A 140,005-nucleotide genomic window follows, 5' to 3' on the forward strand; every position below is an offset into this window, starting at 1 on the left:
GGTTTCATGATCATCATTGGATGTTTAACTCCAGATTTTTATTGAATTCAAATTTCACCATCTGCCACGGTGGGATTCGAACCCAGGTCCCCAGAGCACTACTCTGGATCTCTGGATTGCTAATCCAGCGACAATACCACAATGCCACTGCTTCCCCTCTCTCCTCTTCTCCACTGTCCATCCACCCTCCTCTCCCTCCAACTCTCTCACATTCTCCACCTGTCCTCCACTGGAAATGTGCCAAGGGACCCAAACGTGTGTCGTGGAGGCAGGAAATAGCGAAAAATGGACTAAATAGAGCAAAAATGCATATAGTGGAATGGAAATCAGCCCGAGAACAAGCTAAGTAGAGCGGGGAATGCACTGAGGAGTGCAGAAACATACTTCTTAGGAAGAGAATGACAACTACCCAAATGTATTTTAGAAAAGACATTACAGCCAGCAGATAGGGAAGACTTTCATCTCATCACAGCCTGGCCTTGACTGCAAATCCTGGAGATGAAAGGTTAGCATCTTAATGGTGCTGACAGCCAGTTCCCAGTGCTCACTATTCAAACAAAAATCCCCAAATCAAAAAAGAATAAAATTAGTAAAAGGATGCTAAAGGTTACTGGGAGTTGACTAGAAATTGCATTTTTTGTAGAAGGCTTTTCACTGCTTTTAAAGTAATTAGCATTCATGAGGTGCATCGCCAAAAGTTTAAAAGTGCTTTAAACTAAAATTGCACTGCAAACAGAAATAAAAGCTTATAGAGTTGAAGCAGTCCTCCATGTGAAAATGTATTTTTTTTGCCATTGCCTAATTCACTGGGGCAAATGTATCACTCATTTGAACATTTTTATTTACAAGCCATCTGTCAGGGAGAAGAAAGCGACACGATTACATTGCAGATTGTTAGTGACACAGTGCATGCACGGCTTTGCCAATAGCCATGGAGAAGACCACATGCAAAACAGCTGGAACAGCTGTCCCCGGCCATGTAAAAGCTTGCAGCATTCTAGCCTCATCTTTGATGGTTTACAGCAGGCTCTAACAGGTGTGTAAAAAGGAATGACCCTTTTGCATGTTAAACAACACTTTTATTTTACTTGTTGTCGATTACAACCTATGGTTGCACCTGTGGTCAAATGGACTGAGAAATTAGGCCCAACATAAAATTGGGCACTTTAAATTAACACAGCTAAAACTGCTTCTATGAGGTTACCACAGGTCAAAAGCCAATTGGAACACATACCAGAACTGTCTCGCATATCGGGGTACTTCACGTTAACAATAAGGAGATCATGTTGACCCGAAACCAGAACCCAGGCCTCTTACATATTGAATAGAGAGGCTCAAGCTTTACATGGAAGAGTTGTTATGGCCTGACACCCGTCAGGAGGTACTCAGCCAGAAGACATTATGATTGTGCATTTCCTAGCTGTAGCCATTCTCCCTGCTATTAATCATATCCTGAAAGGAGATATGTACAACTAGGATGATCTGGCCTAACCTCATTGGGTGTTGTGACTCCCGCCCTGCCTTGTCATCCCATTGGCTGAAAACCTAGGAACATTTGAAGAAGATAGAAACAGGCATTTTCAAGTCAAACTCCAGCGAAGACTCCACCAAACCTACTGTGACCTGGGATGACACAAGAGGGCGTGCAAGACCCAAGTTCATCTGTCGCCATGAACTGAGTGAATTGAATCCAGCAGCCCAATCGGTTTCACCAGACCGGGTAATATCTATTTCTCAGGCAATTAGCCTAGTTTGGGGAAAGTTAATTTATTGTGTAAGAATTGTTTCTTTAATCCGTGAGTGTTTTTAATAAAGCTAAGTTTGAACCACAGTCCTTTTGTCTGTCTCATAAAGTAAAAACACTTGAGTAAATGTGCAGTAAACTGGTTGGAGTGTCTGTGCAGAATTTTTCAGACAACACATATTGAAGACGACCTTACTGGAAAAATAACAGCAGGTTAACAATGCGCGTTATTCATGTACAAACTGAAAGGTTTTGATAATTTTGTTCTTTCTCTTCTCTTTTAAATCAATCTTTCTTTTCCTCTCTGCAGTTTGCTTTCTGATTTAACTCGACTTCATTCACACAAATTCACCTTCTTTCTCTGTCATTTCGCAGTTTCTTTCTCAACCCATAAATGTCATTGGTTAAGGAGATGGGCTGTTGGTCATGTTATTCACTATGGTCCCAGATGCCCCATTGCCCTTGCTGCACGGTTATCATTGATATTATCAGCAATCTATAAGCAGTGTATAAGCAATGTATTACCAATATATAAACAATGTATAAGCAATGTATTAGCAATGGACAGCACAAACAAGTTTCGAGCTGAAGGGTGCAAGAAAACATCGAGTAGCTTGCACCATGAATTTGCAATTTGCCCAAAGGCGAGTGCAGGTCCAAATTTTTTTGAAGAAAGTTTGCAGACCTAAAACGTTGAATTTTCCTCTGCGGGTGGGGAACAGGAATCAGAATTCCTACAATGCAGAAGGACACCATTTGGCCCATCAAGTCTGCACTGACCACAATCCTACCCAGGCCCTATCCCCATAACCCCATGCATTTACTCTAGCTAGTCCCCCTGACACTGAGAGGCAATTTAGCATGGCCAATCCACGTAACCCGCGCATCTTTGGACTGTGGGATGAAACCGGAGCACCCACGTAGACACAGGGAGAATGTGCAAACTCCACACAGAGAGTGACCCAAGCCAGGAATCGAACTCGGGTCCCTGGTGCTGTGAGGCAGCAGTGCTAACCATTGTGCCACCATGCCGCCCAGTTAGGAGATTTTCCAATTCCCGATTCGGCCCCTGGGGGATAAATATCCCTTAACTGGGATTTAGACCAGGGTGGCCCCTTAATTGGAATGGAAATGAGTTCCCTGTCCAGTGGCAGCTGGGCTCTCGAAGCTCGAAGGTCAATCAGAGACCTTCCCATTTGAGAGGAGCAGCAGAGTGCAGTGGAGAGTAAGTAATTGAGAGGGCACTTCAACATGGAGGAGCCCTCTCACCAGCATTATGAAAACTTCCATTAAAAAAACACATAATAGCATGCTACCACTGTTGTGGGGGGTATGCGGAGGGCAAGTCTCTCTAGATGGTGGCCTTTGGCTACAATGCACCCCTGTAGGCAGAAAGGGTCTCCAGGCTTGTCTGGAATGCTGGCCTCCCTAGACCACCTATTCCCTCCATCCCCGGCCTGTTGCTGGGTGCCTGACTCCAGGCGTTAAACTGCCCCCCTACTCCAAAGGTTCGGGGGTTGAGAACCAACTGCAAAATCCCAGCCTGGTTCTTCTATGTGTGGTTAACATAGCTCTTAACAAACCTAATTGGCTTCCAGCTCTGTGGAACTGAATAACCTTGCCAGCTCTGAAGCCGCCTCAGTAAGGCCGGCACTGGGAAAAGATTGAGGAAATCAGCATGTCAACCAGTGCCAATATTTATGAGGCTCCTCCGCTCCTGTTCCCGTCCTTGGTGGGACCTGAAAGTGTCAGCTCGTCAAACTCTGTTTCTCGCTCCACAGATGCAGCCTGACCTGCTTAGTATTTCCAGCATCTGTTATGTTTTTATCCAAGGTATTTTAACTCCTAGGATCCCATTATAACCTCATGGGTGGATTTCATGCAACACCGGAGAGAAGAGCAAGACCAATGGGGAGAAACGGCCATCTTCATGGTGCGCTGAACAGCCAGTGCTCTGCACCTCAACCATTTTAACACCAGGAGCTCCTCAGAATGGGGCAAGTAGCCCTCCACCACCCCAGTTGCAGTGTGCTGCCATCCTAACTGTATGACGCCAACATTCACACTAACCCCAGCACGGTGGCACAGTGGTTAGCACTGCTGCCTCACAGCGCCAAGGACCCAGGTTCGATTCCTGGCTTGGGTCACTGTCTGTGTGGAGCCTGCATGTTCTCCCCGTGCCTGCGTGGGTTTCCTCCGGGTGCTCCAGTTTCCTCCCATTGTCAGAAAGACGTGCTGGTTAGGTGCAATGGCCATGCTAAATTCTCCCTCAGTGTACCCGAACAGGTGTCGGAGTGTAACTTCATTGCAGTGTTAATGTAAGCTTACTTGTGACACGAATAAAATTAAAACTTAAAAAAAAATCCCGGTGCACAAACATTTTAGAAATTGAGACTTTACTTGGACAACCCTCCTAACCACCACTGTTCACCATTGCATCCCTCGATTTGAATATTGATGAGGCTCTTCCTGCCAATTTCGTTTGCGTTTCTGAACGGAGGGCTGTGACAAGTGGTGTTCCTCAGGGATCAGTGCTGGGACCTTTGCTGTTTGTAATATATATAAATGATTTGGAGGAAAATGTAACTGGATTGATTAGTAAGTTTGCAGACGACACAAAGGTTGGTGGATTTGCGGATAGTGATGAGGACCATCAGAGGATACAGCAGGATATAGATCAGTTGGAGACTTGGGCGGAGAGATGGCAGATAGAGTTTAATCCGGGCAAATGTGAGGTAATGCATTTTGGAAGGTCTAATACAGATAGGAAATATGCAATAGATGGCAGAACCCTTAAAGAGTATTGATAGGCAAAGGGATCTGGGTGTACAGGTACACAAGTCACTGAAAGTGGTAATGCAGGTGGAGAAGGTAGTCAACATGGCATATGGCATGTTGCCTTCATTGGCCGGGGTATTGAGTTTAAAAATTGGCAAATCATGTTGCAGCTTTATAGAACCTTACTTAGGCAGCACTTGGAATATAGTTTTTAATTCTGGTCGCCACACTACCAGAAGGATGTGGAGGCTTTGGACAGGGTACAGAAAAGATTTACCAGGATGTTGTCTGGTATGGAGGGCATTAGCTGTGAAGAGAGGTTGGAGAAACTTGGTTTGTTCTCACTGGAGCGACGGAGGTTGAGGGGAGACCTGATAGAAGACTACAAGATTATGAGAGGCATGGACAGACACCCACTCCCACCATCCTAACCCCCACCCACCCCCACCGTCCTAACCCCCACCCACTGTCCTAACCCCCACCCACCATCCTAACCCCCACCCACTGTCCTAACCCCCACCCACCATCCTAACCTCCATCCACCGTCCTAACCTCACCCACCATCCTAACCCCCACCCACCCCCACCATCCTAACCCCCACTCACCATCCTAACCCCCATCCATCATACTAAACCCCACCCACCATCCTAACCCCACCCACCATCCTAACTCCACCCACCATCCTAACCCCACCCACCATCCTAACCCCACCCACCTTCCTAACCCCCACCCACCCCCACCATCCTAACCCTCATAGAACCATAGAAAATTACAGCTCAGAAACAGGCCTTTTGGCCCTTCTTGTCTGTGCTGAACCATTTTTTGCCTCGTCCCACTGACCTGCACTTGGACCATATCCCTCCACACCCCTCTCATCCATGAACCCGTCCAAGTTTTTCTTAAATGTTAAAAGTGATCCCGCATTTACCACTTTATCCGGCAGCTCATTCCACACTCCCACCACTCTCTGCGTGAAGAAGACCCCCCTAACATTCCCTTTAAACTTTTCTCCTTTCACCCTTAACCCATGCCCTCTGGTTTTTTTCTCCCCTAGCCTCAGTGGAAAAAGCCTGCTTGCATTCACTCTATCTATACCCATCAAAATCTTATACACCTCTATCAAATCTCCCCTCATCCTTCTACGCTCCAGGGAATAAAGTCCCAACCTATTCAATCTCTCGCTGTAACTCAGCTTCTCAAGTCCCGGCAACATCCTTGTGAACCTTCTCTGCACTCTTTCAACCTTATTTACATCCTCCCTGTAACCAGGTGACCAAAACTGTACACAATACTCTAAGTTCGGCCTCACCAATGCCTTATATAACCTTACCATAACACTCCAACTTTTATACTCGATACTCCGATTTATAAAGGCCAATGTACCAAAGGCACTCTTTAAGACTCTATCCACCTGTGACGTCACTTTTAGGGAATTCTGTACCTGTATTCCCAGATCCCTCTGTTCAACTGCACTCTTCAGAGTCCTACCATTTACCCTGTACGTTCTACTTTGGTTTGTCCTTCCAATGTGCAATATCTCACACTTGTCTGCGTTGAATTCCATTTGCCATTTTTCAGCCCATTTTTCTAGTTGGTCCAAATCCCTCTGCAAGCTTTGAAAACCTTCCTCACTGTCCACTACACCTCCAATCTTTGTATCATCAGAAAATTTGCTGATCATCCAGATCATTGATATAGATAACAAACAACAATGGACCCAACACCGATCCCTGCGGCACACCACTAGTCACAGGCCTCCACTCAGAGAAGCAATCCTCCAAAACCACTCTCTGGCTTCTTCCATTGAGCCAGTGTCTAATCCAATTTACTACCTCCCCATGTATACCTAGCGACTGAACCTTCCTAACTAACCTCCCATGAGGGACCTTGTCAAAGGCCTTGCTGAAATCCAGGTACACAACATCCACCGCCTTCCCTGCATCCACTTTCCTGGCAACCCCCTCGAAAAACTCTAATAGATTGGTTAAACATGACCTACCACGTACAAAGCCATGTTGACTCTCCCTAATAAGTCCCTGTCTATCCAAATATTTGTAGATCCTATCCCTTATCACACCTTCCAATAACTTGTCCACCACCGACGTCAAACTTACTGGCCTATAATTTCCTGGATTTCTTTTGGAACCTTTTTTAAACAACGGAACAACATGAGCCACCGTCCAATCATCCGGCACCTCCCCCGTGAATACTGACATTTTAAATATGTCTGCCAGGGCCCCTGCAAGTTCAACACTAGCTTCCCTCAAGGTCCTCAGGACTGTCCGGTCCTGGGGATTTATCCACTCTGATTTACCTCAAGACAGCAAGCACCTCCTCCCCTTTAATCTGTAAAGGTTCCATGGCCTCCCTACCTGTTTGCCCTATTTGCGTAGACTCCATGCCCGTTTCCTTAGTAAATACGGATGCAAAAAAACCATTTAATATCTCCCCATTCCTTTCGGTTCCATACATAGCCGACCACTCTGATCTTCAAGAGGACCAATTTTATCCCTCACTATCCTTTTGCTCCTAATATACCTATAGAAGCTCTTTGGATTTTCCTTCACTCTGTCTGCCAAAGCAACCCCATGTCTTCATTTAGCCCTCCTGATTTCCCTCTTAAGTAGCTTCTTGCACTTTTTATGCTCCTCGAGCATCTGCTCTGTTCCTTGCTGCCTGTACATTTCATACAACTCTCTCTTCCTCTTAATCAGTGTTACAATCTCCCTCGAGAACCAAGGTTCCTTATTCTTATTTACTTTGCCTTTAATCCTGACAGGAACATACAAACTCTGCACTCTCAAAATTTCTCCTTTGAAGGCCTCCCACTTTCCATTTATCACCTTACCAGAGAATAGCCTGTGCCAATCCACACTTCCCAGATCCCTTCTCATTTCATCAAATTTGGCCTTTTTCCAGAACTTCAACCCGAGGACCAGATCTATCCTTATCCATGATCAGGTTGAAACTAATGGCATTATGATCACTGGATCCAAAGTGTTCCCTCGCACTCACATCCATCACCTGCCCTAACTCATTTCCCAGTAGGAGATCCAATATCGCATCCTCTCTAGTTGGCACCTCTATATACTGATGTAGAAAATTTTCCTGAACACATTTTACAAACTCTACCCCGTCTAAACCTTTAACAGTATGCGAGTCCCAATCTATATGCGGAATATTAAAATCCCCTACTATCACAACTTTGTGTTTCTTGCAGTTGTCAGCTATCTCTCTGCTGATTTGCTCCTCCAATTCTCGCTGACTATTGGGTGGTCTATAATACAACCCCATTAATGTGGTCATACCTTTCCTGTTTCTCAACTCCACCCATAGGGCCTCTGTAGACAAGCTCCCTAATCTATCCTGCCAGAGTACCGCTGTAACATTTTCCCCGACCAACAATGCCACCCCCCCACCTTTTATCCCTCTGCCTTTTTCCCGCCTGAAACATTGGAACCCCGGAACATTGAGCTGCCAGTCCTGCCCCTCCTGTAGCCAAGTTTCACTAATGGCTATAATGTCATATTTCCATGTGTCTAAGCATGCCTTCAGCTCATCTGCCTTCCCCACAATACTCCTGGCATTTAAATAGACACACCTCAAAAGATTATTTCCACCACACTCAACCCTTCCATTTGTGATTTTTCTTGAACTAACCTGTCTTTCTACCCCTGCTCCACTATCTGCTCTGGCACTCTGGTTCCCACCATCCTAACCCCACCCACCATCCTAACCCCGCCCACCATCCTAACCCCACCCACCATCCCATCCCCCACCCACCATCCTAACCCCACCCACCATCCCATCCCCCACCCACCATCCTAAACCCCACCCACCGTCCTAATCCCCACCCACCATCCTAACCCTGCCCATCGTCCCAACCCCCATCCACCATCCTAACCCCATCCACCATCCTAACCCCAACCACCATCCTAACCCCACCCACCATCCTAACCCCACCCACCATCCTAACCCCGCCCATCGTCCCAACCCCCATCCTAACCCCACCCACCATCCTAACCCCACCCACCATCCTAACCCCGCCCATCGTCTCAACCCCCATCCACCATCCTAACCCCACCCACCATCCTAACCCCACCCACCATCCTAACCCCGCCCATCGTCCCAACCCCCATCCACCATCCTAAACCCCACCCACCGTCCTAACCCCACCCACCATCCTAACCCCACCCACTGTCCTAATCCCACCCACCATCCTAACCCCACCCATCGTCCCAACCCCCGCCCACCATCCTAACCCCACCCACCATCCTAACCCCACCCACCATCCTAACCCCACCCACTGTCCTAACCCCGCCCACCATCCTAACCCCACCCACCATCCTAACCCCACCCACCATCCTAACCCCGCCCACCGTCCCAACCCCCATCCACCATCCTAATCCCCGCCCACCATCCTAACCCCCGCCCACCATCCTAATCCCCACCCACCATCCTAACTCCACCCACCATCCTAACCCCCGTCCTCACCTTTCCTGTCAGGGAGGGTGCAGTTAAATTCCTACCTGTTGTTTCACTTTGTAACTGCCCGCTGAGGTCCCACCCAAATATGCAAGTGGTGATAACAACAACTTGCATTGATATAGAGCTTTAAGCGTAGCAAATCATCCCAAATTGCTTCACGGAAGTGTTACCAAACAAACCTTTGAGGCACATTGGCCAAGATTTTTAGGATGGCAGGGTATTCCATCAACAAGTGTTGAAGGATGTCCGCCCCTCATTCTGTTCCTAGAAAGCTGCCAGCCAAGCCCTCTCGACCTTGCAGCACCAGAGGCTGCAGTGGGCAGGTGAGGAGGCTACATACAGCCCCCACAGTCTAAGTGCTGGGAGCCCGGGAACAGGTAAGTCTGAGGGGTCTCAGGGTGGGATGCAGAGTTCAGGTCCAGGAGTTGGGCGGAGGGGTCTGGAGGTGTTGGTGGAGATGCCAGTGGGTGAGGGAGCACCTGCATGGGCCAAACCTTTTGGGGAAGGGAGGCACCCAATGTTAAAAGTAGGCTGATGATGGAGGTGCCTTCTCCCCCAACACCACCATTCCCCCCACCCCGTCCTCACAATTCATTTTCAGTCTTCCCCACCTCTGAATGCCTCCCACCAGCCTGGAAAATTGAGGCTGAGCGGGAAATTGTCCTTAAGTCGTCAATAATTGGCTTCTTCAGGGCCTCAATTGGGCAAGGGTTGGCCAACCGGCCTAGGTCTTGCCTGTCCAAGCATTCAATTACAGAGTGGTCAGGGTGGGAGGGAGCCCAGTGGGAAGACCATTCGAGAAATTTCACAGTCAACCCACAGCGGGGACAGTATTAACATGGATGGCCAAAAACTGGATCAAAGGGAGGTTTTAAGGAGCATATAAAGAATGAGAGAGTGAAGCACAGAAGAATCATAGAATTATATAATCTTATAGTGCAGAAAAAAGCCATTCAGCCCATCCAACCTGCACCAACCATAATCCCAGCCAGACCCTATCCCCATAACCCCAAACATTTACCCAGCTAGTCCCCCTTATACTAAGGGGCAATTTAGCATGACCAATCCACCTAAGAAGAGAGTTCTGAGAATGGAATTCCAGAGCTTATGGCATAAGCAGTGAAGGCAGGGCCTCCGATGGTGGAGAGATTAAAATGGAGACAAGAGACCAGAATTGAAGGAGGACCGATATCGTGAAGGACTTTAAATCTGAAGGAGGTGGCAGATATCAGGAAAGGCAGTAGCTCCCGCTGTCTATTTGTAGACCCATCTCATACTCTTTCCTTGAAGATGCTATTCGGTTTGGGATGGAAGTAGGTACCTTGCTACATTGCATGCCGTGTTTCCAATGAATGTCATGCCTTAGAGTCATAGACGTTTACAGCATGGAAACAGGTCCTTCGGCCCACCTTGTCCATGCTACCCCTTTTTTTAAAAACCCTAAGCTAGTCCCAATTGCCCGCATTTGGCCCATATCCCTCTATACCCATCTTACCCATGTAACTGTCTAAACGCTTTTTTAAATTCATAATTGTATCTGCCACTACTACTACCTCTGGCAGCTTGTTCCAGACACTCACCACCCTCTGTGTGAAAAAATTGCCCCTCGGGACCCTTTTGTATCTCTCCCCTCTCACCTTAAACCTATGCCCTCTAGTTTTAGACTCCCCTACCTTTGAGAAAAGATATTGACTATCCCGCTGATTTATGCCCCTCATTATTTTATAGACCTCTATAAGATCACCCCAAAGCCTCCTACACTCCAGAGAAAAAAGTCCCAGTCTATCCAGCCTCTCCTTATAACTCAAACCATCAAATCTCAGTAGCATCCCAGTAAATCTTCTCTGCACTCTTTCTAGTTTAATAATATCCTTTCTATAATAGGGTGACCAGAACTGTACACAGTATTCCAAGTGTGGCCTTACCAATGTCTTGTACAATTTCAACATGACGTCCCAACTCCTGTATTCAATGATCTGACCAATGAAACCAAGAATGCTGAATGTCTTCTTCACCACTCTGTCCACCTGTGACTCCACTTTCAAGGAGCTATGAACCTGTCCCCTAGATCTCTTTGTTCTATAACTCTCCCTAATGCCATACCAATAACTGAGTAAGTCCTGCCCTCGTTCAATCTACCAAAATGCATCACCTCGCATTTGTCTAAATTAAACTCCATCTGCCATTCTTCAGCCCACTGGCCCAATTGATCAAGATCCCGTTGCAATCCTAGATAACCTTCTTCGCTGTCCACTATGCCACCAATCTTGGTGTCACCTGCAAACTTACTAGCCATGCCTACTAAATTCTCATCCAAATCATTAATATAAATGACTAATAACAGTGGACCCAGCACCGATCCCTGAGACATACCAGTGGTCACAGGCTTCCAGTTTGAAAAACAACCCTCTACAATCACCCTCTATCTTCTGTCATCAAGCCAATTTTGTATCCAATTGGCTACCTCACCCTGGATCCCGTGAGATTTAACCTTATGCAACAACCTACCATGTGGTACCTTGTCAAAGGCCTTGCTAAAGTCCATGTAGACAACATCAACTGCACGTCCCTCATCTTCTTGGTTATCCCTTCAAAAAACTCAATCAAATTTGTGGGACATGATTTTCCACTCACAAAGCCATGCTGACTGTCCCTAATCAGTCCTTTCATCTCTAAATGCCTGTAGATCCTGTCTCTCAAAATACCTTCTAACCACTTACCCACCACAGATGTGAGGCTCACCAGCCTGTAGTTCCCAGGTTTTCCAAATAAGATTTTTCTTTTTTTCAGGTGATTGGAGAAAGCACCAATCACTCTATCTGAAGAAAGAATAATACCGTTCAGAATGCTGGTGCCATCTTCACTCGATACTCGTGCTGTCTTGTTAAATGTAATGAGGTAAGTGATGTTTCATTGGCAGAACATATTGAGACTTTCTCACTCCATTTAAGCATCGCTTTCCTGTTTGACTCCTCGAGCTACCATCTGTTGTCAAGGCTCAAGAAGACTAAACTTCTGAAAAAAAAACAAATGTTTTACATTCTTATAACACCAGCAACCCTTTTGATTGGATTGTTATTTCTTAAAATAGATGAGTCCCGGTTTAGAAACCCTATCCCACGTTTTATCTTCCTCAGTGGATCAGTTTATTCTCGACTGCATATGAATGGAACTGTTTGAGTATGTATGTGGCATCTTATGGTGACAGAATGATCGATGAAATTACTTCATTTCTTTAAATCTTTTGAGAATCATATCATTTATAATTTGGAAACCAATTGAGGTGTGAATTGCAAATGTAGAAAACCTTGGACTCATTTATAAAAGAGAAGAAGACAGCTATGTTACAGAGAGTGGTTGCACTGGGGAGTTTAACAAACTCTGACACTTAGCCATGTAGGGAGATGTTAGAGCATACGACCAAAGGTTTGGTCAAAGTGGTATGTTTTAACCCGCGTCTTAAAGGAGGAGAGATAGGCAGAGAGACGAGGGGTTTAGAATTAGGGAATTAATGGAGCTTCGGACCAGGGCAGCTGAAGGCAAGACTGCCAGTGTTGGAGCAATTGATATCAGGGATATGAAGGAGGAGGCTGGAATTGGAGGAGTGCAGGTATCTTACTGGGTTGGAGGGCTGAAGAGGTTACAGAGAGGTCAGGCCATGGAGGGATTTGAAAACAAGAGTGAGAATCTTAAAATGGAGTCATTGGGCAGGATTTTCCACCTGCCCCCAACGCCCTTCCCCACCCCATCCCCGCAGCGGCATATCTTCCGATAGGTGGGTCGCCATTGGCTGCCAGTGGGATCTTCCAGTCCCACTGATGTCTGCAGCGTTTTATGTGACCCGCCCGTCCTGCCGCTGGAGAACCACTGCAAGGGGTCACCTTCGATGGGACTGGAAGGTCTTGTCAGAGAGAACCCATGCATGGTCTGTTCAGTTCCACTGGGGAAAAGAAAAGGTTTACAAAAAGTAATCCTCAAATTATTTTTGTAAAAATTAATCTGGGACCCTGAGACCCATATCCTCCATCTTTACAATTTCTTCTCTCCCCCCGCCCCCCCACCCGCCCCGCCTCAGTGCCATGGCTCGATCCTTGGGCTTCAGTCCGGTAAGTTGTGTTGGGACACCTGCCGAGCTCAGAACCTTAAAATCAGGGGAGCCCCTTCACTGCTGCGTTAGTCAAAACCTCCCCCATTGTGTGTCAACTTGCTGCAGGACATTGCTGAGAGGCGGTCTAAGACAATTAACTTTAGAAATCCGTGAGGGACACACCTATTTCCCAGGAACTAATTGGGCACCCAGACCTCAAAAATGGCTCAGGATACAAACTCTCATTATAGGCCAGAAATGCACAATCCACCTTGTTGGTAAAAGTAAGAATTTAGGCTGGGAACTGCCTCCAATCTTCTGTCACCTCCAGACTTGATGAGCTCAATACTCCTTCTATATGGCCGCCTATTTTCCACCTTCCACAGATTGTAGTTCATCCATTACTCTGTGCCCAGTACTCCTGCCCTTACATTGGCTTCTGGGAACACAAATGCCTCAAGCCTAAAATATTAATTTTCATGCTTAAACCTCTTCAGGGCCTTTCCTCTTCCTTTATCTTTTTGCCAATATCTTCAGTCCTACAACACCCCCATCCAACCCACAGAACCTCTGTTATTGACTTTGTCATCCTGCATCCTCCTCCCTTCACCCCATTGTCACTGTAGTAGCGAGCCCTCTTAAGCGGTGAGTGTCCGGATGGCCATGTAAGCAGATCTCCCAATGGGGCTGGAGAGCGTGAACCCCAGGGCTGAGCGCAGGCTTATACCATCAGGATCGAACTTAGGGCTGAATGGAGAAGGTGCATATTGAAGCACTCTGCCCAGAGTTTGAGTTAATGTTAAATCCTGTTGTACCGAGGCTTCTCGTCAATAACTGCTCAGCAGTCAAGTATCAGGGAACATAGCTCTTTATTCAGTGTACTCGCTCCACACTCCAAACATTGACTGCCCCCTCTGGGCGGATCCCAACAGCTCACCCCACACCTGAGGTCACATTATTTTTTATTCATTCATGGGACGTGGGTATTACTGGCTGACCAGCATTTATTGCCCATCCTTAATTGCCCCAGGTCAGTTGAGAGTCACCACATTGCTTTGGCTCTGGAGTCACATGTAGGTCAGACCGTGTAAGGATGGAAGATTTCCTTCCAGATGGGTTTTTCCGATAATCAACAATGCTTTCATGGTCATCAGCAGATTCTTAAAAATTGAAATCAAATTCCACTATCTGTCGTGACAGGATTCAAACCCAAGTACCCAGTGCATTATCTGAGTTTCTGGATTAATAGTCCAGAGATAATACCACTAGGCCATCACCTCTGTTCCCTCAAAGTGGCTATGCCCCAACATATATAACAGTTAACAAATAGTTGTTGTCAACCTGATGGTCGCCATTCATTACGACTATCACAATTGCCAGTTGTAATTTCAGATGTTTATGCCCCACAGTCTAGAATTTCCTTCCTAAACCCCTCTAATTTGCTGCCAACCTGTAAAGTCTTTCTTAAATTCCATCATTTTGACAAGTCTTTCAGCCGATTTCCAATATGTAGCTTGGCATCAATATTTTTCTTTAAATCACACTTCTGTGAAGTATCTTGGGATGTTCTTCCACACTCTGGGTGATATATAAGCTCCAGATGTTGCTGTTTCTTTCTAACAGCTGGAAGCAATGCCAAGTCAGCCATTACAGCTCTGGATGGGGAAGGGGAAACGGGGAAAGGAAGAAGAGAGGAAGATCCCATGTTGTGCCAAATTAGTGAGTGCAGCTGTAAAATGGACTTGTACCACACTGAGTCTTTAGAGCATGAGCAAGCAGCTCTTTTTACAGACATTTAATTTAGTTAATTGGGGAGTATATTGCATATATTAAGTACTTCATTGGAATAGATACGGAAAAGATGTTGTGTGGCAACATATAAGCTGTCAAGCTGTATATGGAGACAAAACTGGTGATAACCTGTATAAATGGTTCCAGTATTTCAGTGTAAATGTCAACGTTTGTTTTTGCTTTATGAGCAGCGCAGGTGCCTGGCAGCACCCAATGGCTGGCATGCCACATGAGGAGGGAGAAACTGAGTCTTTGGCCAGGTGGCACAGTCAAAGTGGAGGAAGGGTCCTGCAAAGGGAGGATTGCCCTGTTTGCCACTCTAAGGCATCCCCCTCCTAAAAAAAAGAATGCAGCCCACTTGGAAAGGGTAGAGGCAAGAGGCATTTGAGGACATGGCTGATGATTAATGCCACTGTCAGTGCCAGGCATTTTGATGTGGGTGAACTACAGGCTTCCTTGCAGCAGATGATGCAGGTATGACACCATCTCCCTGGTGATGTAGGGAATCTGTGGTCACGGCTTCTCTAAATCCAGCTAAATGTGCTTCTTCCCCATTGAAAACCCCTCAGTCTGCCACCAGGAGTATACCTCCAGGCCCTGACAGACTTCGGCCTCAGCCAGGTTGGTGGGTGGGGGAGTGGGGGGCATCTACCATTGGGAAGACCCTGGTGACGTCCCTAATTAACCACAAGTGGGAGCATAGTTGAGCTGACTTGGCTGCCCACTGCTGCCCAGAGGGTGGCCAATGCCAATGTCAGTCTGGCCCCACTTTCAGCAAAATTGCCCGGAGGCGGGTAAGAGTCAGATAGATGGTCCAACGAGCAACTTACAGAAATTCCTGCCCAAAGTCCCTTCATGTGGCTGATGAGGTTCCATCCAAAGAACAATAGTGTGACCTGACCACCCTCTGCCCGCCTTCAAAAATCATAAGTAATGGCAGATTCGTGGAGGCCAATGTCCTGATTATCCCAAAAAAAGGGACTGGTAAATCACTTGGCACAAAGGCTCGATCATCATTTACTTTTAGCCAAGTACAGTTTTGCATTCGGCACAGTGGCACGGTGGCACAGTGATTAGCACTGCTGCCTCACAACGCCAGGGACTCGGGTTCGATTCCCGGCTTAGGTCACTGTCTGCGCAGACTTTGCACATTCTCCACGTGTCTGCGTGGGTTTCCTCCAAGTGTTCTGGTTTCCTCCCACAATCTGAAAGACGTACTGGTTAGGTGCATTGGCCACGCTAAATTCTCCCTCAGTGTGCCCGAACAGGGGCGACTAGGGGATTTTCACAGTAACTTCATTGCAGTGTTAATGTAAGTCTTCTTGTGACGCAAATAAGTAAACTTTAAACTTTTCTCCAGATACTGTGATAATACTGTGCCTTTAAGAAATGTATTTTAATTATGTTTTCTTTAGAAGTGTTTTCAAGAGGTCTGGCTTTTTTGTTTTTGCACCATGTTGTCTGTACCGGTATATTCTATTATTGCTGAAGCAGGATAATTGAAGCAATGTTTATTTTTAATTTGGTCTAATGCAGTGTCCTGGAGTTTTATGCTCTTTTGGGAATGCTGCCTGGGGTTTGATTTACAAATGATTGACAGGTCAGGTGATACCTGCATGGACAGTTTTTTTCACAGTAAAGTTCAGGGTTTTAGTTTCATTTTGGTCAGAAGCTGTTTGGACTGCAGACTTGAAGCAAACTTTCTTGTGTCTCTCTCTGGAGTGAAACTTCTGCTGTTGGTGGTTTGCTAGCTAGAAGCTAGAGGATCTTTATCTTGAGGACTGCCTAAAGCTTCAGGACCAAGAAGGCCTCAGTGTTTTCAATTCAACATCCAAAGGACTAATCCACAGCAGGTGTTGGGAAGCTGCAAGGTCCAGCATCACATGAGCATACTTACTGTCCGTGCCAAGCCCAGAGAGGGGTGTATGTTTATGCGGGTTGTTTGATTTGGAACAGTATACTTAGCTGTTACGGTTTATACAATATCATGATTGTTTTTTTGTAATTGGTAACAGTTAAGCTATTTTTTTCTTATTATATATCAACTGTATTCTTAAATAAACTTTGTTTGATAAAAGCTTTTGAGTGGGTCACTTGAATCATACCTGGAGTGAAACACCTTATGTTTACCTGTGCCAAATTCAAAGCGCAAAACTTATGTGCCAAAATCTTATCGCCACGGGAATTGGAGCGGGCGAGGGACGGAGCAGGGGAAAGTCCGTTGACCCCTGGTGAGATTTTATGGTTTCGGGATGAACGAGGCCATAAAATTCCGGTGATGGTCGAGACTGACTTCATAAAACACCCTGGGTTTTTCTGGCCTGGGTCATAACAACACTTAGGGCCCGGTTTTACCATTTGGAGTCTAAGGGCCGGATCCGGGCGTAATACAGATCCGAGCCTGGAATCCTCTTTCCAGCGCGCCCATACGCTTTTTGCCGGCTCTGGTCCGGGGCTTAGCGCTGTCAGAACGATCAGAGCTCTGAACTGCGCATGTGCAGTTCGAAAAAAAATCTGAAGCAGCGCGTCCGGGCGGGGAAGAAAAAAAAGCAGAGAGAACGACTCTCTGACACATGGAAGAGTTGGCAATAATTATACTTGTTCTTGTTAGAGAAAATATTGTTCTAACAATCTGATAATGCTATTAAACTCAAAGCTTTTGTCGAAAGATTACACTTGCATCTATTTCAATTGTCTACTTTTGTCTCAGTAATGAATGTGAGCTGCTTGGGTTATTTTGGGCTGATTGTGTCTACTTGCAGGGCTCAAGTGAAAAATGAAATGTGCATTTCTGAGAATCTTCGACCACACAGAACAAAGCACATCCATATCATTTTGAGTGTCTGTTCATTCCTGTTGTCACAGAGACGTCTCCCCATCAACATATTGTAAAATAAATATATAACAAACCCAGTACTTGTCGCATATATCCTGAAGCAACAGTTCTTTAGAAGAAATTTCTAGTCCCAGGAACATCTAGGATATACTTAAACAGTGCCAGAAGTTTAATATTTTAGATCAAATGAATGTAATGGTAGTTTATGCAGAAAAATTAAGTTATTAACTTTTTAAAGTGTAACAATATTCTGAAAAGAGATGCTTTTTACTGTTAAAGGATAGGAATTAAAACATTCAAATGTTTCAATTCCTATCCTTTAACAGTAAAGATAATGAATGGTTTACGTGCCTGGAATGGTTTACGTCCTCCTCCCCCTGCAACCAGAGATCCATCCTCCCTCCCTCCTCCCCCCGCAACCAGAGATCCATCCCCCCCTCCCCCCCCAACCAGAGATCCATCCTCCCTCCCTCCTCCCCCTCCCCAACCAGAGATCCATCCCCCCCTCCTCCCCCCGCAACCAGAGATCCATCCCCCCCTCCTCCCCCTCCCCCCGCAACCAGAGATCCATCCTCCCCCCTCCTTCCCCTCCCCAACCAGAGATCCATCCTCCCTCCCTCCTACCCCCCCAACCAGAGATCCATCCTCCCCCCCTCCTCCCCCCCAACCAGAGTTCCATCCCCCCCTCCTCCCCCCTGAACCAGAGATCCATCCTCCCCCCTCCTCCCCCCCAACCAGAGATCCATCCTCCCCCCCTCCTCCCCACCGAACCAGAGGTCCATCCTCCCCCCCTCCTCCCCTCCTCCTCCCCCCCTCCTCCCCCCAACCAGAGATCCATCCTCTCTCCCTCCTCACCCCCCCAACCGGAGATCCATCCTCCCCCCCTCCTCCCCCCCAACCAGAGATCCATCCTCCCCCCTCCTCCCCCCCGAACCAGTGATCCATCCTCCCCCCTCCTCCCCCCCCAACCAGAGATCCATCCTCCCCCTCTGCTCCCCCCCTGAACCAGAGATCCATCCTCCCCCTCTGCTCCCCCCCTGAACCAGAGATCCATCCTCCCCCTCTGCTCCCCCCCGAACCAGAGATCCATCCTCCCCCCCTCCTCCCCCCCCAACCAGAGATCCATCCTCCCCCCCTCCTCCCCCCCAACCAGAGATCCATCCTCCCCCACTCCCCCCCACACACTCGCAGAGCCACCACCGACCCGGGACGGTGGAATGGCTGCGACTACAAGACACCCGTAGGTACCGGAGAGCTTTCGGACGCCATGCACCTGCCTCCTCGTCAACCCTCACTGAGGAAGCGCCGGCTTCTGACTTTTATTTAGCAGGTCGCTAAAAGCGCGGATCCGGATCGGTGGTAAAGTGGGATTTGGCGGTAGAGTTGGGCGCGCGGTTCATTAAATCGATGTAAATGCATGCTAATGCATTTAAATCGCGGGCCGCCTGATTCGGGCGCAGAACGGATCTGCGCCCGAATCTGGTGTCGGTGAAGCCGCGATCTGCTTGGATTCAGGTGTAGATCGCATTAAAGGCCTGACGCCCGAATTTACCGCGATTTTGCGCCCGAAAACAGGCGCAAATCTTTGGTAAAATCGGGCCCTTAGTGTACTCTCGAGGAAAGAACTGCATTTGCAATAGTTCCAGAAGACAGTCAACTCTCATCACAAGTTAAGCGCAAGATCTAAACAAATGATTAATTTTTTTTCATTTGCGTAACTCATTCACCGTAGATTTTCATGTTTTAGTGTTCACGGAGCTAGGTGTGATACCAAGAGTGATGACAGCTTGAAGAGAGCATGTGGGCATTTTCTTTGAATATAGATGTGATGTGGGAGAAAATGAAGAACGTCAGACTGTGAAGATCTCGGAGCTGCAGTGGTTCACTGGCTCATCTCAACCCAGTGAGTCAGTGTCCCAAACCAGCCGCACCAATGGAGAAGTTAACTTCTGAGTGTCCATATAGACACTATCATTCTGTAATGCAGTTTGTTGTCCATTTTATGCTGAACTTATCTTGTTTCCATTGCCTTCTTTTTTCTTTAGAATCATAGATTCCTACAGTGCAGAAGGAGGCCATTCGGCCCATTGCATCTGCACCAACCACAATCCCGTTCAGGCCCTAACCCCATAACCCCATGCATTTACTCTAGCTAGTCCCCCTGACACTAAGAGGCAATTTAGCATGGCCAATCCACCTAACCTACACATCTTTCTGGTGAGGTGCACTTAAGTTCACTGAGGAGAGCTACATTGATGCTGAGGAATTAGACATGGTTCTCTATTTTGGATTAGAGTTATTGTTATGGGCGCTTAAGGGAAATAAACTTATCAGGCCACAGAGACCGAGCAGTGGAGTGGGATTGATTGGATTACTTCACGGTGAGCTAATATGAACTCAATATTCCCTCCATATCTCCTGTAGTTTATTTATTTATTAGTCACAAGTAGGCTTACATTAACACTGCAATGAAGCCGCTGTGAAAATCCCCTAGTCGCCACACTCAGGCGCCTGTTCGGGTACACCGAGGGGGAATTAGCATGGCCAATGCACCTAACCAGCATGTCTTTCCCCATGCAGACACCGGAAGAACGTGCAAACTCCGCACAGGTAGTGACCCAAGGCCGGAATTGAACCTGGGACCCTGCGCTGTGAAGCAGCAGTGCTAACCACTGTGCCACCGTGCCGCCCCGTGCCACCGTGCTGCCATGTCCCTTCTCTTGCACACTGGCCAGCGGAACAGGCCAGACCATCCTCATGCCTCCTGGACCCACCAAGCTCCAGTAGTTCAGAGGGGGACTTCTCCAACCCCACTGTTGAAGATGTGTCACAGCTGTCATCCGCACCCGGTCCCAGCACAGATACTCACACCTCATGGGTTCAATAAGCAGACAGGCTTCTGGATCACTCACTGGTGAGCACCTCACAGCTGAAGATCCACAGCAGGCAGAGGCCAGGACGCTTCAGAGAACCGGCAGTCGGAGGGATGCCGGAGCCCAAGACTCTGCTGAGCCTCTTGCCGGTGATGTACCCCGGACTTGGTCATCCCATAGCTGCTGGAGCTGCAAAGGCAGAGTCGCAACTATCAGGAAGGGGTAACATCAACCCTCCTTAGAGCGCAAGGCCGATTGGAGGAGTCCCATTGCCTTCTATCCGAGCAGATGGTGCCATCGCTGCAGCGCACCCATGCCAACATTGTGAGGTTGGCATCCACAATGGAGACCTTGGCGTAGGATGTGGACTCCATGGTAGGAGATGTCTTCACCATGGTGCAGGGCTTCAACTGTATGGTGCAGACAGTGGTGGGAATCCATGAGTCCCTGTGCCAGAGGACGGTAGGGGTTCTGGATCTCACTCCAGCTGCGCTCCCCCCCGCCCCATCCCATGGAAGAGCACTGAGGCCCTCAGGAACCCGAGGGGAAGAGGATTGGCAGGAGTACAGCCCAGGACCCTCCAGCCAGGGGACTCTGGGCATCTTCAGCTCATCTGACACACCCCTCCTTGTGAGTGACACATCCTGACACCGAGAAGGGAAGCAATCAAACATCCGCACTTCCCGAGAACAGGTCTGGACCCTCTTGGTCCCAGCCCCCCAGGGGATGCCCGCCAAGATCATCTCAGGCAAAAGGGCATGGAAGTCAGCAGGCCGCCTCAACCTCAGCTGTTGACACTGGGGATACACCTCGACGTAGTCGCAGGGTCAAGAAGATTAAGAAACGGTAGCCACTTAGTGGGCACGTGTGACTACAGACACTGTTGCAGTGAGATCACCATTTTGTATTGAATGTCTGATAATAAATTTCACTTTGTTCACTCACAGAGCCTTCACCCTCTCTGTTCGTGCCATCAAGCTTGGAGGGAACCACTGTACTCACCTGGCATCTCATCCCTGTGGAGTGTGACAATGGCAGTGCTATGTTCCTCCCACCCTCTTGCCAGCCCCCCCACTAAGGAAGGGCATTCCCAAATTTGCGGGACAGACAGGAACCCAGGAAGGAGGACACATCGGCAAACACTGAGTATCTGTTAGGGGTTGGGGAGGGAGTCCTGGAGACAGTGTTCGCTAATGACAAGCCCTCGCCTTGCTAATACTCACCACAAGATAGAAATCATAGAAAGCATAGAAACCCTACAGTACAGAAAGAGGCCATTCGGCCCATCGAGTCTGCACCGACCACAATCCCACCCAGGCCCTACCCCCATGTCCCTACATATTAACCCACTAATCCCTCTAACCTACGCATCTCAGGACACTAAGGGCAATTTTTAGCATGGCCAATCAACCTAACCCGCACATCTTTGGACTGTGGGAGGAAACCGGAGCACCCGGAGGAAACCCACGCAGACACGAGGAGAATGTGCAAACTCCACACAGACACTGACCCAAGCCGGGAATCGAACCCAGGTCCCTGGAGCTGTGAAGCAGCAATGCTAACCACTGTGCTACCGTGCCGCCCAACGTAGTAACATTGAGTCTAGCATGGAATCAGTGGGCCGAATGAGCGGCACGGTAGCATTAGGGGCGGCACAGTGGTTAGCACTGCTGCCTCACAGCGCCAGGGACCTGAGTTCGATTCCCGGCTTGGGTCACTGTCTGTGCACAGTCTGCACGTTCTCCCCGTGTCTGCGTGGGTTCGAACCTTGGTCTCCAGAACATTAGCTGAGTTTCTGGATTAAAAGTCTAGCGATAATGCCATTAGGCCATTACCTCCCTCTGCCACAACTTACATTTATCAGATCCAGGTACTCAGCAAGTCCCTTCCGAAAGCCCTCACCTTGCTACTACTCACAACATCGTAATAACAATGAGCTTTCTGCATTCCTGTAGAGTGTTTCACGCCACTCCACTGGCGAGGGGCCGGTAAGATCGGAACTCGGAAACTCGATGTGATTCGCGCTCCCTGGATTTTGAGCGCATGTCGCCATTCCCTCTGATGGAGAGTGTGGACTCAAAATCGCCCCCAGAGTGTTTCCTTTATCTGTTCTAACTATCTTGTGGCATCTGTAAGTCCGAGTGCCAATTAAATATCCAAATTATGATCAATTTTGTGCCATCTGAATTGTTTCCTGCACTAAGCATCACTGACACTATTCTCACTGACCTCACGCCCATGATTTCAGCATCCTCACTCACATCCTCAATTCTCTTCATAGCTTGATCCTTCCCTGCTTCTGCAAGCTCCTCCACATTTAAGTCCAAGTTTACCCTCTCCATTCTCCTGTCTCTCACTTACCACGGGTACGATGTGTTCAGACCAGGTAAAGATGGCAGATTTCCTTCCCTAAAAGACATTACTGAACCAAAGGGGTTTTTCCAACAATTGACAATGGTTCCATGGTCATCAGATATCCAGATATTTTTACTGAATTTAAATTCCATCATCTGCCATGACAGGATTCGAACCCGGGTCCCCAGAAATGAGCTGAGTTTCTGGATTAATAGTCTAGCGATAATACCACTAGGCCATCAGCTCCCTATGACACAACTTACATTCATCAGGTCCAGGTCCTCGGCAAGGTCCCTCACCTTACTCCTACTCACTACAACATAGTAACATTGAGTCTAGTATGGAATCAGTGGGCCGAATGGGCGGCACGGTAGCATTAAAGGCGGCACAGTAGTTAGTACTGCTGCCTCACAGCGCCAGGGACCCGGGTTCGATTCCTGGCTTGGGTCACTGTCTGTGCAGAGTCTTCACGTGTCTGCATGGGTGGCTCCGGATGCTATTGTTTCCTCCCACAGTTCAAAGATGTGCGGGTCAGGCTGATTGGCCTTGTTAAATTGCCACTAAGTGTCAGGGGGACTAGCTAGGTAAATACGTGGGGCAATGGGGATAGGGCCTGGGTGGGATTGTGGTTGGTGCCGACTCGATGGGCCGAATGGCCTCCTTGTGCACTGTAAGGATTCTATGACTCTATGATCCTTCTCTGCCATGATAGCCCTACTGACCCGCCAGCTGTGCTCAAAGCCCAGCTCTTGACTGTGCTGTTGCTCATCCTTTTGCCACCATCACGAGGTGTTGACTGACCCCTCTGTGAAACAACATGGGCCTTTTTTATCTTAAAGGAACGTTATTAGTGTAAGTTTTTTTGTTGCTGTGCAGGGGACTCATTGAGGCAAAACCACCAATCCTGCGCTCCTACTGTTGAGCCTTCCGTGAAATGGATACAAGTGAAATCGGGTCATTTTAATCTAATCTACACAGCAGGAAACTGGGGAAATTGGATCATCCTGATTGCAATGAAATTTACATCAAGTGAGATGGAAACTGGACAACTAATCTGACCCTCTTCCCCCCCGCCACCCCCCCCCCCCCCCCCCCCCCCCCCAAAACCAGTTTCTGACTAGGGTTGGTTTAGGCAGCTTTTTAACAATGTTGGTAAAATAACACAGAGGAGTTCCAGTTGAGCATGTTCAACATTTACATCCTGGCATCCCGTAGAATCAGTCAAGGGTCCGTGTTTTTAAGAGAGTGAAGAATTTCATTACCTCTTTGCAGGAATGTTTTTATTCAGCCATTGCCGCATTAGAATAATGGGGATGGTACCCACCGAGGGCATGCATTCTGAAGCAAAATGATGTATGCAGACAGCAACCTTCAGCAGAGATGCAGATAGGGTTCGATGATGAATGGTGGTGTTTGATATGAAAGAGTAATAGTGGGAACAGTTTAGTTCATGGTAAAAGAGGATAAGCTGTCAACGACAACACAGATATTACAATTTGAGTGAAACCTAGGCAGCCAAACATATAGCTTTGCTAGAGAATCATATTTTGACAATTTTCTTAGAAATGTAAGGTCCTAGATATTATTAATAGCTGCGACAGGCAATAACAAATGATTCACTGAAGTGTTTAAGGGTAGATTTTCAGAAATGCATTACGAAGGATACGTGATTATTTGTGATGCAGAGAACCATATCCTTGATCACAGATTGACAAGATCATCAACTTCTAAATTGGATTTCGTACCATACAATTGTTATAAAGTGGGATTTCATTTACTCACAACATTCTGGACTTTCTTTCTCCACAGATGATGCAGCCCTTGGATATCCCGTCCAAGTGGGCCACGATGGAACACATCAGGGGAGGGATGGGAAATTTGGAGAGGCAGCCAAACGTCCATTGACTTTGGGTGGGAATTTGGGCTGCTGGTCCCAGCCTTAGTTTATAAACTTAGGTATTAAGGCTGTTGGTGAATGGAAGAAGATCATTGCTGAGCCCTAGAGTGTACCCACCTATCATCCATGCCTGCACACTCCCCTATAAGAACCATTGGATAGAGAGCAGGAGTCAAAGTGGGTGAATGAACTTGGCCACTCTGCCAGACCTCCATGATAACCTGAATGTTACAAGGTGACTGGAGCAGGAGCAAGGAGTCTTGACTTTGGAAATTCCTCCTCTGCCGCATAAGGGAACCAGCACAAGACTGGAGGCTGACAAACTAGTTAGAACGGGATTTTATGGCCTCGCTCGGGCAAGACTGGAAAATATCTCCCGAGATCAATGGAGAGTTCCATTGTCGGACCCTCGCCTGCTCCGATTCCGTGGCAGGTGAGGTGATAGAGTTCCAGCCATTAAGTCAGTTGAGGTGTGGCAGCTTCCAGAAGAACACAAGTGGATCCCACAGGAATAGGGGAGGAACCCTGGCAAGGGAAGTAACTTGACCCTAAAGGCGGGAACACTTTTTTTGGTATGGACTCTGTTACACAGGAGCTGATGGAGGCTGGGAAGGAGGGTGCAGCTGGAGAAGGAAGGCAACTGGGTATCTTTGTCCCCCCAACCCGCAAGCTAACAAGCAGTATGGGGCAGGGCTGGCATCGATCAGAGTCATCCAAATGATATCCCCTCCCGTGAACTCCTGCAGACTCGGAGGGCATGTACAGATGTAACCCCGCCCTCCCCCGCCAACCCATCCAACCCACCCAACCCTCCACATCTGCCGGGATTGAGTCCCTCAGCTTTTCTGCTCTACAAATGTTTACTGTATTTTTTCTTTCCTTCAATCCAAAGACACTGAAGCTAACTGTGTGGTCCCACTGATGCAATTAGCTCAATGCGATACTGATGGGTTTGCTTTTAATTGGAAGGTATTTGTAACATACTAATATTCACCATCATCCCCTTTCACTGCAGAAGTAACAGGATGACTTGGTCAGGGAAATAATTGTCAGGAAAGGTCATACACAGTCCGCATGAGCCTAACTAAGGCCAAGGGCAAGGAAGGAAATTAAAAAAGAGAAAGAAGCTGCAATTGCACCAGTTAATGGATTGCTTGATTGGAGCAGTGCAGCCTGACTAATATCATTCTATTCATCTTTATTCAGCCGAAACAGACAACACACAGAGATCAGGCAATTAGGAGAGAGCTGCTTAGTAATTTGGATGAGCACTGAAGTAAGCTTATGACACTTAGGTGGAACTTCTCATGCATTACTATTAATAACAGTATAATAGCTACTCAAAACAATTCCACAGCCAAGGCATCTTCTTCCTTGTGTGTCCTGGTATTTGTTATCTCTGAGACTTACTTCTGTCCTGATCCCCCTAAGTATCAGGTAGTCTGATTGTAGAATCGTTGAATGATCTCCTCTCAACCTTCTTTTCTCTGAAAGGGGCAACCTCACCTTCTCCGATCGATCCACGTAACTAAAATCTCTTACCCCGGGAACCATTCTCATTAATCTTGGCTGCACCCTGTCCGAAACCTTCACATCCTTCTTAAAGTGTCTCCAACTGGACACAATACTCTAGCTGAGGCCAAGCTAGTGCTTTTGTACTCTGCGCCTTTATCTGTACAGCCCAGGATCCTGTTTGACTTCATACTCTGTACCTTTATTTATACAGCCCAGGATCCTGTATGATTTTATATCCCATGTTTAACAATCATTATAGTCATTCTGATTGCTATATAGACATCTGGTTTACAGCACACCTGCTCACTTCACAACAATAGAGTCAGCCTCCTATTTATGAAGTGATTTGAGAAGTGCTCCTCATTAATTTTCAATTTGTATAATCAGCTTTTTTATATCTCAATCTAATTTGATGTTATGTTTTGACTCTTTTACTGTAATGTATAATCAACCAGGGCTAAAATATACAGTTTGATTATATGACATATCCTGACTCCATGACAATAATACAACTTCAGCCTATGTGTAGTTCTAGTGTTTTTACAATGCTTTTACTCTTTCCCAATTTATTACAACAGCTGTGGTATAATCTTATTTTTATTGTAATTAGATCCTCCCAAAGGCATGTTAAAATGAGATTTGTTCCACTTTTCTGGGTATTTCCTCCTCTGTAATGTCCTGCCTAACCGAACAGGCAAGGGACCAAATCCAAAGGGTCTTTTTCTCCATGTTCAATGGTCATGTGTTCCGTCTAAGTAGGTTCCTTTCGTTCATTTTCCTCTGATGGCTCTTGGTACAGCCAATCTCACCGACATTCTGCTTTTCACTGCATCACCAGGCAGCCTTGAAGATTTGTTTTAAGAAATATGTGAATGTGATTATTGCTACGAGCCCAGCTAATGTAAATACTGGTCAAGTCAGATCCCAGAGTGAAACCCGACTTGATAGGTCTTAACTTTATTTTCTAGAAACGTGGAGGAGTTATTGAATAAATTCACAGGAGCCTGCTGATGAACTTTTAACACAAAGAATAAAATATTTATTACACAAGAAAAATAAACTATATTACATGAGAATTGAAGGTTGGAAGGATCTCAATACAAACACAAGAAGGTGTTTCAAATTCATACTATTCCTTTACCCCAGCAATATCTTTACAGACACATAAACCATGAAGAGTTACCACTAGCTTGACAAAGAGACTTCTTGCTTGGGACTGGCAGTGTCACGGTTTCCTTTTGGTGAATTCCTGAGCATTCACTTTTCAACCAACTCATATCACTCCACGAGATATCCAAGCCACGCTCCAGATACATTGGGCAATAACTTCCACCCAGCAGTATGAAGTCATGGTCCGCAGGAATTACAAGAGTTTAAAGCACATTGACCTGCTCTGGAAAACCTTATTCAAACCTGGACACAAACAGAAAACACTGGAAAAACTCAGCAGAACTGACAGTATCTGTGGAGAGAGAATAGAGCCAGCATTGCGAGTCTGAATGTCCAGACTTGAAATGTTGGGTCTATTTTTTCTCTGCAAATGCTGTCAGACCTGCTGAGTTTTCCCAGCATTTTTGGTTTTTGTTTCAGATTCCCACATCTGCAGGATTTTGCCTTATCCTTTGTTCAAGTCTCCGTTGGCTGGAGCTGCAGCCAAATAATCTCCAAAGCAGAGGCAGATTGACAGTTTGTGGGACCCTGCGCTCACCTTCATTTTCTCCCCTCCAAACTCACACACTCTCCCTCTCCCTGCAAGTCCACAACCCTGGCTAACCTCCTCACACACTCTCCTCCCCACCCCCATCCCCTCACAGGCTCACCCCCACCTTTCAGGCTCTCCCATTCTCACAATCTCACTCACCTCATTCGCCTGGGTTCTTCAAGGCAGAATCCTGCCTCACTTGGCTGCTCCTCGTGGTTGGGGCTTGATTTGGGGTGCCGTGTCTCACGCCTCGCTGTTGCTGGCTTGGCCTGCCCTAGGTCAAGTCGCAAGCCTGCTGGCCTCGCCTACCTGGCAGCTGACCTCACCTTGCTTGAGTTTAGCACCTCCTGCCTCGCTGTTGTTGGCCCGCCCTCAGCCCTGAGTCAAGTCACCTGTTGACCTCGCCTGCTGTTCCTCTTGGTGCCCTCACCCCTCCCATTGGTCAGTTTCATTGTAAATCCACCTCTGCTCTGAAGGCCACAGCGCAGTGAAAACCGGCCAGGCCATTTTTAAAACACTGGGTGCTGGGAAGTGGGCAAGTTTAAAGGGCCCAGTAAAATGGAGGCCTGTATATTTTCAGTTTTCACTTTTTCTCTCATTTTCTGTTTGTCAGAACGTTTGATGGACAATGAGGGTCTAATGGTAACTGGCACAGGGTGCAACCAATCAGGGCACAAAATGAATGGTCGCAGATCCACTCGCTTCCTGGTTCCATCCCTGGCTCAGGTCACTGTCTGTGTGGAGTTTGCACGTTCTCCCCGTGTCTGCGTCGGTTTCCTCCAGGTGCTCCGGTTTCTTCCCACAATCCAAAGATGTGCAGGTTAGGTGGATTGACCATGCTAAATTGTCCCTTAGTGTCAGGGGGATGAGCTTAGTAAATACATAGAGTTATGGGGATAGGGCCTGGGTGGGAGGTTCAGACTCGATGGGCCGAATGGCCTCCTTCTGCACTGTAGGATTCTATGATACCTGTTACACGCCTGCCCAACTTCTCTTCAAGTTTTCTGTCTCGCTGAAGCTCAAAGCTCTGCTCACAATTTCTCATTTCACCAAGAGGCTTCCTTCCCTGCATGGGGATAAATTTAAAATTAATTTGCATTACCTGCTACGTGGTAATATAGCTGTCAGTTGTAGTGATTGCCTCTCCCTTTTTAATTACCAGAGGAAAGTAGACTCCCTTATGTGCGTGGCTAACCTCACCAACTGAGCTTCTCATTATGAATTCACACCTTGTGCATGTAAGTAGTTTGGATAGAATGAAAATAGTCGTGAACCATGAAAATAGCACCTTCCACTCATCACTATATACTTTTACAGATTTCTTGAAGAGTTGCACAGAGATAGTCCAGGCTGCAAGGGGTTTTTTACATGCTTACCTTGGTCCTGACACCATCCATGTTGCAATGTTTTAACTGTGAGTGTAATGCAGCAAATATACTCAAGAAACTTGTTACATGTCTGGATCAAGGTGAAAAATATCTCATATTTTACTCATGCAGGGGACCATGCACCTCACAGATGGATTGTTTGCTCCCCTTTATGAATGGATTCTGGTTTAACCCCACTCAGGAAACTTTCTTTCCCACCATCAGCTCTAGAACAACCATTTTTTATATTTGGACCTGTTGACTGACCAATGTTGACCGCAGTGTTTATGATCGATAGTACAGCATCTCATTAGTATTCCTCTCTCGCCCGAGTAGAGATGTCTTTCCCCCATAGGAATATAAAATTTTTAAAAACGCATCCCGAGAAACATAGAATCAATCATAGAACCCCACAGTGCAGAAAGAGGCCATTCGGCCCATTGAGTCTGCACCAACAACAATCCCACCCAGGCCCTCTCCCCGTAACCCCACATATTTACCCTGCTAATCTTCGTGACACTAAGAGGCAATTTAGCATGGCCAATTCACCTAACCCGCACATCTTCGGACTGTGGGAAGAAACCAGAGCACCCGGAGGAAACCCACGCAGACACAGGGAGAATGTGCAAACACCGCACAGACAGTGACCCGAGGCTGAATTGAACCCGGGTCCCTGGCACTGTGAGGCAGCAGTGCTAACCACTGTGCCACCTGCCAACCATGTTTGGCTCAGACAATGTAACTGAAAAAAATATCTTGTTGACAATTTTTGAGCATTTCACCATTATCACACAATTATTAGCTGTAAATGTTCTATATAAAGATCAAAGAACAAAGAACAAAGAAAATTACAGCACAGGAACAGGCCCTTCGGCCTCCAAGCCTGCACTGACCATGCTGCCCGACTTAACTAAAACCCCCTATCCTTCCGGGGACCATATCCCTCTATTCCCAACCTATTCATGTATTTGTCAAGACGCCCCTTAAAAGTCACGACCGTATCCGCTTCCACTACCTCCCCCGGCAACGAGTTCCAGGCACCCACTACTCTCTGTGTAAAGAAATTGCCTCATACATCTCCTTTAAACCTTGTCCCTCGCACCTTAAACCTGTGACCCCGAGTAATTGACTCTTCCACCCTGGGAAAAAGCTTCTGACTATCCATTCTGTCCATGCCTCTCATAATCTTGTAGACTTCTATCAGGTCGCCCCTCAACCTCCGTCGTTCCAGTGAGAACAAACCAAGTTCCTCCAACCTCTCCTCACAGCTAATGCCCTCCATACCAGGCAACATCCTGGTAAATCTTTTCTGTACCCTCTCCAAAGCCTCCACATCCTTCTGGTAGTGTGGCGACCAGAATTGAACACTATATTCCAAATGTGGCCTAACTAAGGTTCTATAAAGCTGCAACATGACTTGCCAATTTTTAAACTCAATGTCCCGGCCAATGAAGGCAATCATGCCATATGCCTTCTTGATTACCTTCTCCACCTGCATTGCCACTTTCAATGACCTGTGTACCTGTACACCCAGATCCCTTTGCCTATCAATATTCTTAAGGGTTCTGCCATTTACTGTATATTTCCAACTGTATTAGACCTTCCAAAATGCATTACCTCACATTTGTCTGAATTAAACTCCATCTGCCATCTTTCCGCCTAAGTCTCCAACCGACCTATATCCTGCTGTATCCTCTGATGGTCCTCATCGCTATCCGCAAATCCACCAACCTTTGTGTCGTCCGCAAACTTATGAATCAAACCAGTTACATTTTCCTCCAAATCATTTATATATATTACAAACAGCAAAGGTCCCAGCACTGATCCCTGAGGAACGTCACTTGTCACAGCCCTCCATTCAGAAACGCATCCTTCCACTGCTACCCTCTGTCTTCTTTGATCGAGCCAGTTTTGTATCCACCTTGCCAGCTCACCTCTGATCCCATGCGACTTCACCTTCTGCACCAGTCTGCCATGAGGGATCTTGTCAAAGGCCTTACTGAAGTCCATGTAGACAACATCCACTGCTCGACCCTCATCAATCATCTTCGTCACTTCCTCAAAATACTCAATCAAGTTCGTGAGACATGACCTCCCCTTCACAAAACCATGTTGCCTCTCACTAATACGTCCACTTATTTCCAAGTGGGAATAAATCCTGTCTCGAAGAATCCTCTCCAATAATTTCCCTACCACTGATGTAAGGCTCACCGGCCTGTAATTACCTGGATTATTCTTGCTACCCTTCTTAAACAAAGGAACAACATTGGCTATTCTCCAATCCTCTGGGACCTCCCCTGTAGCCAGTGAGGATACAAAGATTTCTCTCAGGCCCCAGCAATTTCCTCTCTTGCCTCTCTCAGTATTCTGGGGTCTATCCCATCAGGCCCTGGGGACTTGTCTATCTTAATGTTTCTCAAGAACCCCAATACCTCCTCCTTTTTTATCTCAACATGACTCAAACTATTTACACATCCTTTCCCAGACTTATCATCCACAAAGTCCTTCTCTTTGGTGAATACTGATGCAAAGTATTCATTTAATACCTCTCCCATTTCCTCTGACTCCATGCATAGATTCCCTCCCTTGTCCTTGAGTGGGCCAACCCTCTCCCTGGCTACCCTCTTGCTCTTTATATATGTATAAAAAGCCTTGGGATTATTCATGACACCTTTTAGCCCTTCTTACTCCTTGCTTAAGTTTCTTTCTACTTTTCTTGTATTCCACACTTGCTTCGTGTGTTCCCAACCTCCTAGCTTTGACAAATGCTTCCTTTTTCTCTTTGACTAGGCTCACGATATCTCTCATTATCCACGATTCCCAAAACTTGCCATACTTATCCTTCACCCTTACAGGAATGTGCCGATCTGAATTCCTATCAACTTACACTTGAAAGCCTCCCACATGCCAGATGTTGATTTGCCCTCAAACATCTGCCCCCAATCTACATTCTTCAGTTCCTGCCTAATATTGTTGTAATTAGTCTTCCCCCAATTTAGCACCTTAACTTGAGGACTACACTTATCTTCATCTATCAGTACCTTAAAGCTTACTGAATTGTGGTCACTGTTCCCGAACGGCTCTCCTACTGAAACATCGACCACCTGGCCAGGCTCATTCCCCAATACCAGGTCCAGTACGGCTCCTTCCCTAGTTGGACTATCTACATATTGTTTCAAGAAGCCCTCCTGGATGCTCCTTACAAACTCTGCCCCATCCACGCCCCTAGCACTAAGTGAGTCCCAGTCAATATCGGGGAAATTAAAATCTCCCACCACAACAACCCTGTTACTTTTACACCTTGCCAAAATCTGCCTACATATCTGTTCCTCTAACTCCCGCTGGCAGTTGGGTGGCCTATAGTAAACTTCCAACATTGTGACTACACCTTTCCTATTCCTGAGCTCTACCCATATTGCCTCACTGTATGAGACCTCCGAGGTGTCCTCCTGGAGTACAGCTGAGAAATTCTCCTTAACCAATAGTGCAACTCCCCCACCCCTTTTACATCTCCCTCTATCCCGCCTGAAACATCTGTATCCTGGAATGTTAAGCTGCCAATCCTGTCCTTCCTTTAATCAAGTCTCTGTAATGGCAACAACATCGTAGTTCCCAGTACTAATCCAAGCTCTAAGCTCATCTGCCTTACCTGTTACACTTCTCACATTGAAACAAATGCACTTCAGTCTCGCAGACCCTCTTTGATTAGCAACCCCAGCCAGCCTGCAGTTTCTCTGAGTCTGACTGGCCCTATTCTCTGGTTCCCCTTCAGTTCAGTTTCCACAATACACGCTGGACATCGGACTCTCATAGGATCAGAGTAAAAATTCCTACGATGTGCCTCTTTCTCCCAGAATTTGTCACAGCAGTTGGAAATCCACCACCCCCACCGACCCCCCAAGCCAAGTTCAAGTTTTCAACTGCAGGGATCAGTGACCAGGGGGGATAGATTTAAGGTGAGGGGCAGGAAGTTTAGACGGGATGTGAGGAAAAACCTTTTCACCCAAAGGATGGTGGGAGTCTGGAACTTATAGTCTGGAAAGTATGGTGGAGGCAGAGCCCCCATAACATTGAAGAAGTATTTAGATGAGCACTTGTGATACAAGGCTGCGGACTAAGTACTGGAAAATGGGATTAGTATAGTTGGGTGGTTTGTCTTTGACTAGCACAGATATGATGGGCTGATGCTCTTGTTCTGTTCTGTATAACTCCATGGGCCCTATTTTACCATTTTGATTCTAAGTGCTGGGCGGACTTGAAACTGGGAATGTTTCAGATCCGACTTTTAAGCCTGTTCTCAGGCGCCCCCATATGCACCTTGCCTGAAAAAATATCAGCAATTCCGTATCGCGCTGCAGAAGCCTGTGGGCGGGGCTTAATGCGCCCAAAACCCTGCAGCTGCGATTGGTGCCTCCAACTGCGCATGCGCAGAAAGAAAAGATAGAATGCTGCTCCCCTGCCACATCCCTCCCGGGCCAGATATTGCCTTCCCCTGGCCCCCACAGACATTGCCCCACCCCACAACATTACTGACCCCCTTATTCCCCCACCCCCCCGCCACCCAGACCGATTGCGGCCCCATGCCCCCCTTCCCTTCCACTGATCTCAGGCAGAGTGGCAGCGGACCCCCCCTTCCCCCCCACTGATCTCAGGCAGAGTGGCAGCGGACCTCCCCCTTCCCCCCACCGATCTCAAGCAGAGAGCCGTCGGATGCTCGACACTTACCTCCTCACTAACTGGAGCGCCCGAATCGGACTTTTACAGAGCATGTCTGTTTCGCGCCAATTCTGGATGGGCGAACGCGGTGGTAAATGTTGGGCGTGCAGCCCGTTTCAGGCACGGTCCCGATTGCAGCCATTTTCAGGGCTTGGTAAAGGGGGAACCGGTGTGGAGGTGGGCGTGGATCACGCTACTCGCCTCATGCACGACTTCACCAAGTTTTCGCGCCCGAAAACGGGTGCAACTCGATGATAAAATTGGGCCCTATGACTCTCTATGGTTTTCAGTGTCTCAGCCAGAAGCACAGAGCAGTGAGAGAGTAACTTCTTGCAAACATTTCGAACATTAAGTGACCAGATTTGTGGTTACATTTAGTTGTGGTTAAAAGGATTATATAATCTTTCATGAGTTTGTCATGTCCTGAGTTATTTCCAGCTGTATGATTGCAAAAGGAAAAGAGTGGCTGAAAGCAAGCCAAGGAAACTGGCTGACTATTTGGTTGGTCAGCTATTTTGTCTGAATGATAGCTCTGAAAAAAATATTTGATTGCTTGGTAAGACTCAGCAGGTCTGGCAGCATCTGTGAAGAGAGAAACAGAGTTAACGTTTCAGAGCTGAAGAAAGGAAAGAATGTGACGTGTTTCATACTGTTGGAACAGGTGGAGCAAAATACAGGGTCAGGGATAGATGGGAACTCAGGACAGGTTCAACAAAGATGCCATGGATGCAAGCCAAAGGGATTGTTAATGGTAGTGTTAAAGACTAAAGGAGGTGCTAATAGTGGTATGAAGGTCAGAAAGAAGAATGTCTTGATAGTGGAACAAGGGTCAGCGCTCTGTGAAAACAAAACAAGGCACAGGTAGCGCTCAATGTTAAGTCCTGAAGGCTGTGACATGCCTCATCGGAAGGTGAGGGGCATAAGATGTGGGACCAGAACAGGTCCATTCGGCCCATCGAGTCTGCAGGTACGATTGGTTCCTCCAGTTTGCATTGGGCTTCACTGGAACATTGCAGCAGTCCAAGGACATAAATGTGGGCATGGGAGTAAGGTGGCGAATTAAAATGGAAAGCAGTGGGAAGGTTGGGGTCATGCTTGTGGGCTGAGTGAAGATGTTCCACAAAGCGCTCACCCAGTTTACCTTTAGTCTCCCCTTTGGAGAGAAGGGTTCGTTCTTGCAAGGAGTTGGCTCAAGTAAGGCACTCGCCCGATTTCACTTTTCAAATTGAAAAGAGGGAAGCAACAGTTTAAATTAGAACATAGAACATAGAACATTACAGCGCAGAACAGGCCCTTCGGCCCACGATGTTGCACCGACCAGTTAAAAAAAAAACTGTGACCCTCCAACCTAAACCAATTTCTTTTCGTCCATGAACCTATCTACGGATCTCTTAAACGCCCCCAAACTAGGCGCATTTACTACTGATGCTGGCAGGGCATTCCAATCCCTCACCACCCTCTGGGTAAAGAACCTACCCCTGACATCGGTTCTATAACTACCCCCCCTCAATTTAAAGCCATGCCCCCTCGTGCTGGATTTCTCCATCAGAGGAAAAAGGCTATCACTATCCACCCTATCTAAACCTCTAATCATCTTATATGTTTCAATAAGATCCCCTCTTAGCCGCCGCCTTTCCAGCGAAAACAATCCCAAATCCCTCAGCCTCTCCTCATAGGATCTCCCCTCCATACCAGGCAACATCCTGGTAAACCTCCTCTGCACCCTCTCCAAAGCCTCCACATCCTTCCTGTAATGTGGGGACCAGAACTGCACACAGTACTCCAAGTGCGGCCGCACCAGAGTTGTGTACAGTTGCAACATAACGCTACGACTCCTAAATTCAATCCCCCTACCAATAAACGCCAAGACACCATATGCCTTCTTAACAACCTTATCTACTTGATTCCCAACTTTCAGGGATCTATGCACACATACACCTAGATCCCTCTGCTCCTCCACACTATTCAAAGTCCTCCCGTTAGCCCTATACTCAACACATCTGTTATTCCTACCAAAGTGAATTACCTCACACTTCTCCGCATTAAACTCCATCCGCCACCTCTCGGCCCAACTTTGCAACCTGTCTAAGTCTTCCTGCAAACTACGACACCCTTCCTCACTGTCTACCACACCACCGACTTTGGTGTCATCAGCAAATTTGCTAATCCACCCAACTATACCCTCATCCAGATCATTAATAAATATTACAAATTAATCCCATAATGTAAGGAACAGAAGTTTCAAAAAATATATTGCAGCTATTTTTTGTTTCAAATCAAAGGATATTGAATAGCAAAAGGACTAGAGGCAACATGAAGAATATCTTTTCCACACAGTGGGTGGTTAGAATCTGGAATTCGCCACCAGTGTGTAGGGTGGAGGCAGATTCAGTCATTGGCTTTCAAAAGGAAATTGGACAATCATCTGAAGAGAACAAAGAACAAAGAACAATACAGCACAGGAACAGGCCCTTCGGCCCTCCAAGCCTGTGCTGCTCATGTGCCCACTAGACCATTCTTTTGTATCCCTCTATTCCCAGTCTGTTCATGTGGCTATCTAGATAAGTCTTAAACGATCCCAGCGTGTCCACCTCAATCACCTTGCTTGGCAGTGCATTCCAGGCCCCCACCACCCTCTGTGTAAAATATGTCCCCCTGACATCTGTGTTGAACCTTGCCCCCCTCACCTTGAAACCGTGACCCCTTGTGTTCGTCACCTCCAACCTGGGAAAAGGCTTCCCACTGTTCACCCTATCTATGCCCTTCATAATTTTATACACCTCTATTAGGTCGTCCCTCATCCTCTGTCTTTCCAGGGAGAACAACCCCAGCTCACCCAATCTCTCCTCATAGCTAAGACCCTCCATACCAGGCAACATCCTGGTAAACCTTCTCTGTACTCTCTCCAAAGCCTCCACGTCCTTCTGGTAGTGTGGCGACCAGAACTGGACGCAGTATTCCAAATGTGGCCTAACCATCGTTCTATACAGCCCTCTTGTTCCTAACGTATGTATAAAATGCCTTAGGATTCTCCTTAATCTTGTCTGCCAAGGACATTTCGTGACCCCCTTTTGCCCTTCTAAGTCCCTGTTTGAGTTCTTTTCTGCTTTCTCTGTATTCCTCCTGTGCTCCATCTGATTTTAGCTGCCTGGACCTCATGTATGCCTCTTTTTTCTTTTTGATTAGACCCACAATTTCTCTGGTTATCCACGGCTCTTGAATCCTACCTTTCTTGTCCTTCCTCTTTACAGGCACATGTCTGTCCTGCAGTCCTATCAACTGCTCCTTAAAAGACTCCCACATGCCAGATGTGGATTTACCCTCGAACAGCTTCTCCCAATCAACAGCCACCAAATCCTGCCTAATCCGGCTGTAGTTAGCCTTCCCCCAATTCAGTACCTTACCCATAGGACAACACTCATCTTTTTCCATTACTATCCTAAAGTTTACAGAATTGTGGTCACTATTTGCCACATGAGAAACTATTTGCAAGCCACGGGGAAAAGGCCGGGGAGTGGGACAAGCTAAGTCATTCTTGCAGAACATCGGCACGGAAAGGACAGCCAGATGACCTCCTTCTGTGCACTAACCATCCTGTGACTGATCCTATAAAACAAAGAGTAGTGGTGAATAGTAGTTTATCAGACTGGTAAAAGGTTTATAGTGGAGTCTCCAAGGAGTAGGTGTTAGGATTCCTACTGTTCCTGATATATGATATATGTTATTGAGGTGGCACGATGGCACAGTGGTTAGCACTGCTGCCTCACAGCGCCAGGGACCCGGGTTCGATTCCCGGCTTGGATCGCTGTCTGTGTGGAGTCTGCACGTTCTCCCCATGTCTGCGTGGCTTTCCTCCGGGTGCTCCGGTTTCCTCCCACACTCCAAAAGACGTGCTGGTTCAGTGCATTGACCATGCTAAATTCTCCCTCAGTGTGCCTGAATAGGCGTGGGAGTGTGGCGACTAGGGGATTTCCACAGTAACTTCATTGCAGTGTTAATGTAAGCCTACTTGTGACTAATAAATAAACTTTAAACTTTATAAATTAATGACCTAGATCTTGGTGTATAGGGAACAATTTCAAAATCAGCAGATGATACAAAACGTGGAAGTGTTGTGAATTATAAGGAGGACAGGGCAGAATTTCAAATGGACATGAACAGGTTGATGGAATTAGCGGCAAACTAATGAATGAAAGTTAATGTAGAGAAGCATAAAGTGATTAATTTTGGTAGGAAGAACATGGAGAGACAATATAAAATAAATGGTCCAATTCTAAAGTGGGTGCAGGAGCAGAGAAACCTGGGTGCATATATGTATAAATCATTGAAGGTAACAGGACAGGTTGAGAGCGCAGTTAACAAAGCAAACGGCATCTTGGACTTTAGCAATAAAGAGTACACAAGCAAAGAAGTTATGTTAAACACTGGCCCGGCCTCAAACAGAGCTTGTGTCCATTTCTGGAAGGATATGAAGGCAGAAGAACGATTGCAGAAAAGATTCAGCAAATGTTTCCAGGGATATGGGACTTCAGTTATGCAGATAGATTGGAGAAGTAGGGACCGTTCTTCTTGGAGAAGAGAAGGCTGGGAGGAGATCTGATAGAGGCATTCAAAATCATGAAGGGTCTGGACTGAATAGATAGAGAGAAACTGTTTGTGGAAGGATTGAGAATGAAGGGACACAGATTTAAAGTACTTGACAAAAGAAACAATGGCGATGTGAGGAGAAGCGTTTTCAAGCAGTGAGCAGTTAGGATCTGGAGTGCACTGCCTGGGAGTGTGGTGGAGACGGGGTCAGTGGAGCAGGGCTGCGGGGAAATGGCAGGGGAGAGGCACTGGGTGAATTGCTCCTTCAGGAGGCCAGCATAGACACAATGGCTGGAATTCTCCATTTTCAGACTAAGTGCGGTGCAGGTGGCCCTGACGGTGCCTATCCCGCTGACCAGAATGGTGGGATTCCACTGACCAGAATGGCAGGATCCCACGGGCCAGAATTGCAGATCCCGCTGACCAGAATGGGGGATCCCACTGGCCAGAATCGAAGGATCCCACTGGCCAGAATCGAAGGATCCCACTGACCAGAATGGGGAATCCCACTGACCAGAATGGCAGGATCCCACTGACCAGAATGGCAGGATCCCGCTGGCCAGAATCAAAGGATCCCACTGGCCAGAATGGCAGAATCCCACTGGCCAGAATGGTGGGTTCCCATTGGCCAGAATCGAAGGATCCCACTGGCCAGAATGGGGGATCCCACTGGCCAAAATGGTGGGTTCCCATTGGCCAGAATCGAAGGATCCTACTGGTCAGAATCGAAGGATCTCACTGGCCAGAATGGCGGGATCCCACTGGCCAAAATCAAAGGATCCCACTGGGCAGAATGGCAAATTCCGCACCAGATTGTGTGCTTGGAAGCTTGTTAATTATGCACAGGCGAGTCCCAATCCGAATGACCTGGCGAGCCAGCTGCTGATTCATCCACTGTCAGTTAGTGGGTTCAAAGGTCTTGGCGCCATTTATAAATGCCAGTCCAGCACACTCATATCACTCTCTCCAACGCACCTATCCTCACAAGGCAATGCAGGAGGTCGGGAACCCAAAAGCTAGCAGCCTCAAGAGGAAGCCATTACCTCAAATCGACCACCCTCCCCTGAGCCCATCAGCTGCAAGGTGCCCACCTCACGTGGACTTTGGCCCACCACATCAGGAGTCTTTGCACAGCTGCCCATCTCACTGCAGTGCCAGGCTGTGATAAACGCAGCAGACCACCATAATGCATGACACCTTCTGGGGGCTGTAATGGAGGGCTCCCCCAGACTAGTCCAGGCACCTTGAGCAGGCCAATTGTCCGCTCCATCAGAGCATGCATTGATACATGAGCCTCGTTGAGTCTCAGCGGGTGTTTGTGGCATCTGCAGTGACATCTTTGTCCCTGATGAGCCATCCCTCCAGCCACTGCTCACCCTGGGATCTACGAGTATCCCAAGACGTAACTATCATGGATGCTCCCGGAAAATGGCACACACTGGCATAATTCGCATCGCATGGTCACAGACAATCTGTGCATTGAGGGGATGGTATCCCTTGCGGTTCACAAATGGCACCCTATGCCACCATGGGAGCGCAGAGCCATGAGGGTGCAGTCGATGATACCCTAGGGCATGTCTAATATGTGGTCGAAGCTCATGACCCTGGTGTCCTGGCTCAGCTGGTCCTGGTCCAAGTTGCTGTAATGTGGGCCCTCGCCTATAGTGCCTCTGACACCTCCCTTATGCACTTGTGTGGGGCAGATTGAGAGATGCTGCAAAGGTCATCCAATGCCCGTCTCCCCCAGCCAATCGCCGCCCCCAATACTCCCCCACCCCAGCCAACTGCTGCCCCCACCGATCCCCAGCACCCCACCATGCAGAGTACCCCCCCAAATAAATCCCCCCCCCCCTCGGCTCCCTGTCGTGGCCCCACCCTGTCATGGATCTCGAGAGGCACTGAGTTCTGAAATCAAATATCTTTGCTTGTGCCAGACTCCAAAAGAAAAATAAAATTTTAATAAAACTCTAATAGTTCTTCCCAATGAAGACAGATTTTGAATGTAACCAGGTCACATATAAATGACCCACCTTGCAAGGAAAGACACTGTCATTGCTGATGCCCTGTACTGAACTTAAACCTCAGAAAGGCAGCAGGGAACTGTCATTCCACTGTGTATCCGAATTGCCAGTATGAAGGAGAGAATGAACGTATACCTCTTTACTTCTTTATTTTCTTTTGCAAGACCACATGAAAAGAAAATGAAATGGAATTAATTTTCCCAGTGGGTTAAAGGACTGTTATGTCAAGAAGACATGAAAAGAAATCTAATTCTTTTTTCGCTATTTTAAAATGGACTTCTGCTGAACCACAAAATGGCTGCCACAGGTCACATGACTCACAAGAATTGACCAACTGATCTGGAAGGTTCCAACAGAGTCTACCAGAACCAAGGAGTTCCACTCTCAACTGTTTCCAGTCTCACACCCCATTTTAAGGCCACATGATAATCGTTAAACTGGATGACAAACTGGAACTGTCTCCCACAGCCGGAATGATAACTAAGATAGATGTCAAAACCCGTTATACCCGAAGAGGTGTTAACAGTCACCATTTTGCTCCTGAGGGAAACAGTGGATTTTAGCCAGGAGAACAGAACCTGCTTGCTACAATTAACTCATTAATGGGCCAAATCCCATGATCCCCTGCTTTGAAGCTTTTGGATAATTTTAATATTACATTTCTAATCTCACAGCTCAACCTGCTGATATAATACCAACCAGAAAGAACCCCAGTGGCTCCTGGCTGATCAAGCTGCCAGCCAACACCTCTCAACTGTTCGAAGCTCGCTCGATTTTAAAAGTCTCTGTTCATTGTCTGCCATGCAATCTCAGCACAGAAATGATGCTACTGCAGCAACATTCATTTCAAGGATTTTCCAACAGAAACTCATCCGGACTGAACACACACACATAGGAAATCTCCTCGGGACTTTGATTCCTCGGACTCTGGAACTAATATTCATTTCTGTCTTTCTTTTACTGTTATTGCCCAAAGTTATAAATCTTCCTCATTTCTAATCGTCTTACTATATATATGTGTGTGTCTGCGTCTGTGTGTGTGTGTGTGTGCATGTGTGCATGTATGTATGTCTGTGTATGCATATGTGTGTGCATGTGTATATGTGTGTGCACATGTGTGTGTGCATGTGTGTGCGTGGTGCATGTGTGTACACTTGCGTGTGTGTGTATGTGTGTGTGTGCTTGTGTGTGTGCATGTGTGTGCGCTTGTGTGTGTGTGTGTGCACTTGCGAGTGAGTGAGTGTGTGTGTACGTGTATGTGTGTGTGTGTGAGGGTGTGTGTGTGTGTGTGTACGTGTATGTGTGTGTGTGTGAGCGTGAGAGAGGTTGCGAGCATTCACTCCCCTGGGATTGATTGTGAAAAAACAAACCTTCCAGACCTAATCATAACTTGAGTTTGCTGTGAGTTATTATTAAATCGGATCACTCAAATTGAGGGTTTGGGGAAACAGGTCACAACTTATTTTAAAGATAATTCAAAAACTCCTCTGCTTATGGGCAGAAGGAGACAGGATAATGAAGTTCAACATCTCTCTCTCCTGTCATAACAGTTCAAATGGCGACTGTTTATAATGTTGCCTTCCATCTTTTAGATCAGCAGACTATAATGTAAAATACAAGTAAACGGTTTAACATTGAAGAGTTTTAGCTTCGATATGCATTAAACATTATGTGCAGAAATCACTAATTTATGTTGGCTAATTTCAGGACAATATCCTGAAGTAGTATATTTTATTCAGAGTGCTTTCATTTTACAAGTACTAGATTGTCATACCAGCCAAGTTACATTTTTCTTTATCGCCAAAGTCTGAACAGTTTTCATTCTGAATTAACAGTTGTTGCAACCATTATCTAATAATATACAGAGATGGAATAAAATCTTGTTTTAAGATCTGAACACTAAGAACCAAATAGTGTACTCCTATTCCGTCATCCTTTGTCTGAGATATTTGGTTTATATACCAACCCATCGAGATGTTTGCCGATGTCTTTGGCACAAAGATGTTTTTGGAGAGTAGTTCATAGCACTAACTAGAATCACGCTTGTCCAACCTCATTAAGGTTTTTATGACCATCCCAAATATGTATTCATGACGAGTTACAAATCACCATTCCAACATATATTCTTCTGTTTTAAAAAGCAGCCCAATGGACAAGTAGACTTGAGTAATTTGTTAAGACCCAGGTCAGAAACTCCAGGGTGTTTTATGAAGATAGCCTAGACCCTAAGTTTTTACATTTGAATTTGGCACGGGTGAGCATAAGGTGTTTCACTCCAGGTATGATTCAAGTGACCCACGAGGAAGCTTTTATCAAACAAAGTTTATTTAAGAATACAGTTAACATATAACAAGAAAAAATAGCATAACTTTTACCACGTACAAGAACCAACCATGATACAGTATAAACCTTAACAGCTAGCTATCTATGATGTTCCAAGTGAAACACCATCCCACAAACATACATCTCTTTCTGGACTTGGCACAAAAAACAAGTATGCTCACATGATGCTGGACTTGCAACTTTCTAACACCTGCTGTGAATTGGTCCTTTGAATGTTGGATTAAATCTCTGAGGATCCCCAGTCCTGGAACATTCAACAAGCCTCAGGAGAGAGAGAGAAAGAGAGAGAGACAGAAACACCCTGCCTTTTCCCACCAGTCTCCAACAGCAACTCACTGACAGCAGAATTTTCAACTTCAGAGAGAGGGGAAAACAAGAGCCATTGCTTTCTGTCTCACGTCCAAACTACACCTGAGAAAGTGAAGCTAAAACCTTGGACTTCATTGTGGGAAAAACTGTCCCCAATCAGCATCTGATCTGTCAATCATGCTCCACCCAGCCATTCCAAAGGCTCATAAAACCTCAGGACACTGCATTGGTCCAAATTAAAATTAAACATGAGGTCCATTATATTGCTTCAGTAACAATTAGAGGACAGCGGTACAGGCATTACGGCAACAATAAAATCTTGCAAAGGAACTGCTTGAAAAACCTGCAAAGAAACATGGGTAAATTACATTCTTTAAAGGCACAGTATCGTCACAAATTCCACTTCTCAGCTTCAGCATCACTCACTTCCATCATTCTGAATACTAGCACAGGTGCATCTACCTTGGGGGATTTAGACTGAGGTGGGTACATCGGGGGAAACACTCAGTATAAAGCAGCAGCAGGTGTGTGGGAACAGGAGCTGCAACAATCTGAAACAGAAACAGAAAATGCGGGAAAATCTCAGAAGGTCTGACAGCATCTGTGGAGAGAGGATAGAGCCAACGTTTCAAGTCAGGATGACCCTTCACCACGGACGAGTCGTCCAGCCAACTGAGCTAAAACGAGCCCCACTGCCCCATGGAGAAGCAGCAACCCATTCCCCAGTTTTGGGCAGGGAAGTGAATGGAGTCACTCGTTGGGGCACTAGCAAATGGTGGCTTTGAAAGGCAGAAAGCTGCCGCAAAACACAGCTGCTTCTGAACTAAGGGGAAAACACTGCTCCTTTTGGTATCAAACTTGATCCCAGTAGGTGTGTGACTCTGTATCCTTGGGTGGGACGTTAGTTAGTTGTGGCCACCCTGTGGTCTCCTCATGAAATATGCACAGCTGGAGCTCATGCTTGAAGCATAGTGACCTCATTTTCAGATGTCTGTTTTGACCTGAACTAGCACAACATCATCAAATTCAACCATTTAAAATTGCTGTGATGAAGCTGTCAATACAAATGCAATGTTGATTCATTTTAAACTTTTCCTTAGCAGATCTAGGTTGCTTGAAGCAAAGACTCTCGGGTTTGTCGAGGAAATCTGAACCTGGCTTTCAATCCCTACAATGATTAGATGGACTTTGCTCGATGTCGTTAAGATTTCACTATCAACCTGGCAAATCTTAAAATAAAGTTTATTTATTAGTCACAAGTAGGCTTACATTAACACTGCAATGAAGTTACTGTGAAAATCCCCTAGTTGCCACACTCTGGCGCCTGTTCGGGTACACTGAGGGAGAATTTAGCATGGCCAATGCACCTAACCAGCACGTCTTTGGACTGTAAGAGAAAACTGGAGCACCCGGAGGAAACCCATGCAGAAGCAGGAAGAACGTGCAAACTCCACACAGACAGTGATCCAAGCCAGGAATCGAACCCGGGTCCCTAGCACTGCGAGGCAGCAGTGCTAACCACTGCGCCACCGTGCCGTCGTTGGTTAGCTCTGTTTGCTGGACGGCTGGTTCGTGATGCAGAGTGGCGCCAACAGCGCGGGTTCAATTCCCGTGCCGGCTGAACTTATTCATGAAGGTCCCACCTACCCAACCTTGCCCCTTGCCAGAGGTGTGGTGATCCTCAGGTTAAATCATCACCAGTCAGCTCTCCCCCTCAAAGGGGAGAGCAGCCTATGGCCATCTGGGGCTCTGGCGACTTTGCTTTATTCATCCTGGTAGGACTCAAATGAAATAATGTGCAAAATGCAGCTCACAAGTGAAAAACTGTCGGAAGAATCTCACAAACAGACAAGGTTCTTATCAGTAATTTAGAAACATGATATATAAAATGAAAAAAGCTGAGAGACACAAGCCACAATCTGACAGCACAGCCAAAGCACAGAGTACCAGGTTTTAGTTTGATATGTTAAGGAAACGGTGGCGGCATAGATATGAAGCTGAGTGAATGACAGGAAACAGAGAGTAGTGGTAAACATTTGTTTCTCAGACTGGAGGAGGTTACACAGTCAATCCCCGAGGGAACTGCATCTCCTGATCTATATTAACGACCTAGACTTGAGTGCACAGGGCATCATTTCAAAATTTGCGGATGACAGAAAGCTTGGACGTACTGTGAGCTGTGAGATGGGTACTGATAGACTTCAAGAGGACATAGAGAGGCTGGTAGAATGGACGGACACGTGGTCTTTGAAATGTAAAGCAGAGAACTGTGAAGCGATTCATTTTGGTAGGAAAAATGAGGGGAGGCAAAAGAAAAGGAAGGTTATAATTCTAAAGCGGGTGTGCAGGCAAAGAACCTGGAGGTAAATGTGCTTAGATTGTTGGAGGTGTCGGGGCCGGTTGAGAAAAAGATTTATAAAAGCATACACGATACTTGGCTTTGTAAATAGAGTCATGGAGTACAAAAAACAAAAAGGTTATGATGCATATTTATGAAACATTGGTTCAGCCTCACCCAGAGTATTGAGTCCAGTTCTGAGCACCACACTTTAGGAAGAATGTGAAAGCATTGGAGAGGGTGCCGAAAGTAGTTACAAGAATGGTACAAGTGATGAAGGGCTTCAGACCCAGGGATAGATTGGGAAAAATGCATTTATTCTCCTTAGAAGCTGGGAACGTTGGGAGGAAATTTGATAGAGTTATTCAAAATCATGAGGGGCCTAGACAGGGTAGATAGAGAGAAACAGCCCCCGTTGGCAGGAGAGCCAGGAACCAGAGGACACTGATTTAAGGTGATTGGCAAAAGAACCAGTGATAGTGAAGTTTTCTTACACAATGAGCAGTTAAGATATGGAATGCATTGCCTGATAGTGTGCTGGGGGCAGGTTCAAAATTGACTCTCAAAGGAGGACTGGTTAAGCAACTGAAGAGAGAATATTTGGCCAGCTTCAGGGAAGGGATGGGGAGAGAGGGACTCACTGCTTTCCTCCTGATAGACAGCCAGCACAGAGGCATTTTTATGTAATGGCAAATCCCGAGGTGATTCCCAGAAGCATTAGAAACAAAAGCTGACACTAAGCCACATAAACCAATACCAGGGCAGATAATCAACAGCTTGGTCAAAGAGATAGATTGTCTTAAAGGAGGAAGGAGAAGCAGAGAAGCTTAGCGAGGGAATTTCAGAGTATAGGGCTTGTCAGCCACCAATGATCATAGAATCCCTACAGTGCAGAAGGAGGCCATTCGGCCCATTGAGCCTACACTGACATCAATCCCTGGAACTCCACATATTTACCCTGCTAATCTCCCTGACACTAAGAAGAAATTTTACTATGGCCAATCCACCTAACCTGCACATCTTTGGACTGTGGGAGGAAACCAGAGTACCCGGATGAAACCCATGGAGACATGGGGGATGTGCAAAATCTACACAGGCAGTGTGACCCGAGGCTGAAATTGAACCAGGGTCCCTCACATTGTGAGTCAGCAGTGCTAACCACCGTGCCACTGTGCTGCCCGATGTCACTGTGCCACCATGTTGATGGAACGACTAAAACCAGAGATGCTCATGAGGCCTGAAGTAAAGAAATGTCAATATCTCGGTGGTTGTAGTGCTGAACAAGATTACTATATTAATGAGGGGCAGTACCATGGGATGTTTTGAGAACGAGGATGAGAATTTTAAAATTGAGGTATTGCTTACCTGGAAGCCAAGCTAGGTCAGTGAGAAAAGAGGTAATGGGTGAATGGACTGAGGGCGGATAGGGATACAAGTAGCAGAGTTTTGGATGACCTCAAAGTTACAGACGGTAGAATGTGGGGATCAACCAGGAGTGTATTGAAGTAATCATATCTTGAGGTAACAAAGGCTGGAGCTGGCTGAAGCTACGGAGGTGAATCTAGGTGGTATTAGTGATGCTGTGGATATAGGGTCAGAAGCTTATCTAGAGAATACAGACGGTGCATTGCAAAGCTACCACATAATCTGAGGATTCAGACATTGGTATCTGACTTGAATATTTCCCTCATGATGCAATATGACTATATGAAGTAGGAGCAGAAGAAGGCCATTCAGCCCCTCAAGCCTGCTACACCATTCAATAAGACCAAGGCTGATCTGTTTATGTTTCGAGTTCCACATTCCCATCTATCCCCGATTACCTTTGATTCCCTTGCCTAGCAAGAATCTGTCTCAAAAATATTCAGTGACCCTGCTTCCAGTGCCTTCTAAAGCAGAGTTCCAAAGTTGCAAAACCCTCTGAAAGAAAAAAAAATTCCTTCTTTAAGCGTGACCCCTGATTTTTAAACACTGCTCTCTCGTTCTGGGTTCACACACAAGAGGGAACATCCTTTCCACATCCACCTTGTCAAGATCATTCAGGATCTTATATACTTCAATCAAGTCACCCCTCACTCCTCTAAACTCCAATGGAAACAAATCCCCTTTGACTCTATTACAATCTTGTAACAAATTGTCAAATAAATAATGTTGCGAGACCAGACCACAATCTCAGGATTCATATGATAAAATTTGCATGCCAAGTTTAGGTTACTTTCTGAACTTCACCAGTCCATTAGAAATACAGCAGGAAAATTCTGATGGCTTCACCAGGACTCACCACTATGAGTCCTGTAACACAAACAGAAACCATATTTCCTGGTCTCAGATTGTGAAACAGGGATACAATTATAACATGTAATATCACAGGATAACCAACCATGCTGGGAATACTCTGACACCCTGACACCATCTGTAGACAGAGAATCAGAATTAACAGCTCTGTAACCTTTCATCGGAAATGTTTCATTTTTGCTTTGTAATTTTTAAAAATCTCATTATAGCAACTGGTTTCAAATGTCTGACAGCAAGGTGGGGCCAACGGACCACTTGCTAACTACATGTCACACTCTGGCCAATGCAGATGAATTGCCCTGTCAGCTTTCCACTAACGTTTTGGAAAAATATAAACAATATTTCAAACTTTTGAATCTTTAGAAACTTTGCCTTGTCTGTTCAGTGCTCTAATAAGTTCTTGCAATGTCACACTGAGCATGGGCTGTTCTTTACTGAACCATGCATGGTTCCCCGCTGAGCTTCTCCAGCACCGTCCTGAGGCTATGCCATTCCATTCTGATTTCTATTAATGATTTAAACGAAGAGACAGAGAGTAATGCACCAAAGTTTGCTGATGATACCAAACTAGGTGGGAAGGTAAACCGTGGGGAGGAAACAGAGGCTGCAAAGAAATATAGACAGGTTAAGTGAGTGGGCAACAAGATGACAGATGGTGTATAACACAAGGAAGTCATTCTCTTAGGCTGTAAGAATTGTAAAACTTATTATTTTTCAAAGAGGTGAAACTTGTCGGTGTTGATGTTCAAAGAAGAAGTCTCACAACACCAGGTTAAAGTCCAACAGGTTTATTTGGAATCATGAGCTTTCGGAGCGCTGCTACTTCATCAGGTGAGTGGAGAGGTGGGTTCACAAACACGGCATATATAGACAGAGACACAATTGCAAGATAATGGTTGGAGTGTGAGTCTTTACAGGTAATCAAGTCTTTAGAGGTACAGACAATGTGAGTGGAGCAAGGGATCATCACAGCTTAAAGAGGTGTGAATTGTCTCAAGCCAGGACGGTTAGTAGTATTTTGCAAGCCCAAGCCAAAAGGTGGGGGTTACATGTAGTGTGACATGAACCCAAGATCCCGGTTGAGGCCGTCCTCATGTGTGTAGATCTTTGATGTGCAGACACTTGGGTGCGATTGTAGAAGGAATGCAGAAAGTTAGCATGCAGGTGCAGCAAGCAATTAGAAAGGAAAGTTGGCTTTTATTGCAAGGGGATTGGAGTACAAGAATGAAGAAGTGTGGCTGCAATTGTGTAGGGTTTTAGTGAGAATGCATGTGGAATACTGTGAGCAGTTTGTTCTCCACATTTAAGAGTGGACATACTTGCATTGGAGGCGGTACAGCGAAGATTCACTAAGTTTGTCCCTGAGATGAGGGGGTTGTTCTGTGATGACAGATTGAGTGATTTGGGATTATATTCTCTGGGCTTTAGAAGGATGAGAGGTGATCTCACTGAAACCTGCAATATTATGAAGGAGTTTGATAGGGTAGACGCTGAGAGATTGTTTCCGCTGGGTGGGGAATGTAAAACATGACAACACAGTTTCAGGATAAGAGGCCAAATCATTTAGGACTGAGATGAGTAGAAATTCCATCACTCAAAGGGCCGTGAATCTTTGGAATTCTTCATCCCTGAGGACTGTGGGTGTTCTGTTGTTGTGTACAAATTAGTCTGGGGCAGGTTTTTGGTCTCTCGGAGAATTAAGGGATATGGGGAATAGGCAGGAAAATGGGGTTGAACCTCAAGATCAGCCAGGAATGTCTTGCAGGCTGGATGGGCAGAGTGGTCTATTCCTCTCTCTTGTGTTTTAGCGTGTCTTTAGAAACCGCAGACTTAGGTTAGGGATGCTTGCTTTGTTTAATGTCACTTTATGTGCAATGAAGTCTGTTTTTATTTAAAAACGTAAAATCTTCTGGCTTGGTTCTGTCCCTTAAATGAACGGCTCCTATCAGGAAAGTAACTTAATAACAGAAAAATGTAAAGCCCATGAAGCGGAACTCAAAGATATCAATAGACTGGCACCTCATTGTAATAAATGTCAATGAAAAACAGAATATGAATAGTGCACATGAATAACCCAGAACACCAAATCAGTTTTCACTTGGGCAATTCCCCCACCTGGTCTGGGAGAACCAGAGAAATTCCATTTCGAATTTCAGCCAATAGAGGATAAACCTCACATGGATTGTGCTGTGACGTTCCCTTTGGTGTGTCAGGCCCCCTGATCCGAATCATTCCTCAATGCAGCAGCCTCTGGGCTGGGTGTGAATTCAGTCAGTCTGGGCTGGGTGTGGATTCAGTCAGACTGGGCTGGGTGTGAATTCAGTCAGACTGGGCTGGGTGTGGATTCAGTCAGACTGGACTGGGTGTGAATTCAGTCAGACTGGGCTGGGTGTGCATTCAGTCAGACGGGATTGGGTGTGGATTCAGTCAGTCTGAGCTGGGTGTGGATTCAGTCAGACTGGGCAGGGTGTGAATTCAGTCAGACTGGGCTGGGTGTGGGTTCAGTCAGTCTGGGCTGGGTGTGGATTCAGTCAGACTGGGCTGGGTGTGGGTTCAGTCAGTCTGAGCTGGGTGTGGATTCAGTCAGACTGGGCTGGGTGTGGGTTCAGTCAGTCTGGGCTGGGTGTGGATTCAGTCAGACTGGGCTGGGTGTGGGTTCAGTCAGTCTGAGCTGGGTGTGGATTCAGTCAGACTGGGCTGTGACGCCTCTCTGAGCTTGGTTTGGGATGAAGTATAAACTCCACGACAGTGGCTGTTACAACTGGCTTTGGAACGCCCATGAGCTGTGCTAAATCTCCGAGTGTCTGGAAAGGTGGACAGATTTCCTTTGCAATGCTGAGTCCCAGAGTTGCTCCAGTCCCTGTCAACGCTTACCGCTGGTGACATTCTGCCTAAGCAGTGGGAGGGCGAGGGAGCTCGATGCAGACCAGGGACGGCGGGGAAGTCACACCGCCGACCTAAATGCAACAAATGCGGGGGGAACTCCAGAGACCACCCCCCCACCCCCCAAACCATTCAACACCATGCAACAACTTTCTGCAAATGACAACATCCACACTTGAGAATGCAATGCAACATTTACAGAAACTGTGTCAGAGATTTTATTTCCCAGGGCTGGGCATTCCGTTTTGTTTTTAAAAAACAAACTATTTTCAAGCATTAATTGGAAATAAACACGTGCCTGGTCACAAGTGTGAACAGCGTGGAGCTCTTTCCCTTGTTGGCATCGGAGCGAAGAGAGATCTTGTGAAACGATTGCAGGGGGCAGCCGGCTAGCTAAAGACGGAGTAGAGAATGAATTCCTTCCAGTGAGAGCGTCGATCTGATCTCTGTCCTCCTGGTGTACAAGGAGCTAACACTACAGGTAGGTGATTGGAATGTGCCCTGCTTGTGCCAGTTTGGTCTTGGCCAATGTCGGGGGGGAGTCAATAAAGGGCATCTTGGGTTAACAAGAAATGACTCTCCCCCCTCCTCATTGAACATAAAAGAACCGCGGTGAAAAAGGATGAACTTTAAGGATAGGAATTGGCCCTCGGCACCGAATAAATATCAGCTATCAGAGTCTAAAACGATTTTTATTGGGGGTAATCCTTGATAACAATAACTCTTGGAATTCAGGCTCCCAAAACAAGTCAAATCACCTTTCACCCTCTCTGCTATTTGTACTCCTTTAACCTTTATGTTTATGGTCAACCTAATATTGAACTCAAAACAAATAACACTACTGGGTTTAGGCTGTGATATCTAACTGTCCGTCTGGGTGCTATCCTCCTCCCTCCAATTGTTTCAACTTCTGCTCTGTCAGCTCCGTTCCAGCTAACTGACCCCCCAGAGTTACAGACCAGCAACCCCTTTCCCAATGTGTAAAAAAAAACCGACAATTCACAATCTTTCTTCAGTACATCTCCCGGGCAACGCTGCAGAGAGAGGAACTGCAGCGAAGGCAGCCTTCCTGGGTTAATGTTTAATGAGGCCAGTTGAGATGATCTCTCAAATAAAACCTCTCCAAGCTTGGTAATAGAGAGGGAGAGCAAACGTGTGATTACTTTTTTTCCCTAGTTATATATAGCAAGCGAGAGAGAGAGAGACGTGAAAACGCGATTTTTAAAAACATTAACTCATATTGAGAAGTGCCTGTATGATACTTTTCACTGTATCCATGTGACAATAATAAATCAAATCAATATCTAATGGAGAAAGTAAAGCCAGTATATCTGCGACTTTTTATGTTATAGCCAAGCTGTGCAGCAGATCTGAACTTGTCCCTCAGACTGCTCGGTACTGTCTGAGTAGCTTCACTTAAACAGAGAAGGGGGAGGAGGGAGAGAGAGTTTTCTGTTCAATTCTGTATTCACAATTAAAGCCGCTCGATACAAGAAGTGAAAGTTGGTGTTTTTAGCGACCCTGTGGGAACCTGAGACTGGGGGTTGGGGGAAGAAGGAGTTAGGCTTTAAGGGATGCCCAGATCCTGTTGGGGATGGAGCGAGGGCAAGTTGGGACATTGGCAGCGTGAAGTCATCGCCCTCCACAGGGTGGGTACTTTCCCCTCTTCTGGAGTTGGGGGTAGTGTTGGGGTGGGGGGGGGAGGAGGAGAGGGGGTAGGAGGAGAGGGGTGGAGGTGTTGGAGGGGGGAGGAGAGGGGAGGGGAGGAGGTGTTGGAAAAGGGGTGAGGAAGGAACAGGCTGAGAACCGCAGTCCCTGTCCATGGTGCTGAAGTGCAGGTTGCGGTTGGTTGTGTGGGGAAGGGGGGTGGGGAAGGGATCCATCTCTCTCACTATCCTTCTCTCTCTCTCTCTCTCTCAGGCCAGCCACATCTCCGAAGGAGACTCTCACACAGGAATGGACTTGACATCTTCCGGGAGGAGGGCAGCAGGCAGTGCCCTCCACTCTGTGCTAATGTGCTCCGGGTACCCCCTCTCCACCCCAACCCCTTGCCTTCACCGCAGCCAGGCGTGGACCCTGGGAGTATGACATCTCGCTGAGGATCTGGCTGCAAACTGGGGAACTTGCTGGAAAGGAGTGTCTTATTGCCTGATTATCTGGGACAGAGAGAGAGAGATTAAAAATCGATGTGATTGTGGCAGCGTTGGAGAGGAAGATGTTGCTTGTGGGAGTCTGAGTGGAGAGACTGCAGAGGGACTGGGTGAATGTTGGAAAGTGAACACAGTGAGGGGAGGGGAGGGGGGGCTGTACACCCCAGCCAGGATTGCTGGCTGGAAATGTTGGAGAGGGAAGGCTGCAGTTGAAATTCTCCCTGGCTGCAGAGTGTTGAATTGACTCAGGGGGACATTGGGGCTGGGAGTTTGCACTGAGTGAGGTTGGGGGAGTGGGGGGGGGTTTAATCTGCAGGCTGTCTCCCCCCAGCCCAGCCCACCCCCGGAAAGTAAAGTTTGCTGAGTGCTGGGCACTGGCTGCCCTGGCACAGGCTATGTGTTGCTGCAGTTGATGGGCGGATGATGGGCAGTGCCCGGGGCTGCGCTCTGCTGCATCTGAACGAGGATAACGGGCGCTTCGTGCTGCTGGCTCTGCTCATCGTGGCTTACCTGGTGTGCGGGGCCGCCGTCTTCTCGGCCATCGAGCGGCCCACCGAGCTGCAGGCTCGGGCCAGGTGGAACCGCACCGTCCGCAACTTCGCCCGCAGGTTCGACATCGCCGCCGGGGAGCTGAGCGCCTTCCTGCGGGACTACGAGGCAGCTATCGCCGCCGGAATCCACTCGGACACCCTGAGAGCCAGGTGGGACTTCACCGGAGCTTTCTACTTCGTGGGTACTGTGGTGTCCACTATAGGTAAGAAACTCCCAGAGAGTGAGTGAGGGAGTGAGTGAGTGAGAGAGGAGGGTGGGTGAGAGAGGAGGGTGAGGGAGTGAGAGAGTGAGCGAGAGAGGAGGGTGAGGGAGTGAGAGAGTGAGTGAGAGAGGAGGGTGAGGGAGTGAGTGAGGAGGGAGTGAGTGAGTGAGAGACTGAGAGAGGAGTAAGAGAGTTGGGTGAGGGAGTGAGTGAGTGAGGAGGATGAGGGAGTGAGTGAGGAGGGAGTGAGTGAGTGAGAGACTGAATGAGGAGGGTGAGGGAGTGAGAGAGTGAGTGGGGAGGGTGAGTGAGGAGGGTGAGAGAGTGAGGGACAGAGAGTGAGTGAGTGAGGAGGGAGTGAGTGAGTGAGAGACTGAGTGAGGAGGGTGAGGGAGTGAGTGAGGAGGTTGAGTGAGTGAGAGTTAGTGAGGAGGATGAGTGAAGAGGGTGAGTGAGAGATTGAGTGAGGAGGGTGAGGGAGTGAGTGGGGAGGTTGAGTGAGTGAGAGATTGAGTGAGGAGGGTGAGTGAGTGAGAGTGAAAGTGAAGAGGGGCGGGAGTGAGTGAGCGAGTGAGGAGGGTGAGTGAGTGTGAGTGAGGAGGGTGAGTGAGTGTGAGTGAGGAGGGTGAGTGAGTGTGAGGAGGGTGAGTGAGGAGGGTGACTGAGTTTGTGAGCAGGATAAGTGTGAGTGAGGAAGGTGAGTGAGTGTGTGGAAGGAGGGTGAATGAGTGAGGAGGGTGAGTGAGTGTGTGTGAGAGTGAGTGGAGGGTGGGAGAGCAAGGAGAGTGAGTGAGGCGGATGAGTGAGTTTTTGTGAGGAGGTTGAGTGAGTGTGTGAGTGAGTGAGTAAGGAGTGTGAGTGAATGAGTGAGGAGGATGAGTGAGTGAGTGAGGAGTGTGAGCGACTGAGGTGGGTGAGTGTGTGTGTGAGGAGCATGAGTGAGGAGAGTGAGTGTGAGTGAATGAGTGAGTGGGGAAGGAGTATGAGTGTGTGTGAGGAGGGTGTGAGGAGAGTGAGTGTGAGTGAGTGAGTGAGTGAGTGAGGGTGAGTGAGTGTGGAGTCAGTATTATTTGACTGGGTCACTCAGTCTGCGGATCCCAGTATGAACTTAGCAGTGAATGAAAGTGTCAGAATATCTGGGGGCGAGTTTGAACTGTTTAGTTGGGAGTGTGCACTTGCCCAAGGGCAAGGTGAGTGTGTCAATGTGTGAATCTATGAAGTTCCAATATGGAGTGAGTGTGACTGAGTCTGTGGAGGCTCAGTCAATGTTTATGTTCAAGACGGAATTCGACAGAGTCTAATGACATCAAGGGATATGGGGATCCTGCGGGGGTAGGCGATCAGCCACGATCTGGTTGAGTGAGAGAGCAGATGAGAAAGGCTGAATGGCCTACTCCTGCTCCTATGTTCCTGAGTGTGTTAATCCCTTGAGTGTAATTTTCATTGTGTACATTTGGATGAACTGCTGTGAATTGGAATATGTAACACACCAATGTCTAAATGAGGTTAGAGAAAGAATAGATTCCTGTGTGCAACAAAAGCAGAAAATGCTGGAAAATCTCAGCAGTTCTGACAGCATCAGTGGAGAGAGAATAGAACCAACGTTTTGAGTCTGTTTGCAGAGTCTGGATGCAGACTCGGAACGTTGGTTCTATTCTCTCTCCACAGATGCTGTCAGACTGCTGAGATTTTCCAGCATTTTCTGTTTTTGTTTCAGATTCCAGCATCCGCTGTATTTTGCTTTTATATGAGATTTCTGTGTGGTTTGTGTAGGTGAGATTAGTAGGTGTCGATGGAACATATGTGTGTTGTATGAGTTGATTTGAACCTGTTTGTGCTTTTGGCTTTGTGAATTAGCGTGGGAATGAGTCCAAGTGTATGAAAGAATGTTTATGTGTTTGGGTGTGTGTATATGGCAAACCTCACTGATTGTTGAGTTGCACTGTTCTGGACTATTCCATGTAATGTAATGAAATAAATTTATAGATTTAGAAATTAAGTATCCTATTTGCCTTTGGGTCATTAGGAATTTTGTTGTGATTTGTTTTGACAAAGTGTAAATGTAGCAAAAAGTGTACAAGAATGAACAACTCTAGAGTTAAAATCAGACTGGACATTTCAAGATAAATGTTTGGACTGAGAGTAACACTGATCCGATAACAGTGTCGATAATGTTTGTGCATTTGTGAAAAAAGCAAGGATGTGAGAGAGTGTGAGCTTGTCAGAGGTGACTGTCTATAAGAAAATGTGAGCTGGATATTCTATTCAGACTGAAACAGCTTCTTGGCACAACTCACACCAAATGTGGTGGAACTTTCTTGAACAGACTATATAATAAGATGCAAATTATGAGAATGTATCATATTTTATTCATCCTATTAATTGTACTATAGCACATCAGCTTAACCATTCCTTCACACACCGCCTCCCCCCCCCCCCCCCCCCCGCCCCACCCCCGCCGCCCCCCTGCCCGGGAAGGATTTAATGTACAGTGAATTAACTTGAAGCTGTTATTATATGGGTGAAAGTGCCCACCATTTTACACTAGCAAGACCCACAAGAAGTAAGTGAATGAATGGCCAGTTTATCTGTTTTCGGTGACGTTGGGTTGAGTGTTGTGTTAAGCAGGACACTGAGAAAATTTCACGAAGTAGATGGTTTTACTGGAACGTTAAGGATTGTTTATCCACACACGTGTACCTGTCCCTTCCCCCCCACCCCCCACACATCCCATCGTATACCCAATTTGTATTGATACAAAAGTGTGTCCATGATGTTACTCAGTCATGTTCAGTTTTTAATGCACGGACTTTCAAGTTTTGCCAGGAATTTTACTGGAGATTTAGCGTTAAAATCTGTGATATAATCCATCTTCTGTCAAAACCACAAATCAGTGGCCTTGTTGTTGGCGTTTGACAAGTCCATATTATTGCCCTTTTCCGATTGTCCTGCAAAGGTTCGGCTGAACCTTCTCCTTGAGTCATTGCAATTCCAGCCATGATGGGGTTAGGTATGGGGATTTGAGAGCACTGACCCTTGGTTCTGATTTGTCTATATTCAAATAGTCTTTGTACATGGGCTTCAAGGTTGATATCCATTGATACTAATTGCTCTCATCTGTAGTTTCAATCTTAAGGAAATTTGTTTAGATGAGTTTAGGTACCAATGAGTCTTTGTGCCAGGTGCCACCATGCATTATTTTCCATCTTCGTAAATTTAACACTTTGAATATTAACAGCCGGTAGCTGTCAAGTGACTGTTATCCCTATATTGTTTAACATTATAAGAATATGATGATCTATCTGGTGCTTTAACATTATAGTGACCTTCAGTGCCATTTTAGACAGACTAGAAAGATCCACAGGGGTGGCACAGTGGTTAACATTGCTGCCTCACAGCCCTAGGGGACTCAGGTTCGATTCCGGCCTTGGGTGACTGTGTGGCGCTTGCATGTTCTCCCCATTTCCATGTGGGTTTCCTCTGGTTGCTCCAGTTTCCTCCCACACTCCAAAGATGTGTGGGTTAGGTAGATTGTCCATGCTAAATTGTCCCTTAGTGTCCAAAGATGTATAAATTAGTGGATTAGCCTAGAAAATGAACTGATAGGGAGGGGGTGTGGGTGGGCCTGGATAAGATGCTCTTGTGGACAGTCGGTGCAAACTCGATGGACCAAATGGCCTCTTTCTACATTGCAGGGATTCTATGGATCCACATTTAAACTCTTCTACTAAGTTAGCTGATCTCAGGCATGTTAGTATTAGAATTACTATACCTAGGATAAGGAGGGGAAAATATAATTTGGGATTTACACTTCCAAACACTATCCAGTGACTCTTCTTGGAAAATGTACCATTTTCTGTGCACCATTTCAGGGTGTACATGACAAACAGTTACTTGCGTAAATTTGGAGGATGGCCAACAAGATCAGGGTGGCACGGTAGCACAGTCGTGGGACGGCATAGTGGCACAGTGGCGGGGCGGCATAGTGGTACAGTGGTTAGCATTGCTATTCACAGCACCAGGGACCTGGATTCAATTCCGGCCTTGGGCCACTGTCTGTGTGGAGTTTGCATGTTCTCCCCATGTCTGCGTGGGTTTCCTCCAGGTGCTCCAGTTTCCTCCCACAGTCCAAAGATGTGCGGGGTAGGTGAATTGGCCATGCTAAATTGCCACTTAGTGTGTAGAGTAAGAGATTAACGGGATAAAATGCACGGGGTTATGGGGATTTGGCCTGGGGTGGACTTGGTTAAGATGCCGGTGCAGCCTCGATGGGCCGAATGGTCTCCTTCCGCACTGTAGTGATTCTATGATTTTTATCCTATGAAGATGGCAGCTTTAGCTGACTAGGGCGAAAACTAAAGAGAAAAAAATAATCATGTTTTCAAATATTCAAAGAATTTGAATTGTCAGTACCACTGTAGCACAACCTTTGTGTTAGTGTTTTGGAATAGTTGGATCAATGATAAAGAGCATTTCTTTGGTGTGATCAGGGATGGAGAGAAGCATTTTGCAGGCTCATTTACTTTCACTTTCAAGAGTTCAAGCCAAAGTCCTCCATTTTTCAGATACTAAATGAACTTTCCCATGGAGTGCACTGGTATAACACATTAGAGTATTAACGTCTGGTGCCATGGATAGAGGGATGGAGTTTCAATCCCTTGCTGTTTTTTAGTCACATTTCTGGTTGAAGTTGCCATGGAGATATTTTCTTAATCTCTGGTTGACTTACACTATATGAGCTGCTCACAGAGATGAGAAATGACCAATCAACTTTATTCTCACAGCTATTTGTTGCAAGAGTCCTGCATATAGAAAATAATGACTTGCTTATTAAGAGGAACAGTCATAGAAAGTCATAGAAGTCATAGAAACCCTACAGTGCAGAAGGAGGCCATTCGGCCCATCGAGTCTGCACCGACCACAATCCCACCCAGGCCTTACCCCCACATATTTACTCACTAATCCCTCCAACCTACACTCTAAGGGGCAATTTTTAACCTGGCCAATCAACCTAACCCGCACATCTTTGGACTGTGGGAGGAAACCGGAGCACCCGGAGGAAACCCACGCAGACACGAGGAGAATGTGCAAACTCCACACAGACAGTGACCCGAGCCAGGAATCGAACCTGGGACCCTGGAGCTGTGAAGCAGCAGTGCTAACCACTGTGCTACCGTGCCGCCCGTACAGTCCCTGCGCACAGTCCCTGCAGCATCTTAATAACATCCAGGACAAAACAGCCTCTTTGATCAGTATCCAACCACCATGTTAAGCATTCACTCCCTTCATCACTGGCACACATTAACAGCAGAGTGCTATGTACAAGATGCACTCTAGCAACTCACCCGAGGCTCCTTCAAAGACACTTTTCAAACGTGTGACCTCCACCATCTAGAGGAACAGGGGCAGCAGATACCTGGGAACACCACCATCTGCAAATACCCATCCAAGTTGCACACCTTCCTGGCTTGGAACTAAAAAAAATCCCTGCTGCCACAGGATGCGGGTTCCTTCCACAGCTTGAAAGGGGACAATCTTCTCAAGGCTGGAGAGAAGTGTCTGAATTTTTCTGGGACACCCCCTGGAGTATGATCCCTCTATAATCGATTACAGCTCTGGGGGGTGGAAATTGTGACTAGTAAAGGAGTGAACCACATGAGTAATCTTGGATGCCTAATGTATACAGACACTCTTTACGTTCAGTGTTGTTCAGATCTGATTATTTGGTCACACCAACTCAACAAAGCTACAGGGCAATAGTGGGCAGAAGTGTGATGAGATGAGTATCTGCTACAATGTACCAGGCTACATTGTGGGCTCTCTTTTACGATTTTAATTCTAAGTGCTGGAAGGTCTTGAAACTGGGGGTGTTTCAGATCCGACTTTTAGACCCGTTCTGAGGCGCCCCCATACGCACTCTGCCTGAAAAAATATCAGTGATTCCGAATCGTGCTGCAGAAGCCTGTGGGTGGGGCTTAACGCGCCCGAAATCCTGTAGCTCCGATCGGCGCCTCCAACTGCGCACATGCAGAAAAGAAATTGACGGAATGCTGCTCCCCTGCCACATCCCTCTCAGGCCAGATAATGTCACCCCCTGGCCCCTACAGACATTGCCCCATGTCAGGCAGAGTGGCAGCAGACCCACCTTTCTTCCCCCCCACCGATTTCAAGCAGAGAGCTGTTGGACACTAGGCACCTACCTCCTCACTAACTGGAGCGCCCGAATCGGACTTCTATGGTGCATGTCTGTTTCATGCCGATTCTGGATGGGTGAACGCGGTGGTAAAGAGGGAAGTGCCGGTAAAGTTGGGGGTGCAGCCCATTAAGTCACTTTAAATGCCTGTAAATGCATTTAAAGTGTTGTCACACCTGTTTTGGGCGCGGTCCCGATCGCGGCAATTTTCAGGCCTTGGTAAAGGGGGAACCGGCATGGAGGTGGGCACGGAACGCGCTACTCGCTTCATGCTCGACTTTACCAAGTATTCGTGCCCGAAAACGGGCGCAACATGATGGGCCCTGTGTCTCAATGGGGTGGGTTTAAGTGTTTTTTTCATGCCCTATTGTATAGATATTAGGCATGTATGTATACAGATTTTTATTGTGGATACTGTTTTGTGCACCAGTCCCCAACTACACACTAACATGAGGAATAATATTTATAACATAAATTTTTAATGATATTTATTATTATAATAAAATAATATTTGAATCTGATTAATTACTTTTCTACAATAAGGAACACTATTTTCCCATCATGAGCATCAATGTTTGTAGAGCCGTCTAGACTGTATCATGTTCACTGAGGCATTAATAATTTACATATTTATAACGAGGCGTGTTCATGTGTAACACATGCCATAAAATTAACAGAGAAAAATTATAAAACAATAAAATATAGATAGCGTTATTCCTAAGTAAGCTTAGGAAAATGAAACCTATTGCCATCTCAACTCAGATCACATCATACAATTGTCTAAATATCAATTAAAAATGACAAAGTTAGGAATCAAAGTTGGCAGGAGTTTTTTTCCAAATCAGCCATGCCAATGAAGGCCACTCAAACAGATATAATGGCCCCCATAACTTCATAGAAGAATCATAGAATCATAGAATCGCTACAGTGCGGAAGGAGGCCATTTGGCCCATCAAGCCTGCAACGACAACAATCCCATCCAGGCCCTATCCCCGTAACCCCAGGTACTTTCCCTGCTAATCCCCCTGACACTAAGGGCCAATTTAGCATGGCCAATCAACCTAACCCGCACATCTTTGGGAGTGTGGGAGGAAACCGGAGCACCCGGAGGAAATCCCATGTAGACACGGGGAGAACGTGCAAACTCTACACGGTCACCCGAGGTCAGAATTGAACCCGAGTCCCTGGCGCTGTGCCACCATCTTGCTGGACTGGGGCATCTTGCAGCATGCACTATGGGACATTGCACCCTTCAATGTAATGTGCAGGCTGATAACGCGCCATCAGGAAACTTAGGTTATGGTGTGACCTCCTTAACCTACCAGATTTAAGGATTGAGAGCGAAACAGGGAAACAGAAACAACAGAGAAAGGAGATAAATTAGTGTCAAATCAAATAGAAAAAGAGAAATAAAGGGAAAGCAAGAAAATGTTTAAAACATTGAAATTTAACTTTTTTAAAAAGCTCTAAGAATGTACAGGAATGGGACTCAACAGTTTACAATTATTAATAATTATCGCATTATCACCTTTTAAATACCGACTCTAACTTTTCACAGTGAGATTAATGGGTAATTAACATGCAATTTCTTAAACTTATTTAAAGTTTTTTTATTCTTTCATGGGATGTGGACGTCATTGGCAAGGCCAACATTTATTGCCCACCTCCAATTACCCTTGAACTGACTGAGTCAACCACATTGCTGTGGGTTTGGTGTCACATGTAGGCCAGACCAGGAAAGGATAGCAGATTTCCTTCCCTGAAGGACATTAGTGAACAGTGTTTTTATGACAACAGATGATAGTTTCATGCTCATCATTAGACTTGTAGTTCCAGATTTTTATTGAATTCAAATTTCACCATCTGCCATGGTGAGATTTGAACCGAGATCCCTATTACCCTGAGTCTTCGGATTACTAGTCTAGTGACAATACCACTATACCACAACCTCCAAGGGGGGTTTAGCTGCCATTTGTGTGAGGTAGATTGCAGAGGCAATTGTTAGCCGACTTGCTCATTAATAAAGACATGCATAATAATTCACCCTCAAGATTCAAACTAACATAACTGGTCTCCAGAAACATTTAGAGAAACATTTGGAGAAAGGATTGAGGGTTACGAAGGGAGGACAAAATCGGAACGGCAAATATGAAGGAGTTACAATGCCGAGTATAACTCATTGTAACTTTTGTCTTTACAAATGATTCCGAAAACAAGATTGTCTTTAGAATATGTGCCCTTACATAGTGAAGACATTGCACCAGAATGTTATTTATATTTAGCCATCCATAACACCAAAAGCTACATTGTTGCTCAGGTTTTTATAGGTTGGTTTTCAATGCTGTCATAGAGGAGACATATTACATATTTCCAAGTGAGGTTGAGGATACGAGCAACATATTGCAGCATTGTTTACCATTTTTGACCATTTATTTGCTGGATACACAAAAAATATTTATTTCTTTCACAAGAATACTGGTGCTTTGAAATAGAGGAATGACAGGGATGATTCTGGATGTTGGAGTATTCCATATTGAGGCAATGGAATTGAACATGATCCCAAGGGATAAGAAAATTGGGAAAGGCCTTTAAAATACTGAGAGGAATGGATAATGTGAATATTTAACTTAAACTGTGATCACAGAACTAGCCAAGTGCAGAATTGACAATCGTGAAGCAAGATTAGAAATGAAAAGGAATGCTATCTCCCTGAAGAACGGTTAAATTCTTTTGAACATATCAAACAAAACAAAACAAATTAACAAATCAATAATAGGGGCCAATAAATTAATTGAGGATATACATCCTTAAAGGGGCACTGCAACTTAACTTAACTTAAAGGGGCACTCAGGGAGGTGATGGCCTAGTGATATTATCACTAGACGAATCCCGCCATGGCAGATGGTGGAATTTGAATTCAATTAAAAAAAAATCTGGAATTAAGAATCTACTGATGACCGTGAGACCATTGTCGATTGTCGGAAAGACCCAACTGGTTCTCTGATGTCCTTTAGGGAAGGAAATCTGCTGTCCTTACTCGGTCTGGCCTGCATATGACTCCAGATCCACAGCAATGTGGTTGACTCTTTATTGCCCTCGGGCAACTAGGGATGGGCAATAAATGCTAGGCAGCCAGCGACACCCATGTTCCACGAATGAATAAAAAAAACCCCACAAAACAAACTCAAATTAAAATGTTGTTGTGGGGGCCAATGATGCACCCAACCCCTGTGGTGCCCACTGGTTGCAGAGAAGAATGACTTACTTGTAGACTGGATCCTCATCAATTAACATGGTGTCAATTAACCTCCTTATAACGTAATTAGTTATCTGATTAGGAACTGGTTTCAGATTTGTAGGGGTAGATATAGATGGCGACAGCAGGGCAACAACTCCCATTTATATGATGGGTTTTACATTTAAAAAATGCCAAGGAACTTCATGGTGTCATAATGGAAAAACTGATACTGACCCAAAGGAAAAGTTAGTTTATTTATTAGTGTCACAAGTAGGCTTACATTTACACTGCAATGAAGTTACTGTGAAAATCCCCTAGTCGCTACACTCCGGCGCCTGTTCGGGTAACTGAGGGAGAATTTAGCAGCACATCTTTCGACTGTGGGAGGAAACCAGAGCACCCCACATGGATACAGGGCAAACGTGCAAACTCCGCACAGACAGTGACCCAAGCCAGGAATCAAACCTGGGTCCCTGGCACTGTGAGGCAACAGTGCTAACCACTGCGCCACCATGGAGAACATATTTAGACAGATGATCAGATACACCCTGGAATGCTTTGTTCTTCTCCTATTGAGCAAGGTACCCATCCAGTTATTGCCAGAGGATCACTGGAATGGTACCTTGGGACCTCTGGAGCCAGCTATAGCTTTATCCTTAGCCCATTTCTACATCTTGGTGATCTCAACTGAAAATGCAATATTAAGTTCCAAATATATACTGATGGAATAGGAACATAGGAATTAGGAGCAGAAGTAGGCAAATTCAGCCCTTTAAGCCTGCTCCACCATTCAATCAGATCATGGCTGCTCTCTTCCTGGTCACAAATCCACCTCCACCTGTTCCCCATATCCCTTTAACCCATTTTTAAAATCAGAAATATATCTATCTCCTTCTTGAAACCATTTAATGATTCAGACTCCACTGCACCACGGGGCAGCGAGATCCACAAATTCACCACCCTCTGCGAGAAGCAGTCCTCCTCAACTCAGTTTTAAATCTACTGCCTCTCAACCTACACCTGTGACCTCTAATTCTAGATTGCCCCTTAAGAGGAAACATTTGGTCCACATTTACCTTCTCAATCCCTTTAAAAATTTTATATGTTTCAATCAGATCCCCTCTCATCCTTCTGAACTCCAGTGAATATGAGCCCAAACTGTTTAATCTCTCCTCATCCGTCAACCTCTTCATCTTCGGAATCAATCTGGTGAACCTCCTCTGAACTGCCACCAATGCCACCACATCCTTCCTTAAATAAGGAGACCAAAACTGAACACAATACTCCAGATGTGGCCTCACCAACACCCTATACAATCGCAACAACCCTTCTCTCCTTTTATACTCCTGTCCTTTTGCAATAAATACGAACATTCCATTTGCCTTTTTTATTACAAGCTGTACCTACATACCGACTTTCCACAAGTCATGAACAAAGACACCCAGATCCCTCTGCCTGGATGCATTTTGAATCTGCTTTCTATTTAGATATAATAACAATGACACTCACTCTATCTCCCTGATACCTCACTCAACTCCTCCACTGCCCTGTGTTGTCAGATTACATATCACATCAGCCAAATTTCCCTTAGTTAAATATTGAGGAGACTGATGCCATTGTCTTTCATTCCTTTACCACCAGTTCCATTCTCCTCCCTGGCCACTGTTTTAACCTGAAGCAGATTGTTCATACCTGGGCCCTTGACTGAGCATTCAACCCCACAAAGGCCATTTATTGTCGCCTCTGTAATATTCTCCTTTTCTGCCACTGTCTCAGTCCACCTGCCATCAAAATCCTTTTCCATGCTGTTGTTAACAACTCACTCGGGTATTCCAATTCATTCCTAATCGGCCTTTCATCTTCTACCCACCATAAACTTAAGCACATCCAAAACTCTGCTGCTGCATCATAACTTGCAACAAGTCCCAAACACTTCTCACAATTTAATTTTATTTGATTTATTATTTGTCACATGTATGGGTATACAGTGTAAAGTATTGTTTCTTGCGTGCTATGCAGACAAAGCATACTGTTCATAGAGAAGGAAAGGAGAGGGTGCAGAATGTAGTGTTACAGTCATAGCTAGGGTGCAGAGAAAGATCAACTTAATGCGAGGTAGGTCCATTTAAACATCTGATGGCAGCAGGGAAGAAGCTGTTCTTGCGTCGGTTGGTACACGACCTCAGACTTTGGTATATTTTTCCCGATGGAAGAAGGTGGAAGAGAGAATGTCTGGGGTGCATGGGGTCTTTAATTATGCTGGCTGCTTTTCCGAGGCAGCAGGAAGTGTAGACAGAGTCAATGGATGGAAGGCTAGTTTGCGTGATGGACTGGGCTTCATTCACGACCCTTTGTAGTTTCTTGCGGTCTTGGGCAGATCAGGAGCCATACCAAGCTGTGATACAACCGGAAAGGATGCTTTTTATGGTGCATCTGTAAAAGTTGGTGAGAGTCGTAGCGGACATGCCAAATTTCCTTAATCTTCTGAGAAAGTAGAGGCACTGCACTTGCTGACCTACATTGACTCCCAGTCTAGAAAGACATTGATTTGAACACCCTGGCTGGAACTTTCCAGCCGTTCACACCCGCCACAGCTGCAAGCAAGGATGGAGAATTTGGCACTCAGCCAAATCTCCATTCACTGCAGTGGGACCAGAGAATCCCTCTGGCAAGAATGGCCAGAAAATTCCAGTCCCTATCTGTTTGACCAAGCTTTTGGTCACCTGTTCTGTGTTTGGTTTGGTGTTAATTGTTTGTGCACCTCTGAAGCACCGAAGAGAATGACACTACATTCAAAGCACTATAATAAAGACAAGTTGTTGCTCCTGTAAATCATATGTGAAAAGAAGCAGTCACAATCAAACTGTCCAGATTAAACCTTTGGACTGAAATCTTGGAGTATTCACTGAGCAAACTTTGAGAAAAGATGATCAGTTTTGTCTTGAAAGTTTTATTTGTAGTTTGTTTAATGCACAAATACTCATGGATATTATTATCTGTAATGACTGTAATCAGGCCATAGAGGCCTGTTAGAATATGAACTCTCTGATTAAGGGCCAAATTGACGGACCAATCCGGGAGCCTCTTGCTTTGTATTTAACCAGGAGTGTCAGTTCCTCTGGGACTCCTAGTGTAGACTGCTAACTAAAAGCACTCTGTATGCTGTTGTCAGACTTGTAAATAAAGGGATTTTGGTGAAGGGACTTCTGCCTCCGAGGAGTTATTACATTATCAAAAGATTATCTTTTAAAATAGATAACTATCTGATCTCAACAACTTCCATCAGTGACACAAAAAAGATAAGAACAGAAATGACTGAAGCTTTAATTCATTCCTTTATAAGTTTGCAAGTTCAATGATGAATCTAAGAGCTAATTATAACCACTGTAACTCCACTATTTAACATAAAGAAAGGCATTTTGGGAACCAATAGCCCAGGAATTTGGTGAAATAGAGGAATTGATCTGTCAAAATGGATTGGACTAATGATCTGTCCCGGTTCCTATAGATTTTTGCATTATTTCTTCCTGTTATTTACCTCCCTGTAAATGGGATAAACTGGGCTGCGTGTACAACAATGCAAATTCTATCTAGCTACTGGAATGAGTGGGGTTAATGAGCCAAGTGCTTTTTAATTCCATAAGAAAATATTAAGAAATTTGGAAGATGAGAGAAGACCATCTGGCCTATTAAATCTTGCCTTGCTTGGCAGAATGTTCCAAACATTGGATAAAAAAACTCCTTTAAATTGATTCTAAACTTAATTTTCATTTTAGCCCTCTGGGTCCATTTTCTTGGTGCAATTTGAATTAATAAGGGGCAACAAAAATGCATCATCACCAGAATGGTGGTACTGTCAAGGCTGAGCTGCAGACCATTGCCAGCTAGGACAGAATTTTCTTTTATTCAAGCGTGGGACATGGGCGTCACTGGCTGGCCAGCATTTATTGCCCTTCCCTAGTTGACCGAGGGGAGTTAAGAGTCAACCACATTGCTGTGGCTCTGGAGTCACATATAGGCCAAACCAGGTAAGGACAGCAGATTTCCTTCCCTTAAGGACATTAGTGAACCAGATGGCTTTTTCCAACAATCGGCAATGGTTTCACGGTCATCTGTTGATTCTTCATTCCAGATATTTTTTATTGAATTCAAATGGTGGGATTTGGACCCAGGTTCCCAGAACATTAGTTGAGTTTCTGGATTAATAGTCCAGCGATTATACCACTAGGCCACTGTCTCCCCAAATAGTTGGATTAATGTGGATAGCTCAAATGTGGGGATAGCACAGGCATGGTGAGGTAAACAGCCACCTCCTGGTCTGTTTTCTTAATGCTGTATGAGTCAACCTTATGCCTGGGTGAGTGCAGCTCCAACAACACTCAAGAATCTCAACACCATCCAGGACAAAGCCACCCACTTGATTGGCAGCCTTTCCACCAACTTCAACATCTACACCCTCCACCACAGACCCACAGTGGCAGCAGTGTGTACCATCTATACAATACACTGCAGCAATTCACCAAGGCTCCTTCGACAACACCTTCCAAACCCCCAATCTCTACCACCTAGAAAGACAAGGGCAACAGATGCATGGGAAGGTCACCATTTGCAAGTTCCCCTCGAAGTCACTCATCATCCTGCCTTGAAACAATATCGCCGTTCCTTCACTGTCACTGGGTCAATATCCTGGAACTCCCTTCCTAACAGTGCTGTGGATGGACGTGGACTGCAGTGGTATGAGAAGCCAGCTCACCACCACCTTCTCAGGGACAGTTAGGGATAGACAGTAAAAAAATTGCTGGCCTAGCCAGCGACGCCCATTTCCCGTGAAAATAATTTTAAAAAGGCTTCTTAAAAAAAAACAGAAATTGTTAACAAAAACAGAAAATGCTGAAAAAACTCAGCAGGTCTGGCAGCATCTATGGAGAGACAAATGGTTAATATTTTGAGTCTAAATGATGGTGCTTTGGAACTCAGAAATCGTTAAGAAATTGTTAAGCTCCAACTGAGAGATCAGAAGCTGCTTTGGTTTGAAAATAAACAACAACGATATAGGCAGTGAATGATTTCAGGATTTTTTCCTGCTAATGATCCCTTGTCTGTATCAGTGGATAATGGTGTTTATCTCCAAAGAGTCTGTACGTGGACTGTCAGAAGCTTTGGTGCCTTCAGTAAGAAAATTCCTGAGACAGACTGACCTCGACGGACATTTTGATTTGTTTGAAAATACAATAATAAAGACAGAGTCTAAGATTGTCCAGCAGTGATTCCATATTGCTCCATACTCTGGGGTGATGTAGAATTCCATGCATGTGTGTAGTCATAATGTCTATGCATTGTATTAATCTGAAAGGTGGATGTCAAATGGAGCCTTGTAGTATTGCAAACTAAGACATGTCTAAGCAGGTTCTAAATGTTGGTGTGCTTTGTAAATTCTGCAGATGATAATCCACCAATTGCATCAACATTTTAGGTTGCTATTAGTCGATGCCAGTCCAAATCTGGAAGTGGAGCTAAAGGGTGGGGTATAATTCCGTTATAATCCAGTCATCATTTGACCTTTATGCACTTTGCCTTTATCTTTATGTAATATTAGACTTTTAATTACATTTAAATAGCAACATAGTGGGTGGCACAGTTAGCACTGCTGCCTCACAGCGCCAGGGATCCGGGTTTGATTCCCGGCTTGCGTCACTGTGCAGAGTTTGCACGTTCTCCCCATGTCTGCATGAGTTTCCTCCAGGTGCTCCGGTTTCCTCCCACACTCCAAAGATGTGCTGGTTAGATGCGCTGGCCATGCTAAATTCTCCCTCAGTGTACCCGAACAGGCACCGGAGTGTGGTGACTAGGGGATTTTAACAGCAAAGCTCGGCACAACATCATGGGCCGAAGGGCCTGTTCTGTGCTGTACTGTTCTATGTTCTAACTTCATTGCAGTGTTAATGTAAGCCTACTTGTGACAATAATAAAAGAAAATGTGGTAATTGCTGAAGCAGAGAAGTCGAATTGATGGGAGCTTCGGAGAGCCTGAGGAGATGGGAGCTAGCAACTGCAGAGCTAGCATCACCATTGTCAAGAGGCTGTAATGATAATGGGGACACAGAGTTCAATAAGGGAATGTGTATAGACGTGAGATTTGAATACGTTGCTTGTTCATTATGCATGACACTGCACAATTGCCGTCTTCAGTTGAAGTGGGTTAGAGGGTGAGGGTCATTGGATCAGGGCTGAAGGACTGCACTGAGGGAGGAGGAGATTAAAGAAAGTAAGAGAGGGTAAGTGGGGATTTCTTTCTCAGGAATTTCAATTCGGGGGTGGCACAGTGGTTAGCATTGCTGCCTCACAGCGCCGGGGACCCAGGTTCAATTTCAGCCTGGGGTCACTGTCTGTGTGGAGTTTGCACTTTCTGACGTTGGCAATGGTGACAACAAATATATATTTGTTACCAAATATTAACCATATTAAAGAAGCTTTTTTACAATTTACAGCAACCGACTTGGCAACTCAAAAAATGCACATCTGATGTTCAGCCACCATGTTCCACAGCGTTTCATTTAAAATGAGTTTTGAAAGCAGTTTCTCCCCGTGTCTGCGTGGGTTGCCTCCGGGTGCTCCGGTTTCCTCCCACACTTCAAAAATGTGCAGGGTAGGTGGATTGGCCATGATAAATTGACCCTAGTGTCAGGGGGATTAGCAGGATAAATGTGTGGGGTTATGGGAATAGGGCCTGGGTGGGATTATGGTTGGTGCAGACTCGGTGAGCCGAATGGCCCCCTTCTGCGCTGTAGGGATTCTATGATTCTATGTAGAAAGATGCTCATATTTAAAAAGAACATCTTAGTTCACTCGGGGCAGTAAATCTACTAATGAGGAAAATCTCTCTCATGGTGTAACTTCCACATAGTGACTAACCGGGAACAGAGGGCGCTGTCAGATATATTGATTCAATAAATGACAATGAAAAGTGAGTGACAAATTACAATTCAGTCTTGGATGTCAGGTGTGATCTCATTGATGCTCCTTTGTTGAGCTGGGCTCTAGTGAAGTGTTTTCAACTTGTTTTTTTGTTCTATATGTGTTCTAAGTCAGTGCCGATATATATAAAGAGTTTTTAGAGCAGCAATTGTAAAGATAAAGTCGCCACAGTCCCAGAGGCAGCCTCTCCCCTTTAAGGGGAAGAGCTGCTTGGTGGTGATTTAACCGGAGGATCACCACACCTCAGGCATGGGGCAAGGCTGAGAAGGCAGGGCCTTTATGAATAGTCTCAGCTGATATGGGAATTGAACCTGTGCTGTTGGCATCGCTTTACATCACAAACCAGCCATCCAGCCGACTGAGCTAACCAACCCCCCATTGTAATCCACACATGCCCAAGGTAGAGAGGGTGAATTTCCTCACCATTTTTAATGGATGGATTGGAAATGTTCCGAGTGAGGATGTTGGCTCTCTTGGTCTTTCTTTTTTTCATTCATTCGTGGGACATCATAGAAATCATAGAAACCCTACAGTACACAAAGAGGCCATTCGGCCCATTGAGTCTGCACCGACCACAATCCCACCCAGGCCCTACCCCCATATCCCCACATATTTTACCTGCTAATCCCTCTAATCTACGCATCCCAGGACACTAAGGGGCAATTTTAGCATGGCCAATCAACCTAACCCGCACATCTTTGGACTGTGGGAGGAAACCGGAGCACCCGGAGGAAACCCACGCAGACACGATGAGAATGTGCAAACTCCACACAGACAGTGACCCAAGCCGGGAATCGAACCCAGGTCCCTGGAGCTGTGAAGCAGCAGTGCTAACCACTGTGCCGCCCAATGGGCGTCACTGGCTGGCCAGCATTTATTGCCCATCCCTAGTTGCCCGAGGGCAGTTGAGAGTCAACCACATTGCTGTGGATCTGAAATCACATGTAGGCCAGACCAGGTAAGGACGGCAGATTTCCTTCCCTAAAGGACATTAGTGAACCAGATGGGTTTTTCCGACAATTGACAATGGTTTCATGGTCATCAGTAGATTCATAATTCCAGATTCTTTTCATTGAATTCAAATTCCACCATCTGCCGTGGCGGGATTTGAACCCGGGTCCCCAGAACATAATCTGAGTTTCTGGATTAATAGTCCAGCGATAATGCCACTAGGCCAGCGCCTCCCCCTATTTCTTATGCAACTTTCCCATATTCTGGCTGCAGTTTCATTCGCATGTCTCCCATTGAGGACCAGGAAGACAGCAGCTCTGAGTTTCCTAGGTGGGCTTTGCTGGTGCAGCCCAGGTAAGTCAAACTGAGGTGAAGCAGCCTTCTTATTTACCAGGTTATTCATAAAGGCCCCGCCTTCTCAACCTTGCCCCATGCCTGAGGTGTGGTTAAATCACCACCAGTCAGCCCTTCCCCTCAAAGGGGAGAGCTGCCTTTGGTCATCTGGGACTATGGCGACTTTATCTTTACAAAATGGGAGGCATTTGTGAGCTTGTAGAATGAGGGGAGATTAAACACTAGACGTGTCACTTTAACAAGGCAATGTTGTAAAACAGGCAATATTGATTCAGCCTCTCATTATGTTATGTCTCTCGGTTTTTATTTCCATCTCTGGATGCCCTCCCTGTCGAGTTGTTGCTCTTGAGTGGTCACCATGCAGTATAAGCCTAATAGACAGGGCGGCACAGTGGCACAGTGGTTAGCACTGCTGCCTCACAGTGTCAGGGACCCGGGTTCAATTCTGGCTTCGTGTCACTGTCTGTGTGGAGTTTGCACTTTCTCCCCGTGTCTGCGTGGGTTTCCTCCGGGTGCTCCGGTTTCCTCCCACACTCCAAAGATGTGCGGGTTAGGTGGATTGACCATGCTAAATTGCCCCTCAGTGTCAGGAGGATTAGCAGGGTAAATGTGTGGGGGCTATGGGAATAGGGACTCGATGGGCCGAAAGCCTCCTTCTGCACTGTAGGGATTCTATGGTATTTTGCTAAGACATGCAGTGAAGTTATTTGAGAACGAAGTGAAGGATCCACCTAGCGCTCCAATCTTACCAAGTTGTCCAAACCTGTTAAAGAGAAGAGTCTCGGCTCAACTAACGTTTTCAAAGCTGCCCGGGATTTCAGCTGCTCACAGCTATTGTTTGCTTTTATATATCAAAACTGGAAACAAAGAAATGGCACTTCAATTCCCCCCCTCCACCCCCACCACCCCCCCGTCCCCCACTCAAAGGTTCCTGCTGCAAATAATGAGTCACTTCAGATCCTCCTGTCACTCCCGGAGAAGTGGTTTCACTGAGATAAAAGGGCACAGAAGAACAAACTCCGAGGGAAGCTATCATGGCCTTAAACATTAAGAAGATTGCTAGGTTTGTTGTCTGGGAGATGTTTTAGTTGCTGATGAGGTGGAGGAATGTCATGTGAAAGAGCAGTGGAGAGATCTCCAAATGGAAGATTAGTGGAAGTTGTGAGGGAGAGTGGCTGAGTTATCACTGGAGGATCACAGAATCAGCAGTGCAGAAGGAGGCCATTTGGCCCATCGAGCCTGCACCGACAACAATCCCACCCAGGCCCTATCCCCAGAACCCCACATTTTACCCTCCTAATCCCCCTGACACTAAGGGGCAATTTATCATGGCCAATCAACCTAACCCGTGCAGTGTGGGAGTGTGGGAAGAAACCGGAGCATCCGGAGGAAACCCACGCAGACACGGCGAGAATGTAGAAATTCCACACTGACAGTAACCCAAGGCCGGAATCGAACCTGGGACCCTGGCGCTGTGAGACTACTTTGCCACTGTGCCACCCCAATCCTTGATAGTCATGGATTAATTTGGCAGTGGCTTCAGATCCCAGTTAGACAGAGGTCTCCCTTTTGAATGCCAACCACTGTCTGACTGCTGCAACAAACCAGTGGTTGCCTCTTGGGGAATTATGGTGATTAGTGGTGATTTCCCCTTTAAGGACAATATGGCAGAGTAAGGGTCACCTGGCTGGGAGGGACCAATTGGCGGCCATTTTAGGTTGGAGACATGTCAGGAACTAGGGGAAGCCATGGGATTGCTGTGCTATTCTTTGAATGAATAAATTCATGTTTCTAATAAAGTCTGGGAAATTAATTATAATTATATGAATGAACTGTCTTTTCAAGCATTGCTGGAGGGTTACCAGGAATTAGACCGGTGACATTCGCAGACAGGGAGGTGTGAGTAACAGGATGAACCTGCTTCTTTTTTTATACACTTGTGGGACATGGGAATCACTGGCTGGTCAGCATTTATTGCCCATCACTAGTTGCTTGGGGGCAGTTGAGAGTCAACCATATTGCTGTGGCACTGGAGTCACATGTAGGCCAGGCCAGATAAGGTCAGCAGATTTCCTTTCCTAAAGGACATTAGTGAACCCCAGATGGGTTTTTCCCACAATTGACAATGGTCCTCATTAGATTCTAAATTCCAGATATTATCCATTGGTTTCCCATTCTTCTACATCCTGACACCATAGTAGCCATCCCCCTGGTGTTCCCGCTCAAGTCGGAAGAAATTGAGGAGTTTTTAGTCAGAAAAGTAACACCGGCTGGAATTTTACCGTCCCACCCGCCACAGGAATCGGAGCGGGCGAGGGGCGGACCATGGAAAAGTCCGGTGACCTCGGGTGGGATTTTACGGTTTCATAAGAACCTAAGAACTAGGAGCAAGAGTAGGCCATCTGTCCCCTCGAGCCTGCTCCGCCATTCAATAAGATCATGGCTGATCTTTTTATGGACTCAGCTCCACTTACCCGTCCGCTTACCATAGCCCTTAATTCCTTTACTGTTCAAAAAATTATCTATCCTTGCTTTAAAAACATTCAATGAGGTAGCCTCAACTGCTTCACTGGGCAGGAAATTCCACAGATTCACAACCCTTTGTGTGAAGAAATTCCTCCTCAACTCAGTCCTAAGTCTGCTGCTCCCCTTTATTTTGAGGCCATGCCCCTTAGTTCTAGTTTCACCCGCCAGTGGAAACAACTTCCCTGCTTCTATTTTATCTATTCCCTTCATAATCTTATATGTTATCTTATAAGATCTTATATGTAATCTTATAAGATCTCCCCTCATTCTTCTGAATTCCAAAGAGTATAGCCCCAGTCTACTCAGTCTCTCCTCATAAGCCACCCTCTCAACTCCGGAATCAACCTAGTGAATCTCCTCTGCATCCCCTCCAAAGCCAGTATATCCTTTCTCAAGTATGGAGACCAAAACTGTACACAGTACTCCAGGTGTGGCCTCACCTGCACCTTATACAGCTGCAACATAACCTCGCTGTTTTTAAACTCCATCCCTCTGGCAATGAAGGATAAAATTCCATTTGCCTTCTTAATTACCTGCTGCACCTGCAAACCAACTCCTTGTGATTCTTGCGTTTCGGGATGAGCGAAATCCCGCCCACTTTCAAAATTCTTACATATAATTTTAATATACTTAGAGAATGTGTATAAAAGCTAAAAGTGACGTTAAAAAAGAAACTAACAGAAATAAAACGCTTTCAAGAGAATTGCAACACGAAAACATTTGGGTTTTTCCTCAGAATATTTTGGTTTCAGGTTGTTTCTGTCCTTCAGTGATGAAGGTCAGTGTAAACAGGCTGTTCACTCCTCGGGCCTAAGGAGTCGCTTTCCATTCACAGCCATTGGGTAGTGAGTGAGGAACATGCTCAGTATGATACCCACCCACCTGCCCATTCTGAGAGATTTGTAATATTGTACATTTGATCAATGCCCGCAGCATGCCCTCGTTGGACTGATTTTGCAAAGGCAAATTGTATCCTGATCATTTATTCCAAGAATGTTTGGAGTTGATCACAACTGATTCAAAAAACAGAAAATGCTGGAAAATCTCAGCAGGTCCTACAGTATCTGTGGAGAGAGAATAGAGCCAACGTTTCGAGTCTGGAATGACCCGGAATGACTACTCATCCCATCCACTGACTCCGTCTACACTTCCTGCTGCCTCGGAAAAGCAGCCAGCAAATTCAAGGACCCCACACACCCCAGACATACTTTCTTCCACCTTTTTCCATTGGGAAAAAGATACAAAAGTCTAAGAAAACAGCTGCAATTCTCCCATCCCGCTGCGTTAGTTTTGTAACGCAGCGGGCCAGGAGATTCTCGCATTGGCCAATTTGTGGGGTTCACGCGAGCGTTCGTCCTGCGCCTCACAGCGCCGGATTTCCAGCGGTGTCAGATCCGTGCCGGGAAACGGGGGGAGGCGTAAAGATCATTTAAATGGTTATTTGCATATAATTTAAATGTGATTAGCGGGACTGAAATCGCAAGAAACAATACTTTTCCCTGTACCCCAATACACGTGACAATAATAAATCAAATCAAATCAAAAAAAACTTGCCACAAGTGAGGGGTGGCTAGTTAAGGTCATTACAAGGCCAATTAAGTCAGCCAGTCAGTTGAATGGACACCAGGACCCTCCCTAACGTACCTGGTCAGAGCTGCAGGTGAACAGGATTCCCTGTAGAGGGGGCTGACTACTGTAGCCAATCTTTATTTCAAACATATTAAAGTTGCCAAGAGGATGCCTCAGGATGGAGATGGTTCTCTCTCCCTTACTTGTAATGGTAGGCTGCCAGTCTAGGCTTTCTACTGACCCTCCAGTTTCGGGAATCCAGTGACTGTTCTTAATTGAATGGTAAGTCTGGCGTCTAGCTACTAATTGGCCATTCCAGTCAAAGTCACTGTCAGAGGCCTGATTCCAACATGGTGCAAGGCCAGTCCTGAAGTTGGCATGGTGGCACAGTGGTTAGCACTGTTGCCTCACAGCGCCCGGGACCCGGGTTCAACTCCAGGCCTGGATAACTGTCTGTGTGGAGTTTGCACATTCTCCCCGTGTCTGTGTGGGTTTCCTCTGGGCGCTCCGCTTTCCTCCCATACACCAAACATGTGCAAGCTAGATTGGTTGATCATGGTAAATTGCCCCTTAGTGTGAGGGGGACTAGCAGAGTAAATACGTGGGGTTACAGGGATAAGGCCTGGGTGGGATTGTTGTCGGTGCAAGCCCGATGGGCCGAATGGCCTCCTTCTGCGCTATGAGGTCGGAATCCTGACGCAAAAAGAGGGGAAATCCTGCCCCGAGTCTCATCGTTTGTCTGCTTCGGTAGAAAACAATTCCTGAGAGAAGTGTGGAGCCCACACTGCCGCTGTTTGATTCTGAGATCAGTAACATTGCACCTTTGTCCTGGTTTAATTCCTCCCCTGTAGCTTTCTCCATCTAACCATTGCCTGGCCCAAAGATCCACCCGCCATCTTTCCCAATTTTCCTCAGTGTGGCCTCTGCCAAGAAGAACCTCCTGATCAGACAGTCAAAATCATGTCAACGGTCAGTGGTGATACCATATACATGAATGAAGATCTGCACTACTTTGTGGCCATACACACTTGACTCAAAGTTATCATTCTCAACAGCAGGCAGTAAAACTCAACAACTCAAAAGGTAGCGAGGAATATGATGAACTGGTAATAGGATTCGCCTGTACTGCCCCTGGGAACTGAGGTTCACTAAAAACTGCATTAAACACCTTTCAGAATAACCAGCCTGTTCTCAATCAAAGAGCACATGCACAGAGAGCCGCTGTTATTATTTATGTTGCTCTTTACGGCTTCCATTAATAATTTAGATGTAGGTGTTAGGGCACAATCTGCAAACTTGCAGATGATATGAAGCTCTGTGTGAGGATTGGAGAATGTGCTCAACAGGGATTGTGACGTGAACATATGAAATAGGAGCAGATATAGACCACTCGGCCCCTCTAGTTTCCCCCAGCATTTGATAAGGTCATGGCTGATCTGTTTGTGTTTCAATTTCTACATTCCCGGCTACCCACCAATAACCTTTGCTTCCCTTGTCTAACAAGAATCTATCTATCCCCATCTCTGCCTTAAAAATATTCAGTGACCCTCGCTGGAATTCTACCCCCTCGCCTGCCATGGAATCAGAGCGGGTGAAGGGGCAGACAACGGAAATGTCCGTTGACTTCAGGTAGAAATTTCTGGTCTCGCCCGAGTGAGGCCATAAATTCCCGCCCCCTGCCTCCATTGCTTTCTGAGGCGGAGAGTTTCAAAGTCACACAACCCTCAGAGAAAAAGATTCTCCTCATCTCTGTCCTAAAAGGGTGGCCCCAAATTTTAAAACAATGCCCCCTAGTTCTGGACTCACCCACAAGAGGAAACATCCTTTCCATGTCCACCTTGTCAATACCATTCAGGATCTTATAAACTTCAATCATATCACCCCTTGCTCTTTTAAACTCAGTAAGAAGTCTCACAAACACCAGGTTAAAGTCCAACAGGTTTATTTGGAATCACGAGCTTTCGGAGTGCTGCTCCTTTAAACTCCAATGGAAACAAGCCCAGTCTATCAAACTTTTCCTTGTAAGACAACTCACTCATTCCAGGTATCAGTATAGTAAACCTCCACTGAACCATCTCAAATGTATTTACATTCTTCCTTAAACAAGGAGACCAAAACTGCACACGATATTCGAGACATGATCTTACCAAGGCCTGTATAACTGAAGCATAGCATCCTTACTGTTATGTTCAATTCCTCTCACAATGAAGGGGAACATTCCATTAGCCTTCTTAGTTATTTGCTGTATCTGCATTCTAACTTTTTGTAACTCATGCACTGGAACACCCAGATCCCTCTGCACCTCAGAATTCTGCAGCTATTCTCTGTTTAAATACTCCACACTTTTAATCTTCCTGCCAAAGTGAACAACTTCACATTTTCCCACATTGTACTCCATCTGCCAGATTTTTGCCCATTCACCCAGCCCTTCTATACCTGTCTGTAACCTCCTATGTTCTCTTCATGACATACTTTCTGACCTACCTTTGTGTCATCTGCTAATTTAGCTGCCATGCCTTCACTCCCCTCATCGAAGTCATTGATATAAATTATAAAAGTTGAGGCCGTAGCACAGACCGCTGCAGGATTCCACTCATCACATCCAGCCATTCAGAAATAGACCCATTTATGCATACTCTGTTTTCTGCCAGCCTGCCAATCTTCTATCCATGCTAATATATTACCCCCTACACCAGGACCTTTCACTTTCCACAATAACGTTTGATGTGGCACCTGAACAAATACCTTCTGAAAATCCAAGCACATCACATCTACAGGCTCCCCTTTATCCACAGTGCATGTTACTCCTTCAAAGAAACCCAAGAAGGTGGTTAAACATGATCCTCTTTCACAAAACCATGCTGACTTTCTGATTACCTCTAGCTTTTCTAAGTGCCCAGCTATAACCTTCTTAATGATCAAGTCTAACATCTTCCACACAATAGTTGTCAAGATGACTGGCCTATAGTTTCCAGTTTCTCCCCCAGCTCTCCTATTCCACATCACCTCCCACTCTGCCATTCTGTATCTCCCCCACTCTGCCATTCTGTATCTCCCCCACTCTGCCGTTCCGTATCTCCCCCACTCTGCCGTTCCGTATCTCCCCCACTCTGCCGTTCCATATCTCCCCCACTCTGCCGTTCCGTATCTCCCCCACTCTGCCGTTCCGTATCTCCCCCACTCTGCCGTTCCGTATCTCCCCCACTCTGCCGTTCCGTATCTCCCCCACTCTGCCGTTCCGTATCTCCCCCACTCTGCCGTTCCGTATCTCCCCCACTCTGCCGTTCCATATCTCCCCCACTCTGCCATTCCGTATCTCCCCCACTCTGCCGTTCCATATCTCCCCCACTCTGCCGTTTCATATCTCCCTTCAATTTTTTTAAATTTCTCTTGACTTTATATGATATAACCTCTTTAACCATCCCACACTCTATGTATTTTATATTTCTTATTGTTTTGTAGTGTGTGCTGGAGTGGTACCCGGATTGTGTCTGCACCAAAACACTTTCTGCTGCTCTGAGTCAGTTTGTAAATATTCCCCTTGGCTCCTTCCCAAATTGACGATGTCACCCTGCAAACAAAGACAAGGAGACAGAGAGCAGCCAATGACAAGAAATGAATTCTCACCCAGCGTTGATCCTCCTCCGCCCAGCACAAGGAAACCTTTCCCAATACAGCGACTATATTCACAGCGTCATCCAATCCTGTCCAAATTAACACCACTTCCATCTGAAATCAGACACGCCAATTGTCCATGCTTCATTTAATCCTTTTGGAGTTAGTGAATGAAAATCAGTGGTACCAATCACCTCCCTTGTGGTATGATCCTTGCTCCCAGCACTACCACACACCACTACACCCAAACTAATCCTCCACACTAATCCCAAACTCTCCTCCCCACTAATCCCAGAATCCCCTCCCCACCAATCCAAACTCTCTCTCCACATTGGGTGGCACGGTGGCACAGTGGTTAGCAGTGATTCAATACCCAGCTTGGGTCACTGTCTGTTCGGAGTCTGTACATTCTCCCCATATCTGTTTGGATTTCCTACGGGTGCTCCGGTTTCCTCCCACAGTCCGAAAGACATGCTGGTTAGATGAATTGACCATGCTAAATTCTCCCTCAATGTACCCGAACAAGCGCCAGAGTGTGGCGACTAGGGGATTTTCACAGTAACTTCATTGCAGTGTTAATATAAGCCTACTTGTGACAGTAGTAAATAAACTTTAAAAACATTTATCCAAACTCTCCCTCCCCAGTAATCGCAAACTCCCTCTGCCCACTAATCTTCACTCCTCCCCTCCAAATTGATGCCAAACTGTCCCTCATCACTGATCCCAGTATTGCCCAGAGCAGAGGGAAAAGAGCAGATGTAATATTCATGTAATAGAAGGTTGTGGGCAAGACGTGAGGCAGTTAGACATGTACCAGCATGAAGTGAGACAGCTAGACATGTACCAACATGAGGTGAGACAGCTAGACATGTACCAACATGAGGTGAGACAGCTAGACATGTACCAACATGAAGTGAGACAGCTAGACATGTACCAACATGAAGTGAGACAGCTAGACATGTACCAACATGAAGTGAGACAGCTAGACATGTACCAACATGAAGTGAGACAGCTAGACATGTACCAACATGAAGTGAGACAGCTAGACATGTACCAACATGAAGTGAGACAGCTAGACATGGACCAGCATGAACTGAGACAGCTAGACATGTACCAATATGAAGTGAGACAGTTAGACATGTACCAGCATGAACTGAGACAGTTAGACATGTACCAGCATGAACTGAGACAGCTAGACATGTACCAATATGAAGTGAGACAGTTAGACATGTACCAGCATGAACTGAGACAGTTAGACATGTACCAGCATGAACTGAGACAGTTAGACATGTACCAACATGAAGTGAGGCAGTTAGACATGTACCAACATGAAGTGAGACAGTTAGACATGTACCAACATGAAGTGAGACAGTTAGACATGTACCAGCATGAACTGAGACAGTTAGACATGTACCAGCATGAACTGAGACAGTTAGACATGTACCAGCATGAACTGAGACAGTTAGACATGTACCAGCATGAACTGAGACAGTTAGACATGTACCAACATGAAGTGAGACAGTTAGACATGTACCAGCATGAACTGAGACAGTTAGACATGTACCAGCATGAACTGAGACAGTTAGACATGTATCAACATGAAGTGAGGCAGTTAGACATGTACCAGCATGAAGTGAGACAGTTAGACATGTACCAACATGAAGTGAGACAGCTAGACATGTACCAACATGAAGTGAGGCAGTGAGACATGTACCAGCATGAATTAAGACAGCTAGACATGTACCAACATGAAGTGAGGCAGTGAGACATGTACCAGCATGAATTATGACAGCTAAACATGCACTAACATGAAGTGAGGCAGTTAGGCTTGTACCAGCATGACGTGAGACAGCTAGACATGTACCAGCATGAAGTGAGACAGCTAAGCATATACCAGCATGAAGTGAGGCAGTGAGACATGTACCAGCATGAATTATGACACTAAACATGTACCAGCTTGACGTGGCAGGGAGGGAGGAAATGTGCCAACAGGTCCAAAAGAGAGTGAGAGATGATGTAATAGGGAGGAGAGAGCAAAGCAGATATAAACTGGAGAAGGATCATTCAGAACAGTCGCAGCGTCAATGAGAATGTTGGAAGATGGATAGTAGCTGCCTGATGTGTAGGTGGGTTAATAGACAGGAAGGATTGGCTTGTAAAGTGAATTGAATTGGGAACAATAGTGTTTCTGTTTCATTGTGAAAGCTGTATAAATAATTTAACACCCAGACTTAGCAAAACAGGAAAGCATTGCATTTCCACAATACCCTCCAGAAATGCAAAGGAAACTCCTGTCATTTTTTTGCCATCACAGTCTGTGCACAGGTGAGGGGAGGATGGAGTGGTGCAAGATTAAGTTAGGCCAACCTTCCTCTGCACTTTGAGCATAACCGTGCAGCTGATTTCCCTGCATCAGCGTCAGTCTGGCACTGAGCCACCAGCATCGCAAATGCTGCCAGAGAACTTGGGCTCAGCTCATTTGCTTGTCCTGCCCCTTCAGTGGAGAGGCTTCTGTTGGGGAGGTCTGTGGGCGGGGAGGGTCTTGGGGGAAGCCCATGTCTGAGGTGGGGAGGGTACCCTGTGTGTGCAGTGTGGGGTCTTCCTCATTTTTAGAAAGGGTGCCCTGATCTCTGGAAGGTCGAGGTTGCTGGCAGGGTGGACTCAATTAGAGCTCGCTCTCGCTGGCACGATGTCGTGGAACCCACCTCTAGCACTTCTTTAAACTAAGTTGCAAAACATAAGGCGGACAAGCTGGGAGCGGAGCTGGTGGTCTGCACATTACTTCTCCCATCGAGTTGACACTTGGTTAAAAGAAATGTGGAAATTCCGCTCAATAGCCCAAACATTTCCTGAAACATGCATCATTGTAATGGTAGATCAACATGCACTCTCATTCCAGGAGAGAGCTCCCCGGTAGTAAAAGTTTATCGAATTATGCCATTTATTGCACTTGGCCATCATTTTCTGGTACTTTTTTACCACTCAGCTGATAGTATCCCCACAATGCCGAAGGAGGCCATTTGGCCCATCGAGCCTGCACCGACCACAATCCCACCCAGGCCCTATCCCCTTAACCCCCATGCATTTACCCTAGCTAGTCCCCCTGACACTGAGGGACAATTTAGCATGGCCAATCCACCTAACCAGCACATCTTTGGAGTGTGGGAGGAAACTGGAGCACCCGGAGGGAACCCACGCAGACACGGGGAGAAGGTGCAAGCTCTGCACAGTCACCTGAGCCTCTGATGAAAAAAGTTCATCTTTCTCCCACCATTAATGGGGATTGTAAACCCCCCCCCCCTCTCCTTTATCTCCATTTCCCCACTCCTCCACTTGGATAATCACTCTGCAAAGGAATAGTGCAACAATCGATTATTGGCATAATTTGGGGCCATTAAATAACTCCCATCCTATGAGGGCAGCAGAGGGGTCGGGAAAGTTGTGGAACCTCACATCCACAATCTGGAAATTGCCCTCAGATTGTCCTTTTTGATTCCCTCAGGTAGGCAGTCTTGCTATGCAGAGCCCTGTAAGTGTATGAACGCAGTGCCTCCTTCTCTATACCTTAAGAAGGCGAAAGGATTGTAATGGGAATCCCCATGTTCTAAAGAATGAGCAAGGAAAAAATGTGATTCAGGTCACTGATGGGGGAACTTGTATATGGACGGACTGTGCTTTACCCGGTAAACTATTGTCCAAAATGCAGCGGCAAGGCCTGATACCAGGGTCTATATCCTGTCAGGGCTTGTCAGTGCAAACCAAGCTGACTGGATTAGGGCTCTGGATCCATGCAGTCAGGCACTGGAAACCTCTGTAACATCAGCCTTGGAGCTGCCTAACACAGCATTCACTGGACGTCAAATGTCCTCTTCCACAGGGTATCGGATTTTGTTAAATACTCCTGGTCCCATCTCTGCTCACCCTCATTCAGGAGGGCCCACGGGTCAACATTACTGAAGTCTGGGGCCCTCTGCTTCCTCACGACTGCGTCAGATCTGTGGAAAAAGGGCTGTGCACACACTAAGGAAAGAAATTGCAGGGTTAATGGCGAAGGAGTAGGGGGGTTGGGCTAATTAGACAGCTCTTTCAAAGAGCTAGCACATGCCGACACTATAGTTAAGAAAGCCCACCAACGCCTCTACTTTCTCAGGAGGCTAAGGAAATTTGGCATGTCAGCTACGACTCTCACCAACTTTTACAGATGCACCATAGAAAGCACTCTTCCTGGTTGTATCACAGCTTGGTATGGCTCCTGCTCTGCCCAAGACCGCAAGGAAGTACAAAAGGTCGTGAATGTAGCCCAATCCATCACACAAACCAGCCTCCCATCCATTGACTCTGTCTATACTTCTCGCTGCCTCGGCAAAGCAGCCAGCATAATTAAGGACCCCACGCACCCCGGACGTTCTCTCTTCCACCTTTTTCTTTCGGGAAAAAGATACAAAAGTCTGAGGTCACGTACCATCCGGCTCAAGAACAGCTTCTTCCCTGCTGCTGTCAGACTTTTGAATGGACATATTTTGCATTAAATTGATCTTTCTCTGCACCCGAGCTATGACTGTACATTCTGCACTCTCTCATTTCCTTCTCTATGAACGGTATGCTTTGTCCGTATAGCGTGCAAAAAAACAATACTTTTCACTGTATGTTAATACATGTGACAATAATAAATCAAATCACAGGCGCAGTGGGCTGGATGGCCCCTTTGGTCCTGAATGATTCTAAATTACTTTAGAACAAATTTTAACCCAATGTAACTTTTAAAAATTGATTTAAGATGAGTTTAACTGAAGACCCACTTATCAGCAAACACCAGACCTTATTCTGAGTTATAGCGTGCAATTTAATGAGGGCTGCAGAAGGCTTGGTGTCCATTACCAAAACTGGTGACCTCCCCGCTGACCCACTCTTCAGAAGCCCAGAGAGAATGAGGTGCCCAATTGGCAGAGGAGTTCCTGACTCTTAGGGGCGGTTGGGGGGACACATTTAATTGCTGCACCTCCTCCAGCAGTGTGGAAGCCCCACCCCTCCAGGAGCTACCAACCAATCAGAAGTGAGCAGTCCTCCATTACTGGCAGCGCCACCAGGTGTGGTGGCTGCATCTGGTAATACACTTGGGCCTACACCAGGGATTGTCGTTGGATCCTTGGAGAAAGGAAAATGAGGGAGGATGTGGGGAGATCACAGGGTGTGGGGGGAGGGGGGCATCACTAGTAAGGGATCCAGTGGGTCAGAGAAAAGGGCATGGGGGTGTTTGTTTTTTAAGATCCACCCCCACCCCACCCATGCCCCCACCTCCTGATGCCTGGCCCCTTGATCAGAGTGCCTCTGATTGTCTTGCTTGGAGAGACCACCCCCGCCCACCGCTACTTGAATAGCAGCAGCAAAGGGATAGGCTCCTAATGGGGGCTGAATTGCCCACTTAGAGGCTTCAAGGAAAGCTGCCTGCAATCCTTCCTGCCCCAGACTTAACTGGGGTGAAGCGGGGAAGCACCAAGGTCTCCACCCCACACACGCCCACCCAATCGAATGTTCCTCTCTGGAACTCCCCTCTGAGCATGAAATTCCCTCAACACCAGGTTAAAGTCCAACAGGTTTATTTGGTAGCAAAAGCCACTAGCTTTTGGAGCGCTGCTCCTTCGTCAGGTAAGTGGGAGTTCTGTTCACAAACAGGGCATATAAAGACACAAACACAATTTACAAAATAATGGTTGGAATGCGAGTCTTCACAGGTAATCAAGTCTTAAAGTTACAGACAATGTGAATGGAGAGAGCATTAAGCACAGGTTAAAGAGATGTGTAATGTCTCCAGACAGGACAGTTAGTGAGATTTTGCAAGCCCAGGCAAGTCGTGGGGGTTACAGATAGTGTGACATGAACCCAAGATCCCGGTTGTGTGCGGAACTTGGCTATCAGTCTCTGCTCAGCGACTCTGCCTTGTCGTGTGCCGAGAAGGCCGCCTTGGAGAACGCTCACCTGAAGATCAGAGGCCGAATGCCCGTGACCGCTGAAGTGTTCCCCAACAGGAAGAGAACACTCTTGCCTGGTGATTGTCGAGCGGTGTTCATTCATCCGTTGACGCTACGACATGGTGTCCGTTCTGAGCTTTTGGAAATGCCATATGGTAGATGTGTGGGTTGAATCAGTGACTGTGCCACTAGGTCCCAGCTTCATCCTTGAACTCACTGCACTGAAGTCAAAACAACATTTGAGGAAATCGTGGCATTGGTATAGTTCACGATTGGAAACCACGACTGCCTGATTTGCACCACGTATTTTACAGGAAATTCCGGGATGATATTTTGCCCCATGCTGACCCCCCCAACCTTGAGCTAAATATGGGATTAGCAGTCTGAGCGTGTGCAGTACACACCTAATTTCATAAGACACCCCAATACTGTTCAGTCAGCTGTACCGATGGACTATTTTTCTTTACCGTACAGCACTTACTGCCCTGCAGATTTTCTTCAAAGCACATTCGAAAGATAAGAGGACAAATTTCCCAAACTTTACTGAGATAAAATGTATAATAAATACATGTTTAAACTCAGTAGTAGCTTTCAGGAGGGAATTTGGTAAATACTTGAACGGTAAAGAAAATTGCAGAAAGAGCGAGGGAGTGGCACAAACTGGATTGCTCTGCCAAGGGAGCTAGCTCAGACTTGATGGGTCGAATGGCCTCCTTTGCTGCACTACCAGTAGGTGGGGAGGAATTTGAACGGTTGGGAGGGAGGTGGGAAGGGAAATACAAGGGGCACCTTCACCCTCGTGTCAAGTTCAGCATGCTGTCATCGGTGGCCACAAGCACACACAGACGAAAGAACAGAGATAGTAAGAAGGGATCAGGAAAAAGGAGCAAAGAGAAAGAGTAAGAACCATAGATCATAGAATCCCTACAGTGCAGAAGGAGGCCATTCGGCCCATCGAGTCTGCACCGACCACAATCCCACCCATTCCTATCCCCGAAACCCCATGCATTTGCCCCCCTAGTCCCCCTGACACTCGGGGAAATTTAACATGGCCAATCAACCTAACCTGCACATCTTTGAACTGTGGGAGGAAACCCACGCAGACACGGGGGGAACAGAGGATCAGACACACAAAAACAGACACAAACAAGACAGTGACCATTTTATGCCACTTACTGTGTGCAATCTCGTGAGAGAATACTAGTTGTATATTAAATTCAGGACAGAGGCATACATTTTATTGAATATTTTCATGCTAGCTTTGGCCCTTTGAGCCAGTGTGCTGCCAATATTACCATTAGCACTAGGATTCTACCACATTTCAAACAGAGCCTGGAAACTTCAGTCAGCAAATCTCTGTTTGTTCACCCACCTGCCTTCACCTCTCTCACCCAACATCAAAGGGCCATGTCAGTCGGGGAATTTCCCAGGCTTCACTCTTCCCGACTGAGTGTGGCAGGAGTGCAGAGCTTTGCTCCGTTCTGTTGGTTGTGGGGTTGATGAGCTCTGTGTACAGCCCACGATTTTCCAATATAGCTAACAGCAGGCAGGCTATTTCTCTGCCAGTGCATTCCGGCGAAATATATCCCATGGTATCCTTGGACTAGCTCTCGTAATGCAGCAATGGCTCATTGTCATTCAAATCATGCTGAAAGTGAAACTCAGAGCTGGCATCGCGGTCCTCTGACATGAAGAGCCTCCTCCATAAATCGGAGACTTAGAATCATAGAATACCGACAGTGCAGAAGGAGGACATTCAGCCCATCAAGCCTGCGCCGACAACAATCCCACCCAGGCCCTATCCCCATAATCCCACATACTTACCCTCCTAATCCCCCCAACATTAAGGGGCCATTTAGCATGGCCAATCAACTAACCCACGCATTTTTGGAGTGTGGAAGGAAACCGGAGCACCCGGAGGAAACCCACGCAGACACGGGGAGAAGGTGCAAACTCCACACAGTCAGTCACCCAAGCCGGGAATCAAACCCGGGTCCCTGGTGCTGTGAGGCAGCAGTGCTAACCACTGTGCCACCGTGCCGCCCCATTCCTTAAATTTTTTTGGCTGCGACATTTACCAGCCGAATTGCACACTGCAGTGTTAAATTAAGTCACTCAAAGGTTTGTGAGTCTTAGGAATTCTCTGCCCCAGTGGATGCTTCATCTTTGAATACATTTCACGCTGGGACAGACAGATTTCTGGTCTCTCAGGAAATCGAGGGATATGGGGAGCAGGCAGGGAAAATGGAGTTGAAGCTCAGGATCACCCATGGTCGTATTGAATAGTGGGGCAGGGTCGATGAGGCACTCTATTCCAGCTTCTCTATCTTGTGTTCATGTACCCTTGTGAGAGACAACAAATGGCACCTATATTCATACCCACTGCTGCAGTGATAATATAACTCAGTACGCATGGCTCTGGGAAGGAATAGCAATAACGGCCACACCAGGCCACAGCACCTAAGGCCATACTAGTCTGAAAATGCCCGTTTTTGTTTGATCTCAGAAGCTAGGCAGACTCAGGCCTGGTTAGTACTTGGATGGGAACCTGCCTGGGAATATCAGATGCAGTAGGCTTTGGGGCGGCACGGTGGCACACAGTGGTTAGCCTCATAGCGCCAGGGACCTGGGTTCGATTCCTGGCTTGGGTCACTGTCTGTGCGGAGTCTGCACTTTCTCCCCGTGTCTGTCTGGGTTTGCTCCAGTTTCCCCCCACAGTCCGAAAAACACGCTGGTTAGGTGCATTGGCCATGCTAAATTCTCCCTCAGCGTACCCGAACAGGCACCGGAGTGTGGCGACTAGGGGATTTTCACAGTAATTTCATTGCAGTGTTAATGTAAGCCTACATGTGACACAAATAAATAAATGGTAAACTTTATAATTTACCACACTATCTGTGGCCAGTTCGTTAGATGTGGCGAGTGATCGGTAAGTGTACCGGACAATGATGTGTCCAGGTGTGCTGTTGATACCTTTGAAGCTTCTTGGATAGGGAAGTGACTCATGAAGAAGCTTTTATAGTCTCAGTTTTATCACAGGGTGGAGTCGTTTCCTGCTGTGGGCCTGGGCGCCCAAACGATTCACACGCCATGGCTTGGAGAGTTTTTAACTCCTCAGACTTTTTTCAGTATTCAGGCTCCAACTCCCACCTGAATCCGGCAGAAATCTCTGTCTGGTCAGCAGGGAGGGGTAGGAATTCAGGCAGGAGGAGGCTGTCCTTAGGGGAATATACCTTAGGGGAATATACCTTATGGGAATATACCTTAGGGGAATATACAAAGAACAAAGAACAAGGAACAAAGAAAATTACAGCACAGGAACAGGCCCTTCGGCCCCCCAAGCCTGCACCGACCATGCTGCCCGACTTAACTAAAACCCCCTACCCTTCCGGGGACCATTTCACTCTATTCCCATCCTATTCATGTATTTGTCAAGACGCCCCTTAAAAGTCACTATCTGCTTCCACTATCTCCCCCGGCAACGAGTTCCAGCACCCACCACACTCTGTGTAAAAAACTTGCCTCATACATCTCCTTTAAACCTTGCCCCTCGCACCTTAAACCTGTGTCCCCTCGTAATTGACTCTTCCACTCTGGGAAAAAGCTTCTGACTATCCACTCTGTCCATGCCCCTCATAATCTTGTAGACTTCTATCAGGTCACCCTCAACTTCCGTCGTTCCAGTGAGAACAAATCAAGTTTCTCCAACCTCTCCTCATAGATGAAGCCCTCCATACCAGGCAATATCTTAGTAAATCTTTTCTGTACCCTCTCCAAAGCCTCCACATCCTTCTGGTAGTGCGGCAACCAGAATTGAACACTATATTCCAAGTGCGGCCTAACTAAGGTTCTATAAAGCTGCAACAGGACTTGCCAACTTTTAAACTCAATGCACCGGCCGATGAAAGCGAGCATGCCGTATGCCTTCTTAACTATCTTCACCTACAGGCATTTAGAGACGCAAGTACTGATTAGGGACAGTCAGCATGCCTTTGTGAGTAGAAAATCATGTCTCACAAATTTGATTGAGTTTTTTGAAGGTGTGACCAAGAAGGTAGATGAGGGCAGTGCACTTGATGTTGTCTACATGGACTTTAGCAAGGCCTTTGACAAGGTACCGCATGGTAGGTTGTTGCATAAGGTTAAATCTCACGGGATCCAGGGTGAGGTATCTAAATGGTTTCAAAATTGGCTTCTTGACAGAAGCCAGAGGGTGGTTGTAGAGAATTGTTTTTCAAACTGGAGGTCTGTGACCAGCGGTGTGCCTCAGGGATCAGTGCTGGGTCCACTGTTATTTGTCATTTATATCAATGATTTGGATGAGAATATAGGAGGCATGGTTAGTAAGTTTGCAGATGACACTAAGATTAGTGGCATAGTGGACAGTGAAGAAAGTTATCTCCAATTGCAACAGGATCTTGATCAATTGGGCCAGTGGATTAGGTGCCGGGATTCAGATGTTTCAGGAAGGACAGGGAGGGAGGCAAGAGAGGGGGTGGAGTGGCACTGCTGATCAGGGATAGTGTCACAGCTGTAGAGAAGGTGTATGCTGTGGAGGGATTGTCCACAGAGTCTCTGTGGGTGGAAGTTCGGAGTGGGAAGGGATCAGCTAGATCGTCAATATCTTTTCCCAAAGGTAGGGGAGTCTAAAACTAGAGGGCATAGGTTTAAGGTGAGAGGGGAGAGGTACAAAAGTGTCCAGAGGGGCAATTTTTTCACACAGAGGGTGGTGAGTGTCTGGAACAAGCTGCCAGAGGTAGTAGTAGAGGCGGGTACAATTTTGTCTTTTAAAAAGCATTTAGATAGTGACATGGGTACGATGGGTATAGAGGGATATGGGCCAAATGCGGGCAATTGGGATTAGCTTAGGGGTTTTTTTAAAAAATGGGTGACATGGACAAGTTGGACCGCAGGGCCTGTTTCCATGCTGTAAACCTCTATGACTCTATGACTCTATGACCTGCATTGCCGCTTTCAGTGACCTGTGTACCTGTACACCCAGATCCCTTTGCCTATCAATACTCTTAATGGTTCTGCCATTTACTGTATATTTCCTATCTGTATTAGACCTTCCAAAATGCATTACCTCACATTTGCCCGGATTAAACTCTATCTGCCACCTCTCCGCCCAAGTCTCCAACCAATCTATATCCTGCTGTATCATCTGATGGTCCTCATCGCTATCCGCAAATCCACCAACCTTTGTGTCGTGTGCAAACTTACTAATCAATCCAGTTACATTTTCCTCCAAATCATTTATATATATTACAAACAGCAAAGGTCCCAGCACTGATCCCTGAGGAACGCCGCTTGTCACAGCCCTCCATTCAGAAATGCACCCTTCCACTGCTACCCTCTGTCTTCTTTGACCGATCCAGTTTTGTATCCACCTTGCCAGCTCAACTCTGATCCCATGTGACTTCACCTTCTGCACCAGTCTGCCATGAGGAACCTTGTCAAAGGCCTTACTAAAGTCCATGTAGACAACATTCACTGCCCTACCCTCACCAATCATCTTAGGGAAATGTACCTGGGGAATGTACCTTAGGGGAATCTACTTTAGGGGAATGTACCTGAGGGGATTGTACTTTAGGGGAATGTACTTTAGGGGAATGTACCTGAGGAGAATGTACTTTAGGGGAATGTACTTTAGGGGAATACATCTTAGGGGAATATACCTTAGGGGAATGTACCTTAGGGGAATGTACCTTAGGGGAATGTACTTGCTCAGGTGAGATGAGGACGGAAAGTTAGACTTTACATAATAAAAGCAAAACACTGCGAATGCTGGAAATCTGAAATAAAAACAGAAAATGCTGGAAAAACTCAGTTCTGGCAGCATTTGTGGAGAGAAAAAGAGACTTCGGAACTTACCTCTACCCTATCAGCCCCTTCATTATCTTATAGGTCTCTATAAGATCCCCCCTCAGCCTTCTAAATTCCAACGAATACAAACCCAATCTGCTCAGTCTCTCCTCATAATCAACACCCCTCATCTCCGGTATCAACCTGGTGAACCGTCTCTGCACTCCCTCCAAGGCCAATATATCCTTCCGCAAATAAGGGGACCAATACTGCACACACTATTCCAGCTGCGGTCTCACCAATGCCCTGTACAGATGCAGCAAGACATCTCTGCTTTTATATTCTATCCCCCTTGCGATATAGGCCAACATCCCATTTGCCTTCTTGATCACCTGTTGCACCTGCAGACTGGGTTTTTGCGTCTCATGCACAAAGACCCCCAGGTCCCTCTCCACAGCAGCATGTTGTAATTTCTTTCCATTTAGATAATAATCCAATTTGCTATTATTTCTTCCAAAGTGAATAACCTCGCATTTGTCAACGTTATACTCCATCTGCCAGATCCTCGCCCACTCACTCAGCCTGTCCAAATCTCTCTGCAGACCTTCTACGCCCTCCACATGATTCACTTTTCCACTTATCTTTGTGTCGTCTGCAAACTTTGTTACCCTACACTCAGTCCCCTCCTCCAGATTGTCTATATAAATGGTAAACAGTTGAGGCCCCAGTACTGATCCCTGCGGCACGCCACTAGTCACCATCAGCCAACCAGAAAAGCACCCATTTATTCCGACTCTCTGCTTCCTGTCGGATAGCCAATCCCCAATCCACGCTAACACCCTACCCCCAACTCCGTGTGACCCAATCTTCTTCAGCAATCTTTTGTGAGGCACCTTATCAAACGCCTTTTGGAAATCCAAAAACACTGCATCCACCGGTTCCCCTCCATCAACCGCACGAGTCACATCTTCATAAAAATTCAACAAGTTCGTCAAGCACGACTTTCCCCTCATGAATCCATGCTGCTTCTGCTTAATCGAACCATTCTTATCCAGATGGCCTGCTATTTCTTCTTTAATGATGGATTCCAGCATTTTCCCAACTACAGACGTTAAGCTAACCAGCCTGTAGTTACCCGCCTTTTGTCTACTTCCTTTCTTAAACAGCGGCGTAACATTAGCCATTTTCCAATCCGCCGGCACTACTCCATTAGCATTAATGCTAATGCTGTGGGCACATGAATTCAAATCCCACCATGGCAGCTGGTGGAATTTAAATTGGACTAATAAAATCTGGAATTGAAAGCTAGTTTCAGTGGTGGTGACCATGAAACTATCACCGCTTGTCATCTGGTTCATTAATGTCATTATAGAATCCCTTCAGTGCAGAAGGAGGCCATTTGGCCCATCTCTGACACCAACTCTCTGTCAAAGCATCTTACCCAGGCTCTATCCTTGTATCCCCATGTATTTACCCCACTAATCCCCCTAACCTACACATCTATGAACACTAAGGGGCAATTTAGCATGGCCAATCAACCTAACCTGCAGATCTTTGGACTGTGGAAAGAAACCGGAGGACACCCACGCAGACACAGGGAGAATGTGCAAACACCACACAGACAGTCAGCCAAGGCTGGAATCGAACCCGGGTCACTGACGCTGTGAGACAGCAATGCTAACCACTGTGCCACCCAAGGAAATCTGCCATCCTTATCTGGTCTGGCCTATACGTGGCTCCAGACTCACAGCAAAGTGGTTGAAATGGCCCAGCAAGCCACTCAGTTTAAGGGCAATTAGGGAGGGGCAATAAAAAGATGAATATTCCCATGAAAAAAATAGATTTTTATAGTGCCCTCAGATGGAAGATGACTTCAGAGTATTTTACAGGTGGACCAAATCTGGGACGTGGGGAGGATTAAAGCGCAACTTCAAAGCACAATCAAGAAGATTGGTTCTTATAAGATGTATGCGGAAAGATAAAAGGCTGAAGTAATTTTAGGGAGGCAGTTTCAAAGGGCAGCTGCCAAATGTTCAGCTCTGGAGGTGTAGTAATCCAATGATGAGGGAAGGAAGCAGGCCAGGATATTTATCTGTACGTCACTCAGGGAAGGCAAGTTGAAAATGTGGAGAGATTTGAAAATGAGGATTAGGATCTTGACTTTACTGCACAAGTGGACAGGGAGCCAAAGAAACTTTGCACCAACAAGCATGATGGATAGATGGAAAAGACTTGTCGCTAAGGAACTCCGGATTAACGGGAATTTGAGAAGGAAAGTTAGGCGACAGCTCGTGAGAAGAGGATTAGCGAAATCTCGGCTCGAGGTGATCAGAAACAGGTGTGGAAAATGCAGATGACCAAATGTGGCAAATGATCAAAGGTAGGAAGGACAGCTGAAGGTTGAGCAGAGGGCTGAGGATGTTCACCATCTGGCTCAATCGAACAGATTGCCAGCGATGTTGATGCACCAACACCAATTGTCCAGCTGTTGGAATCAAAAATCAATTTTTTTCAGCTTTCTGACCTTAAGCCAGAGAAAATTGTAGCTGATCCGCATCCTGTAACACGATAAAAAATTTATAGAGTAGGAATTTCACAGAGCCTTCAGAGTGGGCAGAAGAGCAGTGGGGAGGAGAGGGAACTTAAGGGCAGGAGTGGTCCATTCAGCCCTTCCAATCTGCTCCGCCATTCAGTAAGATCGTGGCTGAGCTGACTGTGGTTTCAACTCCACATAACCTCCCATAACCCTCGACTCCAAAAGCTGAACAACTCTGCCTTGAATAAACTTTGATATATTATCCTCAATCTCTTTGTTCAAGTCATTAATATAGATTGTAATTAGCTGAGGCTCCATCTTGGCAGGACTCCAATAGTTATAGCCTGACACTTGAAAAAGCTTTCTTTATCCCTACTCCCTCCTGCCTGTCTGTTAACCACTTCTGCATCCATTCTAATATCCCCAATCCCAGGAGCCCTTACCTTGCCTATTAACCTTCCTTGTGGCACTCAAATGCCTTTTTTGAAAGTATATTACATCTACTGATTGGCCTTTATCTACCCAACGAGTTACATCCTTGAATAACAACATAAGTTTGTCAAAGACAATTTCCTTTTTGTCAAACTATACCACTATTATTTTCTAGGTGTATTGTTAAGACTTCCTAATTAGATTCCAGCATTTTCCCAATAACTGATGTCAGGCTAATTGGCTGCGATTCTCCACTTGTGACACTAATAAATAAACTTTGTTCTAGAATCTAGGGAATTTTGGGAAAATCATCCACCATCTCCGCAGCTATCTTGCAGAACTCTTGGGTGTGGCCAGCAGTTCCTGGGGGCTTGTTAGCTTTTAGTCCCTTAAATTTCTTCAATTCTTTTTCTCCGCTTGTAGCAGTTACCTTAAGTTCCTTAATTCTTGGTTCCCCTCGAGTTATGGTGCATAATTCGTGTCTTAAAAGTCATCGTGATTATGGTACACAGGGCCATTCAGCCCACTGAGTCCATGCAGAGTAATTCAGTCAGTCCCATTTTCCCATTCTATCGCCGTAACTTTGCAAATTGGTTCCTCTGAAATGCCCATTCAGTTTCTACTGTGAAACCACGTATTTGTTCAATGCCCTTGCTATTTCCTCAATCCCCATAATTTCCCCCATCTCTGCCTGCAAGGGGCCGACATTTAGTTTAACTGCTCTGTTTATATACTTGCAAAAACCCAATCGGTTTTTAATTTCCTGACTAATTTGTACATCAGTTTCAATTAACCATAGTTTCCTTCCTTTAGAGTTAATTATTAACCAATACAACACTAATATGTGTTTAGTTTGTTCTTAGACACTTGCATACTTTTTAAAGTTTATTTATTAGAGTCACAAGCAGGTTCGATTCCTGGCTTGGGTCACTGTCTGTGCAGAGTCTGCACGTTCTCCCCGTGTCTGCATGGGTTTCCTCCGGGTGCTCCGGTTTCCTCCGACAGTCTGAAAGACGGCTGGTTAGGTGCATTGACCATGTTAAATTCCCCCTCAGTGTACCCAAACAGGTGCTGGACTGTGTCGACTAGGGGATTTCCACAGTAACTTCATTGCAGTGTTAATGTAAGCCAATTGTGACACTAATAAATAAATTTAAAAACTATTCTGCCAGATCACTGGTCTGAAGAGAAAAACTCCTAACCATAAGGGTGACAAATGAACACTGAAGGAGAAGAGAAGGGTGAAGGAAATTTGATTCAAATTATTTATGTTCAAGGCAAAATGTATATAAAATAATTATTTTGAAAGTATTGATTTTTCATCTAAACCAAATCATAGAATCCCTACAGTGCAGAAGGAGGCCATTTGATCCATTGGGCCTTTATCAACAATAATCCCACCCAGGCCCTATCCCCGTGTATTTACCCTGCTAGTCCCCCAATAATGAGGGGCAATTTAGCATGGCCAATCAACCCAACTTGCACATCTTTGCAGTGTGGGAGGAAACCGGAGCACCTGGAGGAAACCCACACAGACATGGGGAGAACGTGCAAACTCCAGACAGAGAGTGATCCGCGGCTGGAATTGAACCTGGGTCCCTGGCACTATGAGGCAGCAGTGCTAATTACTGTGCTACCATGCCGCCCATAAAATGGTTTGTGTCATTGTGCCAGCAGTTCCTAAGGTGCCTGTGCCAGGAGCTCAACACTGTTTGAATGCCAATCTCAAACCTCTGACTACAGTAAGTCTCAGACCACTCCGACTATATGAGGATGGTGTAAGATGCTGCCTCCTGTTTAGAGAGAAGACCCATTGCCTCAGTATATTCACTGGACTGTTTGCTTTTGTTCTGTTAAAGAATTGATCTAAAGTCGTTACAGGCCATTATTTTCCGCTGATAAATTTGAAAAATGTATGGTTAGAAATATTGCAGTTTAGCTAGCAATAATTCTTTAATCATGTCATTTAATTTCAAATCCTTTCCTAATCTCCGTTTCCAACTTCTGACTGGTGTCTGCAAGGAAAGAACAACTGAACCCTGACTATTGCACATAAACAACGTCCAGATCAAAATCCTAACTCTTCATGTGGCAACATGGTCTGTTTAATCCCAATGCAGTGCTGCAAGTGGGAGATAAATGGGAGCAGTTCTGGGTGATCTAATATGCATCACGCTGCGAAAAGGCGGTGTCGTGCAAGTGTCAGGATTCGAAAGAGCTTTCTTCCAATTTCCTCTCTCTACCTTTAAGTATTGGTTAATTGGCCCGAGCTCCGCGACTGCGTTTCTTGTTCTTTGCACTTTGTGGGTCTGGTTTCCTCATGTCAAGTGCTGAGGGGATAATGACTTCATCTCTGGGAACTGTGGGCTACTAATTCATTTGTGGAGTTCAGTGACACTCATCACAGAACTGTGACACTCACCGACTGTCATTTTCTTCCAACTCAGAGATTGGATTGGTATTTTCGATTTACACCTTGTGTGAGTGTGCGCAGACGAGTGTATGGCTATGATTTTCGGTTCCAGTGTTAACCACGCCGTGATCATGGCGTGTTCCATGATATATATGATTGGAGCCTAAACCATTTTCCTGTCAGGGCCTCAACTCGACAAGCTATCCAAGTTAAATCTGCGTGCGTGTAGCCCTCTGATCGGGAGAGTGGGAAATAGGATGCCCCTAGATAAAAGCAAATTACTGCGGATGCTGGAATCTGAAACCAAAAGAGAAAATGCTGAAAAATCTCAGCAGGTCTGGCAGCATCTATAAGGAGAGAAAAGAGCTGATGTTTCGAGTCCAAATGACTCTTGTCATCATAGGATGTCACGGCTGATTTGTAAAGACAACTTGCAACCCCCTGGAAAAGGAGTTGCGTTTCTCAATGGTGAATAACAGGCAGTGATAGTGTGCAACAACAGGCAGACTTACTCAGACAAAGGCCCCCAGACCCTCGAATGCTCATTGGCAATTGGCCAAGTAAGTGGCAGAAAGGAATCCTCTCCCCCGGCTCCACAACCCTCATCACGGACGCGAAAATGAATTAACAAACATGGAGAGAAGAGATCAAACAAAATGTCCCCAGATCCTGGCTGCCATGCAAGGAAACATTCAAAGTTAATTTGATGAAACAGCTTCAAATGATGAGTAGAATGGCTTGGCAATATTCTACACAATTAGCGTTGTTTAATTCAGTTTCACAGAGCAAAACGCAAATGGCACCATGGGAGGAGATATTCTATTTGCTCCTACAGGTTGTGCCCAGAGTCCAGTTCAATTGGTTGAACCAGTACAAGTTGCACCCACCAACACTCCCTTGATTTGCCCGGAAGGTGCTCTGTCCACATCCCTGGGACTGGATTTTTCAGCCCTACCAGGTTCAGGAACAGAGATAGGCGAGTGTTAAACCTGTTCCCATCTGCCCTGGGCTGTTTTACCCAGAGACAGGAGTGGAGGCAGGGACAAGGCTACAAACGGTGGAGAGCCGGCTGAACGAAAGAGCGATGAGACCTTTTGTGAGAGGCTGACTGGGATTTTCCAGTTAGCCTCCTTGTTCCCTCAGGTGGCAGGGTCAGCCTTGGAGGCAGACCCGAGCAACAGTCTGGGTGGGACAAGGTTGGGGGGGGTGTGGGGTGCAATTCTCCATACAATCAGGCTTAGAGGCTCCCCATACCTGCCTGGGTGCCACAGCATCCACAGGCTGCCCTGTAAAAGCTTATTTATTAGTTTCAATTAGATTTACATTAACACTGCAATGAAGTTACTGTGAAAATCCCCTAGTCGCCACACTCTGGCACCTGTTCGGGTACACTGAGGAAGAATTTAGCATGGCCAATTCACCTAACCTGCACATCTTTGGACTGTGGGAGGAAACCGGAGCACCCGGAGGAAACCCACGCAGACGTGGGGAGAACATGCAGACTCCACATAGACAGTGACCCAAGCCAGGAATCGAACCCGGGTCCCTGGCGTTGTGAGGCAGCAGTGCTAACCACTGTGCCACTGTGCCGCCTGAAGGACGGCGGTGAGGGGATGGTTCTCTCTATCCCCTCCACCCCACCCCAACCACCACCCACAGTGTTGCTGCTGAATGTATTTTCTATTTGATAAAGTTGTAGCTATTCCATCTCCAGTTTGATTTGCCCTCTCCCTCACTTAGGCTGAATGACGTCCTGCTGCTGCTTTCAAATTGGAAGGCTTCCTATTGGCCCTCCCTCTTCAAGAACCTGTTATTTTTGATCATTAATTGGCCAATTCATTGAAAAATCAACACTGGTTAACCGTTCCCCACAGTGTGGGCACTCATCCCCATTTGGGCAGGAAAATCCTGCCCCAGGTCAATAATGTGAGATTCTATTTGTTACACTGGTTCAAAACAGCACTTCTTTAGTAATACAATTAACACCCCATTAACAGATTCCCCTCTTTTCCCCGAATCAAAGCTTCACAACACAGACAATATTTCACAACAAATCAAAGAAAATAATGATTTTCCATATTCTGTACATCACATCATAATAATACAAGACTACGAATTCAGTAGTCTCTTTGTGCAAACACTCTTTTTTGCAACGCAATCCGACAATTGACAATTTGCATCACGGATGTTACTTGGAAGTCTATTTTCTTTTTAGTATCCCAATTATACTAGCAAAGTCAATCCTTAACCTTTTCAGCTACACCTTTTGCTGAACGTACATTATCCCACAGGGAATGAGCGTCTATTCACTAGGCAAGGTGTTCTCAAAAACACCCCTTGTAAAGAATTTCCTCTAAACTGTTTGACAAGTAAAATCCCAAATCTATTGCTTCTACAAGAGTCAGTGTTACTGCAGCTAAAGTACTTTTAACTATCGTCTTTATTTCTTCAGCTTCCCAAGCCAAGGGATAACATTTTCCATGTTCACTCATTAGGACTATCATAAAACCAGCTGTACTCTAATACCCATCTGGAAGATTGGCATGAGAAGTGTCACTAAAAATGACTAATTTCATGTCTTTTGGACCCCCTAAGGCTAGAAACTTGGATATGCATTTCTCGGTATTTAATTTTTTAAATGTTTTATTTGCCCATAAAACATCCTCAACTGTAGCGTGTTTCATCATGGTACATCAAAGCTAGCATCTGGTCTTGTCTGAGCACTTAGCCAATTCAACTTTTGTTTTTATGGGAGTCGCTGGCTGGGCCAGCATTTATTGCCCATCCCTAGTTGCCCTTGGAGGGTCAACCACATTACTGTGACTTCGGAGTCACATGTAGGCCAGACCGGGTAAGGACGGCAGATTTCCTTCCCTAAACTGCCCATTCAAGCTTATTACCTGCTTCATTTCCTCTTTAGATGTAACATCACTTGTGCCATTTCTGTGAAAATTTAACAAGATTTAATTGGGACACGAGTAACACTCTCTTGATATGATTTTGACTCAAGTTTATTCCAGACTTATTCTGCTTAAATGTCTAAACTTACATATTAAAGACGCCAAAGCCTAACTTCCCATGGGGTGGCACAGTAGCACAGTGGTTAGCACTGCTGCCTCATAGCAGCAAGGACCCAGGTTCAATTCCTGTCTTGGGTCACTGTCTGTGTGGAGTTTGCACGTTCTCCCTGTGTCTGCGTGGGTTTGCCCTGGTTTCCTCCCAGAGTCCGAAAGACGTGCTGGTTAGGTGCATTGGCTGTGCTAAATTCTGCCTCAGTGTACCTGAACAGGCAGCAGTTAACCATGATGAATGCACCCGAATAGTTTGCCTGCCATGTTGGAGAACCACGGACACCAGTTAAGCTGGACGAAGAAAATGATATAACGATTATTTGGGGCCAAACTGCAAACTTACTGACTTTCCAATTCAAGCATTATTGCGTCCTCTTAACAAAACCTGGCATTTCTAATCAGAATTAGAAAGAATTAAAGAATTATTCGTGGCATCAGGTGATAGGGATCGGAGAAAGAGAAAAGCAAATTGTCTTAAAGTTGCACGGGTAATTTGCTCAGCCTTATTGACACAGGTTAAAAATCCTACCAAAGCTTGCAGGTGTGGTTGGTGATGAGCAGATAATTGAAGAGATTAGAGAAAAATATGACATGTAAAAGACATGTAAAAGACACCATCTTCCTGTTGTAAGTCTTCCAATGTCAAAATTCGTAGCACTTGTGGATTCAAAAGTGTGGAACAAAGGCACAAACATTTTTATTTTACTTTTTAGACGTGGTAACAAGATTCAATCTTTCCAGAGTAATACATGATAAAGACAGAATGGTGATTGTAGATTAGAGTCATGGGAAAATGGAAAGGAACCAGACTTGGAGCACCGGCTAAATTTCTGACTGAAATTGGCGGCAATTTGCCAATGATGAGTTTTGGGACTTTTGTGAAAATGTGAATATTGTGTTCATGAACACAACAGCTGAAACTCTTTTCAGTAATGGCCTCTGTTAACCGAATCAAATGGTGATCGATGAGATGATCCATAAAATCTTAGCCATCAACCAAACTGTAAGGTAGCCACTGCCCTGGGATGGGCAGTTCATGCAGAGAATTTGCTTTCGATGGTTCGGTGCAACAGCCCACGGGAGGTTGGGGGCAGGGGGAAGAGAGAGATGTATCACTGCCTCCTCCCCATCACCATTATCATTGGCTTCCGAGGCCAGCCGCCCCTCCCCACCGCATGGACCGACCGATCACCCTCCCCCCCCACGCCCCTATTCCAGCCTGGTCGATACTGTGCCCCCCGATCAATTGTCGGTTGCAGAGTGTGCAGTGCACCCCACCCCAGCCCGATCCCAGTGCAGAGTGCACAGCGTCCCCCTGCCTGCCTCCGCTTAGGCCCTGCCCCCTTCAGGCCCCACCCCTCCCAGTAGGCCCCCTCAGTGGGCACTGCCAGGGTGGCAGGCTGGCATTGCCAGGGTGCCCGGTGGGCAGTGCCAGCAGTGAGGCCAGCGCTCTTCGTGTGAAAGGCAGCAGTGAGGCTAGCTCTCTCTGAGGCGGCACAGTGGTTAGCACTGCTCCTTCACAGCGCCAGGGACCCGAGTTCAATTTCCGGCTTAGGTCACTGTCTATGTGGAGTTTGCACATTCTCCTTGTGTCTGCATGGGTTTCCTCCGGGTGCTCCGATTTCCTCCCACAGTCCAAAGAAATGCGGGTTAGGTTGATTGGCCATGGTAAAATTGCTCCTTAGTGTCAGGGGGACTAGCAGGGTAAATACGTGGGGCTACAGGGATAGGGGCTGGGTGGGATTGTGGTCGGTGCAGACCTGATGGGCTGAATGGCCTCCTTCTGCACTGTAGGGATTCTATGTAAGTTCCCAAACATTTCCCCTTGGGGCTGAAGGGGTCAAGGGATATGGGAGGAAGGGGGGATCAGGATATTGAATTTGATGATCAGCCATGATCATAATGAATGGCGGAGCAGGCTCGAAGGGCCGAATGGCCTACTCTTGCTTCTAGTTTCTATGTTTCTAACACTTATTTTCACTGTCCAACTTCAATAGACTGATAATTCAGACAATCAAAAGACTGAAAATCAGCTACACTTCAGGGATGAGCTCGAGTTCAAGCCAAACTCCCCGTAATCAAACTGCTACCTTCTCACATCCATCACCTCCTACAAAAATAGAATATTAACCTCATTAAAACATAATGGCCTGAATTCTGAATTTTACGATCAGGCGCAAAAACCTCACTAGTGACCTCTCTGCGTCGAGATATTTGCATTCTCTCTGTAGGAATTGATTGTAACATTCTTTCATTGGGATTTCCCTGTGATGTCATCAAGCTACCCAAGCAGCCAATCACATTAAAGGATTCTCACAGACAACCAACCAGGAAATCAAAAGCACTAAAATGAAATTGTTGAAAAGTTACATGCAGAAAAATAAAAATCGGGACATTGGCGAAGAGTGAATGTAGAAGCTGAAATGTGAAATAATGTAAAAAGAAGAAATTTTAAAAATTAGCTTGGAAAATTAGGCAACCAATCATAATGGAGACATTTAGCAACAGTCCACAAATGTCGAATTATTGGGCCCTATTTTGCCATTTTGATTCTAAGTGCTGAGTGGACTTGAAACTGGGAGTGTTTCAGATCCTCGGGCGCTCCCATACGCACTCTGCCTGAAAATATATCAGCAATTCCGAATCGCGCTCGTGTTGTAGAAGCCTGTGGGCGGGGCTAAACGTGCCCAAAACCCTGCAGCTCCGATCGGCACCTCCAACTGCGCATGTTCCCTTGCCACATCGCTCCTGGGCTAGATAATGTCTCCCCCTGGTTCCCACAAAATTGCCCCCCCCCCCCAACATTACTGACACACTTCTCCCCCCAACCACCACCCAGACTGATCGCGCCCCCCCCCCTCTCTCCCCCTTCCCCCCTTCCTCCCACCGATCTCAGGTACAACGATCACCCCCCCGCCCTACTGATCACAAGCAGAGTGGCAGCAGACCGCCCTTTCCCCCCACTGATCTCAGGCAGAGTAGCAGTGGACCCCCTTCCCCCCCACTGATCACAAGCAGAGTGGCAGTGGACCCCCCTTCCCCCCATCCCACCAATCTCACGCAGAGAGCCATGATGTGAAGCTGCCAGACGCTCAGCACTTACCTCCTCACTTATTGGAGCGCCCGAGTTGGGCTTATATGGAGCATGTCTGTTTCGCGCCGATATCGGATGGGCGAACACGGTGGTAAAGGGGGAAGTGCCGGTAAGGTTGGGCGTGCAACCCGTTTCGGGTGCGGTCCCGATCACGGCCATTTTAGGGCCTTGGTAAAGGGGGAATGGGCATGGAGGCGGGTGCGGATCGCGCTACTTGCCTCACGCCAGACTTTATCAAGTTTTCATGTCCAAAAACGGGCGCAATGCGATGGTAAAATCGGGCCCACTATTTCGGGACCAGATCAGTTCTTCATCAATAGTTATCACTCAGATCACTGTTAAACACAGTTATACCTGATGGAATGAGGTGTATTTTTTTTAATGAGGTTTGTAACAGGGATATGAGTGGAAAAGGTGATGTTGTCGGCACATCCACTGCTTCTGGGTGACCGGTGGGGATTGGGGGAAAGGAGCACAGCTTGTGGCAGAGTTGTGAATGACAGAGTGCAATTTCAGGATTTCCATGTTAATCTGCCCTTGCGCTAAAGCCAGTTTGTTTTGATGTCAGTGATAATGACAGTCAGCATGCAGTCACAGTTCACCATTAAAAGCCCCAGCAAAACCAAGGCCAGTGACTTCAAGTGCGATTTTTGCGACAGTGTTACTGCTGCCACAATGCCAAATAGGCTTACCAGTGGTAAATTGATCAAGGGGGTAACTGCATGGAAATATCACTGGCAGTATATTCCCCTTTGCACTTGCCTTAATGCACAATTATGTCAGCACGCTTAAGACTGGTTATCGTCCTTTAACAATGTCCTCGACCCCTGAGCTTCAATTAAACTGCGAGGATTCTTGAACAAGAATGAAAATACCTTTTAATAATTGATGTAACTTCAGCCATCACGTAACAGAGGATTGCTTTTGTGCAAATTATACAATCAATCTGAGACATGTTGGCAGGTCGAGGGAAATTGTAGTCTCCCTGGACTAATCGGTTTTGTAAGTTTGCAGCTCACTCACAGTGAGGAGCAAACCATAATATTCCACTAATAAATCTACTCTTAAACATTCGCTTTCAGCACCATTTCTACTCAACTCACAACTGCAGCACATGGGGGACATAGATGCAAACTTGTAAAAAACAAGTACGAAAAAGATGTTACGAAACACTTATTCACATTACGAGTGTACAAAACCTGCAATGGTGATCTGGGGAGGGAGGGTAGAGAAGAATATTTCTGTAATATAAACCTTTAACCATGAGAAGCAATGATAGAAATTCAATTTTAATTAACAGATAAAGGTAATCTTTCTCTTCACCCTATCTGTATCTTGACCCTCTCCTTCCCTCCCCCCCCTATGTATTCTATGAACAGTATGCCATGTCTGTATAGCGTGCAAGAAACAATACTTTTCACTGTATCCCAATACATGTGACAATAATAAATCAAATCAATAATGAGATGAAATAACGAATTTAGGAGGAATTCTTTTGAAGCAAGAGTAGTGAGAACATTAAATGGTCAAAGCATTGATTTGTTTAAGTGGATTTTTTTGATTCATTCATGGGACATGGGTGTCATTGGCTGACCAGCATTTATTGCCCATCCCTAGTTGCCTGAGGGCAGTTGAGAGTCAACCACATTGCTGTGGCTCTGGAGTCACCTGTAGGCCAGACCGGATAAGGACGGCAGATTTCCTTCCCTAAAGGACATTAGTGGACCAGATGGGTTTTTGTGACGATTGATTATGGTAGATTCTTAATTCCAGGTACTTTTTTTATTGAATTCAAATTCCAGCATCTGCTGTGGCGGGGTTTGAACCCGGGTCCCCAGAGCATTAACTGAGTTTCTGGATTAATAGTCTTGCGATAAAACCACTAGGCTATCGCCTCCCCATCTGCATGCACTAAGAGAGGCAATGGAATAGAGGGATAAAGGGGTGAGGTGGGGAAGGTGAATTATGATGAGGGAGGACTTGTGCAGAATACAAACAGACCAGTTGGGCCTAATATCCTGATTTTTGTGCTTTAGGACAGGACTTTGTGATCCCACCCACCGCGGTATTTGCCGTGGGTGGGTCAGACAATTAGACGGACCAGCAAAAGGCCCATTGGCTACGGGGGCATCAGGTCCTGAGGCGGCCGGGACTGGAAAATCATGCCCTTTAATTTACATGTCAAGAATAATTTTGGAAAATGAAGCATTTACGTCTAAGATTCAATTCATATCAGCTTTAAATCTGTCAAAGCACACAAAAATATTAAAATAAACTTTACTCACAAAAACCATGCTCCCGTTTAATTCAAACAGTTATGCTGACATTTAGTCTGTTGATGGGGCTGTCTGATTGATGGAGGAGGGGAACTGTAAACATGCTGCGTCATTTGTTCAAATACGTGTCTAATCATCAGCTTTTTGAATTTAGTAAATACCTCTTTTAAATTCCACTTGGCTGCAGTTACTGTTTTTAAAGGGATGAATCAGCCTGATCTTTTCACATTAATAAATCTATGAGACTTGCAATAATGCAAGAGGCTGTCCCTAATATAAAAAGAAAGACTTGCATTTATAAAGCACCTTTCGCCACCACCCGACATTCCAAAGCACTTTGCAGCAGAGGAAGTACTTCTGAAGTGTAGCCACTGTTGTAACGTAGAAAAAGCAACAGCCAAATGGCACATTGAAAACTCCTGCAAGCAGCACTGCGTTAAGACTGATTCCCAGAATGGCAGGACTGACATATGCAGGAAGACCGGATCGACTGGGCTTGTACTCACTGGAATTTAGAAGAATGAGAGGGGATCTCATAGAAACGTATAAAATCCTGATGGGACTGGATAGGCTCGATGCACCAAGAATGTTCCCGATGTTGGGGAAGTCCAGAACCAGGGGTCACAGTCTAAGAATAAGAGGGTAAGCCATTCAGGACTGAGATGAGGAAGAACTTCTTCACTCAGAGAGTTGTGAACCTATGAAATTCTCCATCACAGAAAGCGGTTGGGGCCACTTCATTAGATATGTTCAAGAGGGAGCTGGACATGGCCCTTGTGGCTAAAGGGATCAATGGGTTTGGAGAGAAAGCGGGAGTGGGATACTGAAAGTGCATGATCAACCATGATCATATTGAATGGTGGTGCAGGCTCAAACAGCCAAATGGCCTATTTTCTATGTTTCTAAGAACCCCATGGATGTGAGGATATCCCTAAATCTGGAAGGGTAACTTGAAATGTTGGTTCCTAAGACTGTGTGATATAATGCAAAGATGGGAATGCAAACCAGTGAGGGAAAGATCTACTCTTGTTGTAACCACTCAAATAAAAGAAGGTTTATTAACAGGTAAAACACACAACAAGAAAGGCCACAATACAAAACAAAGGTACACTGAACTACAATAAAGGCTACACACACTATGGGCGGGATTCTCCAGCTGTTCACACCAGTGGGATTCTCTGGTTCCACTGCAGTGAATGAAGTTTTGGCTGAGCGCCAAATTCTCCATCCTTGCTGGCAGCGGCGACGGGGCTTGAATGGCTAGAGAATTCGGGCCTATATTCTGGACTTAACGCCGTTCCCATCTATCTACATTCCTGAACCCTGAGAAATGTCCCTTATTCTAAAGCAATCATCCCGTAAAGCGTAACGCTATCAGTTAAGTCCAGCAAATAGTTACAACCCACGAGTTATCTTTACATTTATGAAACCTTGTCTGCAAGAAAGTGATAAAGAAAGGAAAGATAGATTATGAAACTGAACTAGCACAAAATATAAAAACTGATAGTAAAAGTTTTTACAAATATATAAAAAGGAAAAGAGTAACTAAAGTAAATGTTGGACCCTTAGAAGACGAGAAGGGGGATTTAATAATGGGAAACGAGGAAATGGCCGAGGCCTTAAACAAGATTTTTGTGTCGGTCTTCACGGTAGAGGACACAAATAGCTTACCGAAAATTGACGGTTGTGGGACTGTAGGGGGTGAGGTCTTTAAAACGATTACTATTACTAAAGAGGTAGTGCTTGGTAGGCTAATGGGACTAAAAGTAGACAAGTCCCCGGACCCGGATGGAATGCACCCCAGGGTACTGAAAGAAATGGCAGAAGTAATAGCAGATGCGTTGGTTGTAATTTATCAAAATTCGCTGGACTCTGGGGAAGTGTCGGCTGATTGGAAAACAGCTAATGTGACGCCACTGTTTAAAAAAGGAGGTAGACAAAAGGCGGGTAACTACAAGCCGGTTAGCTTAACGTCCGTAGTTGGGAAATTGCTGGAAGCCATCATTAAAGAAGAAATAGCAGGACACATGGAAAAAAATGGTTTGATGAAGCAGACGCAGCATGGATTCATGAAGGAAAAGTCATGTTTGACGAATTTACTGGATTTCTATGAAGATGTAACGAGTGCGGTTGACAGAGGGAAACCGGTGGATGTGGTGTTTTTAGATTTCCAGAAGGCGTTCGATAAGGTGCCTCACAAAAGGTTGCTGCAGAGGATTAGGGTACACGGAGTTGGGGGTAAAGTGTTAGCGTGGATTGAGGATTGGCTATCTAACAGGATAACAGGATTGTCGTTTTTGCTACCAAATAAACTTTTGGACTTTAACCTGGTGTTGTTAAACTTCTTACTGTGTTTACTCCAGTCCAACGCCGGCATCTCCACATCATATCTAACAGGAAACAGAGAGTTGGAATAAATGGGTGCTTTTCTGGTTGGCAGTTGGTGACTAGTGGCGTGCCGCAGGGATCGGTGCTGGGGCCTCAACTGTTTACCATATACATAGACGATCTGGAGGAGGGGACCGAGTGTAGGGTAACAAAGTTTGCGGATGACACAAAGATGAGTGGGAAAGCGAATTGCGTGGAGGATGCGGAAAGTCTGCAGAGAGATTTGGATAGGCTAAGTGAGTGGGCGAGGATCTGGCAGATGGAGTATAATGTTGACAAGTGTGAGGTTATCCACTTTGGAAGGAATAATAGTAAAATGGACCATTATTTAAATAGTGAAAAATTACAACATGCTACTGTGCAGAGGGACCTGGGGGTCCTTGTGCATGAATCGCAAAAACTCAGTTTGCAGGTGCAGCAGGTGATCAAGAAGGCAAATGGAATGTTGGCCTTTATCGCGAAGGGGATGGAGTATAAAAGCAGGGAGGTCTTGCTGCAATTGTACAAGGTACTGGTGAGGCCGCAACTAGAGTACTGTGTGCAATTTTGGTCCCCTTGTTTGCGAAAGGATATATTAGCTTTGGAGGTTGTACAGAAAAGGTTCACCAGGTTAAAACCGGAGATGAGGGGGTTAGCTTAAGAGGAGAGTTTGAGTAGATTGGGCCTGTACTCGTTGGAGTTTAGAAGGCTGAGGGAGATCTTATAGAGACATATAAGATAATGAAGGAGCTGGATAGGGTAGAGGCAGAGAGATTCTTTCCACTTAGAAAGGAAACAAGAACTAGAGGACACAGCCTCAAAATAAGGGGGAGTCAGTTTAGAACAGAGTTGAGGAGGAACTTCTTCTCTCAGAGGGTAGTGAATCTCTGGAATTCTCTGCCCATTGAAGCAGTGGAGGCTACCTCGTTAAATATGTTTAAGTCACAGGTAGATAGATTTCTGATCAATAAGGGAATTAAGGGTTATGGGGAGTGGGCGGGTAAGTGGAACTAAACCACTATCAGATCAGCCATGATCTTATTGAATGGCGGGGCAGGCTCGAGGGGCTAGATGGCCTACTCCTGCTCCTATTTCTTATGTTCTTATGTTTTCAAATCAGCAGCTCCAGCCTGGAATTCTGTCTTCTGGGAGAATCCCGTTTTCTAACTGGGCATGGCTGTGATTGTAACTGCTTTTCCAACTGCTTCTCTTCTTCCTCCTTTCACCTCTCCTGTCAGTACAGATCTACGCAGCTACTGATATACCATATTTACCTTTTGATCTGCTCTTATCTAAATGACTCGCTTTAGAAGCCAAGCTTTTCATGGCCAGAATTTTACCAGCACGTCCGTGCAGAATCGGGGTGGGCGAGACTCACAGAACGGCATTCTCCGTTGGCCTCGGGCGGGATCTTACGAGCCTCGGGTGGGCGAGGTGGTAAAATTCCAGTACAGTCTCCATTTGGAACTCATCTCTTCTGCAACTTTAACACTTAAAATTCCAAACGTCTATTGTACATCACTTCGCTGAAGTAAATATCTACTTACCTTGCTTCTATGTTAATTTGCTTATCAAAACCCCTTTAGACAACTGCAATTCCTCTTGATTTGATTTGATTTATTATTGTCAAATGTATTAACATACAGTGAAAAGTATTTGTTCCTAGCGCTCTATACAGATAGAGCATACCGTTCATAGAGAAGGAAACGAGAGAGTGCAGAAGGTAGTGTTACAGTCATAGCTAGGGTATAGAGAAAGATCAACTTAATGCAAAATATGTCCATTCAAAAGTCTGACAGCAGCAGGGAAGAAGCTGTTCTTGGGTCGGTTGGTACTCAGACTTTTGTATCTTTTTCCCGACGGAAGAAGGTGGAAGAGAGAATGTCCAGGGTGCGTGAGGTCCTTAATTATGCTGGCTGCTTTGCCGAGGCAGCAGGAAGTGTGGACGGAGTTAATGGATAGGAGGCTGGTTTGAGTGATGGATTGAGCTACATTCACAACCTTTTGTAGTTCCTTGCAGCCTTGGGCAGAGCAGGAGCCATACCAAGCTGTGATACATCCGGAAAGAATGCTTTCTATGGTGCATCTGTAAAAAGTTGGTGAGAGTCGTAACTGACATGCCAAATTTCCTTAGTCTTCTGAGAAAACAGAGGTGTTGGTGGGCTTTCTTAACTATAGAGTTGGCATGGGGGGGACCAGGACAAGTTGTTGATGATCTGGACACCTAAAAACTTGAAGCTCTCGACCCTTTCTACTTCATCCCCATTGATGTAGACAAGGGCATGTTCTCCTTTACACTTCCATCCCTTTCTTCAAACTTTATTTTATCCAATCTCCTTCAATCTTTATCGTTACCCATTCTTAAACCTTGACATTATTAAGCTCTTGACAACTGTGATGACTCAGATAATATATTTTTGTGATGTTAACTGAGGGACAAATATTGGTCAGGACACAGGGGATAACTCCTCTACTCTTTGAAATAGTAGCAAGGAGTTTTTTTTATATCCACCTAAGATGGCAGCCAGGGCCTCAGTTTAACATTTCATTATAAAGTTGGTACCTCCAGCAGCACAGCACTCACTCAGTGCTCTTCAGGCAGCATGTTGGCACAGTGGTTAGCACTGCTGCCTCACAGTGCCAGGGTTCTGGGTTCGATTCCTGGCTTGGGTCATTGTCTGTGTGGAGTTTTCACATTCTCCCCGTGTCTATGTGGATTTCCTCTGGGTGCTCCAGTTTCCTCCCACAGTAAAGATGTGCAGGTTAGGCGAATTGGCCATGCTAAATTCTCCCTCAGTTTACCCGAACAGGTGCCGGAGTGTGGTGACTAGGGGATTTTCACAGTAACTTCATTGCAGTGTGAATGTAAGCCTACTTGTGACTAATAAATGAACTTTACTTGAAATAACAGCCTTGAATTTTGTGCTTAAGTCTGGAGGGACTTAAACTCACACCTTTCTGAGCCGGAGGCAAGTAGGCCACAAACTGAACCACAGCTGACACTGGCCTTTGAAGCAGAGCTGTCAGAAATTTCCAAAGATCATTAGTTAGTCAGAACCTTCTGTGGTTAGTGAAAAGATGAAGAGAAAATCAATGTACAAAATGTAACTTAGCTTAGAAGGTGCGAGTTATTAATTAATTTTTTAAATGAAGAACCAAATGGGGTTAACCATTTTTGTGGCAATGTATTTTGAATTAATATTATATTATATTTATTCATACCTCACAAACCTGCTTGGCAGTTAAAGCTGAAAACAGTGTCTGATGGAATGCAATTTGTTCTCAAATTGGGAAACAGCGCAGTTTGTATAAATGAATAAATTTATAGAACTTTACATATATTAATTTAAGTGTTGAATTGTCATAAATAATAGTGATTCAACATTGAAGTGTTAATCAGTGCAACAGTCAACCTTACAGGGTTTGCTGTAAGTTCCATTTGGTTTATATAATTCCTCAGGGAGGTTTTCTGATAAATGGCTTCCCACGACCCATATAAAGGACCGTGAAATGTGTATGACAAAACCACAAAACTCACTCTTTGTTCTTTGTTTTCTTTTAGGTTTTGGCATGACAACTCCAGCAACGGTAGCAGGAAAAGTGTTTCTGATATTTTACGGCCTACTCGGATGTGCAGGGACCATTCTGTTTTTCAACCTCTTCCTGGAGCGCATCATTACCTTGCTGGCTTTCATCATGAAGGCATGCTACCAGAGGCAGCTGCGGAGGAAGGGTCTACTGCCGCCCATCATTAGGAGGCAGTCAGCCATCATGGACACGGCTAACTTGGCGGGATGGAAGCCATCTGTCTACTACATCATGCTGATCCTCGGGATTGCAGCGATTATAATCTCCTGCTGCGCTTCAGCAATGTACACTCCCGTGGAAGGATGGAATTACACCGACTCTTTGTATTTCTGCTTTGTCACCTTCAGTACTATTGGCTTCGGGGATCTGGTCAGCAGTCAGAATGCAGCCTATACGAATCAGGGATTGTACAGATTTGGTAATTTTGTATTCATACTCTTGGGGGTGTGCTGTATATATTCACTCTTCAACGTCATCTCCATTGTAATCAAGCAGTTCCTCAACTGGCTCCTGAAGAAACTGGAATGTAGGTGCTGCCCCAGGTGCCGGAGAGGAAAGATGCGCACGGGGCGGCGGAACGCAATCACCCCGGGACAATCTCGTATCCGTAGGAACCACGTCTTGGCAGATGCAGAGGGGCCGTGTGACAGTGACGGAGAGGGAAGGAGGCTCTCCGGGGAGATGATCTCCATGAGGGACCTCACTGCCTCCAACAAGGTGTCACTGGCCATCCTGCAGAAGCAACTGTCAGAAACTGCCAATGGTTATCCTCGGACAGTGTGCGTCAACACGAGACAGAACGGTTTCTCAGGTGGGGTGGGTGCTTTAGCCATCATGAATAACAGGTTAGCAGAAACCAGTGAAAATAGGTAATAAATAAAAAGCTTTAGTGGCAATCAGGGCAGTCAGGTTTTTATTCAGAAAATGTGCAAAGAGTTCCGAGGCTGAGTACACATCCTGGTGTTTTCTACAGCACATTGCATGGACCAGGACAACGAGATCATGATCCTGAAACTCCCTCACGGCACTAAAGGGTGTACCTACACCACGTAGACTGCAGCGGTTCAAGAAGGCAGCTCACCGCCACCTTCTCAAGAAGAACTAGGAACAGGCATTAAATGCTGGCATCGCATGCCCACATCCCATGAATGAATGTATTTTTAAAATCTCCATTATACTCAGAGTGATTCATTACACCTTCCTCCACATAAAATCCCAAAGTCTACAGGACCTCACTTACAATATGTACATTTCTGTGGAAGCATCTATTATTACCAGAGTTTTGAAACTTCCCAGTCGCAGTATTTCCTGGTAGGTTTAGGTAGTTCTTTCCAAAAAGTGGGGATTAAGAGCAAGATCAGTGATTGCATCACAATGTTCAAAACTTCCACCAAACCTTTATCATCTGTCTTTCCCCTGATGACTAAAACGTGCATGGTGAGAAAACTTTACTTCATTTTTTAAACCAGGTGTCAAACATTGCCAGTCCTTGCAGCCTCTGCCACCCAAACACAAAGAAAGTCTGATACTTGTTTTATTTACAAATTGGCGTCGGTCACATTTGTGAAGCCTGGTACTATCGGGAATGCTATGTTATTCATATTCTAGTTATACCAATGATCAGGAGATCGGAATGTGCCGCAGAAAATATTGCGACGCGCTGTACCCTGAAAAGCAGTGTAAGAAGGATTGTGCAAACAACTGTATAATGAACAGGTCAATGAATCACAATCGGACTGGCAAAGAGGTAACTGGAGCAGATTAAATGGTTCCGTCCAATTATTTACACTGCTCCAAAATTGTGTCAAAACTAAATTCCCCACCAGATCCCCTCTTGATAAAACAAATCTCATCTACCATTCCAGGTTTTTTTTCAGGATCTTCCTCATATGTCCACAAGGGTCCTCACAAACGATGTGAAATCCAGTCTAATCCCCATATAAAGTTCACTCAGATTTATGAGTAATTGGTCAGTCTGTATTTAGAATGCAAACTCACCAAGGCTCCTCCGACAGCGCTTTCCAAACCCACGACCCCCACCACCTGGAAAGACAAGGGCAGCAGATGCATGGAAACACCACCATCCAAATATTCCCCACCAAGGCATCATGAATTGGGATTATGGGTTGCATATTACAGGGTTGTGGGATATATCAGACAGATCATTCACCCTTGGATGCTGCCAGACCTGCTGAGAATTTCTTGCATTTTCTGTTTTTATTTCAGATTTCCACAGTATTCTAACTTTTCCTCACATTAAGTAGTGTCTTGACTAAGTATTGTTACTTAGGACTGTTTAGCAGGTAAACAAGGAGGCAGCTGGACCCTGAAGTATTGTGTAACAAGCACTAAAGTTAAAAGTGAATTATTATTATTTGTGAATTGACCACTTTCAGAATTTGTAGTTGAAAAAACTTCCAAGGTCAATTAGCAGTTTTGGAATTAAAAGGATTTCTGAGTTTGAACAGGGCTAATAAATGAACAGGTAAATACAAGGATGGCCTAACACTGGATAGTATATGGTAGTTGGTGAGGCTATGAACAAAAAGACCAGTTAGGAATGAGGTGTTGAGAATGTGGGACTCTAATGAATGTTACCAAGTTTTTCTCTGCCCTCTGAAGGTTAGATGCAGAACAAATCTTTGCCTGGCAATGTGTCTTAGCCTCAGTCTCAGAAGGGCACTGCTACATCATGGGTATAATTTCCAATTCCTGCACCATCTGACCTGTGCACTCTAAACACAGTAAGAGGTCTCACAACACCACGTTAAAGTCCAACAGGCTTATTTGGAATCACGAGCTTTCGGAGTGCTGCTCCTTCATCAGGTGAGTCAAACCTGAGTTCGCACTCATCTGATGAAGGAGCAGCGCTCCGAAAGCTCGTGATTCCAAATAAACCTGCTGGATTTTAACCTGGTGATGTGAGACTTCTTACCGAGCCCATCCCAGTCCAACGCCGGCATCTCCACATCATTCTAAACACTGAGATTGCCAATTTACTAAAGACATTAGAATTCCTACAGTGCAGAAGGAGGCCATTCAGCCCATTGAGTCTGCGCCGATAACAATCCCACCCAAGCCCTATCCCCATCACTCCACGTATTTACCGTGCTAATCCCCCTGACACTAAGGGACAGAGCATCTTACTAATGCCAATTTAGTGCCAATTGGTTCCGAATGTGAGGCAGTTTGCCATTTCTTGTCCAATATTTCTGTGTCATTGGGGTGCAAATGGGAGATGAAAGGAGAAGAGATCAATGGTGACTGGATTCACACTTTTTCAAGCATCTGCCTGGCCACTGTACTTGTGACTGGCGGTGAGTATTCAAACCATCCAGCCATGAAATGCACTGCTGCAGAGAAATAGAAATCGACCAGCCATTGCATGGACCAAGGCATTAAGATCATGATTGGTAATGTTCTGGAAACAAAGTGCTGAACGTTTTTAGTCTGAAGCTGAAGGTTCCCAGGGGAGGAATGAGACATCCAGAAGGTTACACTGGATCACACCAGTGTCTGAACAGACATCAGCAAGGTTTCTACAACATGATAAGAGCACAAGGTGACGCAAGAGTACTACCATATCTTAATATGCATTGAAGAACATGCATCAAGGTTTCCTTTGAGTGCATTTTGTTAAACATTAATTAAATAAATATATCGACACAGTCAAATGAATAAATATAATACCATAAGCCACGTGAGTGCTCATGTCCAGTTCAAGATCATATACCTTATTAAGGAGTGAAGGAAATATAATCCTGACATGGTGAAATGAATGAATGAAATGCCATTGTTAATTCACATTGTTCTTATGATTGAAGGCCAACTTGTCCTGAATACTAGAGCAATGTATGAAGCAGGACTATCTGGAAGAAACCTTAATCAAAACATGATTAGCATGTGAGCAGTTCGAAGGAATGGGAGCTCTCAGAGGGAGGAGGGATGGTATGTATTATATTAATTACATATTTCATATGTGTTATACTCATTTGGTGTAGAAGTACTTCAGAGTTGAATGAACAAAGTATAGTCTCCAGTTGGAGAAATATGCTTAGGTGCAAATGATGTCCCATTTGCTGAGTTCTCAGAGTTGAGGGAACCTTTTGGTCTTCAGGTTATAATGCATGTGAAGCAACATCAGACACTTTCACTGGGATTTTCTGGGCCTGCTCGACGCAGATGCTAATCCCATTATGGCTGCTAACTCTCACGATTTCAATGATCTCAAAATGAGATCTTTCCCGCCCCTGCTGGAAACGTGATCAGTCCAAAGATATGCGGGTTAGGTTGATTGGCCATGTTAAATTGATCCTTAGTGTCAGGAGGATTCGTAGGGTAACTACGTGGGGTTACGGGGATAGGGCCTGGGTGAGTCTGTTGTCGGTGCAGGTTGAATGGGCCAAATGGCCTCCTTCTGCACTGTAGGGATTCTATGATTCTATGAAATGTCATCAGGCTCACTCCCAGCAAGGACATAAACCTGATACCATCAACCTGAATGCATTTAAATATGCAGCAGTCAAGATGACCACGCCAGGGGCGCAGAGGCCAGTGTAGCCCTCAGGTTGTTAGGGGCATGGCAGGGCACCCTGATTGGCATTGGGCACTGCCAGGGGGAGTACCAGGTTGGTAATGCCAGAGGTGGGACCTAGGGGTGTCCTAGGGAGCTGGTGCAAAGGGCAAGACGAGGGGCCGGGGCCAGGGGTCAGGGTCCAGGCGACGGTGGGCGCTAAGGGATTGCTGGCAATCATAGAATGGGAGGAAGCTCCTGATGTCCATCAAGTGGGGGTGGGGGGGCGGGGGGGTGCCCTCTCTCATAATGTTGAGATCAGGGCACCCTTTAAAAATGGTGCTCTGATCTCTGTGGAGTCGGCCTTGCTGACTGTAGGCCCCGCCCTGCCAGAGTTATGGCCAAACCACACTCCCCCAATTTTGTTTTGACAGTGTCAGAAGATCTGGACAGAAAACCTGGCTGTATTTCTGGAGAGAAAGTTGCCAGTTCTCAGTCAGAAATTGACACTTTGCCATTTTTTTTTGGCAATTCCATCCTTTGCACCTAATATCTGACAAGGAGAATGAGGCATTATTGGATTCTTCAGCATATCACAGAGATTCAGTGTCCCCCTCAGACAAATATATACCTCATAAGGAAATACTCTCCAGAAGTGTAGAGAATAGTGGGCTATTGTGTTTCCTGTGAAATTGACTCCAGGGCACTGTGTAAGAAAACATTGCAACCCCAGCAACTGGAATACCCATTATACAACATTATTGCACATACATCAGTGTTGGTCTCAGATGCAAGTAACAGGCCTTCTGAATCAGAGCCAGCCTGTCAATGAATCAGGAACCAAACACCATTGCTTTACCTCAGTGCGGGAGCACTCGGAATGGGCAGCACATGAATCACAAGGGGCAATATAAAATACCATAGAAAAGCTTCTTTATTTTACATGCTATCAACACCACCAGCCCACATGAATCCAATTACCACAAGTTTTCAAATATTGCATGTACTCAAAACACCACATGCATTCAGTCAATAATATATTTGACTTGATTTATTATTGTCACGTGTATTAACATACAGTGAAAAGTATTGTTTCTTGTGCGCTATACAGACAAAGCATACCGTTCATTGAGAAGGAAACGAGAGAGTGCAGAATGTAGTGTTACAGTCATAGCTAATTTGCCAAGGTGAAAGTATTGTGATGTCGATGATTTGTTTGTTGGACTGAACAGTAAACAGGGTAGATTTTGACTTTGGGCAGTGGAGTGAAAAGTCTGTTTTACATCACTCGCCAATTTCCATTTCCATTGAGTTTAATCAAAATAAAATTCGGAAGAGATGTAAAAATGACAGTCGAGTCATTAACTTCAATTTACACTAACACACAAACTCAGAAACATTTTGGGTGGCACGGTGGCACAGTGGTTAGCACTGCTGCCTCACAACAACAGGGACCCGGGTTCGATTCCCAGCTTGTGTCTGTGTGGAGTTTGCTCGTTCTCTCCATGTCTGTGTGGGTTTGCTCTGGGTGCTCTGGTTTCCTCCAACTGTCCAAAAGACGTGCTGGTCAGGTGCATTGGCCATGCTAAATTCTCCCTCAGTGTCCCCGAACAGGTGCTGGAGTGTAGCGACTAAGGGATTTTCACAGTAATTTCATTGCAGTGTCAATGTAAGGCTACTTGTGACAATAATAATAAATAAGCTTTTTTTTATATAGTAGAACAGAATGAATAATATGCAGCCAAAAGCAACCAGAAACCAGAGATCTTGTGACTGCAAATATATCTCGTTAAAAGTTAACTCTATTAATAGAATAAATACTTGAATTTTTTAAAATTTGTTTATGGGATGTGGGCATCGCTGTCTAGGCCAACATTTATTGCCCAATCCTACTTGCCACAGGGCAACTAGGAATGGACAATAAATAAATCTTAGAACAGTGCTGCTTCTCTGTTACAATCAAATGGAATTTGTTGGGGAATAGCTTTGCATGGTTTTATTTTATATACAAGAGTTTTTTACTTCCACACAGATTGTATTTTTGTACCAATTATTCGATACATTCAACAGCCTCCTTGTTTTAATTATTTTTTGTGTGTGTAGACATCTAGCAGTGTTATATATATTTGATTTACTTTTAGACATTAAGTGCTAACTCTGCTGAAATCTCCCCCTCCTTTCACTATAACTAACTGGTGTGAAGTGAATTAAAAATTCAGTTTGTTTTCAGTTCCACCCGCCTGTCGAATTTTACTGGTTTCCTAAAGTTCGCCATTCACAACGACTTAAAAATCTGTAACAAACAATGTTTTCAATTTAACTCATTTTAAGAGTTTGTATCCCATGGAAACAGGGGTAGAAACCATTAGATCACGGAGATCTGTCTATAGTCCCATTATTGGGGCAACATGGTGGCACAGTGGTTAGCACTGCTGCCTCACAGCACCAGGGACCGGGGTTCGATTCCCAGCTCGGGTCACTGTCTGTGTGGAGTTTGCATGTTCTCTCTGTGTCTGCGTGGGTTTCCTCCGGATGCCCCGGTTTCCTCCCACAGACCAAAGATGTGCAGGTTAGGTGGATTGGCCATGCTAAATTGCACCTTAGTGTTGGGGAACCAGCTAGGGTAAATGTATGGGGTTATGAGGATAGGGCAGGGTGGGATTGTGTTTGGTGCAGACTCGATGGGCTGAATGGCCTCCTTGTGCACTGTAGGAATTCTATGATTTTGTTTAAGTTGGATTAAGTCCACTAGTTTCCTGCCCTTGATTTATTTCTAGATCCCCTTATACTGCTGGTATTTTATCCTCTGTGAAAAATGATACAAAGTCCCCATGTAACAAGTTTTCCAATTCCTTATTGTCCATTATAACCACAGCTGCTTCAGTCATTAGGCCCACATTCATTTTTATCACTCTTTTTTTCTGTATATATTTATAAAATCAATATTTAGTTAGCTCTAACATCTCTTGCAAATGTTTTTATATTCTTTTTTCACTGCATAATACATTATTTCTGTCCCATGCTTGCTTTATATAGCTCTCCAGTCGACTGGATTCTCACACTTCTTTGTTTTTGTCTAAACCTTTTCTTTTAGCGTGATGCAGTCTCTCATCTCATTTGCTGAGCACAGTTCCCTAACTACACAAGTGATAGTCATGACTTGCACAACACAATCCTCCTGTATCGAATCAAACCAGGTGTCAACCACTGCAATTGATAAATCTGCAGTTTGCAACTGCAATGATTTTTCTTTAGAAATGAGGCAGGATCTAATATCACCAGTTGAAAAGTGTGAGAGATTGGAATATATTGAGGAAAGAATTATTGTAGAATCATAGAATCTGTACAGTGCAGAAGCGGCCACTCAGCCCATCGAGTTTGCATTGACTCTCTGACAGAATATCTTACTCTCTCCCCTGCGCTAACCCCGTAACCCCACACATTTACCATGGCTAATTCCATCTAACCTACACACTTTGGGACACTAATTTAGCATGGCCAATCCGCCTAACCTGCACACAGTCATGTTTAAATATCCCTGATGTACATTTGTTGTCAACGCTCCTCCTGCTACATCATGGGAAACAAGCAAGGCTGTCCAACATGTGATGCATTGTCATTGTCTTGTTCCATTAAAACTGGTGCCGTCCTCAGAAAACCCATCCGAGGTTAGCCAAGAATTAATAGGAAGAAATTTCGTTTCTCGGCCTTTTGGCTAAGATCAAGTGTGGTCTGCTGATGCTGCACTTGGTCGTGGCCATTGGGTTGCATTTAAGCTTCATTTTCATACGAAGCAATTTTTAAAAGCGGCATCTCGGCCTTTTGGCTAAGATGCAAATGAGATCAAGCCTTGGAGGAGGAAACCTCCGCCTGCTCCAATCAGCTTGGCTCATGTAGATCAGGCCCGGGACAGGGTAGGGGTTGCATACCCTGTCTTGACAGCTTGGATCGAAAATGTCTCAACTTGTTGAGACTCTGAATTGGACTTGATTTGATTGAATTGGAAAAGTATTTTAAAAAAGGAAGAAATTTCCAATCCTATGAAATTGTCAGATTGAGGGGTGTGGATGCAATGTGTGATCCATGCTGCAGTGTTTGTGGTTTGATGTTTTGCATTACATTGGTGGCGTCCTCGATTTTCGACATCTTTCATGTCTTTGGGTTCGTGAACCATCTATGATGCGTTTCATTTGCCACATCCAGGCAGCTTCAACCTTAATTTGGTCGGTCCACCTGTAATTCTGATTCTAGAAAGATCTTGCAGACTATCCAAAAAGCCTGTTGAGATCCCAATCAGAAAAATGGGGTTTGCACTATTGTCTACACCAGAGCTATATTGCCTGTGATTAGACAGCCTATTCACTGCTTGACAAGTGTGTATCAGTGTAGGCACTCCCTGACTGACCAGCTATAAGGCGAGAATCTCCACATCATGACAAGCTTAATCTAAGGGAAGACAATTCATAGAACATAGAAGAACATAGAAAAGCTACAGCACAAACAGGCCCTTCGGCCCACAAGTTGCGCCGAACATGTCCCTACCTACTAGGCTTACCTATAACCCTCTATCTTACGAACTTCCATGAACTTATCCAAAAGTCTCTTTCAAGACCCTATCGAATCTGCCTCCACCACCACTACCGGCAGCCGACTCCACGCACCCACCACCCTCTGAGTGAAAAAGTTACCTCTAACATCTCTTCTGTACCTACTCCCTAGCACCCTAAACCTGTGACCTCTTGTGGCAACCATTTCAGTCCTGGGTAAAAGCCTCTGAGAATCCACTCTATCAATACCTTTCAACATCTTATACACCTCTATCAGGTCACCTCTCATCCTTCGCTTCTCCAAGGAGAAAAGACCTAGCTCTCTCAACCTATCCTCATAAGACATGCCACCTAATCCAGGCAACATCCTTGTAAATCTCCTCTGCACCCTTTCTATGGCTTCCACATCCTTTCTGTAATGAGGCGACCAGAACTGGACACAGTACTCCAGGTGGGGTCTGACCAGGGTCCTATACAGCTGCAGCATTATCTCCCGATTTCTAAACTCAATTCCTCTATTGATGAAGGCCAGTATTCCATACGCCTTCTTAACCACAGCCTCTATCTGCGACGCTGCTTTGAGTGTCCTATGAACCCGGACCCCAAGATCCTTCTGATCTTCCACACTGCCAAGCGTCTTACCCTTAATATTATATTCTTTCATCCTATTCAGGTCCACCTGCCAGTATTAGTCATTCATATACAGAAACATGTAAACGTTAAAGAGTTTTTTCCTATGGAGGCCAGGTCATTGAGTGCATTTAAGACAGCGATAGATAGGTTCTTAATTGGTAAGGGATTAAGGATTACAGGGAGAATGGGGTTGAGAAACTTATCAGCCATGATTGAATGGCAGAGCAGACTCGATGGGCTGAATGGCCTAATTCTGCTCCTATATCTTATGGTTTTATGGTCTTATATTTTATTATTTTCCACTTCAGTTTTTTTATTCTGCCCAAATGTAACAAACATCAATCTAATATTCCAGTCTGGTATGTCACCTGTCACTGTATTGTTCTTATTAACACTTTATTCACATGCTGTAAAACAGGCTCACAGCACACACAGTTTGGCTGCTATTTACATTCCATTTTATTTACTTAACTTCTGCCATTTTAGAAAATGGACTCTTTGATGTCCTTTCACTCTGTTTCTGTGCCAAGTCAACAGGTATGGAAAGGCATGGCAGGCAGAGGCGGGTGTACAGTTAGTAGGGCCCTGTGCTCACCTTCATTTCTGTCCCCACCCCTACCCCCACCCAACAATCTCACCCCTTGCCACCCACCTTGCCCCACAGATGGCGGAAAACACAGAAACTGTTCAATACTTTGAGCCTTTTGCAATACAATGAGAATCTGTCCTTTTGCTTAGCTTTGTCCTCTTGCCTGGTCTTCAGGTTTCTGAATGTTTGACTGCCAAATTGATAGTGTCGCTTCATTTTGCTAAAGAAACTCATCTCGATTTTAAGCAGCCAATAATGTGTCTGAAAGAGCAGGTGTTCGCACAGTTAATCCCACCTTTGATCAGGTGCTAACTCTGCAAAATGAGATTCATCTTTTAACCATGAAGCTGTGATTCTGCTCATGGATTTCAAACAACATCTCTATATGATTCCCCCCGCCCACTCCGTCACAAACTCTCCCCCTCACCCATTCCTCCCACACAAACTCTCCCCCCGCCCATTCCTTCCTCCCAAACTCTCTCCCCTCGACCTCCCCCGCCCCCCCCACCTCCTGCAATCACCTCACAAACTCTCCCCGCCACCCCCATCTCACAAACTCTCCCCCCGCCCATTCCTTCCTCCCAAACTCACCCCCCCCACCTCCCGCAACCACCTCACAAACTCTCCCCCCCCCCATCCCCACCTCACAAACTCTCCCCCCCCACCTCCCGCAACCACCTCACAAACTCACCCCCCCCACCTCCCGCAACCACCTCACAAACTCTCCCCCCCGCCCATTTCTCCCTCAAACTCTCCTCCCCCACCCCCTGCAATAACCTCACAAACAGGGAATAAATAGGGCTCCGGATGAAAGCTCTGCCTATTACCTCAGGACTTTTAAACATTCTTATTGCACCTAGTCGTATCTAGAAGATTTAAGCGGTGGACCGAGGCGATACCAGAAATATCTTGTACAGGTGAATGGAATTTGATGAACTGATTTCCTCGAGCTGCAATGTAAGTTTAGTCACATTTCTCAGACGCTGGTTAAAATTCCCAGAGGGCCCGATCTTACCGCCCATTCAGGACACACTCCAGCTGCAGTGAAGATGGACTATTTGGTGGCCAGCCAAATCTCCGTTCACTGCAGCGGATGGGAAAATCCCACTGTGTGAGCGTTTGGAAATAGATGGTTTTCAGAATTTCTGCCTGGGCATTTGCTGAAAGATTTTGGCTGAGATTCGCCCCAAAAAATTCTAAGTGCCAAATCCGTGTAAAAACTGGAGTAAATCCCGCTGTTTTTTTCAGCGGGATTTTCAAAATGAATCTCCCAGGCTCTTTACATCACAGAGAGCCCCAGCGTGAATCTCGATAAAAATCTGTGGGCGTGGCCTATTCCCGCTGCAGAGGCTGGCAGCATAGCGCTGAGTGGGCCACTGCGCACGCACCGACCTGTCAGAGTGGAGATAAGCACATGCACAGTAGTCCGCACTGCTGGCCTCCCAATCGCTGGCCAGCCCCGCAAACCCCCCTCCCCCCACCCATTGCTGGCCCACCGATCCCCCCACACTCCGATCGCTGGCCTCGCAGACCTCTCTGGGCAAGCCCCGATGTCACCCCCCCAACCCTGGCCCACCTCGATCCACGCTCCCCCCCCACCCCCTTCAGGCCTGGGCCCTCTAATGGGATAGTAATTTGAGTTTAAATATTTTAATCAGCTCCATGCCGATTTCCAGCATGGAGCTGATGATGCCAGGAATCTGGCGGCCAGAGATGCGAAGGGGCCGTGGCACCCAGCGGGAGCCCGCTACACCGCCTCCGATAATGTCTCCCAGCCCCCTGCACTGCTAGAGCAGCACAGCATGCTGGGAGAATTGCCCCCTTTAGATTTGAGTGCCCTCATTTGGAAGTGGCCAATGAACTATCAATCACTTATACAATTAAAGATAAGATTAGCTATCAGAAATTAGGTGCTCTCAAGTGTCGGCTGCTGTGATAACTGCACTGTAAAGATTTGGACATTAAATAGTTGCTCCAAACATTGGGAATTCCCCTAACAGGGTCATAGTTTCTCTGTATTTACCGTATCAAATCCTTTTTGTCATTTTATATACCTCGGCCTTCTAAACTGAGGGCAATTCAGCCTAAATGTGTGCATCGTGTCTTCATGTTTTAAGCCTTTAAACTCTGATATCATTCTGGCCTCACCCAGGGCCATTATAAACTTCCTGAGCTGCACTTTCCAAAATTGAACACAATACCCCCAGGTGGGGTCTGACCAAGGCGCTATATAATTGAAATATAAATCTTTCCTCTTTGTATTTCAGCCCCTTGAGGTAAAGGCTAGCATTACATTGGTTTTTTCGATTACTTCTTTTAATGATTTGTGCACACGCACACCTAAATCCCTTTAGCTCCTCCAGCTTCTAGTCTCTTGGCATTAAGAAAATATTACGATTTGTCTATTTTGCTCAATCTGCCACAGTTTTGCCCACTCATTTAACAGGCTGGATCTCCGCCCCTGCCAGGGCCGAATCGGAAGCGCGAGGAGCTGAAAATTAACCCCACCAACCAGCGTGCCGGATCCTCAGCTCCATCCCGGTTTTGAACCATTTTTGCGGAAGCTGGAAGTGGGACGAGCAGGGGTCCCCACTCACACCCAATGGGTAGCTTGACTGACTCATTAAGAGCCTAAATGATGGCAATTGAAAGAGGCCAACTAGAAATTTCTCAGGTTCCCGCAGAAAGTCAGTTTAGGTGGCAAGAGACAGACAGCTGGTGGCAGACCTGGCAGAGCTAGAGGCCCTCGCTGCATGCCCGGGTGCAGGAGCAACCACAGGCTGCCCTGTACAGGATTCCCTTCCCCAACAATGGTGGCCTGGGTACAGACTCCATTTGTTTTTAAGTGTACTTAAAGAAGTACTCCAAAGATGTGCGGATTTGGTTGATTGACAATGCTAACTTGCCCTTTAGTGTCAGGGGGACTAGCTAGGGTAAATGAATGGGGTTATGGGTATAGGGCTTGGGTGGGATTGTGGTCGGTGCAGGCTCGATGGGCCGAATGGTCTCCTTCTGCACTGTAGTATTCTATGATAAGCTGGAGAGAGGACATCTTGAAGCAACCGCTCTCTTACTCACCCTCTATCACTGTACGCTGATCCTATCAAACAAGTAGGACTCTGATTGGCCCTCCATCCTCGAGAGGCACCCAGCATGTTTAATTGGATGGTGAACCTGCCCATAATTCGCCGCTCTGGGAAAAATCGCAGGTGAGTCATTGTTTTCCACTGAGGGGACTCCGATGGCTGCTTCCCATTGGGCGGGATTCCCGTTCACTCAATAAGGCAGCTTGTAATCCATGAAGCCCACGTGTAGATCTATTTATGATCCCCCGAAAGTGAAGAAGAAATTGCACTGATGTATTAAAATTGTTCTTCTGAGTGTGGGGGTGAAGGTGAATTGTTGTCGCTTCCTTTCTCTGCAAATGTTGATACCGTAACGGGCTTGGTGGGTTCTGATTCTGAGACTGGATGATAAAAGTGGGACAATTTTGTCCCCCGATTTCCATCCTCCACACCCAGCAAAGTATTGGCATTTTTGCACTTTGATGAACAACTGATGACAGAACCTCTGGCAGTTTCTACCCATCGTTTGACATTGTTAAGCCCTTGAAATCACCAGATGTCTCTGTGAAGTGAGTTTCTGGAGACTCTGTCACCATTTTCAGATAAGGAAAAATTATACTCATCAACTGATCATACTTAGAAACAGCAATTTCATTCCACTTGTCATTTTACTGATTTCCCATCAACTTTGGGGCAGGAGACTGAAATTTCTGAGTCAGATTTTTCTATTTTGCTTTTAATTACAACTATACTATTGAAGTAAAAATTTGATGATGGCTCCCATTAAAGTGGTGCCCATGATCTGTATTACTAATTGTCGGTTGACATTGAGTTTGATATAACCTATTTAACTCCTTTGCTGCTTATCCAGTGACGCTCAAACTAACAACTGCTTTCTATTGATTTCTACAATTTTGATGGGTCATTTTGAGGCTCCTTTTATCCCAATGTAATAAATCTTCAGAAGCAGAAGTCCCTTCACCAAAATCCCTTTATTTACAACTCTAACAGCAGTACACAGAGTGCGAGCTGTTAGCAGTCTATCTCTGGGGGTGTCAGAGGAACTGACACTCCCAGTTAAATATAAGGCAAAGAGTCCCTGATTGGCCCATCAATTGGATCCATAAACAGGGTGTTCATACTCCAATAGGCCAACCTCAATGGCCTGATTGAAGTCATTACACCCAGAGATTTCTTTTCCTTAAAAATAAAACCTGCAAAAAAAAATTAGAAACACACACACAAATATTTTGGCCCAGGAAACGCATAGAAGAATCACATCACCACACATCTTAAATCTCATCAGGTAAGTGGGAGTAGCCAAGATGTCATGGGCATAATGTTCTTACTTCCCATTCACAATATGTTTTGCATGGAAAGAGATGTGTCCTTTCTTAACCTTGGATTGTATATGCCAATTAAATAATTCAGTAGCAAGCATTTGTGAGTTTAAAATAAAGTTATTTATTCCGACATACTTACCCCAGATTAATGCGACATCGCACACTCAGTCTCAAGCATGTACATATATACACAAAGATTGGCTACAGGTAAAGATACTGCTCATAAACAGATTGCAGTTAATTCATTCTCTGATTTACGATCTCCAATCTCCCATGTGGCAGGACTACGGTTTCTTGAAGAGACTTAATATTTAAACTTGAAGTGAGAGTCTTGGAAAGTGAAGATTTGCAGCAGGTTGTGAGGTTTCTTGTTGTCAAATATCTAGGAGGCTGGTTCTCACGTGAACTTTGAAACTGAATAGTTTAAGTACTGTTGCTGCTTGATGACTTGCAGTTAGTTTCAGGGTCTGGTTCTCAGACTGGTTGAATACCGATGGTCTTTAAAAGACAAAAATGGCACAGCCTTTTCTCTGCAGTTATTGTTGTTTTCCTGCAATATGCCCAGGTCTCTTCTGGGTCTTGGGATGATAAGGAATTTCAATATCAGAAGCCAATTTCAGTCACATGGTCCACAACCATTGTCCACCCAGAATGGCTTAAAGCTAAATGACCATTATATACAATAGTAGATGGTGGTCTTGTGTGAATAACTGGTCTGCATAGAAACATAGGAGCAGGTGTAGGCCATTCAGCCCCTCAAGCCTGTTCCACCATTTAATGAGAGCATGGCTAAACTGTGGCCTAACTCCATGGCCGGAATTTTACCATCCCGCCCACCACAGGCAACGGAGCAGGCGAGGGGCGGACCATGGAAAGGTCCGTTGACTTTGGGCGGGATTTTACGGCTTTGGGACGAGCGAGGCCGCAAAATCCCGCCCCATACCTTCCTTTGGCCAATATCCCCTAATACCTTCGCTTAATGAAAAGGTATCTATCTCAGATTTAAAATTAGCAACTGATCTAGCATCATCTGTTGTTTGTGGAAGAGAATTCTAAACCTCTACCGACCTTTGTTGAAAGAATCTAGGAATCCATTAAACTTTGAAGTATGTCCGGGTGTGAATTCCACAGATAACATTGTCTTTGTGTGGCCATTCCAGGGGGCGGCCCCACCCATGGTTATTCAATCTGGAATCTTCCAGAAGTTCAGTAGTCTGTGTTGATTATGATAAGGTCACTTGACCCCTTGGGGGGTGGGGAGATGGGAGGGGGGGGGGTCAGGTTAACAGTTCATCAGTGCCTATTTTAAACAATGTGAGGTAGTTCCAGAAGCTTGGAGGTCTATCCAGTTAAGAATATGACATGCCTTTAGTGGGCAAGACACATGATTAATGAGCCTTTGGCAGAAATGGCAGCCAAATCTTCCTGGATGAGGAGACGATTCTGGATATTGATTCCTCCCTCCAAACTCTTAACAGGAGTCTTCTTGTCAAATTTAAAAACAAAATTGTACCTCACTTTCGGGAGTCTGAGCCCCAGTTTGTAGATGTTAAATCCGAAACTGGAGCTGGGATTAATGAAAGATTAAGAATGGTGGGGTGGCACGGTGGCATAGTGGTTAGCACTGCTGCCTCACAATGCCAAGGATCCCGGTTCGATTCCGGCCTTGGGCCACTGTCTGTGTGGAGTCTGCATGTTCTCCCCGTGTCTGCGTGGGTTTCCTCTGGGTGCTCCGGTTTCCTCACACAGTCCAAAGATGTGCGGGTTAGGTTGATTAGTCATGCTAAATGTTAGGGGGATTAGCGGGGTAAATACATGGGGTTACGGGGGTCGGGCCTGGATGGGATTGTTGTCGGTGTAGGCTCAATGGGACAAACGGACTCCTTCTGTACTGTAGAGATTCTATGATTCTATGAACAAATTCAGGATTCAGTACAAATTAACCGAGTGATGATTAGCAATTGATAACTGGCAGTGACCAGGATGTATTGTGTAAATACTGCAGTCAATGTACAAGTCAGTAAAAACGATGTTGGTATTTTTTTGGATAAGATTCCATTCTTCCATCCTTTTTGGTATTTACAAGAGTAAATTCTACATGTTCAGCAGGAAAGATACAATCAGGGGAGAAAAGGTCAGAGATGAGCTTCACTCCCTGTGAAGGCAGCATTGCATAATTTACCAGTCGGAATACCAAATAAGATGGAAGTATTTTAACATTTAGAATGGTAGTACTAGTACACACTTATCTTTTTTTCTTTTCATTACAGCAAGCTCTGCAGTGTTAAATCAAGATGGTTAATTTTGTGGTGCAATTTTTCTCATATTATTCCCAATCCCTCAAATCTCTTTTGTACGTGTTAATGTCCTTCTATCACTAACTGCTAGATCCCACCCACATATTGATGTATACACGCATAGCTTTACAGCACTGATCACTCTGCAGTGTTGCCCTTTCATACAACAGGGAATGCACATGATTCATTTTAATGATCCCACATGTCCCTCATTTTGGTCTTTCAAGTTAAACAACCTGGTTCAATGCATCTGCCTGAGCAAACAAATTCCATCCCGTAGATCGTTATGTTTCAACTGAACCAAACCGATAGCACACAGTTCACAGTCCGAAAGGGGGAAAGAAATGCAGAAAAGCAAAGGTATTCGTACACAACTGGTAATCCTTTCTACAATCACTCATATTTGTTGCCAAATATGAAAAAAAAAACCTACATTGAATCAGTGTGCCAAAATAGTCAATCAAGTCCAACAGGCTAGTTTTACCCGATCTCATTGCATATCTGTCTTTGTTGGATTGTAATTAATACTTCTTCAAGGTACAAATTCAAATTGATGCACGTGTGCATGTAGAGGAGGAAAAAGGCCTCCTGGACACCTCCAGATGGAAGATCAAAAAGATCCTTGATACTTAGGAAATTTGCGAGCGTACATACTTTAAGAGGATTTTGCTATCTGTACAAATGACGCATGCCTGGCTCTGTAACTCTGAAAATGACAATTATTTTAAATGCATTAATTCTATTCCTTTCAACTGAGGATCCTTTTAATAAGTAGGGTAGGGTTGCCACCTCTCTCATCTTGGACTGGACGATCTGATTTGTGAGTCTGTAAATTGCTCAAATTCACACCAGACATTCTATGTATCTTTTTGTACTTTGTCAGTCTTATGATGTGAAGATGTCAATCATTATGTTTAACGCCTCCAGTAATCATTCATCAGCAGCAGAGAAAGCATTAGAATCCAAAACATGGAGAAGCTGTGTCCCCACCTTCCCCCCACCCCACCCCCTCACCCTCCACCCCCCACTCCCCAGTTCAGCTTCTGTGCTGGCAAAAGGTGGCAACCTTAATGGAAAATAAACATTTTCCTAACTCATGATCACATTTCAATTGTTTTTGCATTGGCAAAATGCATTTCCATTGATTACAATGGATCCGAGTAAGCAATGTGCACATCCTTCTCCAAGAACGATGCAACGGTTTTCGTACATGCAAAGCAATGAGGGAGATCCAGGAGATTCATGTGTATATTTTTCTTATGAGTAATGTAGTGCTTGCATCCTGCTGCACCAATGTATGCAAAATGAATACTTGTTGCAAGTTGCACATTTATACCAATGATTGTACTTTTATATTTCAATAAAGCTGAAATTGAAGTTTTAATAGTGGATGTTCAAAGACTTCTCAAACAGATCCCACTGAGTTATCAATAGTCAGTGGTATTTATGTACACAAGCACAATAAGCTGCATCATTGCCAACTTGGGGCTGTTCCCTGTTCTTTTTTGTATTTCTTTTTCTTTCCTATTTTCTGCCTCCTGCCCTGCAGCTAGAGGAACGTAAGAGCAAGAGTAGGCCATTCATACCCTGAAGCATGGTCTACCATTCAGTTCAATCATTGGCGATCTGTACTTTTAATTCCTACAGGGTACCTTGTTGTAATCTTTCAGTGATTCGTCATTCTACCTGTGTGAGCCTATATGATAAGAGTCAGCAGAAGTTGGGGGCTCAGTCCAGTCCTATCCCGACCTGATGTCTATCCATGGACTCTCATCAGTGTAGGTGACTGCATAATTGTCAGGAGTGAGAATCACACGTAATTTTGTTCCTTTGCCAGGGGCATTAAGGTCAATTGCAGAGGACTCTACCAGCATCCTGGCTGAAGTTGGCTAACCCAACATAGGCAGTGATCAAATCTGTGGTCTGCTTGATCTAAGGTGGGCCACTTCCACTCAGTCGAATATTCACTCACTGGGGGAACATTGCTAATTTTACAATCTAAAAAAATCTTACGTTCAGGTCTTCAGCAACTTAGACCCTGTTTCTCAGTTTCCATGAATCAGTGTGATTCCCTAACATTATTGTTTTGAGCTGACCCATTGGAGGTTATCCCCGAATATTTGGACACTGTATAATTTAGTCACCTAGCATGGTTCCCTAAATACACCTCCCTGAGTGCTGAAGTTTATTTATTAGTGTCACAAGTAGGGTTACATTAACACTGCAATGAAGCTTCTGTGAAAATCTCCCCATCGCAACACTCCGGCGCCTGTTCGGGTACACTGAGGGAGAATTTAGCATGGCCACTGCATCTAACCAGCACGTCTTTCAGACTGTGCGAGGAAACCCACGCAGACACGGGGAGAACGTGCAGACTCTGTACAGACAGTGACCCAAGCCGGGAATCGAACCCGGGTCCCTGGCACTGTGAGGCAGCAGTGCTAACCACTGTGCCACCGTGCCGCTGTGTGTGCTGAAAATGTGTGAGGTTTTTTTTGCTTAAAGAAGGGAGATGCTACTTTCCAAACATGTTTTGTTAAAACCTGGAGTTGTTCAAAAGGTGCAGTTAAATCAAGTTTGGTAAGGTATTGTGGAAAGGCATGTTATTCATGACTCAGGCAAATGAAAGATGACGGCCTCAAATCCAGCTGTTGTTACAGATGTAGTTGTGAAGTATTATTACTGATGATAAGTCAATTAAGGTAACAGGGCTGCAGACTGTGAAACCAGTTGACGTGTCTCGCTGCCCACCATTCAAGTCTTTAAGGTTAAAGAAAGCACTCTGTCAACGAAACAATCACCTCACAAAAATGTCTAAACCAACTACTGAGATTGATGATCAATGATGTGGTTAAGAGCAAACCCGATGCAGTGACATTGTTTTGCTACTGTGAACAGATCTAAATATAATAACAGGAACTGCAAAAAGTTGCCATTACCACAACAAGAAAGCATTTCATTACAGTTGCATAAACATGTAATACTGGAATGGCATAAAGACATCTTGTCATAATAGCAGGAAGGCAATCTATTCTAATTGAATTATACTCCTTAATAGCACTCAATATTTTCTCGCTGTTTTTCTCCTTCTGATGGCAATGACTCATACTGATGCATAATTCCACAGGAAGGACCAATCTCCAGTTTCACTCAAGTGGCTATTATTTAATTGTGGGTCTAGCGGACAAAAGGGTTTATCACTGTCCTCACTTGACATATGGCCTACAAATTTGTTAACATTGCACCCCATTGTCCACATGTGAAATGGATGCCTAAGATTCCAATATGGCATGGGGAGCATTCGGCACAGGGGAGGGCTGGATTTTATTAGCTCCTAGGGATGGGCTAAATAGGCTATGCAGCAAAATGGTGAGGGAAGCTGAAGTAAGGACTACCCGTCATCTTCCCACTACCAGGCCATTTTGCTAGCAGAGGGGAAGTTGGAGGATGGCCCTCCTGCCCAGAAGCCAGTTGTGCCAGTTATCTGGCAAATTAAAGGCCTCTTCTGTCAGTTTGCCAGTGGTGGATCGGTCTTCCACCTGCATGGGGAGACCAGCTGGTAAAGCCTCATGATCTTCCTGGTTGGGGGACCTTCTGATTGGGCAGCCTATGACCCATGGAGGGTGCCACCGAGGCAATGGCTGCTGCACCTGCCCTCACCAAACATCCCACACCACCCCCTTGCTAGGATCTGCCTGGACATCCCTGGCGACGCATAAGACCATAAGACGCATGGGCAGAAGTAGGCCATTCGGCCCATCAAGTCTGTTCTGCCATTCAATGAGATAATGGCTGATCTGATATGATAATCCTCAACTCCACTTTCCAGCCTTATCCCCATAACCCTTGATTCCTTTACTGATTAAAAATCGGTGTATCTCCGCCTTGAGCATGCTTAACAATCCAGCCTCTACAGCCATCTGGTAAAGAATTCCACAGATTCACTACCCTCTGATAGAAGACATTCCTCCTCATCTCTGTCTTAAGTAGGCACCCCTCATTCTGAGATTGTGCCCTCTGGTCCTAGACTCTCCCTCAAGGGGAAACAACGTGTCAGCATCCACCCTGTCAAACCCCTTGAGATTTCATTTATGTCTCAATAAGGTTGCCTCTCATTCTACGAAATTCCAATGAGTACAGGTCCAACCTCCTCAACCTCTCCTCATAAGAAAATCCCTCCATACCCAGGATCAATCTAATGAACTTTCTTTGGACTGTTTCCAATGCCAGTTAATCTTTCCTTAGATAAGGGGACCAACTGTTCACAGTATTCCAGGTGTGGTCTAACTAGTGTCTTGTATAGTTTTAGCAACACATCCCTACTTTTATACTCCATTTCTTTTGAAATAAAGGCCAACATTCCATTTGCCTTCCCTATTACCTGCGGAACTTGCACGCTAGCCTATTGTGGTTTATACATGAGGACCCCCAAATCCCTCGGTGCTGCAGCTTTCTGCAGTCTTTCTCCATTTAAATAATATTCAGCTCCTTTATTCTTCCTGCCAAAGTGCATAACTCCCCTCAGCCCCACTCACCTTGCTGCGAGGGGTGTCCGTCACTGCTTGCTCTCGGCTGGGTGCAGTTTCCAGCAGTGGCCACTACTCCCAGTGGTGCTGCTGAGACGGAAGAACTGCTAACCCTCCCATTGGCCGCAGCTATTGGCGAGGGGGGCCTCTAGCTGGGTGTCCCGTGCCCTAAAGGGACGGGAGACCCAACAGCAGCCAATTAGCTAGCTATGTAATGTGTCTAAAATGTGACTGGGGATTCCCCAGTCTGCCAAAGCGGTGTTGCCCCATGCTTTCCAGCCATTATCGATGCCCTTGCCACCCAAATAACATACAGCATGTTGTGTACCAGCTATCAGATTGGTAAAGGCTCCAATAAGGTGACCAGTGGCTGAAACAAGTGTTTAGGACTTTACTTATGCAAATCAGGGGCTTTATACCTGCTTGAGGCACCTTTCCAAAATGGAGCTGTTCTGGACACAGCAGGTGCCAGGCTAACCCAACCTAGAGGCTGCCAAAGATGTAAAGTTTGAAAAGAAATGCTGACTGGGATGTGGAGCTAAGAGGAGAGCTCCTGCTCTCGCCGGGTTCATAGAGTTCCCCCTCTTGAGGTTCACTTGCTTGACCTCCACCTGATCATCCCCATTCCCAGAACACCCCCGTCCACCCCACCCCTTCCAGGATCTATCCAACCAGCTGTCCCGGCCTGGCTCCTGGCAGAATCTGAAAGCTGCATCCTGATGCCCAGTTGCTGCCTGCAGCTTGTTGATAATAAGCTGATTTTTTGAGCAAGCCTCAGGCCCAGGACCGACATGTATGCGAGGGACTGACCCCATCCTGAACACCACATTGGACATGACTGGCACAGGATGGCCAAGCCCTTCTTCTCCCTGTGCCAAGGACAGGCTTGTCAAGCACAGCCTTCTAAACAGGTGTGCAATTGCCCAGGTTAGTCTATGGTTTCTGGTCCCAAATAACCTCCCTCTCCCCCTCTACACTCTGTTCCCCCCAACACCCGGCTGGGTCCAGTCAACCCCCATCCCAAGTCAAACCTTTGCCTTCCAGCACCATCCCTTTGCCTTTCCACTGGTCTTACCTTAGCATCCTTGGTACAGAGTCAGAGCAGCGGTGAGTGCAGTGCAGTGACAGTAGGCGAGAACAGTGCACACAGGCCTTGAGGTCGCAAGTGAAGTGCAGTTTGTAGGTTTATTTTTTTTTGTATTCATTTATGGAACATGGGTGTCGCTGGCTGGCCGGCATTTATTGCCCATCCTTAGTTACCCTTGGAGGGCAGTTGAGAGTCAACCACATTGCTGGAGTCACATGTAGACCAGACCAGGTAAGGACAGCAGATTTCCTTCCCTAAAGGACATTAGTGAACCAGATGGGTTTTTCCGACAATTGACAATGGTTTCATAGTCATCGGTAGATTCTTAATTCCAGATATTATTTTATTGAATTTAAATTCCACCATCTTCCGCGGCGGGATTCAAACCCGGGTCCCCAGAACATGAGCTGACTTTCTGGATTAACAGCCGAGTGATAATACTGCTAGGCCATCGCCTATATATCACATATGTCATGTCACATGTATCAGGTTGTGAATCATGCCGGTCTAATTTGATGCCGGCATGACCTGTGTTCTGGGAAGAAGGGGTCGGTGGGGGGAGGGGGAATGGGAGGGGAGGGTGATGGGTGAGGTGGAGGGGACGGGGGAGGGAGCATAATTCCAGTCCGTTGGGTTTTTAATGAGTATTCATGATATTCAAATACATGTAAACATATTTCCCAACATGTTGCGGCGGGCGGGCTATCCGACCTGCCAGGAAAAATCAGAAATGGAAATCATAGAAACCCCACAGTACAGAAAGAGGCCATTCGGCCCATCGAGTCTGCACCGACCACAATCCCACCCAGGCCCTACCCCCATATCCCTACATATTTTACCCACTAATCCCTCTAACCTACGCATCTCAGGACACTAAGGGGCAATTTTTTAGCATGGCCAATCAACCTAACCCGCACATCTTTGGACTGTGGGAGGAAACCGGAGCACCCGGAGGAAACCCACGCAGACACGAGGAGAATGTGCAAACTCCACACAGACAGTGACCCAAGAAAATTTAAACCGGTTTGCATGCCGGCGGAAAACGTTTGATTTTTGATTTGATTTATTATTGTCACATGTATTGGGATACAGTGAAAAGTATTGTTTCTTGCGCACTATACAGGCAAAGCATACCGTTCATAGAGAATGAAAGGAGAGAGTGCAGAATGTAGTGTTACAGTCATAGCTAGGGTGTAGAGAAAGATCAACTATAGCAAGGTAGGTCCATTCAAAAGTCTGATGGCAGCAGGAAAGAAGCTGTTCTTGACTCGATTGGTATGTGACCTCAGACTTTTGTATCTTTTTCCCAACGTCCCGTCTCACATACCATGATGCCTGCTGCCAGCGGAACGGGAAAATCCTGCCCTTAGTCTCTGCACATGATTATAAACTTTTTGGTTCATTATTTCTCACTTCTTACCCACTTTTGTGTATAAAAGTACATGAAAGTCTTTCAAACCTGTGCTTGCCTGTGCAAATAAGTAGGACAGCTGCTAGAATCAGTGCTTATTCGCAGCAGAAGCGGTTTCAAGACACCAATATCTCTATTACATGGCATTCCCTCTGTTCCTGAAATCCACAGAAAATGAACTTAATTATAGCTTTACTTGGTTCTGATAAAGCATTATTTCACTGGAATATTCTTGAGGTGGGTGTACAGTTGGCACTAACTAAGGGAGGCGTACGTGTTTTTATCAAATCAGAAGGTATAGTTTGTCCCTGCGTTCCTGTTCTGTGGGTGAAACTCTGCGTTCTTCCACTGCTAGCTGAGCCTGTAAAGTCTTAATCCAGCTCCTCCAAATGTAAAACTCCCAGCCATCTGGTATTTTTAAAAAAACATTCATGGGATGTGGGTGTTGCTGGCTAGGCTTGCAGTTACTGTCCGTCCCTAACTGCCCCTGAATCGAATGCCTTGCTAAACCACAGTGCTGCAGAGAGGGGAGGCGGTGATGTAGTGGTATTATCACTGGATGAATAATCCAGAGATACACTAAGTTGATCTTTCTCTATACCTTACCTATGACTCCAACACTACATTCTGCACCCTCTCCTTTCCTTCTCTATACTTTGTCTGTATAGCGTGCAAGAAACAATACTTTTCACTGTAAACTAATACATGTAACAATAATAAATCAAATCAAATCAAAATGCTCTGGGAACCCAGGTTCGAATCCCACCACAGCCGATGGTGAAATCAATTTTTAAAAATCTGTAATTGATGACTCCAGGCCCACAGCGATGTGGTTAACCACCCTCTGAAATGGTCTAACATGGGCAATATCCCACGAACGAATATATAATCTGGAGTCGCATGTAGGCCAGAGCAGGTAACAACGGCAGATTTCCTTCCCTAAAGGACACTAGTGAACCAGATGGGTTTTTGCGAGAATGGTTTCATCGTGAGCCTTGTATTTCCAGATTGTTTGATGGAATTCAAATTTCACCATCCACCGTGGTGGGATTTGAACCCGGGTCCCCAGAGCATTATCCTGGGTCTCTGTACTACTAGTCCAGTATCTACGCTACTGCTTCCCCTACTCAATGCAATAGCTTTGTCAGGGAGCCTACTGGTAGTGGAAAGAAAAGGCTCTTCTTCATTAAGAAAAAAAGAGGATCATTTGAATTCTCATCACTTCTTATAACTTACTAATAAAATCAAATGAGTGTGCAGTTTTGGATTATGTAATTCCTGTGTGTCTTACTTCATTAGCAGGAATGACAAAATATCAACAATTTAACAACATGATGTCTTCACAAAGAAAATGACAAAAACAGATACCAAACCAAACGGGATTCTAGGAGAGGTGCCCAAAAACTCATTGTTCAAAGAGGTGGGTTTTAAGAGGGTCTTAAAGGAGGAGAGTGTGGTGGAGAGGTAGTGAGGTTTAAAGCAGAACGCCTAGGCAAAGGAAAGCGTGGTCACCAATGTTGGGAAGAAGGAAGTGGGGGATGCATAAGAGACCAGAGTTGGAGGATCGCAGAAGGTGTAGAGCTGGAAGAGGTTACAGAGTGAAGGAGGAATAGTGTCACAAAGGGATTGAGATATGAGTTCTGTATCACTGTGCAGGCTGTGCATCACCACCTCCGAAAACGAGATCACAGTCATTCGAACAAAGGGGACTCTGGGCTCTGCAGCACGTACCTCAGTGATGACGGCATAGTCTCTGCCCGATTGTGGGCTCTGCAGTCAACAAGTATGAAGACAATGAAGTCATGTACAGCTTGGACATTCTTAAATAATGAGGGGTCTACTACCACCCTTCAAAAAGGGAGCATATAAGGGAACATCTACAACTAGTTGAAAGTTAATTTATTAGTGTCACAAGTAGGCTTACATTAACACAATGAAGCTACTGCGAAAATGTCCTAGACACCACACTCTGGCACCAGTTCAGGTACACTGAGGGAGAATTTAGCATGGCCAATTTACCTAACCAGCACGTCTTTCAGACTGTGGGAGGAAACCGGAGCACTCGAAGGAAACCCACGCAGACACAGGGAGAACTTGCAGACTCCGCATGGACAGTTACCCAAGCCAGGAATTGAATCCGGGTCCCTGGTGTTGTGAGGCAGCGGTGCTAATCACTGTGCCACTATGCCGCCCCATGGAATATATTATAACATGCAAGAGGCAAAGCACATTAAGCATGTACACCAGTTTCACAGCACAAGAAAATAAAATGAATTTGCATTGACTTTGTCATGCGGTCTCTAATTCTTGCATGGTGGAAAATATTATATGGCTAACTATCTCGCAGGTAACTGGAATGACACCCTGGTGTTAAGTTGAAGGAACTGATGACCTTCACTACTGCACGACATTGCAAAAGGCAGGTTGTCCCTGCAGGGCATTGACAGCAGGCAGCACAATTCAGTCTTAACCACATCGTACACTGCTCCTCCGCCATGTGCAGGTTGCTAGGTAACTGACTATGCTATAGTATGCTGCTGTGAGATGCACACCTTCTATACTCTCTGTGGTCTCCAACCACTCCCTCCCACCAATTACACTTTGCAATACAGAGTGCCTGCAATGGTTGTCACACCCATTTTCTGACGTCTAACTGAGGAAGGTGCGGACCTTATAAAAAATATAAATATTTTACAATGTCTAAAACTAACAGACCTCATTTTGAATCAAAAGAACCTTGATCCAAAGGAAAAATGGTTTAAAGATATTCAAGGCAGGACGACATTGCTAACTTCTACTTGTATGTCAGAAAATACCGTTTTGCAACATTACTGATGCACTGCAATTTTATGGGTTGTTTAGAAGAACATAAGAACAAGGAGTAGGAGTTGGCAATTCAGCCCCTCGAGCCTGCTCTGTCATCAATACTATCATGGCTGATCTTGTCTCGACCTCAACTTCACTTTCCTGCCAGTTCTCCATAATCCTTCAGCCCATCACTAATTGAAAACCTGTCTAACTTCTCCTCAAGTTTACTCAATGTCCCGACATCCCCCCACTCTGGGGTAGTGAATTCCACACATTCACAACACTTTGAGAGAAGTAGTTTCTCCTCATCCCTGTTTTAAATCTGCTACCCTTTATCCTAAAGCTATGATCTCTTGTTCTAGATCACCCCACAAGAGGAAGCATCTTCTCTACATCTACCTTGTCGGTACCTTTTATCATCTTATATACCTCAATTAGATCTCATCTCATTCTTCTAAACTCTAGAGAGTATAGGCCTAAACTGCTCAATCTCTCCTCATAAGACAAACCCCTCATAGAATCATAGAATCCCTACAGTGCAGAAGGAGGCCATTCAGCCCATTGAGTCTGCACCAACAACAATCCCACCCAGGCCCTATGCCCGTAACCCCACATATTTACCCATTACTCCTTCTAACTTATGCATCCTGGGCCACTAAGGGGCAATTCAGCATGGCCAATCAACCTAACCTGTATATCTTTGGACTGTGGGAGGAAACCAGAGCACCCGGAGGAAACCCACGCAGACACGGGGAGAATGTGCAAACTCCACACAGTCACCTGAGTCGGGAATCGAACCTGGGTCCCTGGAGCTGTGAGGCAGCAGTGCTAACCACTGTGCCATCGTGTCGCCACTCATCTCTGGAATCAATCTACAACCTCCTCCAAATTGCCTCTACATCCATTTGTAAATTTCTTTTTTCCCCATTGCAACTTACTATCCCACCTATTTTAGTGTCATCTGCAAATCTGGCTATTGTACTTTCTGTCCTTGTATCCAAGTCATTAATGTAGATTGTAGATAGTTGGGGCCCAAGGACCGAGCCTGTGGCACAACACTAGTTATATCTTGCCAACCATAAAAAGACCCATTTATCCCGAATCTCTGCCTTCTGTTTGTTAGCTAGTCAAGCTAGCTAGTCCAAGCTAATAAATTGCCCCTAACCCCGTGTGATTTTTTTTACCTTATGTATTAACCTTTTGTGTAGCACTTTATCAAATGCATTCCTGAAGTCCAGAAATACTACATCTACATTATCCACTTGGCTTGTCACATCTTCAAAGAACTGCTGCCTCACAGTGCTAGGGACCTGGATTCAATTCCCAGCTTGGGTCACTGTCTGTGTGGAATCTGCACGTTCTCCCCGTGCCTGCGTGGGTTTCCTCCGGGTGCTCCAGTTTCCTCCCATAGTCCAAAAGACGTGCTGGTTAGGTGCATTAGCCATGCTAAATTCTCCCTCAGTGTACCCAAACAGGCGCTGGAGTGTTGTAACTAGGGGATTTTCACAGCAACTTCATCACAGTGTAAATGTAAGCTTACTTGTGACACTAATAAATATTTTAAAATTAGTCAAACACGAATTAGCCTTCATAAAATCATGCTGACTCTGATGGATTGTGTTTTGACTTTCCAAATGTCCTGTTATTACATCCTTAATAATGGAATCTAACAATTTCCTGATAATAGACATTAAACTAACTGGTCTAAAGTTCCCTACTTTCTGCCTCCCTCCCTTTTGGAATAAGGGCATTACATTCCAGTGTGGCAATGAGTGAGGCAGGTAGAGGGCTCGAGGAGGTAGGATTGCAGGATCCTCAGCCCTTGTCCTTGTCCAAAGGTTTGAGATTCTTGCTCATTGTGTGGACAAGAGCGGGGACTGTGGGGAGGACGAACAAACTGACCACAGCACTGTGATTCAGGGAGCCATTCAAGTGGGGGGAGAGAAGAGAAATGTAGTCATAATCAGTGATAATACAGTTAGGAGCTTAGACACTGTTCTCTGTGACCAGGATCAAGAGTCCCGTAAGTTGTGTTGCCCACCTGGTACCAGGGTTTGGAATATCTCATCTGGACTGCAGAGGAACTTGGAGTGGGAGGGTAAAGATCCAGTTGTCATTGTCCTAGTAGGTATCAACAACATAGTTAAAACATGGATAGAGGTTCTGCTGAGGGAATAAGAGCAACTGAGGGTTAAATTAAAAAGCAGAACCAAAAAGGTAATAATCTCCAGATTCCTACCTGAGCCACGAGCTAATTGGCACAGGGTCAATAAGATTAAAGAGGTAAATATGTGGCTCAAAGGCTGGTGTGGGAGAAATGGGTTCGAATTCATGGGACATTGGCACCAGTACTATGGAAAGAGGGAGCTGTTCTGATGGAATGGA

At 45.7% G+C, this 140,005-nt stretch overlaps 1 protein-coding gene across 1 annotated transcript; it reads left to right on the forward strand.

Annotated features, from left to right (window-relative positions):
• Window positions 1-53,495: 53,495 nt before the first annotated feature.
• Window positions 53,496-111,674, forward strand: kcnk12 (potassium channel, subfamily K, member 12). The gene is made up of 2 exons (XM_078230532.1): window positions 53,496-53,829; window positions 110,776-111,674. The coding sequence occupies exons 1-2, from the start codon at window positions 53,496-53,498 to the stop codon at window positions 111,672-111,674; spliced, it is 1,233 nt and encodes a 410-aa protein (XP_078086658.1).
• Window positions 111,675-140,005: the final 28,331 nt, after the last annotated feature.

Source organism: Mustelus asterias, chromosome 15 (assembly GCF_964213995.1).
Source record: "Mustelus asterias chromosome 15, sMusAst1.hap1.1, whole genome shotgun sequence".
In the NCBI taxonomy this organism is placed as follows: domain Eukaryota; kingdom Metazoa; phylum Chordata; class Chondrichthyes; order Carcharhiniformes; family Triakidae; genus Mustelus; species Mustelus asterias.

Excerpts from the sequence above, each read along its gene's own strand:
- kcnk12 (XM_078230532.1), top strand. The coding sequence starts at position 53,496 with ATGATGGGCAGTGCCCGGGGCTGCGCTCTGCTGCATCTGAACGAGGAT. Across the intron at positions 53,830-110,775 it reads TACTGTGGTGTCCACTATAG|GTTTTGGCATGACAACTCCA; the intron begins GTAAGAAACTCC and ends GTTTTCTTTTAG.